This window comes from Sorex araneus, chromosome 2 (genome assembly GCF_027595985.1).
Source record: "Sorex araneus isolate mSorAra2 chromosome 2, mSorAra2.pri, whole genome shotgun sequence".
Lineage (NCBI taxonomy): Eukaryota > Metazoa > Chordata > Mammalia > Eulipotyphla > Soricidae > Sorex > Sorex araneus.
This window is the reverse complement of record NC_073303.1, coordinates 245,471,832-245,615,534: the sequence shown is the minus strand read 5'-3', so window position 1 is coordinate 245,615,534 and position 143,703 is coordinate 245,471,832. Positions and strand designations below refer to the sequence as shown.

Below are 143,703 nucleotides of genomic sequence, written 5' to 3'. Positions count from 1 at the left end.
TGTTTGGGATGGTTTCTTTTTTTTCAATTTCATGGAAAAACTTGAGAAGAACTGGCAATAGGTCCTCTTTGTATGGAAGAATTTGCTACTAAATCCATCTGGACCTGGGCTTTTGTTTTTGGGAAGACTTTTGATTACAGTTTCAATTTCCTTGATATTAATTGGACTGTTCAGGTATTCCAGGTCTTCTTGGTTCAGCCTTGGGAGATTGTAGGAATCCAGGAACTTATCCATTTCTTCTAGGCTCTCTTGTTTCATGGCATACAGCTTTTCAAAGTAGTCTCTGATGATCTTTTGAATTTTATGTTTTCTGTTGTGATGTCCCCCTTTTATTTTCTGATTCTGTTTTTAAGGGTTCTCTCTGTCTCTTTCTTTGTGATTCTTGCTAATGGTTTATCAATCTTGTTTATTTTCTCAAAGAGCCAGCTCTTGGTTTCAATGATCTTTCAGATTGTCTTTTGGTTTTCCATGTCATTGATTTCTGCTCTAAGTTTTATTATCTCTTTTCTTCTGCCTTGTTTGCGCTCCTTTTGTTGGTCTTTTTCTAAAATCTTAAGGTGTGAAGTCAAGTAATTTATGTGGGCCCTTTCTTCCTTCCTGCTGAATGCTTGCAGAGCTATAAATTTTTCCTTTAACACGGCTTTAGCTGTGTCCCACAGGTTCTGGTAGCTCGTGTCTTCATTCTCATTGGTTTCTAGGTAGCTTTTGAATTCTTCCTAGATTTTTTCTTGACCCACTCATTGTTCAACATCGAGTTGTTTAATTTCCAGGTTTAATTTGGTTTTCTGTGTCTATACGTGATTCACTTCTATCTTCAGTGCATCATGGTCTGAAAAGATAGCTGATACAATGTCTATCTTCCTGATTCTGTTGAGGTATGTTGTGTGGCCCAGCACATGGTCTATACTGTAAAATGTTCCATGTGCACGGAAAAGAATGTGTATTCCCTTTTTTGGGGATATAAAGCCTTGTATATATCTATTAGCCCTCTCTCTTCTATTTCTTCCTTCAAAGCTACTATTTCCTTGGTGGGTTTTAATCTTCTTGATCTATCCAGAGGTGATCGGGCGGTGTTGAAGTCTCCAAGTACTATTGTGTTGCTCGCGATGTCCTTCTTGAGATCTGTTAGCGGTTGTTGTAGGTATTTAGCTGGTCCCTATTTGGTGTGTACACGTTTAGGAGTGTGATTTCTCCCAGCCGTACATATCCCTTGATTAAAAAAAATGGCCTTCCCTATCTTTTCTAATCTTTTTCAATCTGAAATCTATGTTGTCCAATACTAGTAAGGCCACCCCAGTTTTTTGAGGGAGTTGTTTGCTTGCAGGATTGTTTTCCACCCTTTGACTTTGAGTCTGTGTTTGTTCTGGTTATTCAGATGCGTTTCTTACAGGCAGAAGAATGTTGGGTTCAGTCTCTGAATCCATTTTTCCACTTCTGTGTCTCTTAATTGGTGAACTTAAACCATTGACACAGAGAGAGATTATTGTTATGGGATTTTGCGCTATCTTTCTGTAGGGGTTTTTTGTTCTTGTGGTGGTCGTTCTTGTCTTACAATAGCCCCTTTAGTCCTTCTTGTAGATTTTGTTTTGAGTCTATGAAGTTCCTGAGCTGTTATTTATCCACAAAATAGTGTATCATTCCTTTGAGTTTGAATGAGAGTTTAGGATAAAGTATTCTTGGTAAAGTGTTCATTTCATTGAGTTTTTTACTATATCCCACCACTGCCTTCGAGCTTGGAGGGTTTCCTCTGATAGGTCTGCAGTGAATCTAAGGGGTACTCCTTTGTATGTGATTTCCTTCTTTGACCTTGCTGCTTGCATTATTGTGTCTCTATCCATGATGTCCATCATTCTAACTATGATATGGCTTGGGTATGTTCTGTTAGCGTCTCTGTTAACTGGCATCCTTCGGGTGCCTTGAACTGGATGCCTGCATTCTCCAGCTCTGAAAAGGGAACTTTTCAGTAATGATTTGTTTGACTGTGACTTTTTCGTTGGGGTTGCTTCCCTGTCCTTCTGGTACTCCAATGATTCTAATGTTATTCCTCTTGAGATCATCCCCTAGTACTTTGAGTTGCCCTAGAGCTATTTTGAGGTCTCTTCCCATTGTTGTTGCCTTTAGGCTTCCTACAGCTCATCTTCAGGCTCACTGATTCAGTCTTGTGGTGTAGCCATTCTATTGTGAGGGCAGCCACAGAGTTTTTTTTATTTCATCTACTGAATCCTTCATTTCTTTTTGTAGCTTTTTTATTTCTGCCTGATTTCTTCCCGTATTTCCTCAGCTGTCTATTGTATTGTTTCTGTCAGGTCTTCCTTTAATTTAATGGATACCTTTTCTATCTTTACATTGAGTTCATTGAGCATCTTCAGCATTTCAACTCTGAATTCTTTATGGGAGAGCTCAAGTTTGCATGAAACGCTTATTGAGGTTTCTGGACTCCTTTTGTCTTCCTCTGCTTGTGTTGCGGATTCGCGCTTTTTCTTCAGGTTGTTGTGGTTGTATGGAAGAGGGACCTTCAAGATCAATATCCTTGTTCCCTCTTGTTGCAGAAAAGGATTCTGGATGGGCTCGGTCATTGGAGTTTGCCTTTTCATTTTCCCCTTCTAGAACATGTCCTTCCTCTCAGATGTTCCTCTAATCTTTATGTGAATCTTGTGGTTTACTGTCCTAATGTTTATGGATAGCTAGGATGTTACTCTTGGATGTGACATAGGTAATGAAGGCTGGCCGGAAGAGAAAATGGCTGCAGTACTAGGGATCAGTGTACTGCCAGCTGGGGCGGCTGTATGGGCTCGGGGCGTGGCAGAGATGCTGTGGGTCCAAGACACAGGCTGAGACATAGGAAGGGCAGGTCAGTCCATATTTTTTACAGGTGAATTTTGCTTTGAAATGTAATAAGACTATATTGATTAGCATGGAGACGTTACTGGTGCCCTCTCAAGCAAATTGATGACAATGGGATGACAGTGCTACAGTGCTAATATAAAAATGTTTGTAATCTAACATTATCTAAACAAAGTTTGAAAAATGTAAGTAATGTTGTGTATGTGAAAAATAATCATATACTTTCCTTGTAGGCCACTCCACTTCATGGAATCTGAGAACATGACAGGAAATAGAGAATTTCTTCTTCTAGGATTTTCTGAGGAACCGGAAGTTCAGTCCCTCATCTTTGTGCTTTTCCTGTCTATGTACCTGGTCACCGTGCTGGGGAACCTGCTCCTCATTTTGGCCGTCAGCTCAGACCCCCACCTCCACACGCCCATGTACTTCTTCCTGTCCAACCTGTCCTTCATGGACATCTGCTTCATCTCCACCACTGTCCCCAAGATGCTGCTGAACATCCAGATACACAGCAAAGGCATCACCTTTGAGAGATGTATCTCCCAGATGTATTTTTTCCTTCTCTTTGTTGGATTGGACAGCTTTCTCCTGACTGTGATGGCCATTGACCGCTATGTGGCCATCTGCCATCCCCTGCATTACACGATCATCATGAACCCCAGGCTCTGTGGGCAGCTGCTTCTGATATGCTGGACCATGAGTGTCCTGAATTCCTTGTTAGAAGTCCTCATGGTGTTGCCACTGTCCTTCTGTTCACGTGTGGAAATCCCTCACTTTTTCTGTGAACTTAATCAGGTGATCCATTCGGCTTGTTCTGACACTTTTTTTTATTGTATTGGTGATGTATTTGTCAGCTGTGCTCCTAGGGGGTGGCTCTTTTGCTGGCATCCTTTACTCTTACTCTAAGATCATCTCCTCCATCCACAGAATATCCTCAGCTCAGGGGAAGTTGAAAGCCTTTTCTACCTGCACCTCTCACCTGTCCGTGGTCTCCTTGTTTTATGGCACAGCCCTAGGCGTGTACCTGAGCTCTGCTGTGTCAGAGAACTCACAGAGCACTGCAGTCGCCTCTGTGGCTTACACCGTCGTCACCCCCATGCTGAACCCCTTCATCTACAGCCTCAGGAACAAAGACATCAAGGGTGCTTTGACACGTCTCCTTGGGAAGAAACAATGAAAAGGCACTTGTCCCAGTACTTGCGAACTGCATTATTTTAGGGTTCAAATCCCGAGAATAAGAAATTGTGGTCTGTTAAATCAGAGTGTCAGCATGCTACCCAAATGACAATGATTCAACTTTAAAATGTGCCTGTTCATGGGCTGGAGAGATAGCACAGCGGGTAGGGTTTTTGCCTTGCACGCGGCCGACCCAGGTTCGATTTCCAGCATCCCATACTGTCCCCTGAGCACTGCCAGGAGTAATTCCTGAGTGCAAAGCCCGGAGTAACCCCTTTGCATCGCCAGGTGTGAACCAAAAAGCAAAAAAAAAAAAGTGCCTGTTCAGGAGATGAGGGGTTGGTAACCTTGGGCATGGGTGGATTGTTTTTGGACCTGGAGTTTTTCTTGGAGGTGGAGTATTTTATGTTATTTTATCCAATGTTGTTCTTGGAGCTGGAGTATTTTATGCCTGAAACTCTATTGTTGATGGCCTTGTAAACCAATGGCATCCAAATTTCAAAATAAATCTTTTAAATGACAAGGCAGATAAAGAGACTAAGTTTCTTTATTTTTTTATATCTGGGCATGTATTAAAAATTCTTAATTTAGGGGCTGGAGCTGTAGCACAGTGGGTAGGGCATTTGCCTTGCGGCCGACCTGGGTTCTTTTTTCAGCATCCCATATCATCCCCCCAAAACCAGGAGTAATTCCTGAGTGCATGAGCCAGGTGTAACACCTGTGCATCGCAATGTGTGACCCAAAAAAGTGAAAAATAAAATTCTTAATTTAAAAAATCAGAGTGTGGACCATAAAATCCCTACATTTATTGATTTCTGGATTTCCCTCTTGTTAAAATTTTATTTTTGTGATAGACATATGAAGAATTTACCCTCTATCTCTCCTTTCTCTGAAGTAGGGGTGTATTTTCCCTAATCTATTCTTAGCTCTCAAGTATCGTCCATACCATTATTTTATGAAATACTGGGAAATGATCATCGAACTAAGAACTCCATGGATTTTGGGGGAAGGGGGCACACCTGGCCATGCTCAGTGAATACTCCCATATCTGCATGAGGGACCACACCTGGCAGTCTCTGGGAACCATACAGGGTGCTGGGAATCTAACCCAGGTCAGCCACATGCAAGGTAACTCTGCCCATTGTACTATCTCTCTGACCACACATGAATTCCTTAAAAGCACTTTATTCTCCAAAGACCTGCATACTCAATTGTAAAATGAGTGTAGGGTGTTGTGAACAGATTAGTGTCAAGGCGGAATACAACTAAAGAAAAGGGATATATATTTCACCACCAGAAACGTTCTATGTTTTAATAAAAACAGATCATATGATTCCAAATTTTTGATTTGGAATTTTGGAAATGATTCCAAATTTTGTTTTGGAAATCATTTTGGAAAATGATTCCAAATTTTTCCTTTTGGGGGGAAATCATGCACACAACTCTAATTGGTGTGTCATTGACTCACTCTGCTTCCTGAGGTGTAGACATCAGTTTTCAACATCATGGATCTAATCTCCTCATGAGAATCCTGGGTGTCCTCTGGTCCACATCTCTCTCATCCACCAGAGTCACTCTATCTGCTTCAGACTCCCAATACTCTTGACAACTATGACTTTTTTTTCTTTGTTCACTCTGAACTATCTCTGGTTTTAATCAAAGGCCATAAAGATTTTGAGTAAACAACATCATGTTAAGTCTATCTAAATCTGTGGCTGGAGGAAAAGCACAGCGGGTAGGGCGTTTACCTTGCATGCCGCCGACCAGAGAAAGGGGTCGGTGCTTCAATTCCCAGCATCCCATAAATTCCCCTGAGCACCACCAGGATTTAACTCCTGAGTGCAGGAGCCAGCAGTAACCCCTGCACATTGCTGGGTATGACCCAAAAAGCCAAAAAAAAAAAAAACCCGAAAAAACACCTTTGGTAGCTGCTTGCTTCAAACTTCTGCCAGAGTCCAGTCCCTCATGAATAGGTCTGAAGGAGGTACTTAAAGCGAGAAAGTGAGAGAGAGAGAGAAAGACAGAGTGAGACAGAGACAGAGAGACAGACACAGAGAGACAAAGACAGGCAGAGACAGATAGACAGAGACAGAGGGGCCAGGGTCCTTAGAGTCTCAACTGACCTCCATATACAGTATTTATTGATGAGAGCCAATAATCGTCATCAGAAGAACAACAACATTCTTTGGTCAAATTCCTATCTGAATCTGCCTGAGCTAAAACTTACCCATCCAAGAGCCGAGTCTACCAGGATGAACATCGTAGTACATGATGGAGATTCTTCAGGGAAGGGGGCCGATATGAAGTAGTCACAGAGTCTCTTCCGGGGCAGCCTTGCAGCCCGGGGAACCAGCATTCTGGGTTTCAAAGCCCGGTCACCTCCGCATCCGGTCAATCTGTTTCATCTGTCTAGTCCCTAACATCTTGAGCTCTCCAGAGAGTCCAGAAAATGAAGGACACTTAATGATTGTGTAGGAAGCAGGTCTGGGCAGTCCTTAGAAAGCGATATTTGGGGGGCTGGAGCAATAGCGCAGCAGGTTGGGCGTTTGCCTTGCATGCGGCCGACCTGGATTTGATTCCTAGCATCCCATATGGTATATGTGTGGAAATAGATGTGTTAAGAACTTTATTTTATAATTATTTCCTCTCCTGTGTTGCTAAACATATATATACTCTGAGCCACATGTCCATGTTTCACAGTAACTGTCTCTTGAGTCATTTTGATTAATGTGATAGGGAACAATGTTTTTTTTTATTATTTTTTTATTTGATTAGTGAATCACCGTGAGACAAAGAAGAATGGTTTTGTGCCTGCTTTTTATGGATTTATTCAAAACAGTGACCGTTCTCATGTCATTTGTTTCCATTTAGCTAATATATACATGGACAGTAATATTAGGGTGGATGCACAAAATGACTATTCCATGAAGATCCTTATTGGGTGTATGTTTTCATTGAAAGAAATTAGCAGTCACTTTAACATTTTTCACAGAAATACCCTTGTTTTAAAGGCAAAGTGAGGGGCTGGCGCGATAGCACAGGGCATAGGGCGTTTGCCTTGCATGTGGCTGACCCGGGTTCGATTCCCAGTATTCCATAAGGTCCCTTAAGCACCCCCAGGACAATTCCTGAGTGCATGAGCCAGGAGTAACCCCTGTGCAATGCCGGGTGTGACCCAAACAGTAAAAGAATTTAAAAAAAATACAGGTGAAGTGAAGGTCCACTCTCATACTCACCACTCACTAATCATCCTTCTTAGATATTTTCTCTTTCTTTTCTTTTTACAGCTCTCCCCCTCTTACATTTCTCCGGCCTTCTGGGAGTAGCTCTATTTTTCAACGTTGCATAATATTCCCCCCTCATAGAAACAATTCTCCTTAACATTTGACTATGAAGCCACTGAGGGGTCCCCGGGTGACTTATGAGATGCGGGAGGAGGGAGGTAGCAGCCTAGAGAAGGAATCTCCACCTTTCTCTCTAGCCACCTATACTCCCCCTGGGAATGGTGGGGTAAATGCAGCACTGTGAGCCTTGCCCTTTGCAGAAAAGGAAGGCCAGTTCCGGAGTTTAGGCAGGTATTGGAGGTGTTAACCCAGCCTCTCAGAGAAGAATTTCAGGAGACAGGCAGTAAAGCATGTCAGGTTTTATCAGGAAGTTTGTAGTGGTGGGCTTGGGCATACAGAATAATGCACTGGAGAGAGAATGTGAGCTTCTCCAGAGTGGCAAGGGAGCACCAGGACACTTTCTGAATGAAACATGTGGGGTGGGGTGCAACATCTCTGCTAATTCCCAGAGATTCTTCTTCACCAAGAGCTCAAGAAAATTAAAATCATCAGGGATGCTCTCTGCTAGGAGAGGGTGAACAAACCCTACACAAAACTAAGGTTTTCTCCGATGAAGTGGAACTTTAATAAAAAATATTTTGTCTGTGTTAAGTCAAATGAATGCATTACAAAACTAAAATTCAGTCTTCTCAAAAACCCATGGGTTAGACACCAACTAATGGGAGGTGACCTCTCTATCCATCAGGAGAATCAAGGGCTATCCCTGATGATTCCATAAACCTGACTTCTAACAAGACCTCTTAGGATAGCTCCTACCTGTGGGAAATCTCCATCCTACCCAGACCAGCCTCCCACAGGAACATGGTCTCAGAGGTCAATTAAGAAATAAAACGGGAATTAATGAGCAGACTTGAGGGGGCAGTAAATATCTCCTGCTCTGCTCAGCTCTTCAGTTGGTTCAGCCTGGGCTGGTCAGGACAGGATCACCGCTGTGGAATTGTGAGTGTGTTGGGGGAAGCCAGTTTTCCATCTTTCCTGCTGGTCCATCTGGCGACCACTTCTACCCTGAACCACTGAAGGAGTAATTTGGGTTTCTGCTCGTGATTTTTCTTGCAGCTCCATGCAGGTGAGTGAACACTGCAGTGATGCCACAAATGCATGTGATGTAAATGATGTAGGGGAAGGTGGGAGAGAATGCAGGAGAAGGTGGGAGAGAATGCAGGAGAAGGTGGGAGAGAATGGCCTGGGATAGATGCCACGATGCACAGATAATGGCCTTTGTTGATGCTTTGGATGATGATGATGATTCGACTAATCTAAATTGATGCACTTGTAGAGACCCAAGGTATTAGTAATACTGCAGGCAGTAAAATTATAGTGACTGAGGGAAATGCACAAGATGGAATAGAGACTTACAATGGCCCAGGATGGAGGAGATGACTCAAAGGAGTGGAGCACGTGCTTTGCATGTGGAGACCCCGGCTCAACCACCCACACCACAAGGTCCTCTGAGCAGGACTAGGTGTGACCCCGAGCACTGAGCCAGGAGTGCCACTCTGCACCACTAAGTGTAGCCCCTAAGTAGAAAGATCAACCAAAATACCCATGGTGATTCTTTCTCTTTTCTTTTTACACTTGTAGGATTTATCTGTCACTGTTATCCCGTTGCTCATCGATTTGTTCGAGCAGACACCAGTAACGTCTCTCATTGAGAGACTTATTGTTACTGTTTTTGGCTTATCCAAAAAAAGTCACGGGTAGCTTGCCAGTCTCTGCTGTGTGGGCGCGATACTCTCGGTAGCTTGCCGGGCTCTCCGAGAGGGGCGGAGGAATCCAACACGGGTCGTCCGCGTGAAAGGCGAATGTCCTACCACTGTGCTATCGCTCCAGCCCCTTTCGCCAGAAGATTTATCTATTCCATGTAATTTTAAAATATTTTTAAAAACATTTTAAACATTTTAAAACACAGAATTACTCATACTATTTTTTTAAATAAATTTATTTATTTTTAATTAATGAATCACCATGAGGGTACAGTTACGGATTTATACACATCTGTGCTTATGCTTCCCCCATACAAAGTTCGGGAACTCATCCCTTCACCAGTGCCCATATTCCACCACCAGTAAACTCAGCATCCCTCCCACCCTCCCCAATCCCATCTCCCCCCCACCCCACCCTGTCACTGTGGCAGGGCATTCCCTTCTGTTCTCTCCCTCTAATTAGCTATTGTGGTTTGCAATAAAGGTGTTGAGTGGCCACTGTGCTCAGTCTCTAGCCCTCATTCAGCCCGCAACTCCCTTCTCCCACATGGCCTTCGACTACATTATAGTTGGTGATCCCTTCTCTGAGTTGCCCTTTCCCCAGAATGTGAGGCCAGCCTCCTAGCCATGGAGTCAACCTCCTGGTAGTTGTTTCTACAATTCTTGGGTGTTAGTCTCCCACTCTGTTATTCTATATGTCATAGATGAGTGCAATCTTTCTATGTCTGTCTCTCTCTTTCTGACTCATTTCACTCAGCATGAAACTTTTCATGCCGATCCACTTAAATAAAAAATTTGTGACCTCCTTTTTTCTAACAGCTGCATAGTATTCCATTGTATAGATGTACCAAAATTTCCTCAACCAGTCATCCGTTCTAGGGCATTCGGGTTTTTTCCAGATTCTGGCTATTGTAAACAGTGCTGCGATGAACATACATGTGCAGATGCCATTTCGATTATACTTTTTTGCCTCTCTGGGATATATTCCCAGCAGTGGTATTGCTGGGTCAAATGGGAGCTCAATTTCTAATTTTTTGAGAATCGTCCATATTGTTTTCCAGAAGGGCTGAACCAGTGGGCATTCCCACCAGCAGTGTAGAAGGGTCCCTTTCTCCCCACATCCTCTCCAACAGCGGTTGCTTTTGTTCTTTTGGATGTGTGCTAGTCTCTGTGGTGTGAGGTGGTATCTCGTGGTTGTTTTGATCTGCATCTCTCTGATGATTAGTGATGTAGAGCACTTTTTCATGTGCCTTTTGGCCATTCATATTTCTTCCTTGGTAAAGTTTCTGTTTATTTTTTCGCCCCATTTTTGATGGGGTTGGATGTTTTCTTCTTGTAGAGTTCAACCAGTGCTTTATATACCATTGATATCAACCCCTTATCTGATGGGTATTGTGTAAATATCCTTTCCCATTCTGTGGATAGTCTTTGTATTCTGGTCACTGTATCTTTTGCGGTGCAGAAGCTTTTTAGTTTAATGTAGTCCCATTTATTGATCTCTGTTTTTACTAGATTGCTTAGTTCCGTGTCACCTTTGAAGATATCTTTATCTTCAATATCGTGGAGGGTTTTGCCGACCTTGTCTTCAATGTACCTTATGGTTTGTGGTCTGATGTTGAGGTCTTTAATCCATTTTGATCTGACATTTGTGCAACTCATACTATTTTTTAAATAAATGGTTTTCAATTTATATTTTGTAAAAGAAATCCAGTTTTTGAAAAAAAATGCTAATTTATCATTGGTTTATAATGCTGTGGAATTTCAGGAAGTTAGCTCTATTCATCAATTGTGTATAAGTATCATCACATCCTGAATTCTTGAAAATCACCGCCATTTGGAGAATAAAAAAGAAACAGTAAAAGACCAACAAATGGTCCAAGTCAGTAGAACTAAAGAGTTTTGTCCTTAGAGCTGAACTCAACTAGGAAGAGGGCCTGGGAGGGACCCTGGGACACTAGTGTAGAGAAGCAACTCTCTGGGAACGGGAATGGCATTGGAATGATGGAGGCATCCCTCCGTCATTGAAAAGTAGCACTGCCTGCTACATTGTACATAGTAGCACTGCTACTGCTAAATTGTTCATCGATTTGCTGGAGCGGGCACCTGTGTAATCACAAAAAAGAAAATGATCCTCGGGTGGCTGCAGCTTCTGCTGGACACGTGTGTTCGTTCAGTAGCCCTGAGCCACCTCCCTGCCTCCCAATCCCCCTGTCCCCCCCCAACAGAGACACAGAGAGATGGGAAGAAGGGGAGACCTGGGACCACAGTCTGATGGTGAAAATGGCTTGTTTAATGCAGAGTTGCTAGCATAATTATAGAACATCTGAAAGGAGGTTGGAGTAAGCACAGGTGTGGTTGTCATTTACATAGATAAACATTTGGCAGAGGAATTCTTTGGGGGAGGTCAATCCAAGGAGAGACTCTGTCTCCCAGGGACAACTACATTGCTTTTATGTTTCCCTCTATTTGTATAAGTTATCAATACCTGCAGTTGTTTGGATAAACACAGTAAGAGACAAAGATCCCAACACTTAGTTCTCTGGGCTGAGAGCAAGCAAGGCTTTTAACACTTGGTTCTCTGGGCTCTGAGTGCAAGCAAGGCTTTTGCCAAAAATCCCAGACTAAGTCCTCAGGCCAGTTCAGCTAGTCCTTCCCCAGGGGGTCCTGTCTCTAAAGTTGTAACTGTTTGCATGAAAACCATGCATTTATGCTTTTAGAATGTCCCATTTTGCTACCGGGTAGTTTTGCCACTGCCCCGGGTCCATCCCAGTCCCACCTCGGGACCTCCCCTTTGGGGTGTTAGGAACTACAGAAACTGAAGCCTGAGTCAAGTAGTTAAGATCAAGTAATTATGCCCAGGAGCAGATATATTTTAGAGTCAATCAACTTCCAAATATTAGGAGCACAATGTTAATGATCTTTCTGTGTTTAACCAAAGAACATTGCTCTATTGTAATATATAAAAAGGTTATAGGGGAAACAGAAAAGCAAGTACAAATTAACAGCACTTTAAATACAAAGCAGTATCAATACAAGTTCAGAATTATCAGAAAGTTTTGTTTTACAAGCAATCGAGATTAACATGGGGGACTGTGACAATGCGAGGTAAAATACAAGGGAAAGATTACAAATAAACTTTAACTAAATTAGGGATGCTAGCAAGGGTAATATAAATTTCCTCTAGGAGGAGGAAAGGAGACAATACACTGATAAAGCCTAAAGCACTTAGGGTTAATATCCAACAGGCACCAGTAATGTCTTCATTGTGAGACTCGTTGTTACTGTTTTTCGCATATCAAATACGCCCCAGGGAGCTTGCCAGGCTCTGCTGTGCAGGCAGGATACTCTGGTAGCTTGCTGGGGTCTCTGAGAGGGACAGAGAAATTGAACTCGGGTTGGCAGCATGCAAGGCAAATGCCCTTCCCTCTGTGCTATTGCTCCAGCCCCTATTGAAAAGTAGGATGCAAATATTGTAAATCCTGGTATCTCAATAAAATTTAATTTATTTTCTAAAAAACACTTTATTTAAGTACTGTGATTTCCAAAGATGTTCATAACACAGCTGGTTCAGGGGCCCGGAGTGATCTCTCCGCAGAGTGAGGAGAAAGCCCTGGGCACAGCTGGGTGTGGCCCCAAAAGAAAAAGAATGAATGTCTGTCTGAACCACCAGTGTAATGGGATATATTATTGAGATAAACCCATCATTCTAAGTATAGAAGTCATACCTTTCGTAGTTTGAAGGTGTTTACAAATATTACATATTTGCCAATTTAGCCAAATAGTTTGATGACTAAAATGATATTCTCTCCAGAATGATTATGCTCAGAGAGGAGAGAGGGGGATTCCTGGGGCCATTTTAGCTGCAACATAGGGGGGGGGGGTGGAAGCCAAGGATGCTCTGATCATCCTCCACGATCCCAAGTGTTCTCAAGATAGATTCAATTGCCCTAAAAACTAAGAAAGAAACTTATTGTTAACATTGAAATATCTTCAAATTGTTAATCCAATGCCATAACTCTTCACAGTCCTGCTCTTTGCTAACTGTTAGAATTCTAACCCCAGCCTGTGTGTCATTCATAGTTATTCAGAATAGAGTTTCAGACATATGATGGTCCAACACCGTCTCACCACTGGTGTCCATTTCCCTCAACTAATATTCCCAGGTCTCTTCAAACCCCACAGCCTGCCTCTTTGACAGGTACATTTTTAAGTTTGATTGCTGTAGTTTGGATCTCTTGCTTGCAGTATTCTTGCCTCTGTGGTTTACAGAGCCTCCTCCTCCTCCTCCTCCTCCTCTTTGTCTTCCTCCTTCTCCTCTTTCTACTTCTCCTTATCCTCCCTCTCCCCCTAGTCCATCTTTTTCTCTTCCTCCTCCTCCTTCTCCTGCTCCTCCTTCTTCTCTTCCTTAACCTCCTCTTCATCTGCTTTGTCCTCGTTCTTGTCCTCCTCCTCGTCCCCCTCACCTTCCTTCTCCGTCTTCCCCTCCTCAAGGAAATGCTGAAAAAAGAATCCCTAGAAGGGCTAGAGTGATAGCACAGTGGGTAGGGTGTTTGCCTCGCACTTGGCTGACCCAGGTTCTATTCCCAGCATCCCATATGGTCCCCCAAGCACCGCCAGGAGTAATTCCTGAGTACATGAACCAGGAGTAACCCATGTGCATCGCCGGGTGTGACCCACAAAGAAAAAAAAAAGAATCCCTAGAGAAACAAGATATGTTCATAAGATAGTGAAGTTAATTTCTCGAGTTTGTATATAGATGTCCATATATTTTAAAGAGTGAATTTTTGGCGCTGCGCGGACCTGGGAAACTGTCCCCCAAGTCGGCTTTCTGCCGGCTTGGGCTTCTCTGCATCCCCTCCCACTTTGCCGCCGCCACGGCCATCAAGACCAGCGCCGCCCCATATCACGCGTCTTGAACAGTTGAGGACTGACCGGAAACGCTTCCCTGTGCTGCACGGACCTGCGAGAAACTGCGACCCCGCCAGGAAGATTCTGGAGGCGTGGCCTGTATCTCAGTGGGCGTGGTCTCAAAGTGGGCGTGGCCTTCTATCAGAGCGGCCAACGCTAACGGGGCCGCAGATATTATCTCCACAGATATTATCTCTGACCTTGGCACAATAGGTATTGTCTATTTCTTTGAAAATCACTTTAATCATCTCAACCACCTATGCAAAATACCCATTAGCTTAGTCTAACTTTATACAACCTATCACTGAATAAGGGAAGCTTAGCACAAACAGAAACCCTCCTTCCCACAACAAGAGGGAACAGGAATAAAGAACCACAAAGCTCAGACTCTACACTTCCATATCAAGATGAAGAAGCAGCGAAAATCCCCTCCACCAAGAGAGAGAAATGAAAAGATTCCAGAAACATCATCAGGGGCTACTCACATCTACGACCTCTCAGATAAACAATTCAGAGAGGAAATCTGGAGGAGAGTCGACCTATTACAAGGAACCATGGAACAGACATCCAATAAGTTATGGGACGAGATGAATGAAGCACTGCAACGGTCTACCAAGAAAATGCAGGAAAAATGAGAGCAGAAATTTCAAACCTACGAACAGAAGTCACACAAATAAAGGAATCGGTAGATGAACTAAAAATCTCATTAGATGGCCTCAACAGTAGAATGACTACAGCTGAAGACAGAATCAGCGACCTAGAAGATGAGCTACAGAAAGCTTATAGACAACAACAAATCATGGCCAAAGACCTCAAAATGGCTATAGAACGAATCAGAGCCCTGGGGGATGACTTCAAGAGGAACAACATAAGAATCATTGGAGTACCAGAACCACAGGGAAGTAACCCCAATGAATAAAACAGTCAAAGACATCATTGCTAAGAAATTCCCAGAGCTGGAGAAGGCAGGCATCCAGATACAAGGAGTCCGAAGAGTACCAGCAAAAAGAGACCAGAATAAAAAGACTCCAAGGCATATCATAGTCAGAATGACAGATGCTATTGATAGAGACACAATTCTGCAAGCAGCAAGGTCAAAGAAGGAAGTCACATATAAAGGAGCACCCCTCAGATTTATAGCAGACCTGTCAGAGGAAACCCTCCGAGCCCGAAGACAATGGTGGGACATAGTGAAAAAACTCAATGAAATGAATGCCTCACCAAGAATACTTTATCCGGCTAAACTCTCACTCAAACTCGAAGGAAACATACACTACTTCTCGGACAAACAACAGCTCAGGAACTTCATAGACTCAAAACCAAACTTGAAAGAAGGTCTAAAGGGGCTACTGTGAGACAAGTAGGAGCCCCATAAGAACAACAAATTCCACAGAAAGATGACACAAAACCCATCACAATAATCTCTCTCAATGTCAACGGCCTAAATGCACCTATCAAGAGACACAGAGTGGCAAAATGGATCTGGAAATTAAACCCAACATTCTGTTGCCTGCAAGAAACTCACCTGAACAAACAGTAAACATAGACTCAAAGTCAAAGGATGGAAAACAATCCTGCAAGCAAACAACCCCCTTAAAAAAGCTGGAGTGGCCATCCTAATATCTGACAACATAGATTTCAGGTTGAAAAAGATTAAAAGGGATAGCGAAGGTCATTTTCTGTTTATCAAGGGATATGTACAACAGGAAGAAATCACACTCTTAAACATATATGCACCTAATGAGCGACCAGCTAAATATTTAAAACAACTCCTAACAGACTTCAAAGAGGACATCACTAACAGCACAATAGTAGTCGGAGACTTCAATACGGCCTTATCGCCTCTAGATAGATCGACAAGAACAAAACTCAACAAGGAAACACTGACTCTGAAAGAAGAAATTGAAGAGAGAGGCCTAATAGACCTATACAGGGCTTTACACCCCCAAAAGAAAGAATACACATTCTTTTCCAGTGCACACGGAACATTTTCTAAAATAGACCATGTACTGGGCCCCAGAACATACCTCAATAGAATCGGAAAAATAGAAATTGTATCAACCATCTTCTCAGACCATGATGCGCTGAAGACAGAAGCTAACCACTCACCGACACGGAGAATCAAATTAAACACTTGGAAATTAAACAATTCAATGTTGAACAATGAGTGGGTCAGGAAGGAAATCAAGGAAGAAATCAAAAAAATACTTAGAAACAAATGAGAATGAAGACACAAACTGACAAAACCTATGAGACGCAGCTAAAGTCGTGTTAAGGGGAAAATTCATAGCTCTCCAAGCATTCCTCAGGAAGGAAGAAAGGGCCCACATAGACAGCTTGACTTCACGACTCAAGACCTTAGAAAAGGACCAGAAAAAGGAACCCAAACCAGATCGAAGGAAAGAAATAATAAAAATTAGAGCAGAAATTAATGACATGGAAACCAAAAAGACAATCCGAAAGATCAATGAAACAAAGAGCTGGTTCTTTGAGAAAATAAATAAGATTGATAAACCGCTAGCAAGACTCACAAAGAAAGAAAGAGAGAGAACCCTAATAAATCGAATCAGAAATGAAAAGGGGGACATCATAACAGAAACCAGTGAGATTCAAAAGATCATTAGAGACTACTTCAAAAGTCTATATGCCACAAAATAGGAGAACCTAAAAGAAATGGATGGATTCCTCGATTCTTACAATCTCCCAAGACTGAACAAAGAAGACTTGGAATACCTGAATAGACCCATCAATGTTAAGGAAATTGAAACTGTAATCAAAAACCTCCCCAAAAACAAAAGCCCAAGCCCAGATGGTTTCACTGGCGAATTCTTCCAAACATTTAAAGAAGACCTGCTGCCTGTTTTCCTCAAACTTTTCCAGGAAATTGAAAAAACAGGAACTCTCCCAAACAGTTTCTATGAAGCACACATCTCCCTAATACCAAAAGCAAACAAAGACACCACTAAGAAAGAAAATTACAGACCAATATCCCTGATGAACACCGATGTGAAGATCCTCAACAAAATACTAGCAAATAGGATCCAACAACTCATCAAAAAGACCATACATCACGACCAAGTGGGATTCATCCCGGGGATGCAAGGATGGTTTAACATTCGGAAATCAATCAACATAATCTACGATATCAACAAAAGTAAAGATAAAAACCATATGATCATATCAATAGATGCAGAGAAAGCATTTGACAAGATCCAACATCTTTTCATGATGAAAACCCTCGCCAAAATGGGGTTTGGAGGAACTTTCCTCAAGATAGTCGAAGCCATCTATCACAAGCCTACGGCAAGCATAATCCTCAATGGGGAAAAACTAAGGGCCTTTCCTCTGAGATCAGGCACAAGACAAGGATGCCCACTCTCACCACTCCTCTTCAATATAGTACTGGAAGTACTTGCGATAGCTATTAGACAAAAAAAAAAAGAGATTAAGGGCATCCAGATAGGAAAGGAAGAAATCAAACTCTCACTATTTACAGACGATATGATACTATATCTAGAGAAGCCTAAAGCCTCTACTAAGAAACTCTTAGAAACAATAGATTTATACAGTAAACTTGCAGGCTATAAAATCAATACCCAAAAATCCATGGCCTTCATATATGCAAACAATGAGGCAGAGGAAAGGGACATGAAAAAAGCAATCCCATTCACAATCGTGCCCCAGAAAATCAAGTACCTCGGAGTCAGCTTAACCAAGGAAGTAAAAGACCTCTACAAAGAAAACTACAAAACGCTACTCCATGAAATCAAAGAGGACATGAGGAAATGGAAACATATACCCTGCTTGTGGATAGGGAGAACCAATGTTGTCAAAATGGCAATACTCCCCAAAGCATTATACAGATTCAACGCGATCCCTATAAGGATACCCATGACATTCTTCAAAGAAATGGATCAAGCAATCCTAAAATTCATATGGAACAACAAACGTCCAAGGATAGCTAAAACAATTCTTGGGAAAAAGTCGATGGGAGGCATCACCCTCCCCAAACTCAAACTTCACTACAAAGCAGTAACAATTAAAACAGCATGGTATTGGAACAAAGGTAGTGCCGTAGACCAATGGAACAGGGTGGAATATCCCTACACACAACCCCAAATGTATGATCATCTAATCTTTGATAAGGGAGCAAGAGATGTGGAGTGGAGCAAGGAAAGTCTCTTTAATAAATGGTGCTGGCACAACTGGACAACCACATGCAAAAAAATGGGCTTAGACCTTGACCTGACACCATGCACAAAAGTAAGATCAAAATGGATTAAAGACCTCAACATCAGACCACAAACCATAAGGTACATTGAAGACAAGGTCGGCAAAACCCTCCACGATATTGAAGATAAAGATATCTTCAAAGGTGACACGGAACTAAGCAATCTAGTAAAAACAGAGATCAATAAATGGGACTACATTAAACTAAAAAGCTTCTGCACCGCAAAAGATACAGTGACCAGAATACAAAGACTATCCACAGAATGGGAAAGGATATTTACACAATACCCATCAGATAAGGGGTTGATATCAATGGTATATAAAGCACTGGTTGAACTCTACAAGAAGAAAACATCCAACCCCATCAAAAATGGGGCGAAAAAATAAACAGAAACTTTACCAAGGAAGAAATATGAATGGCCAAAAGGCACATGAAAAAGTGCTCTACATCACTAATCATCAGAGAGATGCAGATCAAAACAACCACGAGATACCACCTCACACCACAGAGACTAGCACACATCCAAAAGAACAAAAGCAACCGCTGTTGGAGAGGATGTGGGGAGAAAGGGACCCTTCTACACTGCTGGTGGGAATGCCCACTGGTTCAGCCCTTCTGGAAAACAATATGGACGGTTCTCAAAAAATTAGATATTGAGCTCCCATTTGACCCAGCAATACCACTGTTGGGAATATATCCCAGAGAGGCAAAAAAGTATAATCGAAACGACATCTGCACATGTATGTTCATCGCAGCAGTGTTTACAATAGCCAGAATCTGGAAAAAACCCGAATGCCCTACAATGGATGTCTGGTTGAGGAAATTTTGGTACATCTATACAATGGAATACTATGCAGCTGTTAGAAAAAAGGAGGTCATGAATTTTGTATTTAAGTGGATCGGCATGAAAAGTTTCATGCTGAGTGAAATGAGTCAGAAAGAGAGAGACAGACATAGAAAGATTGCACTCATCTATGGTATATAGAATAATAGAGTGGGAGACTAACACCCAAGAATTGTAGCAGTAAGTACCAGGAGGTTGACTCCATGGTTTGGAGGCTGGCCTCACATTCTGGGGAAAGGGCAACTCAGAGAAGGGATCACCAACTTTAATGTAGTCGAAGGCCATGTGGGGGAAGGGAGTTGCGGGCTGAATGAGGGCTAGAGACTGAGCACAGTGGCCACTCAACACCTTTATTGCAAACCACAACAGCTAATTAGAGAGAGAGAACAGAAGGGAATGCCCTGCCACAGTGGCAGGGTGGGGTGGGGGGAGATGGGATTGGGGAGGGTTGGGAGGGATGCTGGGTTTACTGGTGATGAAGAATGGGCACTGGTGAAGGGATGGGTTCCCGAACTTTGTATGAAGGAAGCATAAGCACAAAAGTGTATAAATCTGTAACTGTACCCTACGGTTATTCACTAATTAAAAAAAAAAAAGTAAAAAAGTTAGTTGTGGAGCTGGGCTCCTGATCAGTTCTTGCCACTTTGAATCCTCTGTTGTAAATATGTTAAGTAAAAAATTCTATCCCATTGCTGTAATTCACATTTTGTTCATTAAAAACCGGGATGAATAAAAAAAAAATAAAGAGTGAATTTTTGCTTCTAAATGTAATAAGACTACACTTGATTAGCATAGAGATGTTACTGGTACCCACTTGAGCAAATCTATGAACAATGAGATGACAGTGCTACAGTGCTAATGTAATAATATTTGTAATCTAACATTACCTCAACAAATTTTTAAAAATGTAAGTAATGTCGTGTATGTGAAAAATAATGATATGTGTTCCCTATAGGCCTCTCCACATCATGGAATCTGAGAATGTGACAAGAAATAGAGATTTTATTCTTCTAGGATTTTCTGAGGAACCGGAAGTTCAGTCCCTCATCTTTGTGCTTTTCCTGTCCATGTACCTGGTCACCGTGCTGGGGAACCTGCTCATTATCCTGGCAGTCAGCTCAGACCCCCACCTCCACACGCCCATGTACTTCTTCCTGTCCAACCTGTCCTTCGTGGACATCTGCTTCACCTCCACCACTGTCCCCAGGATGCTGGTGAACATCCAGACGCACAGCAAGGCCATCACCTACAAAGGCTGCATCACCCAGATATGTTTTTTCCTTCTCTTTGCAGGATTGGACAACTTTCTCTTGACTGTGATGGCCATTGACCGCTATGTGGCCATCTGCCATCCCCTGCACTACACAGTCATCATGAACCCCCGGCTCTGTGGGCAGCTGCTTCTGGTGTGCTGGGCCGTGAGTGCCCTGCATTCCTTGTTAGAAATCCTCATGGTGTTGCCACTGTCCTTCTGTGCACGTGTGGAAATCCCTCACTTTTTCTGTGAGCTCAATCAGGTGATCCGTTTGGCTTGTTCTGACACTTTTTTTAGTGACTTGGTGATGTATGTGTCAGTTGTGCTCATAGGGGGTGGCCCTTTTTCTGGCATCCTTTACTCTTACTCTAAGATCATCTCCTCCATCTGCAGAATCTCCTCAGCTCAGGGGAAGTTGAAAGCCTTTTCTACCTGCACCTCTCACCTCTCCATGGTCTCCTTGTTTTATGGCACTTCTGTAGGTGTGTACCTGAGCTCTGCTGTGTCAGAGAACTTACAGAGCACTGCAGTTGCCTCTGTGGCTTACACCGTGGTCACCCCCATGCTGAACCCCTTCATCTACAGCCTCAGGAACAAAGACATTAAGGGTGCTCTGACACGTCTCCTGGGGAAGAAACAATGAAATGCATGTGCCCCAGTACAGGTGAACTGCATCATTTTAGGGCTCATATCCTGAGAATATGAAATTATGGTCTTTTAAAACAGAGTGTCAGCATGCTACCCAAATGACAATGATTCAACTTTAAAGTGTGCCTGTTCAGGAGATAAGGAGTTATTAACCTGGGGCATTGATGGGTTGTTTTTGGATCTGGAGTTGTTCTTGGAGCTGGAGTATTTTTATGTTATTTTATCCAATGTTGTTCTTGGAGCTGGAGTATTTTATGCTTGAAACTCTATTGTTGATGGCCTTGTAACCCAATGGCACCCAAATTTCAAAATAAATCTTTTAAATGACAAGGCAGATAAAGAGACTAATTTTTCTTTCTTTCTTTTTTTTATATCTTGGCATGTATTAAAAATTATTTAGGGGATGTAACAATAGCACAGCGGGTAGGGCGTTTGCCTTGTGGCCAACCTGGGTTCTATTCCCAGCATCCCATATGGTCCCCCAAGCACCAGGAGTAATTCCTGACCAAGTGCATGAGCCAGGAGTAACCCCTGTGCATCGCCGGGTGTGACCCAAAAAAGCCAAAACTAAAATTCTTTATCAAAAATCAGAGTGTGGACCATAAAATCCCTACATTTATTGATTTCTGGATTTCTCTCTTGTTAAAATTTGAACTTTTTTGATACATACATGAAGAATTTACCCTCTATCTCTCCTTTCTCTGAAGTTGGGGTCTAGTTTTCCTAATCTATTCTTAGCTCTCAAGTATAGTCCATACCATTTTTTATGAAATATTGGGAAATTATCATTGAACTATCAACTCCATGGATTTTGGGGTGAAGGGGGCACACCTGGCCGTGCTCGGGGTATACTCCCATGTTTGCACTGAGGGACCATGCCTGGCAGTCTCTGGGGACCATATAGGGTGCTGGAAATCTAACCCAGGTCAGCCACATGCAAGGCAACCCTACCCATTGTACTATCTCTCTGACCCACAAATGAATTTCTTAAAAACACTTTATTCTCCAAAGACCTGCATACTCACTTGTGAAATGAGTGTAGGGTGTTATTAACAGACCAGTGACAAGGTGGAATACAACTAAAGAATAGGGATATATATACTTCAAAACCAGAAAAGTTCTATGCTATAATGAAAACAGATAATATGATTCCATATTTTTCCTTTTTTGGGGAAATCACGCACAAACCTCCATTGGTGTGTCATTGACTCACTCTGCTTCCTGAGGTGTAGACATCATTTCTCAAGGTCATGGATCTAATCTCCTCATGCGAATCCTGGGTCTCCTCTGGTCCACATCTCTCTCATCAACCAGAGTCACTCTGTCTGATCAGACTCCCAATACTCTTGACAACCGTGACTTTTTTTTCTTTGTTCACTCTGGACTATCTCTGGTTTTAATCAAAGGCCATAAAGATTTTGAGTAAACAACATCATGTAAAGTCTATCTAAGTCTGTGGCCGGAGCAATTGCGCAGCGGGTAGGGCATTTGCCTTGCATGCTGCCGACCGTGTAAGGGGTTGGTGTTTCAATTCCCAGAATCCCATAGGGTTCCCTGATCACTGCCAGGAGTTAATTCCTGAGTGCTCGAGCCAGCAGTAACCCATGTGCATCGCCGGGTGTGACCCAAAAATAAAAAAAAAAACAACCCCCCAAAACCTATAGTAGCTGTTTGCTTAAAACTTCTGCCAGGGTCCAGTCCCCATGAATAGGTCTGAAGGAGGTACTTACAGCGAGAAAGTAGAGAGAGAGAGAGACAGACAGAGACAGAGACAGAGAGACAAAGACAGGCAGAGACAGATAGACAGAGACAGAGGGGCCAGGGGCCTTAGAGTCTCAACTGACCTCCATATACAGTATTTATTGATGAGAGCCAATAATTGTCATCAGAAGAACAACATTCTTTGGTCAAATTCCTATCTGAATCTCCCTGAGCTAGAACTTACCCATCCAAGAGCCGAGTCTACCAGGATGAACATCATACTACATGATGGAGATTCTTCAAGGAAGGGGGCAGATATGAAGTAGTCACAGAGTCTCTTCCGGGGCAGCCTTGCAGCCCGGGGAACCAGCATTCTGGGTTTCAAAGCCCCGTCAACTCCGCATCTTGTCAGTCTGTTTCATCTGTCTAGTCCCTAACATCTTCAGCACCCCAGAGATTCCAGAAAATGAAGGACACTTAATGACTGTCCAGCAAGCTGGCCTGGGCAGTCCTTAGAAAGGGATATTTGGGTGGCTGGAGCGAATGTGCAACAGGTAGAGCGTTTGCCTTGCATGCAGCCAACCTGGGTTCAATTCCCAGCATCCCATATGGTCCCCTGAGCACTGCCAGGGGTGATTCCTGAGTGCAGAGCCAGGTGTAAACCCTGTGAATCGCCAGGTATGACCCATAAAGCCAAGAAAGAAAGAAAGAAAGAAAGAAAGAAAGAAAGAAAGAAAGAAAGAAAGAAAGAAAGAAGAGAGAGAGAGAGAGAAGAAAGAAAGAAAGAAAGAAAGAAAGAAAGAAAGAAAGAAAGAAAGAAAGAAAGAAAGAAAGAAAGAAAGAAAGAAAGAGAAAGAAAGGGATATTTTGGGCTTAATTTATTAATTGAGCCTCACCTTCCCCTAGCTCCAATCCCAGGGCCATATTAGGGCCACTGTTTGGGGGTTCACAGATACATTGGAACACAAGCTGTATTTCATAGCCCTGCCCAGAGGGTGAGGAGCAATGAGCAGCATAGTTAACTTAGAGTGACCTAGGCCATTCTAACAGGGATTATCCTGCTTGCTTGCAGCCCCCATTGCTTAAACTTGAGCTATTTGTCTTTCTCTCCTAGTTGGCCTCAGTGGCCCTCAATAAGTTTGGGAGAATGGGGGTGGAACCGCTCTGCTAACTCCCAGAGACCTCTTCTACATTAAGAGCTCATAAACAGTAAGAGAGTGGGGTCTTTCCCTCCCAGCAGAGAATCCCCACACATTGTTAGGTTTTCTCTGATGAAGTTGGATTTAATATAAACGATTTTGTCCATGTCAAGCCACGAAGAAACTGAACTTCAACCAAAGTGCATAGATAGGTGAAATTTGTAGCGCACCTGTGGGTTCAATGCCAATGAATGGGAGGTGACATCTCTGCTAGTCAGGAGACTCAAGGGAGAGTCCGGATGATGCCATACACTTGACTTCTAACAAGGCCTCCTAGAATAGCCCTTACCTGCAGAAATTTCCATCCTGCCCAGGGCAGCCTCCCACAGGGAATTGGTGTCTCAGAGGATGAGTATGAAAAGAAACGGGGATTAATGAGCAGACTCGGGGAGGCTGTAAATATCTCCTGCTCTGCTCAGCTCTTCACTTGGTTCAGCCTGGACTGGCCAGGACAGGATCGATGCATGAGTGTATTGGGGGAAGCCAGGTTTGCATCTTTCCTGCTGGTCCATCCGGCTACCACCTCCATCCTCAACCACCTAGGGTGGAATTTGGGTTCCCACTCAGGGTTTTTCCTGCAGCTCCATGCAGGTGAGTAAACACGGCAGTAATGAAGAAAACACATGTGATTGATGTAAATGATACAGGGGAAGGTGGGAGAGAATGAAATATGAAGCCACTGCCTGCTTGAAAGGATGCCAGGATGCACAGATGAATGCCTTCATGGATGCCTTGGATGTTTTTACTAATCTATATTGATGCATCACTTATGGGGACCAAAAGGTAAGCAATTAACAACTCTGCTGACAGTGAAAATAGAATGACAGAGGGAAATGCAGGAGATGGGATAGAGATTTACAATGGTCCAGGAGGGTGGAGATGACTCAAAGGAGTGGAGCACCTGCTCTGCATGTGGAGACCCCGGATCAACCTCCCACATCGCACGATCCTCTGAGCAGGGCTGGGAGTGACCCTGAGCACTGAGCCAGAATTTCCTCCCTACAGTCCTATGTGTAGCCCCCAAACTGAAAGATGAACTAAAATCCAATGTGTTTCTTTTCCTTTTTACATTCTGATAAAGATTTTTATTTATATTAACAAAAACAGCAGCAATAAAGTAGGGGTTGGAGCCTTAGTGCAACAGTGAGGGCAGTTGCCCTGAATGAAGCCTACCTGGATTGGATCTCTGGTCTCCCGCAGGGTCTCCTGAGCTTGCCAGGCATGACCCCTAGGCACAGAGCCAGGAGTGCCACCCAGGACCACTGAATGTAGCACAAAAACTAAAAAAAAAACGAAAGTACGTCATCTGGGGGAATTTCTTTTCCTTTCCATTTTTCTTAACAGTAAACCTTTGTATTTCTAATAGTAATTATTATAATTATAATAGGGGCTGGAGCCATCATTCTGCAGTTAGGGAGCTTGTCTTGAATGTGACAGATCCTGGTTTCATCTCTGGCATCCCATGGGGTCCCCAAGCCCTGCCAGAGTAGTCATTCTTGAGCTCAGGGCCAGAAGTATGCCCTAAGCGGCAACAGGTGACCCCAAAACTATAACACTTAAAAAAAAACTCAACTGAAATCAAACCGAATGACAAGATATAAAATTCTTTCTGTTAAAGTAGCCGTACTAGCAATAAATGAAACTCTCTGGACCATGTTGGCTGCAGACACGGTACAGGGAATTCATCTCTGTGTGATCATTCAGATGCAGCATATTTGGATCTGTTTACCTGTGAGATGAGCTCAGGTAAGAACTGTTTGAACAATATGAGCGTGGAACAGCAGAACTTGGGTCACATGCACCATGCTCTCTCCAGGGACTCTGGTGCAAGACAATAACACATCACTGGAAAGGCTGTGCTCACGAGTGTGACTTTATAATGAAGTCAAGGGCCAGATGAGTGGCTTAGGTGAGGCAGAGAAGAGAGAGATGGCCCAATCCAACTTTTTCCCAATCCACCTCTGCCACCTGGAGACTGGCTGGGAAGTCTGGGACTGATAAAGTCTGTGCATTAGCCCCTGCATGGCATGGGCCAGAGCCCTGCTAGCCCCACTAGGTGACCATCAAGCCACACCTGATGTCCTCTGGGTCTTCTTAGCCTGGGAGTTGATCCCCACCACCTGATTTCTCAGGAACCTGCAGACTCAGGCTGGAGTGAGGAACTGCTCTTTGCAGGAAAGTCAGTCCTAGCCTTCTAGGTTTTTTTCTTACACTCACAGAAAACTATTTCAGGAGTAGATGACAGTGAAGTAAAAATAGATTTTATTTGATGATTTTGAGGAAGGAGAAGGCAGGAAAAGAGAGTTACACACTCCAGAGAAAAATGGGCTTCTCCAAGGACAACGAGAACCCCAGGACACATCTCAAGAGGGGAGATTTGGGTGACAGAGGTGCTCAGGCACCACATGCGCTCCACCATGCAGCCACAAGCAGCACAATGGCTCAGACAGCATCTGCGCTGGTTTCCTTTGTTCAAGGTGCATTGACAGGGTTTTCCCCAAGCTGCCCCACATGTGGCCTCTACCTAGGCAAGAGTTCTGGTGCTAGGGTGGTTGCCAAGGAGGTAGAGTTAGGAGAGGTCAAAGGTACTCTTCGAGGGCCTGGAGCAATAGCACAGCAGGTAGGGCGTTTGTCTTGCATGCAGCCGACCCGAGTTCGATTCCCAGCATCCCATATCATCCCCTGAGCACCGCCAGGAGGAATTCCTGAGTGTAAAGTCAGGAGTAACCCCTGTGCATCGCCTGGTATGACCCAAAAAGAAAAAAAATAGTACTCTTCAAAGTTCTTTCTTGGCCATTGTTTCTGCTGGAGCTCCTATCAGGGGGGTGCTCAAGGTATGTTGGGGTCGGGTGAAGTCTTATCAGGCTTCAGTTCCTGTGCCTCCACGTGGGCTTTTTCAGCGTTGGGAGCTTTTGGTTTTATGACTTCCCAGAAATAGCATTTCCAATGGCTGTTGTTTCCCATCTATCTGCCTACACCACTTTCATTCTCAGTGGTGCTAAGCCACTAGTATGACGCTGCTTGGTTACTTGGATGGTGCATGATATATCGTGAAGAGGCAGATAGGATGTCCCTTTATTGTCTTTGCAAAAATTATAGAGACCAGAGAGAGAGTAGGGAGAGAGAGAACAGGGCACTTGCTTGGACATGGTTTACCTCAGCAAGCAGGGTTTGACCCCCAGTACAACACAGGATCTCCTGAGCCCCCCCCCCCCCCCCAGGAGTGATCCCTGAGTGCAGACCCAGGATTCAGGCCAGAGAACTGCCAGGTGTGGCCAAAAAGCATTTGATTAATTATAAATTCAGGAATCCAACAAAAGCTTTACCTGACAGAGTCCAAACTGTCCTTCAAGGCAATGGGAAATACTTTCTCGAAACACAGGGATGCCAGCAAAGAAATTTTTGTGGTGAGCCTCAAAGAGTTTTTGCGCAGAGACTTCTCCAAGGCTCAAAGAGACCTGGGAGAATGACTTGTCCAGATTCACAGAGCTGAGTATGAGGAAACCAGAGCTAAGAGATTTCTCTATTTTTCTCTGTTTAGCTTACTTCATCCACAGTCCTGCAAGCCAAAGTGATCACAATAAAACATGAATACAAATAACTAAGTCATGCATGTCACTTGGGAAACAATCAGTGATCTTGACTAAACACTCAAGTCTTCTCCAACACATGGAACTAGGCAACTTGACAGGAATTACAGAATTTCTTCTTTTAGGGCTCTCTGTAGAACCAGAACTGCAACCCCTCATCTTTTACCTTTTCCTGTCCATGTACCTAATCACCGTGCTGGGGAACCTGCTCATCATCCTGGCCGTCAGCTCAGACCCCCACCTTCACACGCCCATGTACTTCTTCCTGTCCAACCTGTCCTTCATGGACATCTGCTTCACCTCCACCACCGTCCCCAAGATGCTGCAGAACATCCAGACCCAGAACAAAGCCATCAGCTACGAGGGCTGCCTCACCCAGATTTATTTTTTCATACTGTTTGGAGGAATGGACACCTTTATATTGACAGCAATGGCCATTGACCGCTATGTGGCCATCTGCCACCCCCTGCATTACATGGTCATCATGAACCCCCGGCTCTGTGGGCAGCTGCTTCTGTTGTGCTGGACCTTGAGTGTCCTGGATTCCTTGTTAGAAGTCCTCATGGTGTTGCCACTGTCCTTCTGTGCACGTGTGGAAATCCCTCACTTTTTCTGTGAGCTCAATCAAGTGGTCCACCTAGCTTGCTCTGACACTTTTTTTAGTGACTTGATGATGTATTTGTCAGCTGTGCTCGTGGGGATTGTTCCCCTCACTGGGATCCTTTACTCTTACTCTAAGATCGTCTCCTCCATCCGCAGAATCTCCTCAGCTCAGGGGAAGTTCAAGGCCTTTTCTACCTGCGCGTCTCACCTCTCCGTGGTCTGCTTGTTTTATGGCACGGCCCTAGGCGTGTACCTGAGCTCTGCTGTGACCCAGAACTCACAGCACAGTACCATCACTTCCGTGACTTACACCGTGGTCACCCCCATGCTGAACCCCTTCATCTACAGTCTCAGGAATAAGGACATCAAGGGTGCTCTGGCAAATTTGACTGGCAAGAAAAAATAAAGGAAAACGTGTCCTAACATGGGAAGACACTCGTTCCTTTCAGAACCCAATCATGGGAAGCCAGCTCTGAGATATCTCTCAACCAGAGTGGAAAATCGGACTTCATCCATGTATTGATTCCTGAAGTTTTCATTTATTCTATTGCAACTTTCTTGACAATCTGTATGACCAAATTCATTCATTTCTTCTCTCTTTGATATGGAAGACTATTTTTCTCCTCCCTGGGCTGTGCTGACTCTCTCAAATGGATTCCCAACCAAGGATCTGAATGATTCAGCAATCCTCATTTACATCCTAAACTTCATGGGATTCCTCTGAACAACTGATTCTCAAAGGTCAAAAGGTTTACCATGATAATTGGGAGAGGCAGATTTACTGAAAGATTTGCCCCAAAGTGGGATCCTATGGAAGCAAAGAGAACTGTTTGCAAACTAGCCACTGTGTGACCTCCTAAAAGTTGAAAATGGAGCAGTTTCTCATTTTGTGCCACATATGTGTGTATGATCCTAACTTCATTGCTCTTCCTGACATGCAGACACCATGTTTCAAGTTCTGGGACTTAATTTGCTCACCCGGAACCTATGTCTTATCAGGTTCTTGTCTGTCATGCTTGCTGGAGTCTTGGGAAAATTGTTATTAAAGGCAGATTTTTGCATGGTATTGATGCATAACACAAATATGAATAATTTAATAATTTTTTTAGTCAGAGAAGTATTGAACATGGTGAAGCGTAATTTTAACCTGCATTTCATATAGCTTTAACTTTTTTTGCTTTTGGTTTTTGTGTATTTGTGAGGTTTGTGTGTATGTGTGTTTATGTGTGTGTGTGTGTGTGTGTGTGTGTGTGTGTGAGTCCCATGGCAGTGGAACTCAGGAGACTGGGGTATGGGCAGCCTTCCTAGGGACTCTTGGGAATTTGAGAATTCCATTAATGCCCATCCCTTTCCTCTCATAACTTTGTGCAGATAACTGGGTGCCACTTATATCATATCACAGATGATATATACTATCAGGTCATCTATTAGTAGTAAAACCAAAGCTTTAACTTCTTTTCTAATTTAGATGCTTTTAATTTCTTTTTCTTTTTCCTTTTTTTCCCTTTACCAGTGTACCTTTCCCATGACAAATGGTCCCTCCAACCTGCTCATCCCCACTCCTCCTCTCTGGCAGGCACTTGTCTTCTCTGTCTGTCTGTCTGTCTGCCTGTCTGTCTGTCTGTCTCTCTCCTCTCTCTCTCTCTTTCTCTATCTCTTTCCTTTTGGGCCTTATGGTTTGCAATATAGATAATGAAAGGTTATCAGATATATCCATTTACCTTTCAACACTCAGTTCCTTTCCTACATGATCATCTCCAATTATTATTGTCACATTGGGCCCTTCTCTATCTATCCTAATTGCCCTTGTTATCCTCATACTCTTGTGGCAACCTTCCAATCATTGACTTGTCCTACTGCCCCTTGTTTACTCTGGCCTTTGATATCACCCCCTCCCTCTCTCTGTCTCTGTCTCTGTCTCTGTCTCTGTCTCTCTCTCTCTCTCTCTCTCTCTCTCTCCCCCCTCTCACTCTTCTTAATGATTTCTTTTTCTTCACTAATATTTAGACCAGCTTAGGAACTTTAGGTAATAGGCTTTTCCTGAAACTTTGATATGATTCATTACTGAAACTGTCCAGCTCTGGATTCTGTTGTGTGGATATTTTATTTTTGTGTGTGGATATTTTCACACAGTAATAATTCCCTTACTTCCGATTGGGCTGCTCAGGTTTCAGGCCATCTCCTGATTCAGCCTGCAGGTCCCCCAGATTTGAGAAATAAATGTAGTCATAATAAGACTTATAATCTCTTCTCCTTCTGAAATATGTGTTAAACTTTCTCCTCTGTCATCTCTGATACACTTTATCTGAGTTTTATCTTTTCTTCATGAGTCCAGCTAAGTGTTTGTCAACCTTGCTAATTCTTTCCCTTTTTTATTTCTTTTTACACACATTTTTATTTGATTAAACAATTAAAAAGTCAAAACATGAATTGAAAGACTAGAAAAATAAAAAAGAAAAATCCAAATATCTTTGATTTCAGATAAAATTCACCCTTCTTGTGATTTTAAGGTCTACAGTTCAGTATAGTTTAGTTTATTCAAAACCCTGTGCCCCCATCATTGCTAATTTTAGAACTTTGTATCATTCTCCCAAGTGACCTGTACATCTCCCAATCTGTCTTGCTACCATACCCCAACACCACAGTTACTTTCTGTCTATACACATTTGATCTTTCTGGAAATTTCATATGAATGGACTGTTACAAAATGTGACATTTTGTAATCTAGTTTCTTTGAGCATAATATTATGTAGATTTATCCATGTTGTTTGCTAATTTATTTCTAAAAGAAAAAATTTCATCTTAGTCACCCTTTAAGTGACTGCTCTGCACTTCTAACATACATGTGAAACTCCTCTTTAATTTGACTAAAGCGTGGCCTGACCAAAGAATATGATTTACAAGGGTTTTCACTAAAGTAGCACAATTCTCTTTGTTATCCTGGGCATTGGCATTCTCTGGAGACTTCCTCGGCTGAGCCCCATCACTATCAAGGCTTCGGAAACGCAGGGAACGTAGCCAAGACTGATTAGCCACTGTTGGCTCTTGGAAACGATAAGTTGGGTTTGGTTTAAGTGATGAGCAGTGAGTGTATGTCAGGAGGTGCAAGAGTGGAGTTACCAAGTGTTTAGAGCGGGTGTTTATTCACAAGGTCTCCTGCAAAGCTGGAAACTTCCATTCTGTCCAGACTAACGTCCCACGGGGCAAACATTGCTCTCGGAGGTTGGAGTGAGGAAGTAAACAGGGCTTAATGAGCAAACACAGGGAGCTGTAAATATCTCCTCCGTGGGGTCCCTTGGCTTGTTCACTCTGGGGTATGTGGACATGGTTGTTGATCTCCGAGTCCTGTGTTTGTCTGGGGCCTCGAGCTTCCCTCCTCCCTGTTGTCTTGTCTGGGTTTCAGTCTCCAGAAGAAACTTCCCCAGAAGGAATTTGGAAACACGCAGGGGTCTCCCTCCCAAACTCCCCACCCGGGTAAGTTCACATGTCCTATGCCCTCAGCAAAAGAAGGTCAGAGAGAAGAAATATTCAGGGCGTCTACCTGAGAATAACCTAAGAATAACCAGCCCAGCCGACAACAGTCCCAGTGTTTTAGGGCTGTTCTTCAATTCATACCTAAGTTATGTATTATTTATAGTGACCAAAAGGTAAGAAATAATTGAAAAAGCTATTCAGGTGCCAATTCTGGCAATGAGTTGTCAATTCTGGTATTAATATTGGGTGAAGTAGAAGAAGAACTGGAGGGTTGTGATTTTCTAGGAAAAGTTGAAATAAAGTTGAAATATTTTTAGAATTAATGGATTTGTGTAAATGTTGTCTTTGAAGTCTGGGGTTTTCCTGTGCACACATTTCTGCTATTATTGTAATAAAGTATACTTGACTATGTTTGCTTATGCAAGGGAAAGACACAAACAACGAAATGTGAGTACAGATCTGCAAAAACAGATCATTAATACCATGATATCCATTCATGAAGATATTCATGCCAAATAATAGTATATGTGGGGCTCGAGCGATAACACAGCAGGTAGGGTGCTTGCCTTGCACTCGGCCGACACAGGTTTGATTCCCAGCATCCCATATGGTCCCCTGAGCACCGACAGGAGTGCTTCCTGAATGCATGAGCCAGGAGTAATCCCTGTGCATGGCCGGGTGTGACCCAAAAAGAAAAAAAAGTATATATGTGGAAATAGATGTGTTAAGAACTTTATTTTATAATTATTTCCTCTCCCGTGTTGCTAAACATATATGCACTCTGAGTCACATGTCCATTTCTCACAGAAATTGTCTCGGGTCATTTTGATTAGTGTGATGGGGAACAATGGTTTTTTTTTATTATATTTTTATTTGATTGGTGAATCACCGTGAGACAAAGAACAATGGCTTTGTGCCTGTTTTTCATGGATTTATTCAAAACAGTGACTGTTCTCATGTCATTTGTTTCCATTTAGCTAATATATACATGGACAGTAATATTAGGGTGGATGCACAAAATGACTATTCCATGAAGATCCTTATTGGGTGTATGTTTTCATTGAAAGAAATTAGCAGACACTTTAACATTTTTCACAGCAATACCCTTGTCTCAAAGGCAAATTTAGTGGCTGGTGCAATAGCACAGGGGGTAGGGCGTTTGCCTTGCATGTTGCTGACCTGGGTTCAATTCCCAGTATTCCATATGGTCCCTTAAGCACCCCTAGGACTAATTCCTGAGTGCATGAGCCAGGAGTAACCCCTGTGCAATGCTGGGTGTGACCCAAAAAGTAAAAGAATTAAATAAAAATAAAGGCGAACTGAAGGTCCACTCTCATACTCACCACTCACTAATCATCCTTCATAGATATTTTCTTTTTTTTTTTTTTTAAATTTTTATTAAATCACCATGTGGAAAGTTACAAAGTTCTCAGGTTTATATGTCAGTTATACAATATTCAAACACCCATCCCTTCACCAGTGCCCATATTCCACCACCAGAAACCCCAGTATACCCCCCGCCCCCACCCCCTACCCCCTACTGTATAACTAATGAATTTCACTTCATTTTTTCTTTACCTTGATTACATTCCATAATTCAACACAAAACTCACTATAGTTGACATAACTCTCTCTCTCTCTCTTTTTTTTTCTCTTTTTCCTTTTCCCTTTTGTTTTTTTCTTTTTCCCCCTCATCCCCCTTCCTGCGCCTCGTAGCCTCGTAGTATGGTGTACGCCACGCCACGTCGGCCAGCGTGGGGCTTTTGCTTAGTTCACAGTCCAGAGGTGGCTGCTACATTAAAAACCTTCAATATTTTCAACAAAAACTTACTGTTATTATTTGGAGTTTCCCCCCCAAGTCAGACCTGTTCAAATGGAACCAATTCACATTGCTGAACAATTATAAATGTTAAGTCGCACGGACGCGGCAGCGTCCGCGCGGTTTTGGATTTCTGTATAAAGTCCAGGGAGAATTCTGCCAGAAATTACATAGCCCAGCTCACAGTCCCAGTGCATTGCTGTAAGAAGTCTCTGAATTCAAAGTCTTTAGGCGCAGAGGGTCCGATTCGCGCTCAGCGGCTCCGGGTTTATCTGGGCCGAGGGCGTGCCGGTTACGCCCCCTTCCCATGAGTTCCTGGGAGCCCCCAAAGTAAAATCCGAATACCTGTGGGTCTGGAATCAGAAGATGGCGCCTGCCACAAGGTGCCGCCAGCCCGCCGCTTTCCATGCAGGAAGACAGGGTGGGGAGGAAAAAAAAAATCCACCCCCAGCAGCACCGAGTTGTAGCCCAGTTTGGTGTCCCAATGCATTGCTCTCGGGTGCTGCGCTGGATGCCCGAATGTGTTACATCTTTGGAGTCAAAGTCTTTAAGCGCCGCAGAGGGTCCGATTTGCGCTCAGCGGCTCCGGGTTTATCTGGGCCGAGGGCGTGCCGGTTACGTCATAGATATTTTCTTTCTTTTCTTTTTACAACTCTCTCCCTCTTACATTTCTCCGGCCTTCTGGGAGTAGCTCTATTTTTCAATGTTGCATAATATTCTCCCATTATAGAAACCATTCCCTTAACATTTGACTATGAAGCCACTGGGGGTCCCCGGGTGACTTATGAGATGTGGGAGGAGAGAGGTAGCAGCCTCGAGAAGGAGTCTTTCTTCTCTACCCACCTATACCCACCCTGGGAATGGTGGGGTAAATGCAGCACTGATAAGAGTCAGCTGTGAGCCTTGCCCTTTGCAGGATAGGAAGGCCAGTCCCAGAGTTTACCCAGGTTTTGGAGGCGTCACCCCAGCATCTCAGAGAAGAATTTCAAGAGACAAGCATTAAAACATGTCAGGTTTTATCAGGAATTTTATGGTGGTGGGGTTGGGCATGCAGAATAATGCATTGGAGAGAGAGAATGTGAGCTTCTCCAGAGTGGCAAGGAAGCCCCAGGACATGTTCCGAATGAATTTCCATGTCAGCCATGGGGAATGTAGGTGACAGGTGTGCACCACCTGGGCTTAGCAGGAAGTGCTTGGTGCCATATGTGCGTGCTTCCTTTACTTAAGGTGACTTTTCTTTGGTGGGGGGGGTCACACCTGGCAATGCTCAGGACTGACTCCTGACTCTGCACTCAGGAATCTCCCCTGGCGCTGCTTGGGGGACCATATGGGATGCTGGGAATCGACCCTGGATAGGCCACATGCAAGGCAAACGCCCTACCTGTGGTACTGTTGCTCCAGCCCTTAAGGTGGCTTTTACAGTGTTTCTTCCAGGCTGGCCCACCTGGGGCTTTCTATCAGGTAAGCCCATTGCCAGGGCAGTGGCAAGAGGTAGAGTTGGGAGTAGAGAAGTTCTTATCTGATATTCCTTTGCTGGCCTTTGTTCTTGCTGGAGCTTCTCTTGGAGGTGTTGGGTATTAACCCTAAGTGCTTTAGGCTTCATCAGTGAATCATCCCCTTTCCTCCTCCCAGAGAAACTTATCGTGCTCTTGCTAACATCCCTAATTTAGTTCAAGTTTATCTTGAACATTTCCTTTGTATTTTACCTCTCATTGTCACAGTTACCCAAGGCAGTCTTGATTACTTATAAGCCAAAACTTCTGGTGATTCTGAACCTTGTATTTGTAGTGCTTTGTATTTCAAGTGATGTGTATTTGTACCTGTTTTTCTATCCCCCCCTATAACCTTTTTATATTTTACTATAGAGCAATGTTCTTTGGATAAACACAGAAAGACCATTAATGCTCTGCTCCTAATATTTGGGAGTTGATTGACTCTGAAATAGATCTACTCCTGGACATTGGTCATAATTACTTGACTCAGGCTTCAGTTGCTGTAGTTGCTAACACCCCAAAAGGGAGGTCCTTCTCTGGGACTGGAATGAACCCAAGGCAGGTGGTAAAGCTACCTTAGCATCGAAAAGGGACTATCAAGAAAGCATTAATGCATTGTCTTGATGCAACCTCTTATCCCCCATGGGGAAGGACAAGCTGAACTGGCTGAGAATATTTAATCTGGTATTTACAGTAAAAGCCTTGCTTGCTCTCAGGCCCCAGAGAACTAAGTGTTGGGATCTTTGTCTCTTTCTGTATTTATCCATAAGTGCCGCAATGAACATACATGTGCAGGTGTCATTTCTAATGTGCTTTTTTGCACCCTTGGATATATCCCAGAAGTATATTGCAGGGTCACATGGAAGCCTAATTTCTGGTTTTTGAAGGAATTGTACACATAGGTTTAAAGTGAATTAATATTTCTAATTTTAATCATGAGTTTCTTTTCCTGTGTTATAACCGAACCTGTTATTGCAGTACTATTGGGATTGGTAAAGAGAACTGCAGTCACACACTGGTGGGCCAAGTCAGGGTTCAAAATTTGTCCCAGTTCTCCTGGCACCAATTGAGTTTTGTGTCTATTCACTGACATGAATTTGATGAAATGAAAATACCATCTGTGTTCACTCCCCCTCCCTGGGGGCCCCTGGACTTCACCAGCAAACACCTGGACCAGTTCCCCAACAATGATAAAAAGGAAAGTGGGTCTGACCCATCCTGAACAGTGCAAGCATGTCATGTTCCCTTTGGCAGCTGGACAGGATGCAGCAATGCTTGTTTCACTGTGGGTTGCAGTTCATCTTGTATGATCTTAAATGACACACCGGAAGGAAGTTTTAGGGTATCAATGTCATTGTTGTCTTTGATTCATGAGTCAAGGGTTTGAGACTACATCCCACCATGTGGTGCACAGGGAGTGGGGCGGGTACAGATATTTGTCCATCTCTCTATTTGTCCTCAGTGACCATCATTGTGTTTGGAGAAACAAAGTATGTTAATAAGATAATGAAGTTCATTTCTCGAGTTTGAATATAGAGGTCCATATATTTCATTTTATTTTATTTTTTTAATTCTTTTTTGCATTTTTTGGGGTCATACGTGGTGATGCACAAGGGTTACTCCTGGCTCTGCACTCAGGAATTACTCCTGGTGGTGCTCGGGGACCATATGGATGCCGAGATTTGAACCCAGGTCGGCCCCATGCAAGGCAAACGCCCTATCCACTGTGCTATTTCTCTAGCCCTTTTGACACTTTATTTTATTTTATTTTATTTTATGGGCTGGAGTGATAGCACAGCCGTTGGGAGTTCGCCTTTCACTCGGCCGACCCGAGTTCGATTCCTCCGTCCCTCTCGGAGAGCCCGGCAAGCTACGGAGAGTATTAAGCCCACTCAGCAGAGCCTGGAAGCTACCCGTGCATATTGGATATGCCAAAAACAGTAACAATTAGTCTCTCAATGAGAGACGGTACTGGTGTCCGCTCAAACAAATCGATGAGCAACGGGATGACAGACAGTTATTTTATTTTGTTTTTGCTTTTTTTTGGGTCACGCCTAGCGATGCACAGGGAAGTCCATATATTTTATTTTTATTTTATTTTTAATTTTTATTAGTGAATCACCGTGAGGTACAGTTATAAACTAATGAACTTTCATGTTTGAATTTGGTTTAAATTCATCCACCAGTGCCCATTCTCCTCCACCAATGTTTCCAGTATCCCTCCCACCACCCCCACCCCAACCCCCACCACCCGCCCTACCTCTGCGGCAAGGCATTCCCTTTTGTTCTCTCTCCTGTTGGGTGTTATAGTTTGCAACAGAGGTATTCAGTAGCGATCATGTTCAGTCTATAGTCTACTTTTGGTATGCAGCTTTCAACCTGAGTGGGTCCTCGCAAAATTCTTTACTAGGTATTCCCTTCTCTATCTCTGCTGCCTTTCCCCCCAGCATGTGAGGCCAGTTTCCAAGCTGTGGGGAAGACCTCCTGTTCTTATCTCTACTACTCCTGGGTGTTAGTGTCTCATTCTGATACTTTATATTCCACATATGAGTGCCATCTTTCTATGTCTGTCTCTTTCTTTTAACTCATTTCATTCAACATGATACTTTCCATGTTGATCCACTTATATGCAAACTCATGACATCGTCTTTTCTAACAGCTGCATAGTATTCCGTTGTATATATATACCAAAGTTTCTTTAACCAGTCATCTGTTTGGGGCATTCCGGTTTTTTCCATTTTTTCTTCCAGATTTTGGCTATTGTCAACAGTGCTGCAATGAACATACAAATACAGAAGTCATTTCTATTATACCTTTTTGCCTCTCCAGGTTATATTCCCAGGAGTGGTATTGCTGGGTCAAATGGGAGCTCAGTTTCTAATTTTTTGAGAAGCGTCCATACTGTTTTCCAAAAGGGCTGAACCAGTCAGTTTCCCCACCAGCAGTGAAAAAGAGTCCTTTTCTCCCCACATCTGCACCAACACCGGTTGCTTTTGTATTTTTGGATGTGGGCCTGTCTCTGTGCTGTGAAATGGTATCTCATTGTTGTTTTGATCTCCATCACCCTGATAATTAGTGATGTCGGGCATTTTCTCATGTGCCTCTCAGGATTTCTTCTTTGGGCAAGTTTTTGTTTATTTCATCACCCCATTTTTTGATCGGTAGGCAGTTTTCTTCTTGTGGAGTTCAACCAATGCATTGTATATTCTTGATATCAACCCCTTATCGGATGGGTATTGGGTAAATATCCTTTCCTATTCTGTAGACTGTCTTTGTACTTTGGTCACTGTATCTTTGAGGTGCAGAAGCTTCTTAGTTTAAGGTAGTCCCATTTATTTATCTCTGTTTTCACTTGCTTGGCCAGTGGCATGTCATCTTTGAAGATACCGTTGGTTACAATGTCGTGGAGGGTTTTGCCAACCTTGTCTTCAATGTACCTTAGGGATTCTGGTCTGATGTTGAGGTCTTTAATCCATTTTGATCTGACTTTTGTACATGGTTGTAGGTGGAGATCTGAGTCCATTTATTTGATATAGCTGTCCAGTTTTGCCAGCACAATTTTGTTAAACATGCTTTCTTGCCCCACTTCACATTTCTTGCTCCCTTATCAAAGAGTAGGTGATCATATATTTGGGTGTGTGTGTCAGAATATTCAACCCTGTTCCATTGGTCTGCGGCTTTGCCTTTGTTCCAGTACCATGCTGTTTTAATTTCTACTACTTTGTAGTAGAGTTGAAGTTGGGGAGGTTGATTCCTCCCATTTTCTTTTTCCCAAGAACTGACTTAGCTATTTGTGGGGGGTTATTGTATGAATTTCAGGAGTGATTGCTCCATTTCTTTGAAGAATGTCAAGGGTATCCTTATAGAGATTGCATTGAATTTGTAAAATGCTTTGGGAGTATTGCCATTTTGACAATATTAATTCTTCTAATCCATGAGCAGGGGATATCTTTCCATTTCCTCTTTTCCTCTTTTATTTCCTGAAGTAGTGTTTTACAGTTTTATTTATACAAGTCCTTTGCCTCCTTAGTTAAGCTGATTCTGAGGTATTTGATCTTTTGAGGCACAATTGTGGACAGGATTGCTTTTATAATGTCGCTTTCGTCTCTCTCATTATTTGCATGTTGGAAAGCCACGGACTTTTGGGTATTGATTTTATAGCCTGCAGCTTTACTATACAAGCCAATAGTTTCTAAGAGTTTCTTGGTAAAGGTTTTAGGGTTCTCTAAGTATAGTGTCATATCCTCTGCAAATAGTGAGAGCTTGATTTCTTCCTTTCCTACATGAATGCCCTTAATGCCTTTTTCTTGCCTAAGTGCTATTGCAAGTAGTTCTAGTACTATATTGAACAGAAGTGGAGAGAGTGGGCATCCTTGTCTAGTCTCTGGTCTCAGAGGGAAGTCTCTTAGATTTTCCCATTGAGGATAATGCTTGCCTTAGGCTTGTATTAGATGGCTTCGACTATATTGAGGAAAGTCCCTTCTATATACATTTTGGCAAGAGTTTTCATCATAAATGGGTGCTGGATCTTGTCAAATGCTTTCTCTGCATCTATTGATATAATCATATGGTTCTTATCTTTTATTTTGTTGATATGATGGATTATGTTGATTTATTTCCTTGCATCCCCGGGATGAATCCCAATTCGTCGTGGTGTATGATCTTTTTGACGAGTTGTTGAATTCTGTTCGCAAATATTTTGTTGAGAATCCTTGCATCTATGTTCATCAGGGATATTGGCCTGTAGTTTTCTTTTTTGTGGTGTCTTTGTTTGCTTTTGGTATTATGGAGATATGAGTCTCATAGAAACTGTTTGGGAGGGTTTCTGTTTTTTCAATTTCCTGGAAAAGCTTGAGAAGAACTGGCAACTCGTCCTCTTTAAATGTTTGGAAGAATTCACTAGTGAGTCCATCTACCTGGGCTTTTGTTTTTGGGAAGACTTTTGATTACAGTTTCAATTTCCTTGATATTAATAGGACTGTTCAGGTGTTCCAGGTCTTTTTGGTTCAGCCTTGGGAGATTGTAGCAATCCGAGAACTTATCCATTTCTTCTAGGTTCTCCTGTTTCGTGGCATGCAGATTTTCAAAGTAGTCTCTGATGATCTTTTGAATTTCTTTGGTTTCTGTTGTGAGGTGCCCCTTTTCATTTTTGATTCTGTTTATAAGGGTTCTCTCTATCTCTTTCTTTGTGAGTCTTGCTAATGGTTTATCAATCTTGTTTACTTTCTCGAAGAACCAGCTCTTGTTTTCATTGATCTTTCAGATTGTCTTTTGGTTTTCCATGTTGTTGATTTCTGCTCTAAGTTTTATTATCTCTTTTATTCTGCCTTGTTTGGGCTCCTTTTGTTGGTCCTTTCCTAAAATCTTAAGCTGTGAAGACAAGTTATTTATGTGGGCCCTTTCTTCCTTCCTGAGGAATGCTTGCAGAGCTATAAATTTTCCCCTTAACACGGCTTTAGCTGTGTCCCACAGGTTCTGGTAGCTCGTTTCTTTTTTTCTCATTTGTTTCCAGGTACCTTTTGATTTCTTCCTTGATTTCCTTCCTGACCCACTCATTGTTCAACATCGAGTTGTTTAATTTCAAGGTGTTTGATTTGGTTTTCTGTGTCTGTACGTGATTCACTTCTATCTTCAGTGCATCATGGTCTGAAAAGATAGCTGATACAATGTCTATCTTCCTGATTCCGTTGAGGTATGTTATGTGGCCCAGCACATGGTCTATTCTGGAAAATGATCCATGTGCACTGGAAAAGAATGTGTATTCCCTTTTTTGAAGATATAAAGCCCTGTATATATCTATTAGCCCTCTCTTCTATTTCTTCCAACAAAGCCAGTATTTCCTTGGTGGGTTTTAATCTTCTTGATCTATCCAGAGGTGATAGGGCGGTGTTGAAGTCTCCAAGTACTATTGTGTTGCTTGCGATGTCCTTCTAAAGGTCTTCTAGCAGTTGTTGTAGTTTTTTATCTGATCCCTCATTGGGTGCGTACATGTTTAGGAGTGTGGTTTCTGGTTTTTATAATTTTAAATTTTTTAATTTTTATCAAATTACCGTGAGATAGTTACAAGCTTTCATGTTTCTTCCTGCTGTACATATCCCTTGATTAAAAAATTGGTCTTCCCTATCTTTTCTAATCTTTCTCAATCTGAAATCTATGTTGTCCAATACTAGTAAGGCCACCCCAGCTTTTCTGAGGGATTTGTTTGCTTGCAGGATTGTTTTCCACCCTTTGACTTTAGTCTGTATTTGTTCTGGTTATTCAGATGCGTTTCTTACAGGCAGCAGAGTGTTGGGTTCAGTCTCTGAATCCATTTTTCCACTTCTGTGTCTCTTAATTGGTGAATTTAGACCATTGACATTAAGAGAGATTATTGTTATGGGATTTTGTGCCATCTTTCTGTAAAAGTTTGTTGTGCTTGTAGGGGTTCTTCTTGTCTTACAATAGCCCCTTTAGTCCTTCTTTTAGGTTTGGTTTTGAATCTATGAAGTTCCTGAGCTGTTGTTTATCCACAAAATAGTGCATCGTTCCTTCGAGTTTGAATGAGAGTTTAGGATAAAGTATTCTTGGTGAAGCGTTCATTTCATTGAGTTTTTTCATTATATCCCATCACGGCTTGGAGGGTTTCCTCTGATAGGTCTGCTGTGAATCTAAGGGGTGCTCCTTTGAATGCGATTTCCTTCTTTGACCTTGCTGCTTGCAGTACTGTGTCTCTATCCATGATGTCCATCATTCTAACTATGATATGTCTTGGGGTATTTCTCTTTGGTCTCCTTTAGCTGGCATCCTATGGGATCCTTGAATTTGGATACCTGCATTCTCCAGCTCTGGGAACTTTTCAGCAATGATTTGTTTGACTCTGGCTTTTTCGTTTGGGTTGCTTCCCTGTCCTTCTGGTACTCCAATGATTCTAATGTTGTTCCTCTTGAGATCATCCTATAGGACTTTGAGTTGCCCTAGAGCTATTTTGAGGTCTCTTCCCATTGTTGTTGCCTGTAGGCTTCCTGCAGCTCATCTTCAAGCTCACTGATTCTGTCTTCCGCTATAGACATTTTATTGTTGAGGGCAGCCACAGAGTTTGTTATTTCATCTACCGAATCCTTCATTTCTTTTTGTAGCTTTTTGATTTCTGCTCTCATTTCTTCCCATATTTTATTGGCTGTCTGTTGTATTGTTTCTGTTGGGTCCTTCTTTAATTTAATGGATACCTTTTCGATCTTTACATTGAGTTCATTGAACATCTTCAGCATTTCAACTCTGAATTCTTTATCGGAGAGCTCAAGTTTGCAGTAAACGCCTATTGAGGTTTCTGGACTCCTTTCATCATCCTCTGCTTGTGGTGGGGATTTGCGCTATTTCTTCATGTTGTTATGGTGGTATGGAAGAGGGACCTTCAAGATCAAGTTGATCTTGAACAAGAGGTTGACCTGTTCCCTCTTGTTGTGAAAATGGATTCTGAATTGTCTCGTTCAATGGAGATTGCCTTTTTATTTTCCCCTTCTAGAACATGTCGTCCCTCTCAGATGTTCCTCTAATCCTTATGTGAAACCTTGTGGTTTATTGTCCTACTGTTTATGGATAGCTAGGATGTTACTATTGAACGTGACATAGGGAATGAAGGCTGGGCCGAAAGAGAAAATGGCTGCAGTCTAGGGATCAGCGTGCCGCCACCTGGGTCATCTGTCCAGGACTGGGTGGGTTGGGGGAGGCGGTGGCAGGAAGTTGTGGTCTGAGACGAAGGCTGGGCCGCGGGAATGGCGGGTCCAGTCCATATATTTTAAAGGTGAATTTTTGCTTTGAAATGTAATACTATGCTTGATTAGTATGGAGACGTTACTGGTGCCCACTCAAGCAAATTGATGACAATGGGATGACAGTACTACAGTGCTAATGTAATAATGTTTGTAATCTAACATTACCTCAACAAAGTTTTAAAAAATGTAAGAAATGCTGTGTATGTGAAAAATAATCATATACTTTTCCCCTAGGCCTCTCCAATTCATGGAATCTGAGAACGTGACAGGAAATAGAGAATTTCTTCTTCTAGGATTTTCTGAGGAACCGGAAGTTCAGTCCCTCATCTTTGTGCTTTTCCTGTCCATGTACCTGATCACCGTGCTGGGGAACCTGCTCATCATCCTGGCTGTCAGCTCAGACCCCCACCTCCACACGCCCATGTACTTCTTCCTGTCCAACCTGTCCTTCGTAGACATCTGCTACACCTCCACCACCGTCCCCCAGATGCTGGTGAACATCCAGACACACAAGAAAGGCATCTCCTTTGAGAGATGTATCTCCCAGATGTATTTTTTCATTCTCTTTGTAGGATTGGACAACTTTCTCCTGACTGTGATGGCCATTGACCGCTATGTGGCCATCTGCCACCCCCTGCATTACACCACCATCATGAATCCCCAGGTCTGTGGGCTGCTGCTTCTGGTGTGTTGGGCCATGAGTGCCCTGGATTCCTTGTTAGAAATCCTCATGGTGTTGCCACTGTCCTTCTGTGCACATGTGGAAATCCCTCACTTTTTCTGTGAACTCAATCAGGTGGTCCATTTGGCTTGTTCTGACACTTTTTTTAGTGACTTGGTGATGTATCTGTCAGTTGGGTTCCTAGGGGGTGGCCCTTTTGCTGGCATCCTTTTCTCTTACTCTAAGATCGTCTCCTCCATCTGCAGAATCTCCTCAGCTCAGGGGAAGTTGAAAGCCTTTTCTACCTGCACCTCTCACCTCTCCGTGGTCTCCTTGTTTTATGGCACAGCCCTAGGTGTGTACCTGAGCTCTGCTGTGTCAGAGAACTCACAAAGCACTGCAGTTGCCTCTGTGGCTTACACCGTGGTCACCCCCATGCTGAACCCCTTCATCTACAGCCTCAGGAACAAAGACATTAAGCGCGCTCTGACAAGTCTCCTTGGGAAGAAACAATGAAACGGCACTTGCACCAGTACAGGTGACCTGCATCATTTTAGGGCTCAAATCCCAGAATGAGAAATTGTGGTTTGTTATATCAGAGTGTCAGCATGCTACCCAAATGACAATGATTCAACTTTAAAATGTTTAATATCAGGAGATGAGGGGTCGGTAACCTGGGGCATGGGTGGTTGTTCTTGGAGCTGGAGTATTTTAGGTTATTTAATCCAATGTTGTTCTTGGAGCTGAAGTATATTATGCCTGAAACTCTATTGTTGATGGCATTGTAAGTCAATTGCACCCAAATTTCAAAATAAATCTTTTAAATTACAAGGAGCAAAAGAGACTAACTTTTCTTTCTTTCTTTTTTATATCTTGGCATGTATTAAAAATTCTTTATTTAGAGGCTGGAGCAATAGCACAGCAGGTAGAGTGTTTGCCTTGCACGTGGCTGACCTGGGTTGTATTTCCAGCATTCCATATGGTCCTCCAAGCACCAGGAGTAATTCATGAGTGCATGAGCCACGAGTAACCTCTGTGCATCGCCGGGTGTGACCCAAAAAGCCAAAAAAATTTCTTTGTTTCAAAAATCAGAGTGTGGACCATAAAATCCCTATACATATTGATTTCTGTATATTCCTTTTGTTAAAATTTTATCTTCTTTAGACAGATATATGAAGACTTTACCCTCTATCTCTCCTTTCTTTGAAATAGGGATCTATTTTTCCAAATCTATTCTTAGGTCTCAAATATAGTCCATGCCATTTTTTATGAAATATTGGGAAATTATCATTGAACTTTGAACTCCATGGATTTGGGAGTGAAGACGGCACACCTGGCCGTGCTCAGGATTTACTCCCATATCTGCACTGAACGACCATGCCTGGCAATCTCTGGGGACCATATAGGGTGCTGAGAATCTAATCCAGGTCAGTCACATGCAAGGCAACACTACCCATTGTACTATGTCTCTGACCCACACATGAATTTCTTAAAAACATTTTATTCTTCAAAGACCTGCATACTCACTTGTGAAATGAGTGTAGGGTGTTGCTAACAAACTAGTGACAAGGTATAATACAACTAAAGAAAAGAGATGTATATTTCACAACCAGAAACTTTCTCTACTTTGCTAAAAATAGAAAATTTGATTCCATATTTTTCCTTTTTGGGGGAAATCACCCATACACCTCCATTGGTGTGTCATTGACTCACTCTGCTTCCTGAGGTGTAGACATCAGTTCTCAAGGTCATGGATCTAATCTCCTCATGAGGATCCTGGGTCTCCTCTGGTCCACATCTCTCTCATCCACCAGAGTCACTCAATCTGCTTCAGACTACCAATCTCTTGAAAACCATGACTTTTTTTTCTTTGTTTCACTCTGGATTATCTCTGGTTTTAATCAAAGGCCATAAAGATTTTTGAGTAAACAACATCATGTAAAGTCTATCTAAAACTGGGGCTGGAGCAAGCACAGTGGGTAGGGTGTTTGCCTTGCACACGGCCAGCCCGTGCAAAGCGTCAGTGCTTCGATTACCAGCATCCCATAGGTTCCCCTGAGTACCACCAGGAGTTAATTCCCAAGTCATGAGCCAGCAGTAAACCCTGTGCATCGCCGGGTGTAACCCAAAAAACAAAATAAAAAAAGAAATTAAAATAACCCCAAAAATCTATGGTTGCTTCAAACTTCTGCCAGGGTCCAGTCCCCCATGAATAGGTCTTAAGGAGGGACTTAAAGCGAGAAAGTGAGTGAGAGAGAGACAGAGAGATACAGAGACATAGACAGAGAGAAAGAGACAGAGAGACAAAGACAGGCAGACAGAGACAGATAGACAGACAGAGACAGACAGACAGACAGAGACAGAGACAGAGGGGCCAGGGGCCATAGAGTCTCATAGACTGAAAGCCCCAACTGAACTCCATATACAGTATTTATTGATGAGAGCCAATAATCATCATCAGAAGAACAACATTCTTTGGTCAAATTCCTATCTGAATCTCACTGGGCTAGAACCCATCCAAGAGCTGAGTCTACTAGGTTAACATCATTGTACATGATGGAGATAATTCAGGGAAGGGAGCAGATATAAACTAGTCACAGGGTCCTTTCTGGGGCAGCCTTCCAGCCAGGGGAACCAGCATTCTGGGTTTCAAAGCCCTGTCAACTTGTATCCTGTCCGTCTGTTTCATCTGTCTACTCCCTAACATCTTCAGCTCTCCAGAAGGTCCAGAAAATGAAGGACATCTAATGACTGTCCAGCAAGAAAGGGATATGTTTGGCTTATTTATGAGTTGAGCCTCACCATTCCCTGGCCCATCTCAGGGTCATTGTAGGGCCATTCTTTGGGGGTTTACAGATACATTGGAACAAAGGCTGGGGTATTTCATAGCCCTGCCCAGAGGGTGAGGAGCAATGAGCAGAATCGTTAACTGAGAGTGTTCTAGTCCATTCTAACAGGGATTATCCTGCTTGCTTGCAGCCCCCATTGCCTAAACTTGAGCTATTTGTCTATCTCTCCTTCTTGGCCTCAGTGGCCCTCAATGAGTTTGGAAGAATGGGGGTGCAACAGCTCTGCTAACTCCCAGAGACCTCTTCTTCATTAAGGGCTCAGAAACACAAAGAGAGTGGGCTCTTCTCCCTCCCAGCAGAGAATACCCACACATTGTTAGGTTTTCTCTGATGAATTTGGGTTTAATATAAACGATTTTGTCCATGTCAAGCCATGAAGAAACTGAAATTCAGTTTTTTCATAACCAAAGTGCATAGATAGGTGAAATATGTTGCGCTCCTGTGGATTGATGCCAATGAGTGGGAGGTGCCATCTCTGCTAGTCAGGAGACTCAAGGGAGAGCCCTGGTGATGCCATACACCTGACTCCTAACAAGGCCTCCTAGAATAGCCCTTACCTGCAGGAAATTTCCATCCTGCCCAGGCCAGCCTCCCACAGTGAATTAATTGGTGTCTCAGAGGCTGAGTATGAAGAGAAACGGGGATTAATGAGCAGACTCGGGGAGGCTGTAAATATCTCCTGCTCTGCTCAGCTCTTCACTTGGTTCGGCCTGGACTGGCCAGGACAGGATCGCTGCGTGAGTGTATTGGGGGAAGCCAGGTTTGCATCTTTCCTGCTGGTCCATCCGGCTACCACCTCCATCCTCAACCACCTAGGGTGGAATTTGGGTTCCCACTCAGGGTTTTTCCTGCAGCTCCATGCAGGTGAGTAAACACTGCAGTAATGAAGAAAACACATGTGATGTAAATGATGCAGAGGAAGGCGGGAGAGAATGAAAGGTGAAGCCACTGCCTGCTTGAAAGGATGCCAGGATGCACAGATAATGGCCTTCAGGGATGACTTGAATGTCTTGACTAATCTACGTTGATGCATCACTTATGGGGACCCAAAGGTAAGCAATTAATAACTCTGCTGGCAGTGAAAATAGAGTGACAGAAGGAAACACAGAAGATGAGGTAGATATTTACAATGATACAGGACGGAGGAGATGACTCAAAGGAGTGTGCCTATTACACTTCTCAAAAAATTAGAAATTGATCTCCCATTTTACCCAGCAATACCAGTTCTGGGAATATATCCTGGAGAGGCAAAAAAGTATAGTAGAAATGACATCTGCACTTGTATGTTCATTGCAGCACTGTTTACAATAGCCAGAATCTGGAAAAAAAACCGAGTGCTCGAGAACAGATGACTGGTTAAAGAAACTTCAGTACATCTACACAATGCAATACTATGCAGCTGTTAGAAAAGATGAAGTCATGAACTTTGCATATAAGTGGATCAACATGGAAAGTATCATGTTAAGTGAAATGAGCCAGAAAGAGAGAGACAGCCAGAAAGATTGCACTCGTCTGTGGAATATAAAATAAAAGAATGGGAGACTAACACTCAAAACTAGTAGAAATAAGTACCAGGAGCTTTGCTTCACGGCTTGGAAGCCAGCCTCACATGCCAAGGGAAAAGGCGGCTCAGATAGAGAAGGGAACACCAGGTAAAGTGTGGTTGGAGGACCTGCTCAGGATGGGAGATGCGTGCTGAAAGTAGACTGTAGACTGAACATGATGGCCACTCAATACCTCTATTGCAAACCACAACACCCAAAAGGAGAGAGATGACAAAAGGGAATGCCCTGCCACTGCCACAGAGGCGGAGTGGAGGTGGGTGGGGGGGAGGGCTGCTGGGATCATCGGTGGTGGAGAATGGGCAGTGGTGGAGGGATGGGTACTCGAGCATTGTATGACTGAAACACAAGCACAAAAACATGTAAATCTGTAACTGTATCCTCACGGTGATTCACTAATAAAAAAATAAATTAAAAAAAGAATAGATTTTGAGAAGAAAAATTTAAAAATAAATTAAAAAATTAAAAAATATGCCTATTAAGAAGATAAGGGGTCGGGGAGGGAATTTGGGGCTTTGGTGGGGGGACCTGACACAGGTTGGTCTTGGAGGTGGAAATTCTATTGTTGATGGCTTTGTGTTTAAATAACAACTTGTGCCTAAATAACAACCAAAAACAGTTTTAAATTAGAAGACTCAGAAAGCTCCTAATTTTACTTCCTCCCCCACCATTTGGGCACCTAATAAAAATTATTTACTTAAGAAACCAGTGTGGATACATGACTTGCTATGTATTTTTTTATTTCTAGTGTTGCCTTATGTTAAAAAAATTATCTTCTCTTTGTAGCTTTGCATATAAGTGGATCAGCGTTCAGACTTGTACATGAATACTTTATCCTTTTTCTGCTTTCTTTGGAATAGAGATTTATTTTTCATAATTTATTCTTAGATCTCTTGCACGTGGCCAACCCAGCTTTGATTCCTCCATCCCCCTCGGAAAGCCCGGCAAGCTACTGAGAGTATCCTGCCCACATGGCAGAGCCTTGGCAAGCTACCCATGGCGTATTCAATATGCCAAAAACAGTAACAACAAATCTCACAATGGAGACGTTACTGGTGCCCGCTCAAGCAAATCAATGAGCAACGGGATGACAGTGATTCTTAGCTCTAAAATCATCATCATCAACCCGTTGATCATCGAATTTCTCGAGCGGTCTTAGTAACGTCTTCATTTCTCCTAGCCCTGCGATTTTAGAGGCCTCTCTTTACATGTCCTTTTCAATGGTGCCACATTGGAGGCTCTTTCAGGGTCAGGGGAATGAGATTCATCATTGTTACTGGTTTTGGCAAATGAATATGCCATGGGGTGTTTGTGAGGCTCTCCCATGTGGGCAGGAAACTCTCGGTAGCTTGCCAGGTTCTCCCAAAGAGAAAACTAGGCTAAAAGATGTCTTCCAGGAGCTTGGTGTTATAATCTCTGGATGTTGGCAATGGTGGGATTACATGGTGCTGGAGCAGTCCCTGGGTGTGACCGCCTAGCTACTGGAAAATGGGGAGTCTGGGTGGAAGAGGCCCAGTCCTGATCCAAACAGGCTTGGAGGTCTCAGCCCCGGGTCCTACACACCTGGGTTCCTCTGCCGGTACCTTCATGCGTGAGGCTCATCTGAACGTGTGGAGTGGGGCCTTGAGCATAGCTGTGGCTGGGCTCTGGAGGTCTTCGGCCACGGGAGCTCTGCTCAGGGCAGGGAGGGCAACTGAGGTCCACCCCCTCTGAGGGGCCCAGGGGAAGACAGCTAGGTGCGGGGGCAAGAGACTCTCTGCCAGCTCTAAAATATTTTTCATATATTTCTTATGAGATATTCGAAAATTACTATGTTATTAGAACCACATGGAACTTTTGTTTGGGGCCATAAATTGCTGTGCTTAGAGCTTACTCCTGACACTGCACTCAGGGATCACTCTTAGAAAGCTCAGGGGACCATATTGGGTGCCAGGAATTGAACCCGAGTCAGCTGCATACAAGAGAAATTACTATAGACTGACCTATCTCACTGGCCAAAACATGGATTTCTTAAGAACACTTTTTTTTAGAAGACCTACATACTAACTTGTTAAATAGGTGTAGGATATTTCCAGTAAAAGTAGAAATCAAGCACAAAGATCTTTGAATGAATGAAAGTACGGAAATATTGCAATTGATTTCTTGGGTTATCCTGTGAAAACATATTGTGATTTTTATAATACAGTGCACTTGATCATATTTGCCTAAAAATACCTAGTCTGAAATGTATGAACATATCTGCAACAACAGACAGTTTGTACCATGGTATCCACTCCTGATGGTATTCATGAGAAAGAAAACTGTGTAAGTGAAGGGGCCGGAGTGATAGCATGGCAGAGAGGGCGTTTGTCTTTCACTGAGCCTAACCCAGTTTGATGCTCCATAAACTGTGTGGTCCCGTGAGTCCCAGGAATGATCCCTGAGCACAGAGTCAGAAGTAAGTGCTGAGCAACATCAGGTTAGCCACCCCCCGCAACACACACACACACACACACAAAAACCCAACTACTAAGTGTAAAGAGACGTGTTAAAGATTTTTACTTTACAATTATTTTATATCCTATGTGACAAAACATATCAGCCTATTGAGATACATGTCAATTTTACATGTAAATTGTCTCTTGAGTTGTTTGCTTAGTGTGATGGGGTTAATAATAGTCATAATTATTTTAATAATTTTAAAATTATTAAAAATATTGTTAAATGGTGTTTTTGCTCCCGCTGTGCATGGATTCATTCAACACAAAGACAGTGCTCATGTTATCTCTTTCCATGTAGCTAATTTAAGCATGTACAGTTATATTAGGTATCACTGTATCACTGTTATGTGTATAAAATGTTACTATTGTTTAGGGTCAGTTAAGACCCTCTTACTCCATATGTAAGTATGGTGGGGTATGTTAATTGAAAGAATTGATCAGTCAATTTAATATTTTTTAAGCTAAGAAACTTCTGCACTTCAAAAGAAATGGTGACTAAGATACAGAGACAGCCCATGGAATGGGAAAAATTATTTACCCAGTATCCATCAGTTAAGGGGTTAATATCCAAGATATATATAAGGCACTGAAAGAACTTTATAAGAAGAAAAACTCTAACCTCATCAAAAAATGGGGAGAAGTAATGAACAGAAACTTTCTCAAAGAAGAAATACAAATGGCCAAAAGGCACATAAAAATGCTTTACATCACTAATCATTAAGGAGATGCAACTCAAAACAACAATGAGATATCACCTTACACCACAGAGACTGGCACACATCAAAAAGAATAAGAACAATCAGTGCTGGTGCTAATTCGAGGAGAAAGGGACTCTTCATCATTGTTGGTGGGAATGTCGACTGCTCTAGCCTTTTTGGAAAGCAACATGGGCATTCTTCAAAAATTTAGAAATTGTGCTTCCATATGACACACTTCTGGGAATATACCCTTGGGGTACAAAAACACACAACAGAAATAACATCTGTACTTGTTTGTTCATTGCAGCACTGATCACAATAGCCAGATCTGGAAACAACCTGAATGCCCGAGAACAGGCTGGTTAAAGGAACTATGGTACATCTATACAATGGAATACTATACAGCTGTTAGGGAAAAAAAAAGAAGTCATAAAATTTGCTTATAAATGAATGAACATAGAGAGTATCATCACTGTATCACTGTCATCCCATTGCTCATCAATTTGCTTGAGCGGGCACCAGTAATGTCTCCATTATTAGACTTGCTGTTACTGTTTTTGGTGTATCGAAGGAGCTTGCCAGGCTCTGCCGTGCGGGCAAGATACTCTCGGTAGCTTGCCGGGCTGTCTGAGAGGGTCGAAGGAATCAAATCCGGGTCAGCCACTGCATGCAAGGCAAATGCCCTACCTGCTGTGCTATTGTTCCAGCCCAAAGAGAGTCTCATAACAAGTGAAATATAAGTCAGAAGGAGAAGGACAGACGTAGAATGACTGCACTCATATGAGGGATATAGAAAAGTAAAACATAGTATGAGACTAAAACCCAAGGACAATAGAAACAAGGGTCAGGACAAATGGTCCGTGGTTGGAAGCTGGGGGAAATGGCAGTTGGGACAGAGAGGGGACCGTTATGACAATGATGGTTGGAAGGGATCACTCTGGGTGGAGGTAGTGCTGAAAGTGGGTAAAGGACAACACATCATGATGTTCTCTCAGTATCTGCAACGCAAATTATAATGCCCAAAAGGAGGTGGGGGGAGGAGGGAGAGAGGGAGAGAGAGAGAGAGAGAGAGAGAGAGAGAGAGAGAGAGAGAGAGAGAGAGAGAGAGAGAGAGAGAGAGAGAGAGAGAAGGCAGGCTGGGGGTGGGAGGAGTGTTGGTAGGAGGTGATTGATACGGGGGATATTGGCGGTGGGAAGTGTACACTGGTTGAAGAATGGGTGTTGAAGAATGGGTGAACATTGTATGACTGAAACTCAATTAAGCTTTGTAACTGTATTTCACGGTAATTCAATAAAAAATAAAAAATAATTTTCACAGAGATATACTTCCTTTTAAAACAAAATGTTTAAAGGTTTACTCACATACTTCTTTTTTTTAATTTTTGCGTTTGGGGCCACATCTGACTATGCTCAGGGGTTACTTCTGGCTCTGCACTCAGAAACGACTCCTGGTGGTGCTCAGGATATCCTCTGGGATGCCAGGGATCGAACGTGGCTCAGCTGTGTGCAAGGCAAACACCATTCCTGCTGTCCTATCACTCCAGCCCCTCACCCACATACTTCTGATAAATCACCCTTCATACGTATTTTCTTTTTCTTTGCACATCTCTCTCATTCTTACATTTCTTTTTTGCCCTTCTGAGATTAGATCTCTTTTTCACTGCTGCTTGATATCCTACCATCATAGAAACCATTCTCCTTGACATCTGACATCTGATAACCTTTCTATTATCCTTGCATATTTGAGCCTGTGCATCTTCATAGGATATGAAACTAGAGCTAGAAGCTCAATTCTTCTTTTCCAGTTTCCTTGTATCTCTGACTCTGAACTTGACTCTGAGCCACCAGTATAATGCTGGTTGGTTACTTAGGTGATCATAAAGTATCATGGAGTGACAGGTCAAGATCTTATCAGGCCTTAGTTCCTGTGTTCACAGCTGGGTCAGGTCAGCCATAAGGCTAGGTGATTTACCTACTCCTAGGAATTCCACTGCCTTTTCCTATCTACCTACTTGCCTACATCACATCACCTGCTGAACTATCTCCCAGGCCTATACATGGATTTCTTTTACATGGATTTCTTTTACATGGATTTCTTTTCTTTCTTTCTTTCTTTCTTTCTTTCTTTCTTTCTTTCTTTCTTTCTTTCTTTCTTTCTTTCTTTCTTTCTTTCTTTCTTTCTTTCTTTCTTTCTTTCTTTCTTTCTTTCTTTCTTTCTTTCTTTCTTTCTTTCTTTCTTCCTTCCTTCCTTCCTTCCTTCCTTCCTTCCTTCCTTCCTTCCTTCCTTCCTTCCTTCCTTCCTTCCTTCCTTCCTTCCTTCCTTCCTTCCTTCCTTCCTTCCTTTTCTTTTTTTTTTGCTTTTCGGGTCACTCCCAGCAATACTCAGGGATTACTCCTGACTCTTCACTCAGGAATTACTCCTGGCAGTGCTTGGGGGACATTATGGGATGCCAGGGATTGAACACAGGTCGTCCATGTGCAAGGCAAATGTCCTACCTGCCATATATCTCTCCAGCCCTGGATTTCTTAAGAACACTTTATTCTGGGGCTGGAGCGATAGCACAGCATGTAAGACATTTGCCTTCCATGTGGCCAACAGGGGTTCGATTCCCAGCATCTCATATGGTCCCCCGAGCACGGCCAGGAGTAATTCCTGAGCACAGAGCTAGGTGTGTGTGATGCGGGGGAAAAAAAAACAACCAAAAATCCCACTGTATTCTTAAAAGACCTACATATTTGTTAAATGTAAACTTTTATTAAAATGATGTCAGTAGGCCCCACAGGTAGCTTTTGTGAGGCAGGGAAGAGAGACGGTCACTTTCTCCTGATCCGCCCCTGCCACCCACAGACTCAGTGGGGAGGGAAGACTAGGACTGGTAAAGTCTTCCATGAGCCCGGGCTCCGAGTGGGCCAGAACCCCGCCAGCCCCACCAGGTGGCAGACAAGCCTCACCTGATGCCCGCTCTGTCCTCTAGGCTCGGGATTTGATCCCCAACACCTGATTTCTCAGGGAGCCACGGACTCCGGGTTGGAGCAAGGAATTGCTCTTCTCAGGAAAGGAAAACCAGTCCCACGCCTCACCCAGGGTGACCAGATTCTCGTCGTGCCTCGCAGAAAAGAATTGCAGGAGCAGATGAGCAGAAAAGTAAAGCAATTTTATTTGAAGGTTTTTTAAGGTGAGGAGGGAGGGAAAGTGTGTGTGTGTGTGTGTGTGTGTGTGTGTGTGTGTGTGTGTGTGAGAAAGAGAGAGAGAGAGAGAGAGAGAGAGAGAGAGAGAGAGAGAGAGAGAGAGAGAGTAACCCACTAAGGGAGAACATGGGCTTCCCCAGGAGCGGAGAGAACACACACACACACACACACACACACACACACACACACACACACACACACACACAGAGCATTGGACAGGAAAGTCCACACTCAAGAGGGGAGATGTGGGCGACATACATGCTCGACCACATGGGCACAAGCAGCATATGTGCACCATCCCTTTGTTCAAGGTGGCTTTTATAGGGGTTTTTCCAAGCCCCCACTATGTGGGGCTTTCTAGCTAAATAATGTTAGGGCGGGGATTGAGATCTCCCTATAACGACAAAGAGACTCCAGAGACAGCAAACAGCAAGCAGGGTTTATTGTAAGACTGGCTAGCCAGGGTCCAGCCGCCTACACGGACACGCAGGTCCAGCAGGTTGGGCCAAAGACCCCGAGCTTCTCCAAAGGAGATCTTATATAGGCCTTCCCTGGACGTTACAGCAGAGCCCATGCATTTCATAGCCAATTGATTTGTAATATTACAAACTTTCTTAACCAATCCATTTAAAAGGACATCACCCCTTAGCCTATGGTTTTAGAGATCAGTATTCGCGCCAATATTCAGGAATGTCCTGGTTCTGGGGGCAGTCCTGGGTCTTGTGATATGGGTCGTGTGATATGGGTCTGGTTATCTGGTCTGACCACCACCCTTCTTGTGACCCAGGGTACCTGTATCCGAATTTCTTGCTCAGAGACAGATAGACAAGTTATTCTAGTATGCAGGCTCCTGTAAAAAGAGTCTTAAGAAAGCTAAATAGATTCCTGTGGTCTGTCCTGGGCCAGTTCCTCACAGTAAGAGTCCGTTGCTAGGGTTGTTGCTAAGTGGGTAAAGTTGGGCAAGGTCACCTCTGAAACTCCTTTCCTTGACCAGCTGGATCTTTATTTCGGAGGGTGGGTCCAGCCTTCTCTGATTTTGGCTAGCTGAGAGTTAAACAGATTAAAGAAAGGAATTGAGGGCCTGGAGCGATAGCACAGAGGGTAGGGTATTTGCCTTGCACGCGGCAGACCAGGGTTCTATTACCAGCATCCCATATGGTCCCCTGAGCACCGCCAGGAGTAATTCCTGAGTGCAAAGCCAGGAGTAACCCCTGTGCATTGCCGGGTAAGACCCAAAAAGAAAAAAAAGAAAAGAAAGGAATTGAGGATTCTCAAGTAATTCCCTTCAGGCTCTTTCTGTAGGGAGAGGTCCAGTCTCCTCAGGGTCAGTTGCTGGGGAAGGTCTTATCAGGTCTTGCTTTCTGTATCCACAAGGTGGGTCAGACTTAGAACTGGTGGTGGCTTTATTACTTTCCAGAAATTTCATTGCTATTGCATGCATGTGTGTGTGGGGGGGGGAGGGGCGTGTGCTTCTCAGCCTACTTGTCTACCTCAAAAAGACTAGTCATAAGGTGTAATACAACTGGGAGGGAAAATGAGATATCTAAAAACCAAGCAGTATTTACAATTCGTAAAAAAAAAAAAGGATTTCTTAAGAGCACTTCATTCTTTTTTTTATTAGTGAGTTACAAACTTATGAACTTTCATATTTGCATTTCCTTTACATCCCTCCACCAGTGCCCATTCTCCTCCACCAATGTTCCCAGAATCCCTCCCACCACCCCCAGCCCCACCCCCACCACCCCACCCTGCAGTCCCAAGTCACAGCGCTGAGCTACTATGGCTAAGCTCTCCACTGGTCAGGCAAAGCACCTGAATGGTCTCTGAGAAAAGGCACCCCTGAGAATAGGCATAGGAAAGCCAGTCTTCAAGGCTACTCAAGGCTTCTCCGCTTTGGGGGAAGCCCGCGCTCTCTCTTGAGTGCATTACTCTCCTCTCTCTTCCTCTCTCTCCCTCCTCCCTCTTCCTAAAAACCTCCAAATAAAACCTGTTTTCCTTTCCTGCTCGTCTACTACTGCAATTCTCTTCTGGGAGGCGAGACAAGAACCTCGAACCCCTGGGTAAGGCCTGGCCTGACTTCTTTCCTGCAAAGAGCAAATCCTTGCTCCAACCTGAGCCGGGGACTCCCCGAGAAAGCAGTTGGGGCTCAACTCGCGTGCCTAAGAGACCAAACGGACGTCAGGTACGGCTTGGCGGCCACTTGGTGGAGCTGGCGGGGCTCTGGCCCGGCCGAGCAGGGGCGCGTCATAGACTTTATCAGTCCTCGTCTTCCCAGCTGAGCCAGGAAGTGGCGGAGGCAGATGGGGAGAAAGTGACCGTCTTTCTCCTCCCCGCCTCCCAGGAGCCACCCGTGGGGTCCACCGACATCAGTTTGGTGACCACCAAAGCACATGTGCAGGGAAGAATCCTATGAGGAAGGAGGTGATCCGTGAACAATCTGCCGTGGAGGTATGCTGCCTTGGAAATCTCCGGGGGTGAGGGAGGAATGTGATACCCTCTGTGTGGATGTGTGCGAGCATGAGCACCCCGATAGGCCCACCTGTCGGGCGTGATTTTGTGGCTTCACCACCTGGCACTCTTAAAGTCCCTCTAAGTCACGGAGCTCGTGTGGGCTGTCTGCGATTCCACGGAGGACGCACAGTCAAGGGTGGCACTGGCTTAGATGCAGCCGCAAGTCACAGCGCTGAGCTACTATGGCTAAGCTCTCCACTGGCCAGGCAAAGCCCCTGAATGGTCTCTGCGAAAAGGCACCCCTCCTTTGTCTCTCGTTGATGTCAGTGGGCCCCACGGGTGGCTTATGTGAAGCAGGGAGGAGAAAGACAGGTCACTTTCTCCCGAACCGCCTCTGCCACCCGGGACCCAGGGTTACTGGGTTCTTGTCTCTCCTCGCGACGAGCAGTGAAGCAAAACAGATTTTATTTGGAGGTTTTGGAGGGAGGGAGGGAGAGAAAGTGGGAGAGTGGAGAGTAACGCGCTCAAGAGAGAACCCGGGCTTCTCCAAGGGCGGAGAGAGCCCCTACACGCATCCCAGTATTAGACAGGAAAGCACTAGAGGCCACGTCTCAAGAGGGGAGATGCGGGGTGACACCTATGCTCCGGCAGGTGGCGCGCCCTTCCTTTGTTCAAGGTGGCTTTTATAGGGTTTCTCCAACTTGCCCCCTGGTGGGGCTTCTACCTAGGTCAAAGTCCGTTGCTAAGGAGGTTGCCTAGGGGGGTTGGGAGTGGTGATGGTCTTCTTTGAAATTCCTTTCCTGGCCTTTTGTTTCTGCAGGAGCTTCTCTGGGTCCGTTGCTGGCCGTAGGTGTCTTAACAGACCTTAGTTCCTGTTTTCTGCGAGGTTGGCCTTTGCAACTTCAGAACTATTTCCCAGGAAATTTACTGCCATCCCCTGGAGAGGGGGCCTTTCCTATCTGCCTGCCTGCCTACATCAACATTGCATTCAATCTGGGAGGGATGGGAGGAAAAACTTAACCATGAAAAGATTCTGGGATATTAAAAACGGGAGATCAACAACCAAACAGAAAATCTTTCCCCACTCGAATCTCAGACTAGCTAGAAATCAGCTAGAGGCCAATTGAAATGCTAATGACTGCAGCCAGTTGGTTTCACTTTAGGCCATTTAAGGCAGAAAAAAAAAATAATAAAAGTAGGGGGCTGAAGCAATAGCACAGCGGGTAGGGCGTTTGCCTTGCACGCGGACGACCCGGGTTCCATTCCCAGCATCCCATAGGGTCCCCTGAGTACCGCCAGGGGTGATTCCTGAGTGTAGAGCCAGGAGTAACCCCTGTGCATCGCCAGGTGTGACCCCAAAATCAAAAAAATAAAAAAAAAAGTAAAAGGTAGTGGAAGACTTGGCAAAGCTAAGAAAGCCAGAACTTTTTCTCTTTTCCCTTTCTCAATAGCAAGTTTTCCTGAAACCCATGGCAATCTAGGTCCAGCTTCACATACTGCCGTGGTCGGACTGGACAATCAGGAGAGCCCCAGGGATGCCTGGGGTAGCTCAGAGATCACTGATGGAAACGTCTCCGCTTGTGATTCTCAGACTCAGGCTAGTTGTGGTTATGTCTCGCCTTGGACCCCCTGTTAAAGTCACAACACTCTAGCCAGAAGGGAACAAAGCCCCTTGGGACAAATTAAAGAGATTAAGGGAAAAGTTTTGCCAAGGAATCATCCTCTCTTAGGTTTTTTGTTTTTCTTTTTCATAGGTTATTGCTGGCACTCAGGAAATATGGGCAATTCTACTTCGATCCCTAAAGATTCCCCTTTGGGTTGCTTATTAAAACATTGGAAGAGCTTCCGATTAGATAGTTTAAATAAGGAGCATCTTATTGACCTTTGTAACACTACGTGGCCCGAATATAAACTAGAGCACGGACAGAGGTGGCCAGTGTATGGCAGCTTGCATTTCCAGGACATTTTGCAGTTAGGTCGTTTTTGCAAGAAGCATAAGAAGTGGGATGAAATCTCCTATGTCCAGGCCTTCATGGCCCTCTATCAGGATTTGGAGAAAAGAAAGAGCTGTCGCATCTGCTACGCGCACATCTCAGCAGCGAAGGAACCAGAACCAGACCCTAGAGCTGATATTCTGGTGTTAAACTCCCCACAAATTGCACGCTGTGGAGCGGGGGCGGTTCCAGCCCTGCAGGAGGGCGTGACTGAGACTCCGCCTCCTCCCGTAACCCCGCCTCCACCCCTGACTCCGCCTCCCCGGACTCCGACTCCGCCCCCAACCCTGGCTCCGCCCCCTGCGGAGCATGCTACAATTTCACAGACTGGGACTGGCCCTGATGAGCCCCAGCGCCTTCCAAAATCACTCCCGGCAATTCAGAAGCCGCTTAGTTCAAGGCTTCCTACCTTGGCAGCGGGACAGTGTTCTCTCTCCCCCTTAGAGGACAAGAGTTTAGAAAAGGGTACGAGCCGGAAAGCCCACTGTGATCTTAAAGCAGCTCAGGAGGACGGCCTCCGGTGGGAAGAGGGCGATGCTAGCAGGAGAGCTCCCCGTGCTCATGCGGGGAAAGCAGCTCAGGGGCGTAGCTCCCCCTCGGAAGATGAGGCTAGTGCAGAAGAGTGTATCTGCAAAGGAGCCCGCTGCCACTCCAAAGCAGCTCGGGCGTGCGCCTCTTCATCATCGAATGCCAGGCCGGCAGAGTGCACGCAGAGCGGTGCCTCCTACCACGCAAAAAATGATAAACCAGCCCAAACGTTTTCCCTAAGGGAGGCGCCGATCGGAGAGGCAGGCCCGGTGAAGGGTCCTGTGCCCTTTTCAATGAGTGACCTTCACCGATGCAAACGACAGCTTGGGCGTTTTGGGGAGGATCCTTCAAAGTTTACAGAGGAATTTAGGGCCCTCACCTACACTTTTGAGCTCACCTGGGATGATGTACACGTACTCCTGTCCAGCTGTTGCACCCCGGAAGAAAAGGGACAGATTGTAACCGCCGCACAGGCCTATGCAGACGAGCTCCGGACTGCAGCCCCGGATTTCCCCGTGGGCTTAACAGCAGTTCCCTTAGAAGACCCGAAATGGGATTATCAAACCCGAGGAGGCAGGAAAAGGCGAGATCTTATGATTAACTGTTTAATATCAGGGATGAAGAGGTGCGTGACTCAGGCTGTTAATTATGACAAGCTGCAGGAAGTGAGGCAGGAGAAAGATGAAAACCCTTACCAATTTCGGGAAAGGTTGATAGAGACCATGAGGAAGTGTACAAACATCGATCCCCAGTCTGAGGAGGGGAAAATCCTGGTAGCCGCTTACTTTATAAGTCAGTGTGCCTTTGACATAAGGCAGAAGCTTCAGCAGTCAGCGATGGGACCCCACACCCCTCTGAGCCAGCTTGTCGCAGTGGCTTGCAGCGTGTATGACAATCGAGAGCAGGTGGAGAGAGCCAGGAAAGCCCACAGAGGTCGGCTTAAACGACAACACCAGGCTCAGTTGGTTGCAGCTGCTGTCCAGAGGGCCCTGAGATCTCAAAGTGACCCTAGAGGCAGACCCTCAGCTGGAAGATTCCAGAAGCGTCAGTCCAGAGAGGAGAGCTTCGACTGTGGAGGAGGCCCGAGGTTAGCGCTAGCTCCTGACGCCAACGTGGTGATCATAAAAGCTGGGCCTTGTGTTACCTTTGACGTAGCAGGGAGGGGTATTGATTTTTTGATCGATACGGGAGCCACCTACTCTGTCCTTGGCCGATCTCCCAGAACACTTGATGTAGGCAGGCAGGCAGAGCGGAAGGCCCCCTTCCAAGGCCATGGCAGAAAATTTTCTGGGAAGTAATAGCCCTGGAGTTGCAAAAGCCGACCTTGCGACCTTGCAGAAAACAGGAAGCAAGGCCTGATAAGACCCCACCTGGCGCCAGCAACAGACCCTGAGGAGGGTCCATCTCTGCTGGACCCCTGCAGAGATGATGAACTTCAGCGGAGAGACATAATTAAGGACTTGAAAGAGATTCATCAGAAACTTTAAAGCTGTTCCTTTGATGCAATACTTGATCAACCCTTACCTTTGTCAGAAGACTCCAGACTAAGGCATTCCTAAGAATATGCATATAAAAGCCAATCATAAAGGCTATTCAGGGAATCTCCTTATTTGGGGAAGCCCTCACTCTCCCTTGGGTTCCTCTCCCCTCTCCCTTCCCCCTCCCCCTCCCTTTCCCTAACCCCCCTCCCTCCCCTTCAAAACCTCCAAATAAAACCTGTTTTACTTCACTACTTGTCTAATCCTAGAATTCTTTTCCCGGAGGTGAGACAAGAACCCAGTAACCCTGGGCCCTGGGTGACAGAGGCGGATGGGGAGAAAGTGACTGTCTTTCTCCTCCCTGCCTCACGTAAGCCACCCGTGGGGCCCACCGACATCACACTCTCGGCAGACTCGTGTGCAGTGTGGTCCCGGGTTGGCCAGGGTCCCTGCAAGCAGTAGCAGTAACCGCTCTGATGGTAGAGGAATTTATAACGCTTGCTCTAGCAGGTAGGGCGTTTGTCTTGCACATGGCTGACCTGGGTTCGATTCCTTCGTCCCTCTCAGAGAGCCCAGCAATCTACCAAGAGTATCCCGCCTGCATGGCAGAGCCTGGCAAGCTCCCCGTGGCGTATTCAATATGCCAAAAACAGTAACAACAAGTCTCACAATGGAGACGTTACTGGTACCCGCTTGAGCAAATCGATGAACAATGGGATGACAGTGCTACAGTGCTCTAGGACAACCGCTAGAAGTTCTGACTCCTCAGCAGGTCCAGGATGTGCCGTAAATAAAAGGCCATAGATGGATGACAGGTGGGAGGCTGGCTTACTACCAAGCTCTACTTTTAGATTCTCCGGAAGTGACCTCTAGGACATGTCCAGCAAGCTTTATTCCTCTCTCTGAGGAAACCCATGAGGCTTTAGGTCACAAGTGTGTGGAGGTGATGGAACAGTGTATTCTACCAGGCTGATTTATTTATTATTTATTTTTTCTTTTGGGTTCACATCCAGTGATGCTCAGGAATTACTCCTGGTGGTGCTTGGGGGACCATATGGTATGCCGTGGCTCAAACCCTGGTTGGTCCTATGCAAGGCAAACACCCTGCCCGCTGTACTATCGCTCCAGCCCCTCTACCAGGCTGATTTAAAGGAGGTCCCAGGTGCAACTTGGTTTACTGATGCTAGCAGCCCAGTCCATGAAGGAGCTCGGAAACGTGCATATGCTATCATGAGTTTGATCAGGGTAATGGAAGCTAAAACCTTGCCTGGGGGGTACTCTGCCCAAAAGGCAGAGTTAATTGTTCTTACCTGAGGCTGCCAATTGGCTGAAGGGCTGAGAGTAAACGTCTACACTGACTCTAAATATGCCTTCTTAAGCCTGCCTCATGAGCTGGGGGAGAAGGCAGCTGGGATAGAGAAGGGATCACTAAGTCAATGATGGAGGGATCGTTCTGGATGGGAGGTGTGTGCTGAAAGGACTAAACCAAACCTCTCAGTATCTATATCTATCTTCAAATCATGATGCCCCAAAGTAGAGAGAGAGTACGAAGGATATTGTCTGCCATAAAGGAAGGGGGTGGGTATACTGGGGACATTTGTGGTAGAAAATGTGCACTGGTGGAGGCATGGGTGTTCAATCATTGTATGACTGAAACTCACATGAAAGTTTTGTGACTGTAAAAAAATAAATATGCCTTCTTAGTCTTACACGCCCATGTGGCCATTTTGAAGGAGGGAGAATTTTAATTTTTTATTTTATTTTATTTTTTATTGAATCACTGAGATACAGTTACAAAACTTTCATGTTTGAGTTTCAGTCATACAGTGATTGAACACCCATCCCTCCACTAGAGCACATTCTCCACCACCAATGTCCTCAGTATCCCCCTCCACCCCCACCCCACCTTCCAACCCTCCCCCTGCCTCTACGGCAGACAATTTGGAGAGAGGATTTTTTTTTTCTTTTTGGGTCACACCCGACAATGTACAGGGGTTACTCCTGGCTCTTCACTCCAGCCCCCACATGTGATTCTTGCTTTGTTCACAATGGGTTTTCTCAGCAACTAAGGGGATTCTGTAAATCGGCAACTAAGGGGATTCTGTAAATCGGCATCTAACGCCTGTGGCAGCTGCTTGCTGTAAACTTCTGCCCAGAACTGGCCCCTGGTGAATAGGTTTGAAGCAAGTACTAAAATAAAACAGAAAGAGGCAAAAGCATGGGCTCAGGGAGCTAAACGCCTCATAGAGGCTTGACTATCCTCTACATAAAATATTTACTGCTTCAAACCAGTAATAGGAGAAAGCGAAGAACCACATTGTTCGTCATTGAATAACTGTCTTAATCTATCCTGGTTAGACTTTAACACATCCAAGGTCCTTAGTAAATCAGGACAAAAGTCTTTGTAATGGGCTTTCTCAGAGGGAGATTCTCCTGGGAGGGAGAGCAGAGGTAGAGCAGTTACAGGACCCCCTCAGGGGGCAGTCTTCCACCCCAGGGCACCTGCATTCTGGGTTTAGAAGAACCATAAATTCCCCATCCTCTGTCTGCTTTATCTATCTAGTCCCCAACATATTCAACTCTCCAGAGGGTCCAGAGAATGAAAGAGACTTGGGGACTATCCAGTAAGCTGGCCTGGGCAGCCCCTAGCGAGGGGTACTTTTGGCTTATTTGTTTATTAGTTGAGCATCACTTCTCCTGGGCACCCGTCACAGGGCTATCAAGGGGCCATTCTTTAGGCCTAAACAGACAAGTGAGTACAAAGCTGGGTGTTTACATAGCTGTGCCCTTAGAGTGACGCACAATCAGTGCATACCTATGATGTCTAGCATTGAAGTCAGAGTGATCTGGTTTGTTCTAGTGGGACTTACCCTGCTTGCTTGCTGCCCCATTGCATAACCATGAGCTAAACTTGTTTGCGAGGAGGGAGTATCCTGACCTTGGAGCTTTCACTGGAGAAAATAATTGCTCCAAATACCAATGAACAAATACGAAGGAAATCAGATCCCTTCATTAACCAAACTTCACTCACTGGACAGATGGAATCACTGAAATTTCGTTCCGGGATTCAGCTTCACCCCGTTTGCCACTGCATGCCTACACATCAGTCTTAACTGCAGCATCTGGTTGGAAATTAGAATTCTGCGAAATGGAGGCAAGAGAGATGGTAGAGGGATTAATGCCTTCCAGGCAGCTGCCCCAGTTCAACTCCCAGCATTGCCTATGGTGGTCTCCAAGCACCACCCAGAGTGATCTCTACACCCAGAAGCAGGAATAGTCCCAAGCACGGCCAGCTGTGGCCCAGACTCCCACCTCAAAGAATGATGTGGCACAAATTAAAATGACAGAGACAAATATATGCCTTTATCAAACACCAGAAAGATCTCAAAAAGGAAAATAATTGTTGCAATTGTACTCCTATCAGTTCTGTGCACTCGGCTTTTATGGATAGCAAGTCATTCTAAAAGTAAATGCATTGCTATCAAGTCTACTAAATGGAATTGTGCAGGGACAGGAGGCAGGAACCACGCCCTGCTTGGATCTTAAGTCTGCATTCAGCTATGAGTCTATATTCACTCATGAATACGGGAATCTCATCTGCTCTTTCATAGTGAATCAGCTTACCATCAGCAGACTCTCTTTCCATCGTTGTATTAGTCTCGTATTTTATAAAAATGAATTATGATCACTTAACTCCACAATTCCTATCTTTAAACCTGCCCTTGGTTTTTTGCCAATTAGAAGATTAGCTCCTAATCTCTTCAGTGTTCAGTGTTCATGCTCTGGACCTTATCCCAAGGCAGAACTTCTGAATCATGAGTTATTTATTGGTTTGGAATTCCTGACCTCAACTGTGCATATTTGATATGGGGAATTGTGAGCTTTGAGTTATGCTCAAGCTTTGAGTTAGCGCAAGCTGTGTGTTTTGGATGTTTACTGCACCATTAAAAAGTGCCTAGTAGGGGCTGGAGTGATAGCACAGCGATAGTAGGGCATTTGCCTTGCACGTGGCCAACCCGGGTTCAATCCCCAGCATCCCATATGGTCCCCTGAGCACTGCCAGGAGTGATTCCTGAGTGCAAAGCCAGGAGTTACCCCTGTGCATCGCCGGTGTAACCCAAAAAGAAAAAAAATTGCCAAGTACTCTCTGGTGGAGGGATGGGTACTCGTGGGTATCACTGTGTCACTGTCATCCCATTGCATTGCTTAAGCGGGCACCAGTAATGTCTCCATTGTGAGACTTGTTGTTATTGTTTTTGGCATATCGAATATGCCACGGCTAGCTTGCCAGGCTCTGCTGTGCGGGCGAGATACTCTGGGTAGCTTGCCGGGCTCTTCGAAAGGGACAGAGGAATCGAACCCAGGTGGGCCTCGTGCAAGGTGAATGCCCTACCCGCTGTGATTGCTGTGCTATCGTACTGGAACGTAATCATGAAAGTTTGTAAGTTTGTAACTACCTTACGGTGATTCATTAAAAATAATAATAATAAAAAATAAACCAGTAAGTCTAAAACATAATATAAATAAATAAATATGTTAACTGGAAAAAAAATCCACCAAATACTCCCAGGGGAGCCGCCAGCTCTGTTGGAGACCCAGAGTGAGGAGAGACACTGATTTTCCAGGCTCGGCCTAGTCCACAGTTTACACATCTAAGTCTAATGTAATCTCCCTGTGCTCCACTTCTGAAATATGTCACTTACACCCCCACAGAATGGGGTTCTATACATAGTGTGGATGTTAGACCCTGACCTGCAGCCCCGTCATCAGACAGGAAATCGTGGGATTCTGGTTTCAGGAACCATCAGCTGAGTCAGTATCAGCTTGATGCCTGCCTTGATGCCTGCAGTATAGAAAAGGGACTTGGAGAAGGGCCAATCTGAATGTTTCCCGATGTTCCCCGTTTGACCTTTTGCATGAATAATTCTAGGTATTTGATGATCTGTGGACTTTCTCTACAGGCAGGGAAATAGGATCTATCCCCTGAAACAGTAAAGGTCAAAATAACTCTGAAGGCACTCACTAATGGTGCTTATAATTGCCCTCTGCTGCAGTAAGAAAGGTCTGTTGAAGTCTGAGAAATACCAGAGCCAGTTGTACTCAGCTGACCCGGGGTTGATCCATGGAACCCAATATGGTCACTTGAGTCCACTATGAGTGATCGCTGAGTGCAGATTCATGAGTAAGAGCTGATCATCACCAATAAACAAAATCCAGTAAGCAAACAAAAAACAGGAACAGTTATGTTTATTCCTACTTGCTAATGATTTCATACATTTTTAATACTGAGTATCTCACTATTTATTAAATGTTCTATATATGATTAGGTTTTTACATGAATGTCTCTCTAGGTCATTAGTTGGGATCAAGTAACATCCTATGTAAGCGTGAAATTCCTCCTTAGGTTGGCAAAAGTGACACGGAGTGAAGGACTGTGGGGTCCATCTCTGCTGATCTCAGGGGTTGTCAGTTCTGTGTGGATGCTCTGAAGATGCAGGGACCTTCGCTGAGACCCACATCCCACATAATTGTGATCTGGGACCACCCAGGCCTGGGACAGTCCTGGGAGATGACCCCTCAGTGAGTCAGGGGCTCAGGGAGGAGAAAACAGTTGGTTACACCTGACTCCTAACACGCTCTCCTGGCACCTGAGCCCCTGCAGGAAATTTCCATCCTGTATGGACCAGTGACCCTTGGGGATCCAGTGCTCTCAGAGGCTGGAGTGAGAAAGGAAACAGGCTAATGAGCCAACACAGCAGCTGTAAATACGCCTCTGCCCGGTCCCTCTGCGTGTTCACTCTAGGGATGCACGGGGCGAGGACGATGCTTTTGCGGCCCTGAATGTGTCCGTGGAGCGAAGCTTCCTCTCCTTCCTGCTGCCTTGTCTGGGCTCCAGTCTTGCCATCAACCTTGCAGGGAGGAATTTGTGTTTGCACTCGGAGGCTGCCTCTGGGATTGCACCCAGGTGAGTCCAGCTGTCAGGCGGCCTCTGCAGGGAATGAAAGACAGCTGTCACAGAGAATGAACAGCAAGGCTGCCTCCCTGAGGTCTTGTGAGAGAGACAGATATCGCATATTCTAGGAGGGAAAGTAGAGTTTCAATGTGGCAGGTTCTTTTCTAGATTTTTCTCTCTTTCCTTCTCACTCAGAATGAGGCTCCCTCTAAAGTACCAGCCCCACTCTTCACCGGGCCGGTTGTTTAGCCCAGGCATCAATTCATAACTTTTCATTTATGTCTAAGATGCTTCATGATAGTTCATAGTGTGGCAGCAATATATACCTTTGATGGGCTTTCATAAGCCTTATAGACTTGGAAAATATGCCAAGTCAAAAAATAGGTTTTTTTCAGGGCTGGAGTGATAGCACAGTGGGTAGGGCATTTGCCTTGCACACGGCCAACCTGGGTTCGATTCCCAGCTTCCTATTGGGTCCCCCGAGCACCGCCAGGAGTAATTCCTGAGTGTATGAGCCAGGAGTAACCCCTGTGCATCGCCAGGTGTGGCCCCAAAAGGAAAATAAAATTCACCATTATAAAAGGATCTAATTTCTACTACCCTGGATGAATATGTTTCTTAGAAAATTCTGGGAAATTTCCACCAATATTTTAACAGTAATACTGGAGCAGATGGGTGGGGTCTGAGGATGCTCTGAATCTTCCTCGGGTCACAGGACAGAAGCCACCAAAGTTCAACTTGGACAGAAAATCAATAGCCCCAGGATAAAAGAGCATTTACGCTTTCAGTGCCATCTTCAAACGGTTTCTCCAACACTCAACACTCCACAAATCGGTCCCAACAGTTAGGGTGGTCCCTGATAATGGTGTGAAACTCCAGTCACAAGGCATCATTCAAAGGATTTTGCAGAGTTGACTGTGGTGATTTAGATTTCTTCACATCTCACAAACAATTGCTGACAGAGGCCTCATGAATAAACATTAATAAACACTGGGTCCCTGTTTGGATTTGCCTGTTATTTTCATGGGTCCTGCAGTCTATGCATGCTTTCCTAAGTCCAGCCCACCTGTCCCTTCAATTATTGGGATCACCTGAGGACATCACATCACAGGGAACCCGGGATCCTCTCAGGGATACTTAGCCAACTCAGCTGGAAGTTCCATAATAGGATCCAGGAATTTGGCGTTGATCAGAAATCTACCCAGGTGAGTTGAAATGTCATGTAGATTCTACAGATGCTTGTTTGACAGAAGGAAAGGCAAGAACATTTACCTCAGGTCACCTCGGAATGACCAGCCTAGCTCAGATAGCAGAATTTGTGTTATAGAATTGAGTTTTTTTTTTTTCTTTTTGGGTCACACCTGGCGATGCACAGGGGTTATTCCTGGCTCTACACTCAGGAATTACCCCTGGCGGTGCTCAGGGGACCATATGGGATGCTGGGAATTGAACCCGGGTTGGCCGCGTGCAAGGCAAACGCCCTACCCGCTGTGCTATCTCTCCGGCCCCTGAGTTTTTAATATATATTAAAAATAATATATAATTTAAAATGATATGTATATAAACTATATTATTATATATCATGCTATATTATGATATAGTATACAGTATATACTATAGTCTATTATATACATATTATTTTAAAATATATGTATATAAAATAATATATACATATATTTAACGACCAAAAGGTAAGAAATAATACAGGGATCATTTGTGGTAATTACACGGTAATAATACAGGGTAAAGTAGAAGAGGAAAACGAGTGTCACTTTTCAGGAAAAGTAGAAGTGAGTCCAAAGATTTTTGAATTTAACAGAAATGTGTGAATATTGCAGTTGATATCTGGGGCTATCCTGTGAACACTGATTTTCAATAATTAGTGTGAACATTGTACTTAACTGTTTGCCTATACATGAGAAAGACCCAGACAAAGAAATGTGTGAACAAATCTGCAACAACAGACAGTACATACCATGGTATCCACTCATGAAGATATTCATGAGAGAGAAAAGTATGGACATGGAAAAGGATGTGCTAACAAGCTTTATTTTTCTAATTAATTCATTTCCTGCATGTCAGAACATATCTGTAGACATCTGTATACTGACACACATGTCCATTTTTCATGTAAATTTTTTCTTGAGCCATTTGCTTGGTATGATGGGAAGCAATGTTTTGCTGCTGTTTTTCATGGATTTATCTGAAACAATGACAGTTTTCATGTTGCTTCCATTAAACTCACTTATGCATGTACAGTTATATGAGGGGGGATATGTGAAGTTTTACTAGTTTTTCAGAGTCAATTGGGACCCTCTTTTTGTGTGTATCTTAGGGAGTTTGTTTTAGTTGAAAGAATTAGTCATACACTTTAATATTCTGAGAGATATCTTTGCTTTAAAAGCAAAGTGACATTTGTGTAATATAAAATAAGATAATATGAGACAGACACCCAAGGACAGTACACACAAGGCCAGGAATATTGCCCCATATTTGGAAGCCTGCCTCATGAACTGGGGGAGAAGTTAGCTGGAACAAAGAAGGGCTCAATAAGTCAATGATAGTTAGAGAAATCCATCAGAATGGGAGATATGTGCTGAAAGTAGATAAAAGACCAAACATGATAACCTCTCAGTATCTGTATTGCAAACTATAATGCCCAAAAATAAAGAGAGAGTATGGGGGAGGCAGGGGGAGGGCTGGAAAGGGGGGTATACTGGGGACATTGGTGGTGGAGGGATGGGCGTTTGAACATTGTATGATTGAAATTCAAACATGAAGTTTGTAACTGTATCTCACAGTGATTCAATAATAAAAAATTAAATAAATAAAACTAACTAAATAAAAGCAAAGTGAAGGTTCACCATATAAATACTTCCGAGTAATCACCCTTCATACACATTTTCTGTTTCTTTTCACATCTCTTTTATCAACTTTCTTTTGGTCTGCTGGCAGTAGATCTGTTTCTTAAAGCTGCCTGATAGTCTACTCTCATAGAAACCATTCTCCTCGGCATTTGACTACAAATCACCTTTCTATTTTCCTTGCATATTGAGTTCAAGCATCTTCATAGAACATGAAAATCGAGCTTCTATATGAAATTTTCTTTTCCAGTTTTTTTTTTTTTTGTATCTCAATGTGAACTTGGCTCTGAGCCACCAGTACCAGGCTGGTTGGTTACTTAAATTATCATAATATATCATGGATTACAGGCTTTGAGAGTCTCTTATTATATATGTAAAAATCATAAGGGCTGGAGAGATGGTACAGCATGTAGGGTGCGGACTTTGCATGTGCCCAAAGTGGGTCTGATCCCCAGGACCCCACCTAGTCCCCCAAGCACACTAGGAGTAACCCCTGAGCATAAATCTGTTTATTTATGTATTTATGTATTTATTTATTATTTTGCCTCTTTTTTATACTTCCTGCTTTTATTACATTTACTTTTATATATTTTTTTATTTTTATAAAGTTATTCACAATAGTGAATTCACCCAAGAAAACGTTAATACAAGAACCTAAGTCATACTGGTCCCTTCCCTATCCTAACTGCCCTTTGACCCCAACACTAGTGGCAAGCTTTCAACCAGTCCTCCTGCCTTTGTTTGACCAGTATGACAAGAATAGTTGGAAATGATCACTGTGGACAAGAACTGAGTGTTGAAAGTAGTGTAGTGTTGAATGTACACTGGTGAAGGGATGGGTGTTGGAACAGTATAAATGAAGTGGAATCACAAATAACCTATAGCTCACCGTGATTCAATTAAAAAAATAAATAATTAAAAATTGAAAAAAAATGCAAAATCTTAAGTCACACATGCCTGTTGCATCGGATAGTAATTGTGTATCTTGACCCAAAACTTGCAGGTTTCTGCAGCACATGGAACCAGCAAACCTTACAGGAATTACAGAATTTCTTCTTCTAGGATTCTCAGAGGAGCCGGAACTGCAGCCCCTCATCTTTTACCTTTTCCTGTCCATGTACCTGATCACCATGCTGGGAAACCTGCTCATCATCCTGGCCGTCAGCTCAGACCCCCACCTCCACACGCCCATGTACTTCTTCCTGTCCAACCTGTCCTTCGTGGACATCTGCTTCACTTCCACCACTGTCCCTAAGATGCTGGTGAACATCCAAGTCCACAGCAAAGTCATCTCTTATGAGGGTTGCATCACCCAGATGTATCTCTTCATACTCTTTGCAGCAGTGGACATTCTTCTATTGACAGCAATGGCCTATGACCGCTATGTGGCCATCTGCCACCCCCTGCACTACACAGTCATCATGAACCCCCGGCTCTGTGGGCTTCTGCTTCTACTTTCCTGGGTCATGAGTGCCCTGGATTCCTTGTTAGAAATCCTCATGGTTCTGACACTGTCCTTCTGTGCACGTGTGGAAATCCCTCACTTTTTCTGTGAACTCAATCAGGTGGTCCACCTAGCTTGTTCTGACACTTTTCTTAGTTATGTGGCAATGTATATTTCAGCTGTACTCTTTGGGGTGGGCCCCTTCGCTGGGATCCTTTACTCGTACTCTAAGATTGTCTCCTCTATACGTGGGCTCGCCTCAGCGCAGGGGAAGTATAAAGCATTTTCCACGTGTGTGTCTCACCTCTCCGTGGTCTCTTTGTTTTATGGCACTTCCCTAGGGGTGTACCTGAGCTCTGCTGTGACCCAGAACTCACAGCGCAATACCGTTGCCTCCGTGATGTACACGGTGGTCACCCCCATGCTGAACCCCTTCATCTACAGCCTCAGGAACAAAGACATCAAGGGCGCTCTGACAAGTCTCCTTGGGAAGAAACAATGAGACGGCACTTGTCTTAGAGTTGGTGAACCGCATCATTTCGGAGCTCTCCTCCTGAGAATAAGAAGTTGTGATCTGTCAAATCAAAATGTAAGCTTGGGACCCAAATGACAATGATTAAACTTTGTTATGTGGGATAAAAAGATATATATCGGCTAATGCATTTTCTTTGAGTGTGGTTGGCATGGGTTCAAATCCCCGGCATCCCATATGGTTTCTCAAGCATAACCAGGAGGGATTCCTGAGTGCAGAGTCAGGAGTAAACTTTGAGCATTGCCATTGTGTCCCCCAAATCAAAGTAAATTTGTGTTCCCCAAATCAAAATAAAGCAAACAAATAAACTGTAAAATGTTTCTATCACAGAGGCGAGTAGTGGGGTAAAGAATTTGAGGACATTTGTGGGGGACCCTTGTGTAAACACAAAAAAGGGCAGTGAGGCTCTATCTCTCCCGTTGCCTGAGTTCTGTAGTCTCACGTTGCTTCCCCCACCCCGGGGAGGTCGATGGCAGTGGGCAGGTGAAGGAAGGAACGAGGGCCAGGCTGGTTGGTCTCAGTTGCAGTTTATTCCATTCCCATCTTCATTCTCCTCTGATTCTCCTCCTGCTTCTTCCTCCCCCATGCTACTTCATTCTCCTCGCTCTGGATCTGGATCTGGATCCCCTGGATCTGGCACCCCCAGCCCACTCTTACAGCCTAGTTAAATCCCCAAGCATGAGGGGTTGGGGCTTACACATAGGTGTGGTCACAATTAATAGGGTTTAAGTTCTTTCCCTCAGGGGATGCTGCTTCTAGGACAGATTCTTTTTCAGCAGGATGACCCAGCCAAGAATGGAATCCCATGGGTGTGTTTCTCCTCTTCTTGTCCAACTAACATATAAGCATTCACAATATTAATCATTTTGTATGGATACAATAAGAGATACATTAAGCTTATAGAATTGCTCTCCTGGGGCCATCTCGATCTCAGACTACAGTGCTCAGGCCAGATTAGTCTTTCCTATTCCTAGCAGGGTCCTAGTCTCGTTGTTGCTTTTGGATCATGGTAGCATTTGTCCGATCAAGTTCTTAACTTATAATTAAAAATCATGGCGCTTTAGCCTGGCCCATTTTGATGCCAGAGTAGTTCACAGCTTGCCCTGGATCCATTCAGTCCCTCGTCGGGACCCTGCTTTTGGGGTGCTAGGAACTAAGGGCAACTGAAGCTTTAGTCGAGAAAGCAGATGCCTGGGAGGGAATAATATTCGAAACCAATTAAATCCCAAGTTATAAAAGCATATTATTAGCATAATTTTAATATTATAAAATATTATAAAAGTGGATTAACTAGTTGGGAAGAGAGCATAGAGAAGTGGTTACAACTAAACAAAGGAATGGGAGTGACTCGGAAGCACTTTGACTGATGTGACCCGATAAACCTAAGCTCCTTGTGGAGAGGGAGAAAGGACAGAGCACTGTATCCTGCAGACCCTGACACTCACATTGATAATGGAGGGTAATGGAGGTGGAACATGATATGTCTGAAATTCCATTATTGATAAATGTGTAAACCACTGGTGACTAAACTTCAACAACCAAAAAAAAAAGTTTTCAATTAAAAGACAGAGAAAGTTACTCAGTTTAAGTTTATTTACTTTTTACTTGGGGACATAATAAAAAACTCTTTACTTAAAAAACAGAGTGTGTGGGGGCTGGAGAGATAGCACAGCGGGTAGGGTGTTTGCCTTGCACGAGGCCGACCCGGGTTCAAATCCCAGCATCCCATATGGTCCCCTGAGCACGGCCAGGGGTAATTCCTGAGTGCAGAGCCAGGAGTAACCCCTGTGCATCGCCAGGTGTGACCCAAAAAAAAAGCAAAAAAAAAAAAAAACAACAGAGTGTGAACATTGGATTTATTACATTTTTTTCCTGGGGTTTTCTTTTGTTAAAAAAATTATTGGAGCTGGAACGATAGCACAGTGGGTAGGACATTTGCCTTGTATGCAGCAGACCCAGGTTCGATTTCCAGCACCCCATATGGTCCCGAGCACTGCCAGGAGTAATTCCTGAGTGTATGAGTCAGGAATAACCTCTGAGCACCGCCAGGTGTGACCCAAAGAGAAAAAAAAAATCTTCTCTTTTCAGCTCTATGAAAACGTTATCATTTTGAACCAGAGCTGGCTATGCTCAGGGATTTCTCCTGCTGGTTTCTTACTCTTTCAACATTTCCCCTGTGTTGGAGAGAAATATTTGTAATATTAATTGTTAGAAAGGTAACAACAGCGTTAACACTTAGAATTTTGGTGCACTTAGTTGCTACACCTCCACCTCCAACGAAGTGCCAAAGTCCATCTCCAAGATGGTCCTGAACTCACAACTGCTGCATCACTTCCCACCCCTTCCCTCATTCCCTATCCCCCTGTTCTTGATAACCTCAACTCCCAATGTCAAATGGGGGGAGGGGAGTCCTGCAATCCTAGACACCTAGTCCTTGTTTTATTTCTTTCTATGCCACATATGAGAGAGAGTATCAGCTTTTCTCCTTCTATTTATAACGTATTTCACATATCACGATCCGCTCAAGTTTCATTCAAGTTGGAGCAAAGAGCAAGATTTCATCCTTTCTTATATAGCTGAGAAGTACTCCATTGTGTATTTAGGCCACAATTTCTTTTATCACTCATCTGTCGTTAGACATTTGGGTTGGTATCAGATCTTGGATTGGAAATAGCACAGTCATGAATACAGGCATGCAAAGACATTCAAATTGATGTTTTGATTTTCTTGCGATGCGAGCCAAGGAGTGGAATGGAATTATAGGATCCTATAGGTGTGCTTGTTTTAATTTGTGAATAAGTCTCCATGCTGTTTTCCATTTAGACTGAAATCCTCATCAATGGTGGATGAGGATTTCTTTCTCACCACATTCCACCAACAATGCTCTCTAAATTGACCATGTTTTAAAAATATTTGTTATTTTGGCGGGGGAAGGGGGAGGGCATATCCAGCGATGTTCAGGGGCTATTCTTGGCTCAGCATTCAGGAATTACTCCTGGCAGTGCTGGGGGCCATTTGGGATGCTGGTGATTGAACCAAGGTCAGCCATATGAAAGGCAAATGCCTTACCTGCTGTACTAACTCTCTAGCCCTGCCATCTTTTTTTTTTTTCATATAGGATTCTTATTGGACTGGAGGGATAGCATAGTGGATAGGGCATTTGCCTTGCTCTTGGCCAACCTGGGTTCGATTCCTCCATCCCTCTAGGAGAGCCCCGTGGCAAGCTACCGAGAGTATCCCGCCCACACAGCAGAGCCTGGCAAGCTACCCGTGGCGTATTCGATATGCCCAAAACAGTAACAAGTCTCACAATGGAGACGTTACTGGTGCCCGCTAGAGCAAATTGATGAACAACGGGACGACAGTGCTATAGGATTCTTATTGGTGTGAAGTGGTATCTCATTGCTGTTGTAATTTGCATTTACCTGATAATAGGTGATAGTGAGGATTGCCCACTGGGCAATCCTCTGGGTTGCCCAGTGGGCCATCTTGACAGAAACATTTTTGCAATAAATCACGATTGATTTGGGCAGCATCAAGTCTAAGAGTTATTCTTCATAGTGATCTCTTATGGAAGGTCTTAATGGCCCCTGTTGAAATAGACCAATTTTCACACTCTTTCCTCTAAGGATACCTTTTTTTTGTAGCATTTTCAGTGATTTTTCATAGCAAACAATATAAAATATATTATTTTGGTTCTTCTTTGGGACAGGGATTGGGGTTCAGGATAGAAACGTCTGAAATATGGTAGTGGGAAGGTGTAACGGTTGTGGAATTGGTGTTTGAATATTAAATGTAATCAAATATTGTGAAGTACCTTATAAAATAAAAAATTTAAAAAATGAAAAAAGTTATTATTCAACAGCTACATCTATCATCTCAAAGTTTTGCTTTTGATTTAATGGAAGAACTATCAAAGAGTTGTATAGGTTTTCTACTTTTCTGAACAAAATATACCTGGCATCGAAGTCAGCTGTGTTAATTCTTACACACAGTGCTCTTAAACCAGTTTCATTTCATTTCAGTTGCTCATTCTTTCAGTCCATCACTCTATAAATTTCATCACATTAACATCTTTATTAATAATATAGCTAAAGCGATAGAACAGCAGTTGGGCATTCGCCTTTCACTTGGCCAACCCGAGTTCGATTCCTCCGCCCCTCTCAGAGAGCCCGGCAAGCTACTGAGAGTATCAAGCCCGCGTGGCAGAGTCTGGCAAGCTACCCGTGAATATTGGATATGCCAAAAACAATAACAATAAGTCTCTCAATGAGAGATGTTACTGGTACCCGCTCGAACAAATCAATGAGCAACGGAATGACAGTGACAGATTAATAATACAGACTTAACATACTACTGTTTACACGACATGTTATTTTTATTAACGGTCTCCTATATTTATTTCTTACTCAGCATAGTGTCCTCTGACCTTCCTTAATTCCTGCCTATCAAAAATTGTTTATCCTATATGTATTTTTGCATATAAAGTACAAAATTAATGGACAGATTTGCTCTAGTGTGGTCTTAGAGAATTGATATAAATGATGATAAAATAGATGAATCAATCACCTTATTCCTATGCAACAATGTCTTCATGCTCTCATCTACACTTGGTGTCTAGAAATTGACTTCCACAGGTGATGGTCTTTATTTCTTAAGGTGAAAAACTCGATCTATGCTTTATTACTGACTCAAGATATTGAGCAATGCCTGCAAATGTATTATTTCTCGAAATCAATCATTTCCTATTTCCTTAATTTCATGATCGTACAAGAGGGAAGTTGGAATAACATCAACACTCTCTAGACATCTATTTCATCCCCAGGAATTTCTTAATTTTCATGATTCAAAGATGTCTTACAGGAATGGCTGAATTCCCTCTCAATATGTTATTGAGGTTGCCCTTTTCTGTACAAACAAGGCCCCAAATATCTCCCAGTGCCCTGAAATAGAACCACAGTAAATCACTTGTTAATACAGTTATCATCCTTAAACCTGAATAATACAGGGTCACGGATTGTGACCCCAATAAGAATGGAATCCAAAACTAAAGACATGGATTTATTATAAAATTGCCTTTATTTTTATTTCCTTTGTTTTATCACTTCGCTAATGCTGCATAATCTGTCCTAGTCCTAAATCAATAGTTTATGTCATGTTTTCATCTGTGATGAGAATACATGGTGATCAAATATACTCTGATCCTGATGCTTTGGGTCAGCGGTGAATCGCTACATCCTGTTTCTATAGCGCCTCCATGATTTCTGTGAGGCTCTGGGCAAGGATCCAGCGCAAGTCGATTTTGCTCTAAAGATGGAAACCATCTCTGCTCTGACTTTCTGAAATAGTCTTCAGACATTAGGAAGTTTGTCTCTCACAGTTTTGATAAGGTGCAGGATTTTAGTGCTAGACGAGTTAGGAGGAGAGTTTGAAAGAAAACTCAGGAGTCAGAATTTGAAAGAGAGATTGGCTTTGGGAGCTGGAGTGATAGCACAGCAGGTAGGGCGTTTGCCTTGCACGTGGCCGACCCAGATTCGATTCCCAGCATCCCATATGGTCCCCTGAACACCGCCAGGGGTAATTCCTGAGTGCAGAGCCAAGAGTAACCCCTGTGCATCACCGGGTGTGATCCAAAAAGAAAAAAAAAAAGAGAGAGATTAGCTTTGAGGTTGGAATGAAAGGAGAAAATCATCCCCCCGGAGCAGATGGGAGGAGATAAACACACTTCTGTGCCAGGTACTTCAGCTTGTGCAACAAGGGCTGGGTGGGACTTGGTTTTCCTTGGTACTCCTCAGCCTGGGGAAGACACAATTTCTACTCTTTCCCACCATCTTCTAGGACAAAGAGCTTCAGATTCCATCATGAATAATTGATCAGGAATTCATCACCCTGAGGAATTTGGTTTCTGAGGTCTCCATTCATTATTTGTCAAAAGTGTCACAAAGTCAAGATTGTGTTCCCCGGGATTTTTCATCAAAGTATTGGCTATTGTGGGTATAGAGGGGTGTATCCATTATAGAGGTGTCTAGAATTGAGTTGTGGCCATCTGCCACCCTTCCAACTACAGTCATCATGAACCCCTGGTTCTGTGAGATCCTCGCTCTAGGATCCATATCCCAATATTCCCAAATTCCTTTCTAGAAATCATGATGGTTTTGTGGCTATTCTTCTGTCCAGGTGTAAAAATTCCTCTTTATTTCTGGGACCACAATCAGGCTCCTGATGATTCAGTGATTTGGTTTTCAACTGCGTTCCTCAGGGGCACCCCTCTGGCTGGGATCCTTTATACTTACTCTGTGACTATCTCCTCCATAAGGAGAATCTTAACTGCTCCAGGAAAGTATAAAGAAAAGAAAAGAATAGGATATTGTCTTGGCTTTACTCTACATTTGAAGGGTGCCTGCTGATTGGCTACAGAAACTACTCCAGACTCTGCACTTCCTGTCCCCATTGGATTCTGATGTCTAACTCACCGCCTTGAATGACTCCATCAACTCAAGCAGACTCTCCGACAGGAAGCCAGGGGATGGAGGGACAAGGGGCTGAATAAGTGGCCAGTCTCTGATCTCATTGAGGGCTGAACGGGCACCATAAGCTTGGACAGTCCTTCTGTGTTTGTCTGCCTCATTCTCTTCAATGGACCCCACTGGATGGAGGTTGAAGATGTCAGTTCATTAGCTTCACTGTGCTAAATTGCCACAGAATTCACCTGACGCTTAGCAAGACCTTCTGGAAAACCTAGTAACAACCAGCAGGAAATTTCCATCCTGTCCAGACCAGTGTCCCAGAGGAATGTCATGCTCCAGGGGTTGGAGCAAGCAAGGAAAGGAGGCTTAATGAGCAAACACAGGGAACATTAAATATCTCCTCTGCCTGGCACCCCAGCATGTTCAGCCTGGAGCAGGCAAGACTGGTGGCTCTGCAGTCCTGAGTCTCCTTCCACTGTCCTATCTCGTCTTTTCACTGCCAGCTGCCAGGCAGGAATCTGTGTTTGCACCCAGGTGAAGCCTCATGTCTATAGATGCTTCAGGAGAAAGTCAGAGAGAATCAGAGGGCACCGGAGAGCCATCCCACCTTGTCCAGATATTTGCAACAAATGTTTGTATGGTTTTTGGTTGGTGAATTTATCTCATTGATTAACGTGCTGTTTAAGGTGAGCAGAAGGTAAGTAATTAATGAATAAGAAACAGAGGGTTCAGCGTTGGCAATGCAATGAGATGAATAGAGGAAAAATGGCAAAGAAGAATTTGATTTAAAATTCTTCTGGTAAAATAGAACAAAAGTCCAAAGATCTTTGTAATTAATTGAAGTGGATGAATATGGTGTTGTCCATTGGGGGGCAGGTAGTGACCTGTGTATTCAAAAAATAAAAAACGAAAGGTTGCGGTGGCTTTCTTGCCGCCTGCTTTCATTGGCCTCATGCCGCTTCCCCCACCCCGGGGTGGCTGATGGCAATGTGCCGTTGAAGGAGAGAACGAGGACCAGGCTGGTTGGTATCAATTGCAGTTTATTCCAATCTCATCTCCACTCTCCTCTGATTCTCCTTTGGATCTTTGTCTTGCCTGGTCCCCCTCATTCCCTTCTTGGATCCCTCTCCTTCATACTTCTCCTTCCTGCTTCTGCCTCCTCCTAGCCCACTCTTACAGCCTTAGTTAAATCCCCAAGCATGGGCTGTGGGGGTCATAATGACAGGTAGGTGTGATCACAGAATCAACAGAGGCAAATTCCTTCCCTCAGGAGAAGCTTCTTCTAGGACAGATTCTCATTCAGTAGGATGACCCACCCAAGAGTGAAATTCCACCTATGGGTGTGTTTCTCCTCTCCTTAGGCCAACAAACATACAAAAATTCCTAATATTAATCATTTTGTATGGACACAGAGAGATACATTAAACTTATAGGATGGCTCCCCTGGGGCCATATCGCTATAGATCTCAGACCACAGTGCTCAGACCAGATTAGTCTTTCCTTAACACCAGCAGGGTCCTAATCTCCTCGTTACTTTTTGGATCATGACAGAATTTGTCCATGACCATGCTCTTAACTTATAGTTAAGTATCGTGGTGCTTTGGCCAGGCACATTTCAATGCCAGGGTAGCTCACACCTTGCCCTGGGTTCATCCAGTCCCTTGTCAGGACCCTGCTTTTGAGATGCTAGGAACTAGGGCAACTGAGGCTTAAGTTGAGAAAGCAGATGCACAGGAGTGAATATTATTTGGAGTCAATTAACTCCCAAGTTGGGGCTGGATCGATAGCACAATGGTTGGGCATTTGCCTTGCATGCATTCGACCCGAATTCGATTCCTCCGCCCCTCTCGGAGAGCCCGGCAAGCTACTGAGAGTATCAAGCCCGCACAGCAGAGCCTGGCAAGCTCCCCGTGCATATCGGATATGCCCAAAACAGTAACAATAAGTCTCTCAAAGAGAGACGTTACTGGTGCCCACTCGAACTCCCAAGTTACAAAAGCATAAAATTAACTGTCTTCCTTTGTCTCTACAAAAGGGCATTGCTTTAAAGGAAACTATGCAAAAGAAATAAGTAGAGGAGAAAGGCAATATATCACTCATGAATACAAGTCAAGTGTCCTTAGAAGGATCTGACCTTACAAGTTAACAGTCTGATTAGGGGAAAAGGTGATAGACAGGTTGGGGAAGAGAGGACAGAGAAGAGGTTACAGATAAACACAGAGGAATGGGAGTGACTCGGGAGCACTGTGATGGGTGTAACCTGATAAACCTAAGCTCCCTGTGGAAAGGGAAAAAGGACAAATCAATGTTATCCTGTAGTGACCCTATAGCTATATTATCACGGTGATGTTCTTCTGCAAGTAAAGGAGACTCAGACCTATGAATGTGTGAAAACATTACCTTGAACAGGAACAGTCATGCACTAGACACCTGTACCTGTTGTCATCTCTCTGAGGTTTTTATCTGTCTGTGTGAAAGGGACTATGCAATGAGCTTGCAATCTAATTCTTTCCTTCCTGAGTGACCAGACATATCTGCATACTTTTCAGACTAATCTACTGTTTTGCGTTTTTGCTTGTTTGGCGGTCACCCCCATCTGTGCTCAGAGCTTCCTTTTGGGTCTCTGCACAGCAGGGCTTGAAGGTCATATGAGGAGTTGGGCATGCAACCCTGGTTGGCCCCCTGCACGGAAAGTACCCTGTGTATCTTGTCTATCAATAGCCCATTGGGTGATTTGCTCCAGCATGAAGAAGACATCAAGGAATGATGTATGTTTTACGGGCCATTCCCTCAAAACAATGATAGCTTTTGGATTGTTTGCTTTTGTTTGGTTTTCATTCTATTTGTATACTGGTAATATTGTTAAGAAGGATGTATACAGGGGCTGAGCGGTAGTACAGGGTGTTGGCTGTTTGCCTTGCCTTGCTGACCTGGGTTCGATTCCCAGCATCACATATGGTCCTCAGAGCACCGCCAGGCATAAATCCTGAGTGCAGAGACAGGAGTAACACATGTACATTGCTGGGCATGACCCAAAAGCCAAAAAAAAAGAAGAAAAAGAAAGATGTGTACTACTTTATTAATTTTCAAAGTCAATTGTGACTACTTTTCTATGTATGTGTATTATGTAAACAAAGGAATTGATCTGTCACTTTCATAGCCTTCATATAGAAATTATTTCCTCACCCAATTTATTTATTTGTTTACTTATTTATTTACAAAGCTGTTCCTGATTGGATTTCAATCATACAGTGTTCCAACACCCATCCCTCCACCAGTGTACATTTCCCAGCACCGGTGTCCCCAGGTTCCCTCCCAAAACCACCTGCCTCCCACCCGCTGCCTCCCTCTATGGCAGGTGCTTTTCTTCCCACCCCCCCACCCCATCTCTCTCTCTCTCTCTCCTTCTCTCCTTTTGGGCACTGTGGTTTGCAATGTTGATACTGAAAGGTTATCCAGAATATCCCTTCCCTCCTTTTAACTCTCAACTCTTGTTCAGCGCGATCACTCCCAGCTGTTAGTGTCAAAGCGGTCTCTTCTCTATCTTACCTACGCTCAGTCCTCCACACACTGTCGTTAGTTCTGACCATTGACCAGTCTTTCTAGCCCCTGTTTTCCCTAGACATGAATATTATTTTTCCACTATAAATATATTTTTTCATAGAGAAATTCTTGATGTCTAGAAATGTTCACACATATCCTTGTTCCGGAGCAATCATCCTTCACGAATGTTTTCTAAATATTTCCACATCTCTGATCATTCTTAACTTTCTTTGGGCCTTTTGGGATTAAGGATATTCCTAAAAGTTGCATGGCCTTGGCAATCAGCTGGAAACCATTCCTCTTTGATCAAAGCTCACCTGCACTTGGCCATGTGGACACCATTCAGACTTATATCTTGTCGCAGGTAGTTTTCAATGGTCACTACATCTTTTCACTGCAGTTTATTTTAAGACTCATGACTTGAGTGTAATTTCAGAATGAGCTGACACATATTTTGTGTGCGTGGAAAATATGTGGGTGAGCACACACAGAGACACAAATACATGACTAGGAACCTTCCCCATGGCAGGGAAGTGAGATCCTGTCTCTGGCAAGATGACTCTTGCATTGCAGAGACAGAAAAGCAATCAACAGGCAACACTGAGCAATCATGAGATGCTTCTTCACAACATAATTAATATTGCTGAAGAGGAGCCAGAGGTGGGAAAGTGTCTACCTCCTCTTGAAAATGCTGCAGAGATACAGTAACCATCTCCTTTCTGGATCATTCCCTTATGCCTCCCTATTGTGCTTTCTCCTTCTCTGCTCTTCTCCAAATTCCCTAAAACATGTTTTTCCCACCCACCATTGACGCCAGAAGTTCTTCCTCCAAGAACACTTTATTTATTTATTTATACATTTTTGCAAATAGCAGCCTGCTCATACCACACTTTCTGATTTCTGCTCCAGTATCATCAACGGCTGGTCTCACCTAAATACCAGTTGAGTCACCCTCGCTGTCTAGTTTCTCTTTAAGGCATTCCCTTTTTCACTGTGTCATGTCTGAACTTATCAGCACTCAATGAGAGAGCCAGGACACAGAAGAGGAGTCAGAAATCAGCTTAGTTCATCATCACGAGCCAGGGATTGTCATGGGCCATGGGATTCTAACCCATTCGACAAAGGATACAAAGACCAGACCAAGTCTGCATTTATGCTCTAAAACTACACTCCAAATTATGCAAAATTAACAACAGTTTTTAACTTATATTTAAATGAAGATATGGTTTGCAGACATACATCCAAAAATGGATGTGCAGTGATATCCACATCACAGTGAGTAGGGTGTTTGTCTTGTGTGTGGCCAACCCAGCTTTGGCCCCAATATCCCATAGTGTCCCCTAAACCTACCAGGAGTAAGTCCTGCATGCAGAGTCAGGAGTAACCCCTGAGCATTACCAGGTGTGGCACAGAAAACAAAGAAGACAAAATGCAGTCACAGCCAGCTCTCCCTTACAAGAGAGACGGTTGTCTCTTTACAAGCTCAGGGTCAGGGAAACGTTTTCCCCAAACCTCCTTAGCACAATTTTTTGCCATAAATCTTAGGGTGTAAAGAGTTAGCACAGGGCTGCTCTGATTATTCAGTACCCAAGAGTGCATGGATGATGTTTTCTTGAACTATTAACCACAGGTATGTTGCTATCCTTAATTATGTAATATTATAGGAAATGATAACAAATAACTTTATCATGATAATTAAAGCAAATTTGGAACATAATAATTGATTGCAACCTCTCTCACCAGAGGATTTCCCAGCATCCCATAGGTATGTCCTGGGTAGTACCTGAAATATTGTCTTAACTTGCTTTGTATTGCTCAACTGCCTGAGAAATTGCTGTAAACATGCTATAATCAATATTGTCTTGGAAAAAGGCTAAAATGTGGACAAAATCATATACAGAAGTACCCAAGGGAATAGATACTTGTACCTATGCAATAGGGATAGATATATGGTACTGACCTAATGCACTAAAATCAAACTCTTGGCTGCACATGTCAGTAATTCAAACCCTCTACAAATTATATATTGGGGCTGGACGGATAGTACAATGGGTAGGGCATTTGCCTTGCACACGACGCATGCCGGGTCGATCCCAGGATCCTATATGGTCTCTGAGCATGACCAGGAGTAATTCCTGCGTGCAGAACCAGGAGTAAACCCTGAGCATTGCTAGGTATGACACAAAAAGTGAAAATATATATTTAAATAAAATAAAATAAATTAATCTCTAGTAGTCATGCTTTGGCCAAAAATATTTAAAAAGGGTTTGAAATCATACATCTGAAATAAATGTGGTTTGAAATTCTGTACCGCCTCAGACCAAATAAAAATATAGAAGTAATTTGAGAAATCATCATGGGGTTCTGCTCAATCCTTCTAGGGCCTTCGACCACATGGACGCCGAGAACCTTACAGGAATCACAGAATTTCTCCTTCTAGGATTTTCTGAGGAACCAGAGCTGCAGCCCCTCATCTTTGTGCTTTTTCTGTCTATGTACCTGGTCACCGTGCTGGGGAACCTGCTCATCATCCTGGCCGTCAGCTCAAACCCCCACCTCCACACGCCCATGTACTTCTTCCTGGCCAACCTGTCCTTCGTGGACATCTGCTTCACCTCCACCACTGTCCCTAAAATGCTGTTGAACATCCAGACACACAGCAAGGCCATCAGCTATGCAGACTGCATCACTCAGATGTACTTTTTCCTCCTGTTTGTTGTGATGGACAATTGTCTTCTAGCTGTGATGGCCTATGACCGCTTTGTGGCCATCTGCCACCCCCTGCACTACACGGTCATCATGAACCCCCGGGTCTGTGGGCTGCTGCTTCTGCTGTGCTGGTGTGTTAGCGTTCTGGATTCTGTGGTGGAGAGTTTGGCCGTGCTGTGGCTGTCCTTCTGCACAAACGTGGAGATCCCCCACTTTTTCTGTGAATTAAACCAAGTGATCCACCTTGCCTGCTCAGACACCTTCATCAGTGATGTGGTCATGTATGTGGCAGCGTTGCTGCTGGCTGGAGGTGCCTTCACTGGGATCTTTTATTCCTACACTAAGATCGTTTCCTCCATCCGACGAATCTCCTCGGTTCAGGGGAAGTATAAAGCCTTTTCCACCTGTGCTTCCCACCTCTCTGTGGTCTTCTTATTCTATGGTACGGCCCTAAGTGTGTACATGAGCTCTGCCGTTACCCGGAACTCCCAGTCGAGTGCCATCGCCTCAGTGATGTACACAGTGGTCACCCCCATGCTGAACCCCTTCATCTACAGTCTCCGGAACAAAGACATCAAGAGGGCTCTGAAGAATCTTATTGGGAAGAAAACAACGATAGGACATGGTTCCTAGGAAAGAAGTTGGTTCTGTTATTTCAACACTCACTTCTTGACAGCCAGAGAAGTGTGATATTTTTGATCCCTTTGTAATGAGACCTGCTTTATATATTTCTTGCTGGTGTGTAGTCCATAATTTTATTTGATCTTCTTTTCTCTGCTTTCTTTAGTATGAAAGTCTTTTAACATGTACCCGACCCTCTAATGTATTCCCAAATGAACCTAAAATATTTGGAATTTACCATGTTTTTGTGACCTATATAGAAGACTTTGTAACAGTTTTTTTTAATGTTATAATGTGAGTTTTTTATTTTTTGCATTAAATTACATTTTAATTAACTTTACTCTTTGACCTAAGATGCCCATATTTAAAAAATTTATATTGGTATGTGGATTATTTTGGACACATATGTATATATACATATACATGTATGTGTACATGTATATATTTATATTACTGAATTACTATGAAATACACAGTTAGAGAGTTGTTTTTGATAACCCATCCCTTCACCAGTGTACATTTTCCATCCTATGTCCCCAGTTTCCTCTTGCCTCCCTCCCCTTAGCCTACCTCTCTGGCCGGTGATTTTCTTCTTTCTCTCTCTCTGCTCTCTCTCCTTTCTTTCTGGCATTGTAGCTTGCAATAAAGGCACTGTAAGGTTATTATGTTTGTTCCTTAACCTACTTTCAGCGCTCACTTCTTATCCAGGTGATCATATCCAACTACCTTTGCCATAGTGGTCCCCTCTCTCTCCTAGCTGCTCTCCCCCTTACCCACCACTTGTATCAAGCTGACTTTGGAATACTTTATCCTCAGGGAAGGATCTTAGGCATTGTAGGTGGTGGAGGGTTATCGCCATGTTCCTGGTGAAGGATCATGATCTTACCACCTGATGTGGTAAGATTGGTCAAGACATGCAGCATTCACACATTTGTAAACTCATTTTAACTCAATAAATTAATAAGTCAAAAAACAAATCTCCATTTCCAAGAAAAACCAAGTCATTCTTAATTGTTTATTCTAGAACAATTTATTCTATTACGTTAATTTGAAGGCGTGAGACTTGACAAAAACAAACTGTGTAAGCCTGTGTAAACTAACTTCATTTTCCCTTTGATGGGCAACATTTTCCCTGACTTGTTGCGCTTCCTGGTGTGTAGACATCAAATGTCAAGGTCAGAGAGTCACATTCTCCTGTGTCAGTCTGGCCTGTCTTCAGAATGCCTAGGAGTGTCACTAGAAAGTGACTAGCAAGGCAAGTTTGCAGTGTTCCATGTGTATAGAAACTTGATGATACACATTTTTTTAAATTAAAAGCTATTTATTAAAAAATATTTTATCCCAATTCTGATTCCATATCATGGAGTGGTATTCAGAACAATAACTGACCAGCTCAATAACTGACTTCATGATCTATCTCATTAGCACATGCTGTCAGGTAAGAAAACAGATTCGACTCCTTTCAGTTCTTCACAAAACGCAAACATAATTGGCATATTTCATACGAAAGTATTTTATAAATTTGTAAAAGTTTCTCTTCCTAGATAAGTTAAGATTCAGTGTTACTATTAGATGATACTGGCTTAAAAAACCATCAAAGCAATGCTTTGAATTTTCATTGGCAGAATTCAAGGGAAACATGATTTTTGTGTGTTTGCTTTGAACCGATCTGGGGGAAGGCGTCGTGTTGGGTCACACCTGGCAGTGCCTGAGTACCAGGGATGATGGAACTGGGGTCAGGGGCACACGAGGCAAGCACCCCACACCCCAGATCTCACCAGCCCAGGAAAACAAGACTGCTTCTGAGTTTCTTCAGTGTTCACAAAGAACCACCTAAGAAGCCCCAAGTTTCTGTTCCTGGTGCTTCTGGCTTAATAAAACACGCCAGGCACAGGATTTAGAAAGGACCGGAAGCGCAACTGATTTCAGAGATTAGAGGGGAAGTTCTCACAGACATGAGAACTTCAATTTAAAGTAGGAACACAGATATTCTAAACTGACACTTAGACACGTGCAGCCAGCCTTGAGGAATCCCTTTCGAGCTCTTTGGCACTGGGCACGGCGGGTAGGACACGGGCGGGTCTCTCCTCCAAAGGCTTAACGCTTGAGTCATTTTCAACAGTTTCTTGATAAGCAACGAACCTTCTCAAGTTCATCTCCACGTTGTCAAGAACACACGATTGCTCTGGGCTGTATTTTTCTCTCCCTTCTTTTCGTATCTTCGCTTTGAAGACAGGCTGGAATTCTTTCAGTGCAGATAACAACTTAATTTGAACCGAGGCCCTTTCGGCTTCTTTCCCATCTGCAAAAACATCAAAGAGAGCGTTCAAAGCTTCTCTTGCAACCACCAAGAAAGGGTCTTTCGTGGCAACCTCAAGCAGGAAGCATCCGATGGTCTTAAGCGTTTCAAGTGTGCCATCTTCTTTGGCAAGGACACTGCCAGTGATCCCTAAAATGCTGACAACATTCACCCGAACCCCAACGTTACTACTGTAAATGCCAGCTTTGCATAACGTCACCAGCTGATCAGGAGTCATGCACTGAGAAATGTTTTTGGAGGCCATTGTTTGCAAAAGGGCCCTCAAGGCACTGCTTATGGCTTCCAGGAAGTCAATGTTCTTAGCAAAATCTGGCTGGGAGAAAAGCAGTTGGGACAGGTGCTGGGCGAGGGTCTGGAGGGCCTGAGCCCCTCCCAGGTGGTTCACGTCAAGGAGGGAGACCAGGCTCTGGAGACACGGATACACATTTTATTAATAGTGTCAGATGAATCTTACATATAATAAAGCAGAACTTTGAATTACATGCTGTGTAAACTAGGAAACTCTCTATTAATCTACTCATTAAAGTATGAAGGGTCGAAGAGACAGTAGAATTAAGGCTACTTGTCTTGCATCCCACTATTCCTGGTTTCTATCCCCAACACTGTATATATTCTCCTGAACACCACCGGGAGTCACTCCTGAGCACGGAGCCAGACAGTGCCATGAGACAGGCAAGCATGGCCCCAAAGTCCCAATATAACATAAATAACTACATAAATAAAATTAATAAATGAATACAGAAGATGGGTGACCACATAAAAGAGTGTTTGTTCACTGGGGTGAAGTATAGGCTTCCCTATTTATGATATTTTATTTATTTATTTTATTATATTTATTTATTTTATTATACTTCACCCCTATTTTATTGGGGGTGAAGTATAATGTTCCGTATTTAGAATATTTTATTGAATTTCCCTCCCCACCCCGATACCTTTCAACTCTTGCCTACAAGTGTGAGGCATGCATTGATCACAACTAAGTATTTTCCCCCTTTTAGCATTTTCTTTTTCAGAAAAGGAGTTGTGAACTGGCCATAGTGTACGCAAAATATTTTCTTTGTAGAGATTGGTAATGGAAAACCACCTGATTCAAGGTTAAATTACTAGGGAGTCTGACAAATCTTGGGTTTTAGCATCAGAATGTGTCCACAGGAACACTGAACAAGGGATAAACATTTCCTCCCAGTCATTTCTAGGAACACCTGGTTGTCACAGGGGGTCCCTTTTTATAATCATGACATGTGCTCAACCTGGTTCAATCACTTGCATCATATATGCTACCCAGAGCACAGAGCAGGTGAAAACATAAGCACACATAGCAAAGTCCTAACCTATGAGGGCTGCCTCACCCAGATTTTCTTATTTTTAAATTCTTTGGAGTTTTTGACAATTTGCCCCTGACCCTGGTGGCCTATTTCCCTTGCCACAATATTTGCAGTCCCCACAATGTGGTGACCAAAGACTTATCAGCTTGCATTGCAAACTGAAGTCCTTTTATTTTCTCTTCTAACTTTATTTATTTATTTTATTTTATTGAATCACCGACAGATGCAGTTACAAGCTCTCATGGTTGTCACATTCATGCAACGATCAAACACACATTCCTCCACCAGTGCACATTCCCCACCACAAATCTTCACAGTATCTACCAACGTTCCTACCCTCTCCCTGCCTCGGTGGCAGACAATATTCCCCATACTCTCTCTCTACTTTTAGGCATTAGGGTTTCCAATAGAGATACAGAGAGGTTATCATGTTTGCTCTTTTATCTACTTTCAGCACATATCTCCCATCCGGAATGATGCCTCCAAGTATTATTATCTTAGTGATCCCTTCTCTATTCAGGCGCCTTCTCCCCCACTCATGAGGCAGGCTTCCAACTATGGAGAAATCCTCCAGACCCTTGCATCTCCTGTCCTTGGGTGTCAGTCTCATGTTTAGTTATTTTACACTGCACAAATGAGTACACTCCTTCTATATCTGTCCCTCTCTTTCTGACTCATTTCACATAGCATGATGCTCTCCATGTCTCTTCATTTATAAGCAAATATCATGACTTCATCTCTCCTAACAGCTGTATAGTATTCCATTGTGTAGATGTACCAAAGTTTCTTTAACCAGACATCTGTTATTGGGCTATAGGGTTGTTTCCAGATTTTGGCTATTGTGCACATTGTTGCAATGAACATATAGGTGCAGATGTCATTTCTACGGTGCTTTTTTGAACTCTCAGGTTAGATTCCCAGAAATCGTATTGCAGGGTCATATGGAAGCTCAATTTCTAGTTTTTGAAAGACTGTCCATATTGTTTTCCATAAAGACTAGACCAGTGGGCATTCCCACCAACAGTGAAGAAGTGTCCCTTTTCCCCGACATCCATTCCAGAATTCCTTTCTAGAAATCTCCATGGTTTTGTGGTTATTCTCTGTCCACATGTAAAAATTCGTCATTATTACTGGGACCTCAATCAGGGTCCTGATGATATAATGATTTGGTTTTCAACTGTGTTCCAAGGGGGCACCCCTCTGGCTGGGATCCTTTATACTTACTCTATGACTGTCTCCTCCATAAGGAGAATCTTTACTCAGGGAAGTATAAAGAAAAGGAAAGAGTAGAATATTGTCTTGGCTTTACTCTACATTCGAAGGGTGTCTGCTGATTGGCTACAGAAACTACTCCAGATCTGCACTTCCTGTTCCCATTGGATTGTGATGTCTCACTCACCTCCCTGTATCACTCACTCCATCAACTCAAGCAAAGACTCTCTGGCGGGGAGAAGGGGAGAGTGGGATATGGGGCTGAATAAGTGGCCAGTCTCTGAGCTCACTGAGGAACTGCTCACGGCACCTTAAGCTTGGACGGTCCTTGTGTGTTTGTCTGCCTCATTCTCTTCAATGGACCCCTCTGGATGGAGGTTGAAGATGTCAGTTCATTAGCTTCATTGTGCTATATTGCCACAGATTTCACCTGATGCTTAGCAAGACATTCTGGAAAACCTAGTACCAGCAGGAAATTTCCATCCTGTCCAGACCAGCGTCCCAGAGGAATATCATGGTCACAGGGGTTGGAGCAAGCAAGGAAAGGAGGCTTAATGAGCAGACACAGGGAACATTAAATATCTCCTCTGCCTGGCACCCCAGTATGTTCAGTCCGGAGTAGGCAAGACGGGTGGCTTTGCAGTCCTGAGTCTCCTTCCACTGTCCTATCTCGTATTTTCACTGCCAGCTGCCAGACAGGAATCTGTGTTTGCACCCAGGTGAAGCCTCATGTCCTATGGATGCTGCAGGAGAAAGTCAGAGAGAATGAGAGGGCACCGGAGAGCCATCCCACCTAGTCCAGATATTTGCAACCAATGTTTGTATGGGTTTTGGATGGTGAATTTATTTCATTGATTAACGTGCTGTTTAAGGTGAGCAGAAGGTAAGTGATTAATGAATAAGAAACAGAGGGTTCAGCGTTGGCAATGCAATGAGATGAATAGAGGAAAAATGGCAAAGAAGGAATTTGATTTAAAATTCTTCTGGTAAAATAGAACAAAAGTCCAAAGATCTTTGTAATTAATTGAAGTGGATGAATATGGTGTTGTCAATTGGGGGGCAGATAGTGACCTGTGTATTCAAAAAATAAAATATGAAAGGTGCGGTGGCTCTCTCACAGCCTGCATGCATTGGCCTCGTGCCACTTCCCCCACCCCGGGGTGGCTGATGGCAATGGGTGGTCGAAGGAGAGAACGAGGACCAGGTTGGTTGGTATCAACTGCAGTTTATTCCAATCTCATCTCCACTCTCCTCTGATTCTCCTTTGGATCTTTGTCTTCCCTGGTCCCCCTCATTCCCTTCTTGGATCCCTCTCCTTCATACTTCTGTTCCTGCTACTGCCTCCCCCCAGCCCACTCTTACAGCCTTAGTTAAATCCCCAAGCATGGGCTGTGGGGGTCATAATGACAGGTAGGTGTGATCACAGAATCAACAGAGGCAAATTCCTTCCCTAAGGGGAAGCTTCTAGGACAGATTCTCATTCAGCAGGATGACCCACCCAAGTGAAATTCCACCTATGGGTGTGTTTCTCCTCTCCTTAGTGCAACAAACATACAAACATTCCTAATATTAATCATTTTGTAAAGACACAGTGAGAGATACATTAAACTTATAGGATGGCTCCCCTGGGGCCATCTCGCTATAGATCTCAGACCACAGTGCTCAGACCAGATTAGTCTTTCCTAACCCCAGCAGGGTCCTAATCTCCTCGTTACTTTTTGGATCATGACAGAATTTGTCCATGACCATGCTCTTAACTTATAGTTAAGTATTGTGGCGCTTTGGCCAGGCCCATTTCAATGCCAGCGTAGCTCACGCCTGGCCCTGGGTCCATCCAGTCCCTCGTCGGGACTCTGCTTTTCGGATGCTAGGAACTAAGGGCAACTGAGGCTTAAGTTGAGAAAGCCGATGCCCCCGGGTGAATATTCTTTGGGATTAACTAACATCCAAGTTACAAAAGCATACAATTAACTGTCTTCCTTTGTCTCTTCAAAAAGGGCATTGGTGGGGCTGGAGCAATAGCACAGCGGGTAGGGTTTTTCCCTTGCACGCGGTCGACCTGGGTTCGATTCCCAGCATCCCATATGGTCCCCTGAGCACCGCCAGGAGTAATTCCTGAGTGTAGAGCCAGAAATAACCCCTGTGCATTGCTGGGTGTGACCCAAAAAGAAAAAAAAGGGGGGCATTACTTTAAAGGAAACTATGCAAAAGACACAAGGAGAGGAGAAAGGCAATATTTCACTCATGAATACAAGTCAAGTGTCCTTAGAAGGATCTGACCTTACAAGTTAACAGTCTGATTAGGGGAAAAGGTGCTAGACAGGTTGGGGAAGAGAGGACAGAGAAGAGGTTACAGATAAACACAGAGGAATGGGAGTGACTCGGGAGCACTGTGATGGGTGTAACCTGATAAACCTAAGCTCCCTGTGGAAAGGGAAAAAGGACAAACCAATGTTATCCTGTAGTGACCCTATAGCTATATTATCTCGGTGATGTTCTCCTGCAAGTAAAGGAGACTCAGACCTATGAATGTGTGAAAACATTACCTTGAACAGGAACAGTCATGCACTAGACACCTGTACCTGTTGTCATCTCTCTGAGGTTTTTATCTGTCTGTGTGAAAGGGACTATGCAATGAGCTTACAATCTAGTTCTTTCCTTTCCTGAGTGACCAGACATATCTGCATACTTTTCAGACTAATCTACTGTTTTGCGTTTTTGCTTGTTTGGCGGTCACCCCCATCTGTGCTCAGAGCTTCCTTTTGGGTCTCTGCACAGCAGGGCTTGAAGGTCATATGAGGAGTTGGGCATGCAACCCTGGTTGGCCCCCTGCACGGAAAGTACCCTGTGTATCTTGCCTATCAATAGCTTATTGGGTGCTTTGCCTCAGCATGATGAAGACATCAAGGAATGATGTATGTTTTACGGGCCATTCCCTCAAAACAATGATAGCTTTTGGATTGTTTGCTTTTGTTTGGTTTTCATTCTATTTGTATACTGGTAGGACTGTTAAGAAGGATGTATACAGGGGCTGAGCGGTAGTACAGGGTGTTGGCTGTTTGCCTTGCCTTGGCTGACCTGGGTTCGATTCCCAGCATCACATATGATCCTCAAAGCACCGCCAGGCATAAATCCTGAGTGCAGAGACAGGAGTAACACATGTACATTGCTGGGTGTGACCCAAAGCCAAAAAAAAAGAAGAAGGAAGATGTATACTACTTTATTAACTTTCAAAGTCATTATGACTCCTTTTTATGTATGTGTATTATGTAAAAAAAGGAATTGATCTGTCACTTTCATAGCCTTCATATAGAAATTCTTTCCTACTGTCACTTTCATAGCCTTCATATAGAAATTCTTTCCTACCAATTTTATTCATTTATTTACAAAGCTGTTCCTGATTGGATTTCAATTATACAGTGTTCCAACACCCATCCCTCCACCGGTGCACATTTCCCAGCACTGGTGTCCCCAGGTTCCTTCCCATCACCCCCTGCCTCCCACCCCCTGCCTGCCTCTATGCCAGGTGCTTTTCTTCCTGCCCCCTGTCTCTCTCTCTCTCTCTCTTTCTCCTCTCTCTCCCTCTCTCTCTCTCCTTTTGGGCACTGTGGTTTGCAATATTGATACTGAAAGGTTATCCAGAATATCCCTTCCCTCCTTTTAACTCTCAACTCTTGTCCAGCACAATCATTCCCAGCTGTTACTGTCACAGTGGTCTCTTCTCTATCTTACCTACCCTCAGTCCTCCACACACTGTGGCTAGTTCTGACCATTGACCAGTCTTTCTAGCCCCTGTTTTCCCTAGCCATGGATATTATTTTTCCACTATATATTTTTTTTTCATAGAGAAATTCTTGATGTCTAGAAACGTTCACACACATCCTTGTTCCGGAGCAATCATCCTTCACGAATGTTCTCTAAATATTTCCGCATCTCTGATCATTCTTAACTTTCTTTGGGCCTTTTGGGATTAAGGATATTCCTAAAAGTTGCATGGCCTTGACAATCAGCTGGAAACCGTTTCTCTTTGATCAAAGCTCACCTGCACTTGGCCATGTGGACACCATTCAGACTTATATCTTGTTGCAGATAGTTTTCAATGGTCACTACATCTTGTTCACTGCAGTTACCTTGAAGACTCATGACTTGAGTGTAATTTCAGAATGAGCTGACACATATTTTGTGTGCGTGGCAAATATGTGGGTGAGCACACACAGAGACACAAATACATGACTGGGAACCTTCCCCATGGCAGGGAAGTGGGATCCTGTCTCTGGCAAGATGACTCTTGCATTGCAGAGACAGAAAAGGAATCAACAGGCAACACTCAGCAATCATGAGATGCTTCTTCACAACAAAATTAATATTGTTGAAGAGGAGCCAGAGGTGGGAAAGTGTCTACCTCTCCTTGAAAATGCTGCAGAGATATAGAGACCATCTCCTTTCGGGAACATTCCCTTATGCCTCCCCTCATCGTGCTCCTTCCTTCTCTGCTCTTCTCCAAATTCCCGAAAACAAGCTTATCCCACTCACCACTGACCCCTGAAGTTCTGCCCCCAAGAAAACTTTATTTATTTAATTTTTTTTTGCAAATTGCAGCCTGCTCATACCACACTTTCTGATTTCTGATCCAGTGTCACCAATGGCTGGTCTCATCTAAATACCAGTTGAGTCACCCGCGCTGTCTAGTTTCTCTTTAAAGCATTCCCTTTTTCACTGTGTCATGTCTGAGTTTATCAGCACTCAATGAGAGAGCCAGGACACAGAAGAGGAGTCAGAAATCAACTTAGTTCATCATCAGGGGCCCAGGGATTGTCATGGGCCATGGGACTTTAACCCATCCACAAAGGATACAAAGACGAGACCAAGGCTGCATTTATGCTCTAAAACTACACTCTAAATTATGCAAAATTAACCACAGTTTTTAACTTATTTATAAAAGAAGATATGGTTTGCAGACATAAATCAAAAAATGGGTTGCAGTGATACCCACCCTCAATGGATAGGGTGCTTGCCTTGTGTGGCCAACCCAGGCTTGAGCCCCAATATACCATAGAGTCTCCCAAACCAACCAGGAGTAAGTCCTTAATGCAGAGTCAGGAGTAACCCCTGGTCATCACCAGGTGTGGCACAGAAAACAAAGAAGGCAAAATGCAGTTATAGCCAGCTCTCTCTGTAAGGGAAACAGTTGTCTCTTTACAAGCTCAGGGTCAGGGAAACGTTTTCCCCAAACCTCCCTAGAACAAATTTTTGTCATAAATCTTAGGGTGTAAACAGTCAGCACAGGGCAGCTCTTATTATTCTGGAGCCAAGAGTGCATGGATGATGTTTCCTTGAACTATTAACCACGAGGGTGTTGCTGTCCTTAATTATGTGATATTATAGAAAATGATAACAAATGATATTATTATAATAATTTAAAGCGAATTTGGAACATAAGAATTGATTGCAACCTCTCTCTCCAGAGGATTTCCCAGCTCCCACAGGTATGTCCTGGGTAGTACTGCAATATTGTCTTAACTTGCTTTGTATTGTTCAAATGCCTGAGAAATTGCTGTAAACATGCTATAATCAATATTGTCTTGGGAAAAGGCTGAAATGTGGACAAAATCATATACAGAGGTACCCAAGGAAATAGATACCTATGCAATAGGGATAGATACACGATGCTGACATCATGCACTAAAATTAACCTCTTTGGCTGCACATGTCAGTAATTCAAACCCTCTATAAATTATATCTCGGGGCAGGACCGATAGTACAGTGGGTTGGGCATTTGCCTTGCAAACGACGCACCCCAGTTTGATCCCGGTATCCCATATGGTTTCCCGAGCACCACCAGAAATTATTCCTGTGTGCAGAGCCAGGAGTAACCCCTGAGCATTGCCAGGTATGACCCAAAAAGTGAATATATATATATATAAATAAAATAAATTAATCTCTAGTAGTCATGCTATGGCCATAAACATTTAAAAAGGGTTTGAAATCATACATCTGAAATAAATGTGGTTTGTAATTCTGTAATTACGGAATTACAGACCAAATAAAAATATAGAAGTAATTTGAGAAATCATCAATCCTTCTAGGGCCTTCCACCACATGGATGCCAAGAACCTTACAGGAATCACAGAATTTATCCTTCTAGGATTTTCTAAGATTCCAGAACTGCAGACCCTCATCTTTGTGCTTTTCCTGTCTATGTACCTGGTCACCGTGCTGGGGAACCTGCTCATCATCCTGGCCGTCAGCTCAGACCCCCACCTCCACACACCCATGTACTTCTTCCTGTCCAACCTGTCCTTCGTGGACATCTGCTACACCTCCACCACCGTCCCCAAGATGCTGCTGAACATCCAGACACACAGCAAGGTCATCAGCTATGCAGACTGCATCACTCAGATGTATTTTTTCCTCCTGTTTATTGTGATGGAGAATTGTCTTCTAGCTGTGATGGCCTATGACCGCTTTGTGGCCATCTGCCACCCCCTGCACTACACGGTCATCATGAACCCCCGGGTCTGTAGGCTGCTGCTTCTGCTGTGCTGGTGTGTTAGCGTTCTGGATTCTCTGGTGGAAAGTTTGACCGTGCTGTGGCTGTCCTTCTGCACAAATGTGGAGATCCCCCACTTTTTCTGTGAATTAAACCAAGTGATCCACCTTGCCTGCTCAGACACCTTCGTCAGTGATGTGGTCATGTATGGGGCAGCATTGCTGCTGGCCGGAGGTGCCTTCATTGGGATCATTTTTTCCTACACTAAGATCTTTTCCTCCATTCCTCGAATCTCCTCGGCTCAGGGGAAGAATAAAGCCATTTCCACCTGTGCATCCCACCTCTCCGTGGTCTTCTTATTCTACTGTACGGCCCTAAGTGTGTACCTGAGCTCTGCCGTGACCCGGAACTCCCAGTCAAGTGCCATCGCCTCAGTGATGTACACGGTGGTCACCCCCATGCTGAACCCTTTTATCTACAGTCTCCGGAACAAAGACATCAAGAGGGCTCTGAAGAATCTTATTGGGAAGAAAACAACGATAGGACATGGTTCCTAGGAAAGAAGTTGGTTCTGTTATTTCAACACTCATGTCTTGACAGCCAGACAAGTCTGATATTTTTGCTCCCTATTCAGTGAGACTTGCTTCATGTATTTCTTGCTGTCGTTGCCCATAATTTTATTTGATCTTCTGTTCTCTGCTTTCTTTAGTATGAAAGACTTTTAACATGTACCTGTCCCTCTAATGTATTCCCAAATGAACCTAAAATATTTGGAATTTACCATGTTCTTGTGACCTATGTAGAAGACTTTGGTACAGTTTTTTTTAAATGTTATAATGTGAGTTTTTTATTTTTTGCATTAAATTACATTTTAATTAACTTTAGTCTTTGACCTAAGATGCCCATATTTACAAATATTATATTGGTATGTGTATTATTTTATACATACACATACATATGCTCGTATGTGTACATGTATACTGTGGAGAGCCTCCATGGAACCGTGCTTCGTGAACACCTGTTTCTTGTTGGTTGCACCGTGCTTCGTGAACAACACCTGATGGGGAATCAGGATGTCTTGTCACGCTCACAAGTCATGGCTAGTTTATCAGCTGCAGACACTTGAGGGCAAACAGGCAGGGAGAAGTATTTAAGGGGGGAAGTCACCTAGCTAGTCGGTTCTCCCTCATGCGTCCCCCTTTCCTCCTTCCTCCTCGCCCCCGTTCCCGTTTTCTTCTCTAATGCATGAGAAAGTTCCTGAATAAATCGCAGCCAAAAGGATCTCCGAGTTGCGTGTTTCTTCGATGGACGAAACGGCGCGCAACAGCTGGTGGCCCGTACGGGGAACCCGACCTCCAATACCCCCCTGGTGGATTCAGAACTTGCTGCGATTTATTCAGGACTAAGGTTCACAAGAAATCGTGACGATGAGGTTCCTGTGGTAAGTCAGGACTAAGGTTCATGAGAAGTCGTGACGATGAAGTTCCTGTGGTGAGTCAGGACTATGGTATCCATGGATATGTATGTTTTTGTGGGTTGGATTTTTATCTGTCTTTCCTTTTGTTTTTTTGCTTTTGCTTTCTATGCTTACTCTAAGGATCAGAAGTGTGATAAGGCCGTACAACCAGGACAAGTAGCGTTAGGAGAGACAAAGAAGGAACTGTTGAACAGAGGCAGCCGTCATGGCATTGTAGCCTCTGAGCCAGAGGAGGGTTCGGACGTGGAAAGCGAGGCCTCTAGGGGAACCCCGCTGATGGAGGGACGCGCCCCAAAAAAGGAAGGAAGGCCCGGAGAACCATCCATGACCCGTCCGTCTCTTTGTCCCTCGCTACGTCAATTTCAGCAGGGACGGGCTAATGGGGATTCTGACCCCCCTATTGAAGAGGAAGCTGCGACACATGATAGTGACCGATACTTACCACTAAAGGGCTCTGAGGATGATCCGCCCCCTTATCTTAACAAAGCGGGAGGCGGACTTTCTTTTGCAAAACCCGGGCTCTGGGCAGAAGTTAGGCGAGAGCTACAGTTAACTTATCCAGTTTTTGAAGATAATAATCAACAGCGATATCACGAGCCCCTAGATTTTAAAATAATTAAGTCCTTGGCAGAATCAGTAAAGATGTATGGAGCCAACGCAGCATTTACCTTAACTCAAGTAGAAGGCTTATTCAGATATTGTATGACCCCAAATATTGGCAACAGGTGGCTAGAGCGGTGTTGACGCCCAGACAATACTTAGACTGGCGTACCTTCTTAATGGAATTTGCAAAATTGAGCAAACTCTTACTGCTGCCAGTAATACACGCGTGCAGCCTGAGTTTCCCATTTTACTTTGTGTGCTTTCAACATATGGGCAACCTATGGCAGGAGGGACCCCTTCTGTGGATTCATCCTAGGGTCTCTCCGGCAAAAGCCGTGGAATTATACCCTGCAGCTGTAGCCCGTTTGGCTATGATTGGTATTCAGGACTGCTTGCAATACTTTGGAAAACTTCCAGATACTTATTACCCCCTATAATTCCACTCAAATAGTTTCTTTGTGTAACTTACATGATGATTGGGTGATTCTCCGATTTTCTTTTCCCAATATTATTGATAATCATTATCCCAAACATCCACTAATGACCTTCTTTAAAACCCATCCGGTAATTTTCCTGAAAGTCACCTCTTATGTACCCCTTCCTGGAGAGCGTTCCACAAATGTTATCTCTCATTGCCTTGAAGCATGGGCAGTCTGGGGCATCCCAGCCCAACTGAAAACAGATAACGGTCCGGCATACACCTCTGCTAAGTTCACCGCATTTTGTGCCCAGATGGGAGTCTCTTTATCTCATGGCCTCCCGTATAACCCACAAGGACAGGGCATCGTTGAGCGTGCCCATTCCACCCTTAAAGCATGCCTAATAAAACAAAAAGGGGGAGTTGGCCTGGGACGGCCCCCTTGAGAAAGAATCTCTATTGCACTTTTTACTCTAAATTTTTTGATCATTGATAAGGGCACCTCCTCTGCAGACAGGCATTCTTCAAAGATCCCTGTGTGCCAAGGATATGTTAAATGGAAGGATATCCTTTCTGGTGAATGGCGCGGCCCGGACCCCGTGTTAACCTGGGCCAGGGGTTCTGTTTGTGTTTTTCCATAGGACAGGGCAGAACCAGTGTGGATTCCTGAACGTCTGACACGGAAGACCGTGCCTCCAGTAGACCAAGAGGTGGAAACTGGTGCTCCTGCTCAGCCTGGTTCCTGTGATGATACGAGCTGAAGAAGCAGCTTTTTGGGCCATTGCTACAACTTGGCCTGCTTTAATCCCTTCCTTACCCACCTTAATAATAAGACCAGAGTAGAAGTCCCCTCTATTTTATAAAAGGGTGGGTGGAGTGGGAGTAGTACTATCCTTATTGCTTCTCACTGCTTTGTTTTTTGCCTGGTGTCTATATAAAATGCAGCAAGTACAACTATTTACAAAGGCGTGATATTTGCAGGTATCCTGGCCCTGGAGGCACAGCAATCCCCGCAGCTTTGGCCTGCAACTTTGAAACAATAATCTCGCTTAGAACAATCAGGTCTAGCTGGATGTAGCAAAGGTATTATGCAGCTGAGAGCCCTTAACTGCAGGGGACCTCCTGTAGTTGAGGAGTTTGAAAGGGTGCACTATACCCCACCTGACCCTTGAACCAACCTAAGACAGGGACCTACAAGCGAGAGGGCTCCCAATGACGGGTAAGGCCAAGGGGGCCGAGGTCGCTACACAGACTTGTTCTAAAACAAAAAGGGGGAACTGTGGAGAGCCTCCATGGAATCGTGCTTCGTGAACACCTGTTTCTTGTTGGTTGCACCGTGCTTTGTGAACAACACCTGATGGGGAATCAGGATGTCTTGTCATGCTCACAAGTTATGGCTAGTTTATCAGCTGCAGACACTTGAGGGCAAACAGGCAGGGAGAAGTATATAAGGGGGGGAAGTCACCTAGCTAGTCGGTTCTCCCTCATGCGTCCCCCTTTCCTCCTTCCTCCTCGTCCCCGTTCCTGATTTCTTCTCTAACGCATGCGAAAGTTCCTGAATAAATCGTAGCCAAAAGGATCTCCGAGTTGCGTGTTTCTTCGCTGGACGAAGCGGCGCACGACAGTATACATTTATATTACTGAATTACCATGAGATACACAGAGTTGTTTATGACTGGGTTTCAGTCAGACAATGTTTGATCACTCATCCCTTCACCAGTGTACATTTTCTACCCAATGTCCCCAGTTTCCTCCTGCCTCCCTCCCCGTAGCCTACCTCTCTGGCAGGCACTTTTCTTTCTCTCTCTCTGCTCTTTTTTTTTTTTGGCATTGTAATTTGCAATAAAGGCATTGTAAGGTTATTATGTTTGTACCTTAACCTACTTTCAGCGCTCACTTATCCAGGTGATCATATCCAACTACCTTTGCCATAGTGGTCCCCTCTCTCTCCTAGCTACCCTCCCCCTTAACCACCACTTGTATCAAGCTGACTTTGGAATACTTTATCCTCAGGGAAGGATCTTAGGCATTTGTAGGATAACAATAGCCTTAGGTAGTTTAGGTTTATTGGGTTACTCCTGTCACAGTACTCCCATTCCTCTGTGTTTATTCGTAGCTTCTTTCTTAGTGTTCTGTTGACCTGTAAATATTGTTTTTCTCTTCTTGAGTCCTTTGCATAGTTTATTTAGAGCAATGTCCTTTTTGTATGGACACAGGCAGACTTAGCAAATGCTATGCTTTTGTAACCTGGATGTTATTTGACTCTACATGATATTTTCCTCTTGGGCATCTGTTCTCTCCACCGAAGCCTCAGCTGCCCTTACTTCCTAGCACCCCCAAAGGCAGGGTCCCGACGAGGGACGGGACGGACCCAGGGCAAGCGGTGAGTTGTGTGCTACCCTGGCATCGAGATGGGCCTGGCCAAAGCGCCTAATGCTTAACTATAGGTTAAGAGCTTGGTCATGGAAAATGCTGTCATGATCCGAACAGTGATAACTAGATTCGGACCCTGCTGGGGTTAGGAATGATTAATCTGGCCTGAATGCTAAAGTCTGAGTCTGTGGCAAGATGTTGCCAGGAGAGCTGCCTTGCAAGCCTCAATGTATCTCTTGCTGTGTCCATCCAAAAATAACTAGTATTAAGATGTTAATAAGTGTTTGGACTAAGGAAAGAAGAAAAACACCTTAAGAGTCAGGAAGGGCTTTGGAATGCCCTTAGGTAGTATTGCCTTTGAACCTGGTGGGTCCTCAGGAAGGGCTTTCTTAAGTTGATTTTGCTACCTGGCTGTGTGTAGCCTAGAGGGCAAGGTGGGAGAGACAAGAAGCAGGAGAGACTGGAGAAGGCAGAGATGCTGCAGTAGATCCAGAGAGAGGACCGAGCTGGGAGTGTGGGAGTTGGGAAAGATGGAAGATTGAATAAACGGTAACTAATCAGCAACCAGCTTGGTCCTCGTTCTTCCTTCGCCTGTCCTTGGCCAACGGCCGTCCCGATCCAGCCCATACACAGCGGTTCCAGAGCACTGAACGCGGGTGGTGAGATAGAGCCGCCCGGAGAGCCCATGAGTGCTCACGCCCCTTGGCGAGCTTTAGTTTTTTAGAGGCATTGTAGGTGGTGGAGGATTATCACCACGTTCCTGGTGATCCTTATGTGGTAACATTGGTCAAGACATACAGCATTCACACATTTGTAAACTCATTTTAACTCAATAAATTAAAAAGTAAAAAAACAAATCTTCATTTCCAAAAAAAAACCCCAATTTATTCTTAATGTACATTGATTCTACTATGTTAATTTGAAGGCATGAGTCTTGACGAAAAAATCTGTAAGCCTGTGTAAACTAACTTCAATTTCCCTTCGATGGGCAACATTTACCCTGACTGATTGCATTTCCTGGTTTGTAGACATCATATGTCAAGGTCAGAGAGTCACATTCTCCTGTGTCAGCCTGGTGTGTCTTCAGAATGCCAAGGAGTGTCACTAGAAAATGATGAGCAAGGCAAGTTTGCAGTGTTCCCTGTGTATAGTAACTTGATATGCATTTTATTAATAGCGTCAGATGAATCTTACGTGTAATAAAGCAGAACTTGGAATCACATGCTGTGTAACTAGGAAACTCTTCTATTAATCTACTCATTAAAGTATGAAGGGTCGAAGAGACAGTAGAATTAAGGCTACTTGTCTTGCATCCCACTATTCCTGGTTTCTATCCCCAACACTGTATATATTCTCCTGAACACCACCGGGAGTCACTCCTGAGCACAGAGCCAGAAAGTGCCATGAGAACAGGCAAGCATGGCCCCTAAGTCCCAATATAACATAAATAACTACATAAATAAAATTAATAAATGAATACAGAAGATGGGTGACCACATAAAAGAGTGTTTGTTCACTGGGGTGAAGTATAAGGTTCCCTATTTATAATATTTTATTGAATTCTGCCCCTCACGTCGAAAACTTCCAACTCTTGCCTACAAGTGTGAGGCATGCATTGATCACAACTAAGAATCTTCCCCATTTTAGCATTTTCTTTTTCAGGAAAGGAGTTGTGAACTGGCCATAGTGTACGCAAAATTGATGCTCTTTTGTAGAGATTGGTAATGGAAAACCACCTGATTCAAGGTTAAATTACTAGGGAATCTGACAAATCTTGGGTTTTAGCATCACAATGTGTCCACAGACACACTGGACAAGGGATAAATATTTCCTCCCAGTCATTTCTAGGAACACCTGGTTGTCACTCATGGGGTCCCTTTTTATAATCATGACATGTGCTCAACCTGGTTTAATCACATGCATCATATATGGTAACCCGAGCACAGAGCAGGCGTAAACATAAGCACACACAGCAAAGTCCTCACCTATGAGGACTCCTCACCCAGATTTTCTTTTTTTTTAAATTCTTTGGAGTTTTGGACAATTTGCCCCTGACCCTGGTGGCCTATTTCCCTTGCCACAATATTTGAAGTCCCCACAATGTGGTGACAAAAGCTTTCACCTTGCATTGCTAATGAAATCTTTTTATTTTCTCTTCTAATTTTATTTACTTATTTTATTTTATTGAATCACCAACAGATGCAGTTACAAGGTTTTGTGTTTCTTACATTCATGCAACTATCAAACACACGTCCCTCCACCAGTGCACATTCCCCACCACCAATCTGCACAGTATCCCCCAACTTTCCTACCCTCTCCCTGCCTTGATGGCAGACAATATTCCCCATACTCTCTCTCTACTTTTAGGAATTAGGGTTTCCAATAGAGATACAGAGAGGTTATCATGTTTGCTCTTTTATCTATTTTCAGCACACATCTCCCATCCGGAATGATCCCTCCAACTATCATTATCTTAGTGATCCCTTCTCTATTCCAGGTGCCTTCTCCCCCACTCATGAGGCAGGCTTCCAACTATGGAGCAATCCTCCAGACCCTTGCATCTACTGTCCTTGGGTGTCAGTCTCATGTTTAGTTATTTTACACTGCACAAATGAGTGCACTCCTTCTATATCTGTCCCTCTCTTTCTGACTCATTTCACATAGCATGATGCTCTCCATGTCTCTGCATTTATAAGCAAATATCATGACTTCATCTCTTCTAACAGCTGTATAGTATTCCATTGTGTAGATGTACCAAAGTTTCTTTAACCAGAAATCTGTTATTGGGCTATAGGGTTGTTTCCAGATTTTGGCTATTGTGCACAGTGCTGCAATGAACATATAGGTGCATATGTCATTTCTACTGTGCTTTTTTGAATTCTCAGGTTATATTCCCAGAAATGGTATTGCAGGGTCATATGGAAGCTCAATTTCTAGTTTTTGAAAGACTGTCCATATTGCTTTCCATAAAGACTAGACTAGTGGGCATTCCCACCAACAGTGAAGGACTGTTCCTTTTCCCTCACATCATGCCAGAATTCCATTCTAGAAATCATGATGGTTTTGTGGTAATTCTTCTGTCCAGATGTAAAAATTCGTCATTATTTATGGGACCTCAATCAGGCTCCTGATGATTTAACAATTTGGTTTTCATCTATGTTCCTTAGGGGCAACCCTCTGGCTGGAATCCTTTATACTTACTCTATGATTGTCTCCTCCATAAGGAGAATCTTAACTGCTCAGGGAAGTATAAAGAAAAGGAAAGAGTAGAATATTGTCTTGGCTTTACTCTACATTTGAAGGGTGTCTGCTGATTGGCTACAGAAACTACTCCAGATCTGCACTTCCTGTTCCCATTGGATTCTGATGTCTCACTCAGTGCCCTGGATGACTCCAACAACTCAAGAAAAGACTCTCTGACCGGGATCCATGTGTGGAAGGGACATGGGGCTGAATAAGTGGCCAGTTTCTGAGCTCACTGAGGAACTGCTCAGGGCACCTGAAGATTGGACAGTCCTTGTGTGTTTGTCTGCCTCATTCTCTTCAATGGACCCCACTGGATGGAGGTTGAAGATGTCAGGTCATTAGCTTCACTGGGCTACATTGCCACAGAATTCACCTGACACTTCTGAAATCCCTAGTACCAGCAGGAAATTTCCATCCCGTCCAGACCAGTGTCCCAGAGGAATATCATGGTCTCAGGGGTTGGAGCAAGCAAGGAAAGGAGGCTTAATGAGCAGACACAGGGAACATTAAATATCTCCTCTACCTGACACACCAGCATGTTCAGCCTGAAGCAGGCAAGACTAGTTGCTCTGCAGTCCTGAGTCTCCTTCCACTGTCCCATTTCTACTCTTCTTCTACAGATGCCAGGCAGGAATCTGTGTTTGTACCCAGGTGAAGCCTCATTTCCTATAGACACTGCAGGAGAAAGTCAGAGAGAATCAACGGGTACCGGAGAGCCTCCCACTTAGTCCAGATATTTGCGACCAATGTTTGAATGTTTTTTGGATGTGAATTTATCCATTGATTAAGGTGTTGCCTAGGTGAGCAGAAGGTAAGTTTTTTTTTTTTTGTTTGTTTGTTTTTTTTTTGCTTTTTTGGGTCACACCCAGCGATGCTCAGGGGTTACTCCTGGCTTTGCACTCAGGAACTACTCCTGGCGGTGCTTGGGGGAGCATATGGGATGCTGGGGATCGAACCCGGGTCGGCCGCGTGCAAGGCAAACGCCCTACCCGCTGTGCTATCGCTCCGGCCCCAGCAGAAGGTAAGTGATTAATGAATAAGAAACAGAGGGTTCAGCCTTGGCAATGCAATGAGACGAATAGAGGAAAAATGGCAAAGAATGCATTTGATTTAAAATTCTTCTGGTAAAATAGAACAAATGGCCAAAGATCTTTGTAATTAATTGAAGTGGATGAATATGGTGTTGTCCATGGGCGGCAGGTAGTGACCTGTGTATTCAAAAAATAAAATATGAAATGGTGCTGTGGCTCTCTCGCAGCCTGCAATCAGGGGCCTCGTGCCACTTTCCCCACCCCGGGGTGGCTGATGGCAATGGGCCGTCGAAGGAGAGAACGAGGACCAAGCTGGTTGTTATCAACTGCATTTTATTCCAATCTCATCTCCATTCTCTTCTGATTCTCCTTTGGATCTTCATCTTCCCTGGTCCTCTCATCTCCCTCTTGGATCCTGCTCCTTCCTACTTCTGTTTGCCTTGCCTTGGATGATCTGGGTTAGATTCCCAGCATCCCATATGGTCCTCAGAGCACTGCCAGGCATAAATCCTGAGTTCAGAGCCAGGAGTAACTCCTTTACATTGCTCGGTGTGACAGAAAAAGACAAAAAAGAGAAGAAAGATGTGTACTATATTAATTTTCAAAGTCAATTATGACTCCTTTTCTATGTATGTGTATTATGTAACCAAAGGAATTGATCTGTCACTTTCAAAGCCTTCATATAGAAATTCTTTCCCCTCCAATTTTATTTATTTACAAAGCTGTTCCTGATTGGATTTTGGTCATAGAGTGTTCCCACACCTGTCCCTCCACCAATGTACATTTCCCAGCACCAGTGTCCCCAGGTTCTCTGCCATCACCCCCTACCCTCACCCACTGCCTACTCTATGGCAAGTGCTTTTCTCCCTCCCTCTCCACCTCTCACTCTCTCCTCTTTTTGGCACTGTGATTTGCAATATTGATGCTGAACGGTTATCCAGAATATCCCTTCCCTACTTTAAACCCTCAACTCTTGCCCCACTTGATTATTCCCAGCTGTTACTGTCATAGTGGTCTCTTCTCTATCTTACCTACCCTCAGCCCCACACTCACTTGTGGTTAGTTCTGTCCATTGACCAGTCTTTCTAGCCACTCTTTTCCCTAACCATGGTTATTATTTTTCTACTATATATATATATGTGTATATATATATTTGCTATTTGGGTCACAACCGGTGATACAAAGGGGTTACTCCTGGCTCTTCACTCAGGAATTACACCTGGTGGTGCTCAGGGGACGATATGGGATGCTGGGAATATAACCTGGGTCGGCCGCGTGCAAGGCAAACACCCTCCCCACTATGCTATCACTCCAGTCCAAACTACTATATATATTTTTTATATAGAAATTCTTGAAGACAAATGTTCACACACATACGTGTTCCAGAGCAATCATCCTTCACTTATGTTTTCTATATGTTTCCACACCTCTGATCATTCTTTTTTTTTTTAATTTATTTATTTTTAATTAGAGAATCACCGTGAGGGTACAGTTACAGATTTATACACTTTTGTGCTTATACTTCCCTCATACAAAGTTTGGGAACCCATCCCTTCACCAGTGCCCATTCTCCACCACCCGTAAACCCAGTGTCCCTCCCACCCTCCCCAATCCCATCTCCCCCCCCACCCCACCCTGCCACTGTGGCAAGGCATTCCCTTCTGTTTTCTCTCTCTAATTAGCTGTTGTGGTTTGCAATAAAGGTGTTGAGTGGCGGCTGTGCTCAGTCTCTAGCCCTCATTCAGCCCGCAACTCCCTTCCCCCACATGGCCTTCGACTACAATACCTCTGATCATTCTTAACTTTCTTTGGGCCTTTTGGGATTAAGGATATTCCTAAAAGTTGCATGGCCTTGGCAATCAGCTGGAAACCATTCCTCTTTGATCAAAGCTCACCTGCACTTGGTCATGTGGACACCATTCAGACTTATATCTGGTCGTGGGTAGTTTTCAATGGTCACTACATCTTGTTCACTGCAGTTTATTTTAAGACATGATTTGAGTGTAATTTCAGAATGAGTTGACACGTATTTTGTGTGTGTATCAAATATGTGGGTGAGCATAAAGAGACACAAATACATGACTAGGAACCTTCCCCATAGCAGGGAACTGGGTTCCTGTCTCTGGCAAGACGACTCTTGCATTGCAGAGACAGGAAAGCAATCAACAGGCAACAGTCAGGAATCATGAGATACTTTTTCACAACAAAATTAATATTGCTGAAGAGGAGCCAGATGTGGGAAAGTGTCTTCCTCTCCTTGAAAATGCTGCAGAGACTATGTGCTTTCTGGAACATTCCCTTATGCCTTCCCTATTGTGCTCCCTCCTTCTCTGCTCTTTATTTTTAATTTATTTATTTTTAATTAGTGAATCACCGTGAGGGTACAGTTATAGATTTATACACTTTTGTGCTTATGCTTCCCTCATACAAAGTTTGGGACCCCATCCCTTCACCAGTGCCCATTCTCCACCACCAGTAAACCCAGCATCCCTCCCACCCTCCCCAATCCCATCTCCCCCCACCCCACCCTGCCACTGTGGCAGGGCATCCCCTTCTGTTCTCTCTCTCTAATTAGCTGTTGAGGTTTGCAATAAAGGTGTTGAGTGGCCACTGTGCTCATTCTCTAGCCCTCATTCAGCCCACAACTACCTTCCCCTGCATGGCCTTCAACTACATTATAGTTGGTGATCCCTTCTCTGAGTTGCCCTTTCCCCAGAATGTGAGGTCAGTCTCCAAGCCATGGAGTCAACCTCCTGGTACTTATTTCTACGATTCTTGGGTGTTAGTCTCCCACTCTGTTATTCTATATGCCATAGATGAGTGCAATCTTTCTATGTCTGTCTCTCTCTTTCTGACTCATTTCACTCAGCATGAAACTTTTCATGCCGATCCACTTAAATACAAAATTCATGACCTCCTTTTTTCTAACAGCTGCATAGTATTCCATTGTATAGATGTACCAAAGTTTCCTCAACCAGTCATCCGTTCTAGGGCATTCGGGTTTTTTCCAGATTCTGGCTATTGTAAACAGTGCTGCAATGAACATACATGTGCAGATGTTGTTTCGATTATACTTTTTTGCATCTCTGGGATATATTCCCAGCAGTGGTATTGCTGGGTCAAATGGGAGCTCAACCTCTAGTTTTTTGAGAATCGTCCATATTGTTTTCCAGAAGGGCTGAACCAGTGGGCATTCCCACCAGCAGTGTAGAAGGGTCCCTTTCTCCCCACATCCTCTCCAACAGCGGTTGCTTTTGTTCTTTTGGATGTGTGCTAGTCTCTGTGGTGTGAGGTGGTATCTCGTGGTTGTTTTGATCTGCATCTCTCTGATGATTAGTGATGTAGAGCACTTTTTCATGTGCCTTTTGACCATTCGCATTTCTTCCTTGGTAAAGTTTCTGTTCATTTCTTCGCCCCATTTTTTAATGGGGTTGGATGTTTTCTTCTTGTAGAGTTCAACCAGTGCTTTATATACCATTGATATCAACCCCTTATCTGATGGGTATTGTGTAAATATCCTTTCCCATTCTGTGGATAGTCTTTGTATTCTGGTCACTGTATCTTTTGCGGTGCAGAAGCTTTGTAGTTTAATGTAGTCCCATTTGTTGATCTCTGTTTTTATTAGATTGCTTAGTTCCGTGTCACCTTTGAAGATACCTTTATCTTCAATATCGTGGAGGGTTTCGCCGACCTTGTCTTCAATGTACCTTATGGTTTGTGGTCGAATGTTGAGGTCTTTAATCCATTTTGATCTGACTTTTGTGCATGGTGTCAGGTCAAGGTCTAAGCCCATTTTTTTGCATGTGGTTGTCCAGTTGTGCCAGCACCATTTGTTGAAGAGACTTTCCTTGCTCCACTTCACATCTCTTGCTCCCTTATCAAAGATTAGATGATCATACATTCGGGGTTGTGTGTAGGGATATTCCACCCTGTTCCATTGGTCTACGGCTCTGCCTTTGTTCCAGTACCATGCTGTTTTAATTGTTACTGCTTTGTAGTAAAGTTTGAGGTTGGGGAGGGTGATGCCTCCCATCGTCTTTTTCCCAAGAATTGTTTTAGCTATCCGTGGGCGTTTGTTGTTCCATATGAATTTTAGGATTGCTTGATCCATTTCTTTGAAGAATGTCATGGGTATCCTTATAGGGATTGCGTTGAATCTGTATAATGCTTTGGGGAGTATTGCCATTTTGACAACATTGATTCTCCCTATCCACGAGCAGGGTATATGTTTCCATTTCCTCATGTCCTCTTTTATTTCATCGAGTAGCGTTTTATAGTTTTCTTTGAAAAGGTCTTTTACTTCCTTGGTTAAGCTGATTCTGAGGTACTTGATTTTCTGGGGTACGATTGTGAATGGGATTGCTTTTATCATGTCCCTTTCCTCTGCCTTATTGTTTGTGTATAGGAAGGCCGAGGATTTTTGGGTATTGATTTTGTAACCTGCAACGTTACTGTATAAGTCTATTGTTTCTAAGAGTTTCTTAGTAGAGGCTTTAGGCTTCTCTAGATATAGTATCATATCGTCTGTAAATAGTGAGAGTTTGATTTCTTCCTTTCCTATCTGGATGCCCTTAATCTCTTTTTCTTGTCTAATAGCTATCGCAAGTACTTCCAGTACTATATTGAAGAGAAGTGGTGAGAGCGGGCATCCTTGTCTTGTACCTGATCTTAGAGGAAAGGCCCTTAGTTTTTCCCCATTGAGGATAATGCTTGCTGTAGGCTTGTGGTAAATGGCTTCGACTATCTTGAGGAAAGTTCCTCCAAACCCTATTTTGGTGAGGGTTTTCATCATGAAAGTATGTTGGACCTTGTCAAATGCTTTCTCTGCATCTACTGATATGATCATATGGTTTTTATCTTTACTTTTGTTGATATGATGGATTATGTTGATTGATTTCCGAATGTTAAACCATCCTTGCATCCCCGGAATGAATCCCACTTGGTCATGATGTATGATCTTTTTGATGAGTTGTTGGATCCTATTTGCTAATATTTTGTTGAGAATCTTCTCATCGGTGTTCATCAGGGATATTGGTCTGTAATTTTCTTTCTTAGTGTAATCTTTCTTTCTTAGTGTCTTTGTTTGCTTTTGGTATTAGGGAGATGTATGCTTCATAGAAACTGTTTGAGAGAGTTCCTTTTTTTTCAATTTCCTGGAAAAGTTTGAGGAGAACTGGCAATAGGTCTTCCTGAAATGTTTGGAAGAATTCACAGGTGAAACCATCTGGGCCTGGGCTTTTGTTTTTGGGGAGATGTTTGATTACAGTTTCAATTTCCTTAACATTGATGGGTCTATTCAGGTATTCCAAGTCTTCTTTGTTTAGTCTTGGGAGTTTGTAGGAGTCCAGGAATTCATCCATTTATTTTAGGTTATCCTGTTTTGTGGCGTATAGGCCTTCAAAGTAGTCTCTAATGATCTTTTGTATCTCACTGGTTTCTGTCATGATGTCCCCCTTTTCATTTCTGATTCGATTTATTAGGGCTCTCTCTCTTTCTTTCTTTGTGAGTCTTGTTAGCGGTTTATCAATTTTATTTATTTTCTCGAAGAACCAGCTCTTTGTTTCATTGATCTTTCGGATTGTTTTTTTGGTTTCAATGTCGTTAATTTCTGCTCTAATTTTTAATATTTCTTTCCTTCGGTTTGGTTTGGGTTCCTTTTTCTGGTCCTTTTCTAAGGTCTTGAGTCGTGAAGTCAAGCTATCTATGTGGGCCCTTTCTTCCTTCCTGAGGAATGCTTGGGGAGCTATAAATTTTCCCCTTAACACGGCTTTAGCTGCGTCCCATAGGATTTGGTAGCTCGTGTCTTCATTCTCATTTGTTTCTAAGTATCTTTTGATTTATTCCTTGATTTCCTTCCTGACCCACTCATTGTTCAACATTGAATTGTTTAATTTCCAGGTGTTTGATTTGGTTCTCCGTGTTGGTGTTGATGAGTGGTTAGCTTCTGTCTTTAGCGCATTGTGGTTGAAAAGATGGTTGATACAATTTCTATTTTTCCGATTCTATTGAGGTATGTTCTGGGGCCCAGTACATGGTCTATTTTAGAAAATGTTCCATGTGCACTGGAAAAGAATGTGTATTCTTTCTTTTTGGGGTTAAGGCCCTGTATAGGTCTGTTAGGCCTCTCTCTTCAATTTCTTCTTTCAGAGTCAGTGTTTCCTTGAGTTTTGTTCTTGTCGATCTATCTAGAGGCGATAAGGCCGTATTGAAGTCTCCGACTACTATTGTGCTGTTAGTGATGTCCTCTTTGAAGTCTGTTAGGAGTTGTTTTAAATATTTAGCTGGTCGCTCATTAGGTGCATATATGTTTAAGAGTGTGATTTCTTCCTTTTGTACATATCCCTTGATAAACAGAAAATGACCTTCGCTATCCCTTTTAATCTTTTTCAACCTGAAATCTATGTTGTCAGATATTAGGATGGCCACTCCAGCTTTTTTAAGGGAGCTGTTTGCTTGCAGGATTGTTTTCCATCCTTTGACTTTGAGTCTATGTTTACTCTGTTTGTTCAGGTGTGTTTCTTGCGGGCAGCAGAATATTGGGTTTAATTTCCGGATCCATTTTGCCACTCTGTGTCTCTTGATGGGTGCATTTAGGCCGTTGACATTGAGAGAGATTATTGTGATAGGATTTTGTGTCATATTTCTGTGGTATCTGTTGTTTTTTATGGGGCTCCACCTTGTCTTACAGTAGCCCCTTTAGACCTTCTTTCAAGTTTGGTTTTGAGTCTATGAAGTTCCTGAGCTGTTGTTTATCTGAGAAATAGTGTTTGGTTCCTTCGAGTTTGAGTGAGAGTTTAGCCGGATAAAGTATTCTTGGTGAGGCATTCATTTCGTTGAGTTTTTTCACTATGTCCCACCATTGTCTTCGGGCTCGGAGGGTTTCCTCTGAGAGGTCTGCTGTAAATCTGAGGGGTGCTCCTTTGTATGTGATTTTCTTCTTTGACCTTGCTACTTGCAGAATTGTGTCTCTATCCATAGCATCCGTCATTCTGACTATGATATGCCTTGGAGTCTTTTTATTCGGGTCTCTTTTTGCTGGTACTCTTCGGACTCCTTGTATCTGGATGCCTGCCTTCTCCAGCTCTGGGAATTTCTTAGCAATGATGTCTTTGACTGTTTTATTCATTGGGGTTACTTCCCTGTGGTTCTGGTACTCCAATGATTCTTATGTTGTTTCTCTTGAAGTCATCCCCCAGGGCTCTGATTCGCTCTATAGCCATTTTGAGGTCTTTGGCCATGATTTGTTGTTGTCTATATGCTTTCTGCAGCTCATCTTCCAGGTCACTGATTCTGTCTTCAGCTGTAGTCATTCTAAGGTTGAGGGCATCTAGTGAGATTTTTAATTTGTCTACCAATTCCTTTATTTGTGTGACTTCCGTTCGTAGGTTTGAGATTTCTGTTCTCATTTCTTCCTGTATTTTCTTGGTAGACCATTCCAGTGCTTCATTCATCTCGTCCCGTAACTTATTGGATGTCTGTTCCATGTTGCTTGTAATAGGTCGACTCTCCTCCAGATTTCCTCTCTGAATTGTTTATCTGAGAGGTCGTAGATGTGAGTAGCCCCTGATGATGTTTCTGGAATTTTTTCTTCTCCCTCTCTTCGTGGAGGGGATTTTCGCTGCTTCTTCATGTTGTTACGGAAGTATAGAGTTGGAACTTTGTAATTATCTATTCTTGTTCCTTCTTGCTGAGGAAAGGAGCATTTCTGCTTATGCTAAAATTCCTTATTCACTGACAGCTTTTATAGTGTGAAACTAAGCTAATGGATATTTTGCATGAGTGTTTGAGATGGCTAAAGTGATTTTCAAAGAAATACACAGTAACTATTATGCTGAGGTAATAAAGGATAACCGCCAACAGGAGGCCACGCCCACTTTGAGACCACGCCCCCTAAGATACAGGCCACACCCCCAGTGTCTTCCTGTTAGAGAGCCAGGCAGGATGCGCAGGACACGGGGCGGGGCAGCTGCAGTCTGTCCCGGACCCCGTTCGGCAGGAAGCGGGGGACGGGAGGGCGTGGCCGAGAGTCCGTGACGGTACCTGGGTAGGCAGGCCGCAGTTAGAGAGAGCGGGATCTGGAAACGGGACGTGCAGGGCACGGGGCGGGGCAGCTGCAGGCTGTCCAGAACCCCGTTCGGCGGGAAGCGGGGGACGGGAGGGCGTAGCCCAGAGTCAGTGACGGTACCTGGGTAGGCAGGTCGCAGGTAGAGAGCGGGATCGGGAGACGGGACGCACAGGGCACGGGGCAGGGCAGCTGCAGCCCTCCTTCTCTGCTCTTCTTCAAATTTCCTAAAACATGTTTTTCCCTCCAAGCATTGACCCCAGAAGTTCTGCCTCCAAAACACTTTATTTATTTATCTTTTTTTGCAAATAGCAGCCTGCTCATACCACACTTTCTGATTTCTGCTCCAGTGTCACCAATGGCTGGTCTCACCTAAATACCAGTTGAGTCAACCTCGGTGTCTAGTTTCTCTTTAAAGCATTCCCTTTTTCACTGTGTCATGTCTGAGTTTATCAGCACTCAATGAGAGAGCCAGGACACAGAAGAAGAGTCAGAAATCAGCTTAGTTCATCATCACGGGCCCAGATATTGCCATGGGCCATGGGACTCTAACCCATTCCACAAAGGATTCAAAGACCAAGGCTGCATATATGCTCTAAAACTAGAGTCCAAATCATGCAAAATTAACTACATTTTTTAACTTATATTTAAAAGTAGATATGGTTTGCAGACATACATCCAGAAATGGGTGTGCAGTGACAGCCACACCACAGTGGGTAGGGTGTTTGCCTTGTGTGTGGCCAACCCAGGTTTGAGCCCCAATATCCCATAGTGTCCCCCAAACCCACCAGGAGTAAGTCCTGCATTCAGAGTCAGGAGTAACCCCTGAGCATCACAGGTGTGGCACAGAAAACAAAGAAGACAAAATACAGTTACAGCCAGCTCTCCCTTACAAGGGAAACAGTTGTCTCTTCACAGAGCTTACGGTCAGGGAAACATTTTCCCCAAACCTCTCAACACAAATATTTGCCATAAATCCCAGGTGTAGACAGTCAGCACAGGGCCGCTCTGATTATTCTGGACCCAAGAGTGCATGGATGATGTTTTCCTCAACTATTAACCATGGGTATGTTGCTGTCCTTAATTATGTGATATTATAGAAGATGATAACAAATAACATTATTATAATAATTTAAAGCAAATTTGGAACATAACAACCGCAACTCCTCTCTCCAGAGAATTTACCGGCATTCCACAAGTATGTCCTGGGTAGTACCTGAAATATGGTCTGAATTTGCTTTGTGTTATCCAAATGCCTAAGAAATTGCTGTAAACATGCTATGATCAACATTGTCTTGGGAACAGGCTGAAACATGGACAAAATCATGTACAGAGGTGCCCAAGGGAATAGGTACCTGTACCTATACAATGGGGATAGATACACGGTGCTGTCATAATGTCCTAAAATTAACCTCTTGGCTGCACATGTCAGTAATTCAAATCCTATATAAATTATATCTCGGGGTTGGACCAAAGTACAGTGGGTAGGGCATTTGCCTTGCACACGACCCTCCCCGGTTTGGTCCCGGGATCCCATACTGTACCCTGATCACGACCAGGAGTAATTCCTCAGTGCAGAGCCAGAAGTAACCACTGAGAATTGCCAGGCATGACCCAAAAAGTGAAAAAAATATATATGAATAAAATAAATTATGTCTCTAGTAGTCATGCTGTGGCCATAAACATGTGGTTTGTAACTCTGTACTGCCTCAGACCAAATAAAAATATAGAAATAACTTGAGAAATCATCATGAGGTTCTGCTCAATCCTTCTAGGGCCTTCCACCACATGGACGCTGAGAACCTTACAGGAATCACAGAATTTCTCCTCCTGGGATTTTCTGAGGATCCAGGGCTGCAGCCCCTCATCTTTGTGCTTTTCCTGTCCATGTACCTGATCACCGTGCTGGGGAACCTGCTCATCATCCTGGCCGTCAGCTCAGACCCCCACCTCCACACGCCCATGTACTTCTTCCTGTCCAACCTGTCCTTCGTGGACATCTGCTTCACCTCCACCACCGTCCCCAAGATGCTGGTGAATATCCAGATGCACAGCAAGGCCATCAGCTATGAAGGCTGCATCACTCAGATGTACTTTTTCCTCCTGTTAGGTGTGATGGACAATTGTCTCCTAGCTGTGATGGCCTATGACCGCTTTGTGGCCATCTGCCACCCCCTGCACTACACGGTCATCATGAACCCCTGGGTCTGTGGGCTGCTGCTTCTGCTGTGCTGGTGTGTTAGCGTTCTGGATTCTCTGGTGGAAAGTTTGACCGTGCTGTGGCTGTCCTTCTGCACAGATGTGGAGATCCCCCATTTTTTCTGTGAATTAAACCAAGTGATCCACCTTGCCTGCTCAGACACCTTCGTCAATGATGTGGTCATGTATGCGGCAGCATTGCTGCTGGGCGGAGGTGCCTTCACTGGGATCATTTATTCTTACTGTAAGATTGTTTCTTCCATCCGTCGAATCTCCTCAGCTCAGGGGAAGTATAAAGCCTTTAACACATGTGCATCTCACCTTTCTGTGGTCTGCTTATTCTACTTTACTTCACTAAGTGTGTACCTGAGCTCTGCTGTGACCCGGAACTCCCAGTCGAGTGCCATCGCCTCGGTGATGTATACAGTGGTCACCCCCATGCTGAACCCCTTCATCTACAGTCTCCGGAACAAAGACATCAAAAGGGCTCTGGAGAATCTTATTGGGAAGAAAACAACGATAGGACATGATTCCTAGGAAAGAAATTGGTTCCCTTATTTCAACACTCACTTCTTGACAGCCAGACAAGTGTGATATTTTTGCTCCCTATTCAATGAGACTTGCTTCATGTATTTCTTGCTGTCACTGCCCATAATTTTATTTGATCTTCTGTTCTCTGCTTTCTTTAGTATGAAAGACTTTTAACATGTACCTGTCCTTCTAATGTATTCCCAAATGAACCTAAAATATTTGGAATTTACCATCTTCTTGTGACCTATATAGAAGATTTTGGAACAGTATTTTTTATGTTATAATGTGAGTTTCTTATTTTTTGCATTAAATTGCATTTTAATTAACTTTAGTCCTTGACTTAGATGCATATATTTCAAAAAATAATTATGTTGGTATATGTATTATTTTATACCCCTACATACATGTACATATACATGTATATGTACATGTATATATTTATATTACTGAATTACTATGAGATATACAGTTAGAGAGTTGCTTATGACTGCGTTTCAGTCATACAATGTTTGATCACCCATCCCTTCGCCAGTGTACATTTTCCACCCAATGTCCCCAGTTTCCTCCTGCCTCCCTCCCCTTAGCCTACCTCTCTGGCAGGCGCTTTTCTTCTTTCTTTGTCTCTGCTCTCTCTCTTTTTTTATTGGCATTGTAATTTGCAATAAAGGCACTGTAAGATTATTATGTTTGTTCCTTAGCCTGCTTTCTGCACTCACTTCTTATCCAGGTGATCATATCCAACTACCTTTGCCATAGTGGTCCCCTCTCTCTCCTAGCTGCCCTCCCCCTTAACATCCACTTGTATCAAGATGACTTTGGAATTCTTTATCCTTAGGGAAGGCTCTTAGCCATTGTAGGTGGTGGAGGATTATTGCCACATTCCTGGTGATCCTGATTTTGTAACATTTGTCAAGACATACAGCATTCACACATTTGTAAACTCATTTTAACTCAATAAATTAATAAGCCAAAAAACAAATCTTAATTTCCAAGGAAAAACAATTTATTCCTAATGTACATTGATTCTACTATGTTAATTTGGAGGTGTGAGACTTGACAAAAAAGAAACCGGTGTAAGCCTGTGTAAAGTAACTTCATTTTCCCTTTTTTTTTTTTTCGTTTTTGGGTCATACCCGGCAATGCACAGGGGTCACTCCTGGCTCATGCACTCAGGAATTACCCCTGGCGGTGCTCAGGGGACCATATGGGATGCTGGGATTCGAACCTGGGTCCGCCACGTGCAAGGCAAATGCTCTACCCGGTGTGCTATCACTCCAGCCCCACTTCATTTTCCCTTTGATGGGCAACATTCCCAGACATTGCACTTCCTGGTGTGTAGACATCATATGTCAAGGTCAGAGATTCACATTCTCCTGTGTCAGTCTGATCTGTCTTCAGAATGCCAAGGAGTGTCACTGGAAAGTGATGAGCAAGGCAAGTTTGCAGTCTTTCATGAGTAAAGAAACTTGATGACAAACATTTTAATAATAGCGTCAGATGAATCTTACATGTAATAAAGCAGAACTTTGAATCACATGCTGTGTAACAAGGAAAATCTTCTATTAATATACTCATTAAAATATGAAGGGTCGAAGAGACAGTAGAATTAAGGCTACTTGTCTTGCATCCCACTATTCCTGGTTTCCATCCCCAACTCTGTATATATTCTCCTGAACACCACGGGGAGTCACTCCTGATCACAGAGCCAGAAAGTGCCATGAGAACAGGCAAGCATGGCCCCTAAGTCCCAATATAACATAAATAACTACATAAATAAAATTAATAAATGAATACAGAAGATGGGTGACCACATAAAAGAGTGTTTGTTCACTGGGGTGAAGTATAGGCTTCCCTATTTATGATATTTTATTTATTTATTTTATTATATTTATTTATTTTATTATACTTCACCCCTATTTTATTGGGGGTGAAGTATAAGGTTCCCAATTTATAATATTTTATTGAATTTTCTCCCTCCCCCCAGAAAATTTTTAACTCTTGCCTACAAGTGTGAGGCATGCATTGATCACAACTAAGTATTTTCCCCCTTTTAGCATTTTCTTTTCCAGAAAAGGAGTTGTGAACTGGCCATAGTGTACGCAAAACTTTTTTTGTAGAGATTGGTAATGGAAAACCACCTTATTCAAGGTTAAATTACTAGGAAGTCTGACAAATCTTGGGTTTTAGCATCACAATGTGTCCACAGGCACACTGAACAAGGGAAAAACATTTCCTCCCAGTCATTTCTAGGAACACCTGGTTGTCACTCATGGGGTCCCGTTTTATAATCATGACATGTGCTCAACCTGGTTCAATCACTTGCATCATATATGGTACCCAGAGCACAGAGCAGGTGGAAACATAAGCACACATAGCAAAGTCCTCACCTATGAGGGCTGCCTCACCCAGATTTTCTTTTTTTAAAATTCTTTGGAGTTTTTGACAATTTGCCCCTGACCCTGGTGGCCGATTTCCCTTGCCACAATATTTGCAGTCCCCACAATGTGGTGACAAAAGACTTTCAGCTTGCATTGCAAACTGAAGTCCTTTTATATTCTCTTCTAATTTTATTTATTTTATTTTATTGAATCACCGACAGATGCAGTTACAAGCTTTCGTGTTTGTTGCATTCATGCAATGATCAAACACACATTCCTCCACCAGTGCACATTCCCCACCACCAATCTGCACAGTATCCCCCAACTTTCCTACCCTCTCCCTGCCTCGATGGCAGACAATATTCTCCATACTCTCTCTCTACTTTGGGGCATTAGGGTTTCCAATAGAGATACAGAGAGGTTATCATGTTTTCTCTTTTATCTACTTTAAGCACACATCTCCCATCCGGAATGATCCCTCCAACTATCATTATCTTAGTGATCCCTTCTCTATTCCAGGTGCCTTCTCCCCCACTCATGAGGCAGGCTTCCAACTATGGAGCAATCCTCCAGACCCTTGTATCTACTATTCTTGGGTGTCAGTCTCATGTTTAGTTATTTTACACTGCACAAATGAGTGCACTCCTTCTATATCTGTCCCTCTCTTTCTGACTCATTTCACATAGCATGATGCTCTCCATGTCTCTGCATTTATAAGCAAATATCATGACTTCATCTCTTCTAACAGCTGTATAGTATTCCATTGTGTAGATGTACCAAAGTTTCTTTAACCAGAAGTCTGTTATTGGGCTATAGGGTTGTTTCCAGATTTGGCTATTGTGAACAGTGCTGCAAAGAACAGAAAGATACAGTTGTCATTTCTACTGTGCTTTTTTTCAATCTCAGGTTATATTCCCAGAAATGGTATGAAGGGTCATATGGAAGCTCAATTTCTAGTTTTTGAAAGAATGTCCATATTGTTTTCCAGAAAGACTAGACCAGTGGGCATTCCTACCAACAGTGAAAGAGTGTCCCTTTCCAACCCCACATTCATGCCAGAATTCCTTTCTAGAAATCTTCATGGTTTTGTGGTTATTCTTCTGTCCAGATGTAAAAATTCCTCATTATTTCTGGGACCTCAATCAGGCTCCTGATGATTTAATGATTTGGTTTTCAACTGTGTTCCTAGGGGGCACCTCACTAGCTGGTATCCTTTACACTTTCTCTATGACTGTCTCCTCCATAAGGAGAATCTTAACTGCTCTGAGGAATTACAAAGAAAAGGAAAGAGTAGAATATTGTCTTGGCTTTACTCTACATTTGAAGTGTGCCTGCTGATTGGCTACAGAAACTACTCCAGATCTGCATTTCCTGTTCCCATTGGATTCTGATGTCTCACTCAGTGCCCTGAATGACTCCATCAACTCAAGCAAAGACTCTCTGATCGGGATCCAGGGGAGGGAGGGACATGGGGCTGAATAAGTGGCCAGTCTCTGAGCTCACTGAGGAACTGCTCAGGGCACCTGAAACTTGGACAGTCTTTGTGTGTTTGTCTGCCTCATTCTCTTCAATGGACCCCACTGGATGGAGGTTGAAGATGTCAGTTCATTAGCTTCACTGTGCCACAGAATTCACCTGACGCTTCTGGAACACCTAGTTTCAGCAGGAAATTTCCATCCTGTCCAGACCATTGTCCCAGAGGAATATCATGGTCTCAGGGGTTGGAGCAAGCAGGGAAAGGAGGCTTAGTGAGCAGACACAGGGAACATTAAATATCTCAACTGCCTGGCACCCCAGCATGTCAACCTGGATCAGGCAAGACGGGTCGCTTTGCAGTCCCGAGTCTCCTTCCACTGTCCCATCTCAACTCTTCTCCTACAGCTGCCAGGCAGGAATCTGTGTTTGTACCCAGGTGAAGCCTCATGTCCTATAGATGCAGGAGAAAGTCAGAGAATCAGAGGGTACCGGAGCGACATCCCACTTAGCCCAGATATTTGCGATCAATGTTTGAATGTTTTCCGGATGGTAAATTTATCCATTGATTAAGGTGCTGTTTAGGTTGAGGAGAAGGTAAGTGATTAATGAATAAGAAACTGAGGGTTCAGTGTTGGCATTGCAATGAGACGAATAGAGGAAAAATGGTAAAGAAGGAATTTTTTTTTTTTTTTTTTTTATTGAATCACCAAGTGGAGGGTTACAAAGTTCTCAGGATTATGTCAGTTATACAATATTCAAATACCCCTTCCTTCACCAGTGCCCATCTTACATTCCCAACCCCCCCAGTCTATCTGCCGCCCCCTCCCACCTCCCTAGTCCCCACCCTTATACGTGATAGGTTTCACTTCATTTGCGCTTATCTCGATTACATTCCATGTTTCAACACACAACTCACTACCGTTGCTGGGGTTTCCCCCCAAAAAGAAAAAGACAGTCCTATTGCCAATGAGGCATTTGATAATTCTCCATTACTAAGCATATAGAGATATTAAGTCCTGCTGTTTGTTACATAACTTTTCTTTTTCCCCCTTGCCCCGCGCCACCGAGTTCACGCCTGTTTAGTAATCGCCACGCTGTCTGACAAAGGGAAAAAAAACCGAAGAGGATGGTTATTTCCCGTCATCAGCCGGCGTGGGGCTCTGGCTTAGTTGATAGTCTAGTAGAGTGTCTGGAAGCAGTTTCTGGAACCAAAGCTCTTGCGCTGATATCGGCTCCGGCTCGAGATACCACCAGCGTCCCGCTGGTCCATGTACCTAATTTTTCCCCTTATTTCCCATTCCCACGCCACCAGGTCTGTTTGCTTAATGGACATCACACTATGTTTGACACCACGCCACGTTTCTTCCCGAGAAAGAAGGATATTTCTTCTCAGCCAGCGTGGGGATATAGCTTAGTTCAGTCTAGAGAGATGGCTACCATTTTGATTGCCTTCAATATTTCAACAAAATACTTACTATTCTTGTTAGGAACACCCACAAAAGTCCGACCCATTAAGAAGGAACCATTACATACTGCTGATACTAAGATGACATTAAGTCGCGCGGCCGCTGTGCGGCCGCGCGGTTTTGGGTTTCTGTCTAAAGTCCAGGGAGAAAGCTGAAGGAGAGAGAGAGAGAGAGATTTCCGCACGGGGGACCTGGCGGAAACTCTCAAGTCACATACTGCAGGTTGCTGGTGGGCTGCCGGTGTCCCAAGCAGCTCCGTCCTCTTCGTCAGTCATTCTGGGGGTGCGGGCGCGGAGAAATGGGAAAGCCCACGTGGCTGCACTCTCTTTAAGTGTCCGATGTGGGCGGAGACCGGTACTTCCCCGCCCTCGATCCCCCGCCAGCCGCGCCGCGCACTTGGGTGCGTCTCTCCATTTTGTGCTCAGAAGTGGGATAGATGCTGTGCTGTGCCCAGAGGTTGAGGGGAAGAGAGATAGATTAAAGAAAAAAAAAAAAAGAGAAACGCCAGGCCCCCGCTCGGGGGACCTGGCGGAAACTCTCAAGTCACATACTGCAGGTTGCTGGTGGGCTGCCGGTGTCCCAAGCAGCTCCGTCCTCTTCGTCAGTCATTCTGGGGGTGCGGGCGCGGAGAAATGGGAAAGCCCACGTGGCTGCACTCTCTTTAAGTGTCCGATGTGGGCGGAGACCGGTACTTCCCCGCCCTCGATCCCCCGCCAGCCGCGCCGCGCACTTGGGTGCGTCTCTCCATTTTGTGCTCAGAAGTGGGATAGATGCTGTGCTGTGCCCAGAGGTTGAGGGGAAAAGAGATAGATTAAAGAAAAAAAAAAGAGAAACGCCAGGCCCCCGCTCGGGGGACCTGGCGGAAACTCTCAAGTCACATACTGCAGGTTGCTGGTGGGCTGCCGGTGTCCCAAGCAGCTCCGTCCTCTTCGTCAGTCATTCTGGGGGTGCGGGCGCGGAGAAATGGGAAAGCCCACGTGGCTGCACTCTCTTTAAGTGTCCGATGTGGGCGGAGACCGGTACTTCCCCGCCCTCGATCCCCCGCCAGCCGCGCCGCGCACTTGGGTGCGTCTCTCCATTTTGTGCTCAGAAGTGGGAAAGATGCTGTGCTGTGCCCAGAGGTTGAGGGGAAGAGAGATAGATTAAAGAAAAAAAAAAAAAGAGAAACGCCAGGCCCCCGCTCGGGGGACCTGGCGGAAACTCTCAAGTCACATACTGCAGGTTGCTGGTGGGCTGCCGGTGTCCCAAGCAGCTCCGTCCTCTTCGTCAGTCATTCTGGGGGTGCGGGCGCGGAGAAATGGGAAAGCCCACGTGGCTGCACTCTCTTTAAGTGTCCGATGTGGGCGGAGACCGGTACTTCCCCGCCCTCGATCCCCCGCCAGCCGCGCCGCGCACTTGGGTGCGTCTCTCCATTTTGTGCTCAGAAGTGGGAAAGATGCTGTGCTGTGCCCAGAGGTTGAGGGGAAGAGAGATAGATTAAAGAAAAAAAAAAAAAGAGAAACGCCAGGCCCCCGCTCGGGGGACCTGGCGGAAACTCTCAAGTCACATACTGCAGGTTGCTGGTGGGCTGCCGGTGTCCCAAGCAGCTCCGTCCTCTTCGTCAGTCATTCTGGGGGTGCGGGCGTGGAGAAATCTAAAGAAGGAATTTTATTTAAAATTCTTCTGGTAAAATAGAACAAAATTCCAAAGATCTTTGTAATTAATTGAAGTGGATGAATATGGTGTTGTCCATGGGCGGCAGGTAGTGACCTGTGTACTCAAAAAATAAAACATGAAAGGGTGCTGTGGCTCTCTCGCTGCCTGCATTCAGTAGCCTCGTGGCACTTCCCTCACCCAGGGGTGGCTGGTGGCAATGGGCGGTCTAAGGAGAGAACGAGGACCAGGCTGGTTGGTATCAACTGCAGTTTATTCCAATCTCATCTCCATTCTCCGCTGATTCTCCTTGGATCTTTGTCTTCCCTGGTCCCACTCATCCCCCTCTTGGTTCCTTCTCCTTCCTACTTCTTATTGCCTTGCCTTGGATGACCTGGGTTTGATTCCCAGCATCCCATATGGTACCTAGAGCACAGCCAGGCATATCTCCTGAGTGCAGAGCTATGAGTAACTCCTTTACATTGCTGGGTGTGACCCAAAAAGCAAAAAAACAAAGAAAAGAAAGATGTGTACTATATTAATTTTAAAAGTCAATTATGACTCCTTTTCTAAGTACGTGTATTATGTAACCAAATGAATTGATCTGTCACTTTCATAGCCTTCATATAGAAATTCTTCCCCCCACAATTATATTTAAATATTTATTTACAAAGCTGTTCCTGATTGGATTTCAGTCATAGAGTGTTCCAACACCTGTCCCTTCACCAATGTACATTTCCCAGCACCAGTGCCCCCAGGTTCTCTGCCATCACCCCCTACCCCTCACCCGCTGCCTATTCTATAGCAGGTGCTTTTCTCCCTCCCTCTCCACCTCTCTCTCTCTCTCTCTCTCTCTCTCTCTCTCTCTCTCCTCTTTTTGGCACTGTGATTTGCAACATTGATGCTGAACGATTATCCAGAATATCCCTTCCCTACTTTAAACCCTCAACTCTTGCCCCACTTGATTATTCCCAGCTGTTACTGTTATAGCGGTCTCTTCTCTATCTTACCTACCCTCAGCCTCACACTCACTTGTGGTTAGTTCTGACCATTGACCAGTCTTTCTAGCCCCTCTTTTCCCTAACCATGGTTATTATTTTTCTACTACATATATGTGTATATATATATGTATATATATATATTTGCTATTTTGGTCACAACCAGTGATACACAGGGGTTACTCCTGGCACTTCACTCAGGAATCACCCCTGGCAGTGCTCAGGAGACCATATGGGATGCTGGGAATATAACCTGGGTCGGCCGCATGCAAGGCGAACACCCTCCCCGCTGTGCTATCACTCCAGCCCAAACTACTATATATATTTTTTTATATAGAAATTCTTGAAGACTATATATGTTCACACACATCCTTGTTCCGGAGCAATCATCCTTCACGTATGTTCTCTATATGTTTCCACATCTCTGATCATTCTTAACTTTCTTTGGGCCTTTTGGGATTAAGGATATTCCTAAAAGTTGCATGGCCTTGGCAATCAGCTGGAAACCTTCCTCTTTGATCAAAGCTCACCTGCACTTGGCCATGTGGACACCATTCAGACTTATATCTTGTCGCAGGTAGTTTTCAATGGTCACTACATCTTGTTTACTGCCATTACTTTGAAGACTCATGATTTGATCTGGAGTGTAATTTTAGAATGAGTTGACACGTATTTTGTGTGTGTGGAAAATATGTGCGTTAGCACACACAGAGACACAAATACGTGACTGGGAACCTTCTTCATGGCAGGGAAATGGGTTCCTGTCTCTGGCAAGATGACTCTTGCATTGCAGAGACAGGAAAGCAATCAACAGGCAACATTCAGCAATCATGAGATGCTTTTTCACAACAAAATTAATATTGTTGAATAGGAGCTAGAGGTGGGACATTCTCTTATGCCTTTTCTCATCGTGCTTCCTCCTTATCTGCTCTTCTCCAAATTCCCTAAAACAAGTTTTTCCCTCCCAGCATTGACCCCAGGAGTTCTTCCCCCCAAAACACTTTGTTTATTTATTTATTTTTCTAATAGTAGCCTGCTCATATCAAACTTTCTGATTTCTGCTCCAGTGTCACCAATGGCTGGTATCACCTAAATATTGGTTGAGTCACCCACACTGTCTAGTTTCTCTTTAAAGCATTCCATTTTTCACTGTGTCATGTCTGAGTTTATCAGCACTCAATGAGAGAGCCAGGACACAGAAGAGGAGTCAGAAATCAACTTAATTCATCATCATGAGCCAGTGATTGTCATGGGCCATAGGAATGTGACCCATTCCACAAAGGATTCAAAGACCAAGGCTGCATTTATGCTCTAAAACAAGAGTCCAAATTATGAAAATTAACAACAGTTTTTAGCTTATATTTAAAAGAACATATGGTTTGCAGACATACATCCAAAAATGGGTGTGCAGTGATACCCACCCCAGAGTGGGTAGGGTGTTTGTTTGTGTGTGGCCAACCGGGTTTGAGCCCCAATATCCGATAGGGTCCCCTAAACCCACCAGGAGTAAGTCCTCTGAGCATTGCCAGGCATGACCCAAAAAGCGAAAAAATATATATGAATAAAATTAATTATGTCTCTAGTAGTCATGCTGTGGCCATAAACATGTGGTTTGTAACTCTGTACTGCCTCAGACCAAATAAAAATATAGAAATAACTTGAGAAATCATCATGAGGTTCTGCTCAATCCTTCTAGGGCCTTCTACCACATGGACACTGAGAACCTTACAGGAATCACAGAATTTCTCCTCCTGGGATTTTCTGAGGATCCAGGGCTGCAGCCCCTCATCTTTGTGCTTTTCCTGTCCATGTACCTGATCACCGTGCTGGGGAACCTGCTCATCATCCTGGCCGTCAGCTCAGACCCCCACCTCCACACGCCCATGTACTTCTTCCTGTCCAACCTGTCCTTCGTGGACATCTGCTTCACCTCCACCACCATCCCCAAGATGTTGGTGAACATCCAGATGCACAGCAAGGCCATCAGCTATGAAGGCTGCATCACTCAGATGTACTTTTTCCTCCTGTTTGTTGTGATGGACAATTGTCTTCTAGCTGTGATGGCCTATGACCGCTTTGTGGCCATCTGCCACCCCCTGCACTACACGGTCATCATGAACCCTTGGGTCTGTGGGCTGCTGCTTCTGCTGTGCTGGTGTGTTAGCGTTATGGATTCTCTGGTGGAAAGTTTGACCGTGCTGTGGCTGTCCTTCTGCACAGATGTGGAGATCCCCCATTTTTTCTGTGAATTAAACCAAGTGATCCACCTTGCCTGCTCAGACACCTTCGTCAATGATGTGGTTATGTATGCAGCAGCATTGCTGCTGGGCGGAGGTGCCTTCACTGGGATCATTTATTCCTACACTAAGATCGTTTCTTCCATCCGGCGAATCTCCTCAGCTCAGGGGAAGTATAAAGCCTTTAACACATGTGCATCTCACCTTTCCGTGGTCTGCTTATTCTACTTTACTTCACTAAGTGTGTACCTGAGCTCTGCTGTGACCCGGAACTCCCAGTCGAGTGCCATTGCCTCGGTGATGTATACAGTGGTCACCCCCATGCTGAACCCCTTCATCTACAGTCTCCGGAACAAAGACATCAAAAGGGCTCTGGAGAATCTTATTGGGAAGAAAACAACAATAGGACATGATTCCTAGGAAAAAAGTTGGTTCCGTTATTTCAACACTCACTTCTTGACAGCCAGACAAATGTGATATTTTTTGCTCCCTATTCAATGAGAATTGCTTCATGTATTTCTTGCTGTCGTTGCCCATAATTTTATTTGATATTCTATTCTTTGCCTTCTTTAGTATGAAAGACTTTTAACATGTCCTGTCCCTCTAATGTATTCCCAAATGAACCTGAATTATTTGGAATTTGCTATGTTCTTGTGACCTATATAGAAGACTTTGGAACAGTTATTTTTAATTTATGAGTTTTTTTATTTTTTCATTAAATTATAATTTTAATTAACTTTAGTCTTTCATCTAAGATGCCCAGATTTTATAAAAATCATATTGTTATGTGCATTATTTTATACACATACGTACATATACATGTACATATATGTGTACATGTCTATATCCAATTACCCTTGGCATAGTGGTCCCTTCTCTCCTTAGATGATTTCCCCCTCAACCATCACTTGTATCAAGGTGACTTTGGAAAAATTTATCCTCAGGGAAGGATCTTAGGCATTGTAGGTGGTGAAGGATTATCGCCATGTTCCTGGTGATCCTGATGTAGTAACATTGGTCAAGACATACAGCATTCACACGTTTGTAAACTCATTATAACTCAATAAATTAATGTCAAAAAAATCTTAGTTTCCAAGAAAAAACAATTCATTCTTAATGTACATTGATTCTACTATGTTAATTTGAAGGCGTGAGACTTGACAAAAAAACCTGTATAAGCATGTATAAACTAGCTTCATTTTTTCTTTGGTGGGCAACATTTTCCCTGACTTATTGCACTTCCTGATGTGTAGACATCATATGTCAAGGTCAGAGAGTCACATTCTCCTGTGTGTGAGACCACCGCTGCTCATCACCCCTCAGCGTGATCCCTGCTCTTAGGTGCTGGGCAGAGGGCAGGGGCGGGCAGGGTGAGGCCGGGGAGGGAGGAGTGGTGAGGCGTCCAGAGGAGGAGGAGGGGCGGAGAGAGCAGCAGTGTTGTGGTGAGGCTGTTACAAACCACAGTAGGAATCTTGACAAGTACCAACGATTATTTTGGAAAGCCGATTGGAGGGTAGGAGTAGAACTAGGGAGACCAGTATTACTTTGAAGGAATCATGGTTTCATGTCCTCTGGATTGGTGACTTTATGTTTTTAAGCAATACCCTGTGACCTCAACTTTGATCTCAGAGCCTCACAGGCTTCCAGCTCAGGAGTGCAGGGGAGTGAGTCTTGCCATCTCCCCTGTACCTTGGAACAGGGAGGGTTGATGCCCCACCTACCTACCCATGCTGTGAGGTCTGAAAAATCATCTCCACATGTGAAAGTGACCCTTGGGGGTGTTCTGGGGGCAGCAAGTCTCCCAATCAAGTTTACTGGAGTAGATGGGGTGCAGCTAGGCCTCACTGCCCTTGGACTTAACACTTATTGACCAATCTACCAATCCCGGTAGGGGAGCTCTTAAGAGCTCACCACCCCCCGGCACCTGCCATGATCCTCCATGATCTTTTTAAAGACTGTCCATATTGTTTTGCAGAAAGACTAGACCAGTGGGCATTCCCACCAACAGTGAAAGAGTTTCCCTTTCCCCCCACATCCATGCCAAAATTCCTTTCTAGAAATCTCCATTTTTTGTGGCTATACTTCTGTCCAGATGTAAAAATTCCTCATTATTTCTGGGACTTCAATCAGGCTCCTGATGATTTAATGATTTGTTTTTCAACTGTGTTCTGAGGGAACAACCCTCTGGCTGGGATCCTATATACTCTATGACTGTCTCCTCCATAAGGAGAATCTTAACTGCTCTAGGGAAGTATAAAGAAAAGAAAAGAAAAGAAAGGAAAAGAAAAGAAAAGAAAAGAAAAGAAAAGAAAAGAAAAGAAAAGAAAAGAAAAGAAAAGAAAAGAAAAGAAAAGAAAAGAAAAGAAAAGAGTAGAATATTGTCTTGGCTTTACTCACATTTGAAGGGTGCCTGCTGATTGGCTACAGAAACTACTCCAGATCTGCACTTCCTTTTCCCATTGGACTCTGATATCTCACTCACTGCCCTGAATGACTCCATCAACTCAAGCAAAGACTCTCTGACCAGGATCCAGTGGAGGGAGGGACATGGGCTGAATAAGTGGCCAGTCTCTGAGCTCACTGAGGAACTGCTCAGGGTCCCTTAAGCTTGGACAGTCCTTGTGTGTTTGTCTGCCTCATTCTCCTCAGTGGACCCCACTGGATGGAGGTTGAAGATGTCAGTTAATTAGCTTCACTGTGCTATATTGCCACAGAATTCACCTGACACTTCTGGAAAACCTAGTACCAGCAGGAAATTTCCATCCCGTCCTGACTAGAGTCCCAGAGGAATATTATGCTCTCAGGGTTTGGAGCAAGCAAGGAAAGGAGGCTTAATGAGCAGACACAGGGAACATTAAATATCTCCTCTGCCTGGCACCCCAGCATGTCAGCCCAGAGCAGGCAAGACTGGGGGCTCTGCAGTCCTGAGTCTCATTTCCACTGTCCTATCTCGACTCTTCTACAGCTGCCAGGCAGGAATCTGTATTTGCACCAGGTGAAGCCTCATGTCCTATAGATGCTGCAGGAGGAATTCAGAGAGAATCAGCGGGCACCGGAGAGCCATCCCACCTTGTCCAGATATTTGTGACCAATGTTTGAATGTTTTTTGGATGGGGATTTTATCCATTGATTAACGTGTTGTTGAGGGTGAGCCGAAGGTAAGTGATTAGTGAATAAGAAACAGAGAGTTCAATGTTGGCAATCAATGAGATGCATAGAGAAATAATGGCAAAGAAGGCATTTGATTTAAAAATCTTCTGGTAAAATAGAACAAAATTCCAAAGATCTTTGTAATTAATTGAAGTGGATGAATATGGTGTTGTCCATGGGCGGCAGGTAGTGACCTGTGTACTCAAAAAATAAAATATGAAAGGGTGCTGTGGCTCTCTCGCTGCCTGCATTCAGTGGCCTCGTGCCACTTCCCCCACTCAGGGGTGGCTGATGGCATTGGGCGGTCGAAGGAGAGAACGAGGACCAGGCTGGTTGGTATCAACTGCAGTTTATTCCAATCTCATCTCCACTCTCCTCCGATTCTCCTTTGGATCTTTGTCTTCCCTGGTCCCACTCATCCCCCTCTTGGATCCTGCTCCTTTCTACTTCTGTTTGCCTTGCCTTGGATGACCTGGGTTCGATTCCCAGCATCCCATATGGTACCTAGAGCACAGCCAGGAATATATCCTGAGTGCAGAGCCAGGAGTAACTCCTTTACATTACTGGGTGTGACCCAAAAAGCAAAAGAAAAAGAAAAGAAAGATGTGTACTATATTAATTTTCAAAGTCAATTATGACTCCTTTTCTATGTACGTGTATTATGTAACCAAAGGAATTGATCTGTCACTTTCATAGCCTTCATATAGAAATTCTTCCCCCCCAATTATATTTATATATTTATTTACAAAGCTGTTCCTGATTGGATTTCAGTCATAGAGTGTTCCAACACCTGTCCCTTCACCAATGTACATTTCCCAGCACCAGTGCCCCCCGGTTCTTTGCCATCATCCCCTAACCTTCACCCACTGCCTACTCTATGGCAGGTGCTTTTCTCCCTCCCTATCTGCCTCTCTCTCTCTCTCTCTCTCTCTCTCTCTCTCTCTCCTCTTTTTGGCACTGTGATTTGCAACATTGATGCTGAACGATTATCCAGAATATCCCTTCCCTACTTTAAACCCTCAACTCTTGCCCCACTTGATTATTCCCAGCTGTTACTGTCATAGTGGTCTCTTCTCTATCTTATGAACCCTCAGCCTACACTCACTTGTGGTTAGTTCTGACCATTGACCAGTCTTTCTAGCCCCTCTTTTCCCTAACCATGAATATTATTTTTCTACTATATATGCATATATATATTTGCTATTTGGGTCACAACCAGTGATACACAGGGGTTACTCCTGGCTCTTCACTCAGGAATTACCCCTGGTAGTGCTCAGGGGACCATATGGGATGCTGGGAATATAACCTGGGTAGGCCGAGTGCGAGGCAAACGCCCTCCCCACTGTGCTATCATTCCAGCCCAAACTACTATATATTTTTTTCATATAGAAATTCTTGAAGACTATAAATATTCGCACACATCCTTGTCCCGAAACAATCATCCTTCACGTATGTTCTCTATATGTTTTCACATCTCTGATCATTCTTAACTTTCTTTGAGCCTTTTGGGATTCAGGATATTCCTAAAAGTTGCATGGCCTTGGCAATCAGCTGGAAACCATTCCTCTTTGATCAAAGCTCACCTGCACTTGGCCATGTGGACACCATTTAGACTTATATCTTGTCGAAGGTAGTTTTCAATGGTCACTACATCTTGTTCACTGCAGTTTATTTTAAGACTCATGACTTGAGTGTAATTTCAGAATGAGTTGACACGTATTTTGTGTGTGTATCAAATATGTGGGTGAGCACACACAGAGACACAAATACATGACTAGGAACCTTCCTCATGGCAGGGAACTGGGTTCCTGTCTCTGGCAAGATGACTCTTGCATTGCAGCGACAGGAAAGCAATCAACAGGGAACACTCAGCAATCATGAGATGCTTTTTCACAACAAAATTAATATTGCTGAAGAGGAGCCAGATGTGGGAAAGTGTCTTCCTCTCCTTGAAAATGCTGCAGAGACTATGTGCTTTCTGGAACATTCCGTTATGCCTTCCCTATTGTGCTCCCTCCTTGTCTGCTCTTCTTCAAATTCCCTAAAACATGTTTTTCCCTCCGAGCATTGAGCCCAGAAGTTCTACCTCCAAGAACACTTTATTTATTTATTTATTTATTTATTTATTTATTTATTTATTTATTTATTTATTTATTTATTGCAAATAGCAGCGAGCTCATACCACACTTTCTGATTTCTGCTTCAGTGTCACCAATGGCTGGTCTCACCTAAATACCAGTTGAGTCAACCTCGGTGTCTAGTTTCTCTTTAAAGCATTCCCTTTTTCACTGTGTCATGTCTGAGTTTATCAGCACTCAATGAGAGAGCCAGGACACAGAAGAGGAGTCAGAAATCAGCTTAGTTCATCATCACGAGCCCAGGGATTGCCATGGGCCATGGGTCTCTAACCCATTCCACAAAGGATTCAAAGACCAAGGCTGCATTTATGCTCTAAAACTAGAGTCCAAATCATGCAAAATTAACTACATTTTTTAACTTATATTTAAAAGAAGATATGGTTTGCAAACATACATCCAAAAATGGGTGTGCAGTGATACCCACCCCACAGTGGGTAGGGTGTTTGTCTTGTGTGTAGCCAACCCGGGTTTCAGCCCCAATATCCCATAGGGTCCCCTAAACCCACCAGGAGTAAGTCCTGTATGCAGAGTCAGGAGTAACCCCTGAGCATCACAGGTGTGGCACAGAAAACAAAGAAGATAAAATACAGTTACAGCCAGCTCTCCCTTACAAGGGAAACAGTTGTCTCTTTACAGAGCTTACGGTCAGAGAAACATTTTCCCCAAACCTCCCAACACAAATATTTGCCATAAATCCCAGGTGTAGACAGTTAGCACAGGGCCGCTCTGATTATTCAGGACCCAAGAGTGTATGGATGATGTTTTCCTCAACTATTAACCATGGGTATGTTGCTGTCCTTAATTATGTGATATTATAGAAGATGATAATAAATAACATTTTTATAATAATTTAAAGCAAATTTTGAACAGAACAATCACAACCCCTCTCTCCAGAGGATTTCCCGGCATTCCACAGGTATGTCCTGGGTAGTACCTGAAATATTGTCTTAACTTGCTTTGTGTTATTCAAATGCCTAAGAAATTGCTGTAAACATGCTATGATCAACATTGTCTTGGGAACAGGCTGAAACGTGGACAAAATCATGTACAGAGGTGCCCAAGGGAATTGGTACCTGTACCCATGCAATGGGGATAGATACATGTTGCTGTCATAATGTCCTAAAAATTAACCTCTTGGCTGCACATGTCAGTAATTCAAATCCTATATAAATTATATCTTGGGGCTGGACCTAAATACAGTGCGTAGGGCATTAGCCTTGTACATGACCCACCCCGGTTTGATCCCGGGATCCCATACGGTCCCCTAATCACAACCAGGAGTAATTCCTGAGTGCAGAGCAAGAAGTAACCTCTGAGCATTGCCAGGCATGACCCAAAAAGCAAAAAAATATATATAAATAAAATAAATTATATCTCTAGTAGTCATGCAGTGGCCATAAACATTTGGTTTGTAATTCTGTACTGCCTTAGACCAAATAAAAATAGAGAAATAACTGGAGAAATCATCATGAGGTTCTCCTCACTCTTTCTAGGGCCTTCCACCACATGGACGCCAAGAACCTTACAGGAATCACAGAATTTCTCCTCCTGGGATTTTCTGAGGATCCAGGGCTGCAGCCCCTCATCTTTGTGCTTTTCCTGTCCATGTACCTGATCACCGTGCTGGGGAACCTGCTCATCATCCTGGCCGTCAGCTCAGACCCCCACCTCCACACGCCCATGTACTTCTTCCTGTCCAACCTGTCCTTCGTGGACATCTGTTTCACCTCCACCACCGTCCCCAAGATGCTGCTGAACATCCAGACACACAGCAAGGCCATCAGCTATGAAGGCTGCATCACTCAGATGTACTTTTTCCTCCTGTTTGTTGTGATGGACAATTGTCTTCTAGCTGTGATGGCCTATGACCGGTTCGTGGCCATCTGCCACCCCCTGCACTACACGGTCATCATGAACCCTCGGGTCTGTGGGCTGCTGCTTCTGCTGTGCTGGTGTGTTAGCGTTATGGATTCTCTGGCGGAAAGTTTGACCGTGCTGTGGCTGTCCTTCTGCACAGATGTGGAGATCCCCCACTTTTTCTGTGAATTAAACCAAGTGATCCACCTTGCCTGCTCAGACACCTTCGTCAGTGATGTGGTCATGTATGTGGCAGCGTTGCTGCTGGCCGGAGGTGCCTTCACTGGGATCATTTATTCCTACACTAAGATCGTTTCTTCCATCCGGCGAATCTCCTCGGCTCAGGGGAAGTATAAAGCCTTTTCCACATGTGCTTCCCACCTCTCCGTGGTCTGCTTATTCTACTTTACTTCACTAAGCGTGTACCTGAGCTCTGCCATGACCCGGAACTCCCAGTCGAGTGCCATCGCCTCGGTGATGTATACAGTGGTCACCCCCATGCTGAACCCCTTCATCTACAGTCTCCGGAACAAAGACATCAAGAGGGCTCTGGAGAATCTTATTGGGAAGAAAACAACAATAGGACATGATTCCTAGGAAAGAAATTAGTTCCGTTATTTCAACACTCACTTCTTGACAGCCAGACAAATGTGATATTTTTGCTCCCTATTCAATGAGAATTGCTTCATGTATTTCTTGCTGTCGTTGCCCATAATTTTATTTGATCTTCTATTCTTAGCCTTCTTTAGTATGAAAGACTTTTAACATGTCCTGTCCATCTAATGTATTCCCAAATGAACCTGAATTATTTTGTGACCCATATAGAAGACTTTGGAACAAATTTTTTTATGTTATAATGTGGGTTTTTTATTTTTTCTTTAAATTACAATTTTAATTAACTTTAGTCTTTCATCTAAGATGCCCAAATTTTATAAATATCATATTGTTATGTGCATTATTTTATACACATACATATATATACATATACATATATGTATACATATCCATATCCAACTACCTTTGGCATAGTGGACCATTCTCTCCTTAAATGATTTACCCCTCAACCATCACTTGTATCAAGCTGACTTTGGAATAATTTATCCTCAGGGAAGGATCTTAGGCATTGTAGGTGGTGAAGGATTATTGCCATGTTCTTGGTGATCCTGATGTGGTAATATTGGTTTAGACATACAGCATTCACACATTAGTAAACTCATTTTAACTCAATAAATTAATAAGTCGAAAAACAAATCTTCACTTCCAAGAAAAAACAATTTGTTCTTAATGTACATAGATTCTACTATGTTAATTTGAAGGCTTGAGACTTGACAAAAAAACCTGTATAAGCTTGTATAAACTAGCTTCATTTTTTCTTTGATGGGCAACATTTTCCCTGACTTATTGCACTTCCTGGTGTGTAGATATCATATGTTAAGGTCAGAGAGTCACATTCTCCTGTGTGCGAGACCACTGCTGCTCATCACCCCTCAGCGTGATCCCTGCTCTTAGGTGCTGGGCAGAGGGCAGGGGCGGGCAGGGTGAGGCCGGGGAGGGAGGAGTGGTGAGGCGTCCAGAGGAGGAGGAGGGGCGGAGAGAGCAGCAGTGTTGTGGTGAGGCTGTTACAAACCACAGTAGGAATCTTGACAAGTACCAACGATTATTTTGGAAAGCCGATTGGAGGGTAGGAGTAGAACTAGGGAGACCAGTATTACTTTGAAGGAATCATGGTTTCATGTCCTCTGGATTGGTGACTTTATGTTTTTAAGCAATACCTTGTGACCTCAACTTTGATATCAGAGCCTCACGGGCTTCCAGCTCAGGAGTGCAGGGGAGTGAGTCTTGCCATCTCCCCTGTACCTTGGAACAGGGAGGGTTGATGCCCCACCTACCTACCCATGCTGTGAGGTCTGAAAAATCATCTCCACATGTGAAAGTGATCCTTGGGGGTGTTCTGGGGGCAGCAAGTCTCCCAATCAAGTTTACTAGAGTAGATGGGGTGCAGATAGACCTCACTACCCTTGGACTTAAAACTTATTGACCAATCTACCTGTCCCGGTAGGGGAGCTCTTAAGAGCTCCCCACCCCCGGCACCTGCCATGATCCTCCACTCTTTCCTCTGTCCATGGTGTACGAAAAGACTCTTCAATAACTCAGCAGGTGTGCTTAGCAGCAGCATCCAAAGATTGTCTTTTCTACCCTCGAATTCTGTGACTGGGATCGCTCCACAGCTCTGTGATGTATTTTCAATGAGGTGCCTTTCCTGATGGACCAAATGCTGCTTTGTTTTGGCCCCTACATCAATAAAGTCTATTAAAAGTTAAAAAAAAAAGGCTGTGTCAGTCTGGTCTGTCTTCAGAATGCCGAGGAGTGTCACTGGAAAGTGATGAGCAAGGCAAGTTTTCAGTGTTCCATGTGTATAGAAACTTGATTATAAGTATTTTATTTATAGCATCAGATGAATCTTACATATAACAAAGCAGAAATTTGAATTACATGCGTGTAACTAGGAAACTCCTTTATTAATCTAGTTATTAAAGTATGAAGGGTAGAAGAGATAGTAGAGTTAAGGCTACTTGTCTTGCATCCCACTATTCCTGGTTTCTGTACCCAACACTGTATATCCCAACCCTGAACACCACCGGGAGTCACTCCTGAGGACAGAGCCAGGAATTGCCATGAGAACAGGCAAGTGTGGCCCCAAAGTCCCAATATAACATAAATAACTACATAAATTAGATTAATAAATGAATATGGAAGATGGGTGACCACATAAAAGAGAGTTGTAAAGCATAGGCTTTCCTATTTATAGTATTTTATTGGGGATGAAGTATAAGGTTCCCTATTTGTAATGTTTCATTGAATTTTCTCCCACCTTGAAAACTTCCAACTCTTGCCTACAAGTGTGAGGCATGCATTGATCACAAATAAGTATCTCCCCCTTTTCTGAATTTTCTTTTTCAGAGAAGGAGGGTGAACTGGTCGCACTATACACAAAATTGATGCCCTTTTGTAAAGGTAGAAATGGAAAACCCTCTGATTCAAGGTTAAATTACTAGTGAGTCTGACAAATCTTGGGTTTTAGCATCACAATGTGTCCACAGGAACACTGAACCAGTGATAAACATTTCATCCCAGTCATTTCCAGGAACACCTGGTTGTCACAATGGGTCCCTTTTTATAATCATGACATGTGCTCAACCCGGTTCAATCCCTTGCATCACATATGGTACCCAGAGCATGGAGCAGGTATAAACATAAACACACACAGCAAAGCCATCACCTATGAGGGCTGCCTCACCCAGATTTTAATTTTTTTAAATTCTTTGATGTTTTGAACATTTTGCCCCTGACCCTGGTGCCTACTTCCCTTGCCACAATCATTTGCAGTCCCCACAATGTGGTGACAAAAGACTTTCAGCTTGCATTGCTAACTGAATTCTTTTTTCTCTCTTCTATTTATTTATTTATTTATTTCATTTTATTGAATCACTGTGATATACAGTTACAAGCTTTCATGTTTGTCACATTCATACAATGATCAAGCAAACATCCCTCCTCAAGAAATGTGAAGTGGAGCAAGGAAAGTATGTTTAACAAATTGTGCTGGCAAAACTGGACAGTTACATGCAAAAAAATGGGCTTAGACCTCCACCTATCACCATGTACAAAAGTCAGATCAAAATAGATTAAAGACCTCAACATCAGACCAGAATCCCTAAAGTACATTGAAGACAAGGTCGGCAAAACCCTCCACGACATTGAAGCCAACAGTATCTTCAAAGCTGACACACCACTGGCCAAGCAAGTGAAAACAGAGATAAATAAATGGGACTATCTCAAACTAAGAAGCTCCTGCACCTTAAAAGAAACAGTGACCAAAATACAGAGACAATCTACAGAATGGGAAAGGATATTTACGCAATACCCATCCGATAAAGGGTTGATATCAAGGATATACAATTCACTGGTTGAACTCCGCAAGAAGAAAACTGGCAACCCGATTAAAAAATGGGGTGATTAAATGAACAGAAACTTTCCCAAAGAAGAAATTCGAATGGCTGAGAGGCACATGAGAAAATGTTCAACATCACTAATCATCAGGGAGATGCAGATCAAAACAACAATGAGATACCATCTCACACCACAGAGACTGGCACACATCCCAAAAAACAAAAGCAACCGGTGTTGGCGTGGATGTGGAAAGAAAGGGACTGTCCTTCACTGCTGGTGGGAATGCCAACTGGTTCAACCCTTTTGGAAAACAATATGGGCGATTCTCAAAAAATTAGAAACTGAGCTTCCATTTGACCCAGCAATATCACTCCTGGGAATATATCCCGGAGAGGCAAAAAGGTAGAGATGACATCTGCATTTCTATGTTCATTGCAGCACTGTTTACAATAGCCACAATCTGGAAAAAACCTGAGTGCCCAAAAACAGATGACTGGTTAAAGAAACTCTAGTACATCTACACAATGGAATACTATGTAGCTGTCAGAAAACATGAAGTCATGAAATTTGCATATAAGTGGGTCAACAGGGAAAGTATCATGCTGAGTGAAATGAGTCAGAAAGAGACAGACAGAAAGATTGCACTCATATGTGGAATATAAAGTAGCTGAGAGGTACATGCTTGCAATGATGCAATTTCTGGCAGATATTACTCTGGACTTAGATACTAAAATACTAAAATATAGAAATCCAAAACCTTGCGGCCGCTAATGCGGCCACTCGACCTCATATCTCTTCATTCTCGGCAATGGAAAACAAATTATCAAATGCTTCCTTTTCAGCAGGTCCAACTTCAGGGGGGAGAAACTCCAAACAATAATAGTGAGTTTTTTGTTGAAATATTGAATGTAATCAAAGTAAAGTGAAAGTAAAGTGAAATTTATCAGTTACACAGGCGGGGTGGGGGGCTGGGGAGGTGGGGGGAGGGGAGGAGGTATACTGTGATTCTTGGTGGTGAAATATGTGCACTAGTGAAGGGATGGATGTTTGAGCATTCTATAACTGAGACTTAAACCTGAAAGCGTTGTAACTTTTCACATGGTGATTCAATAAAAGAATAAATTAATTTAAATAAATAAATAAATAACATCTAAAATAAGCTCAGAAATAAATGAAATGAGAGCTTTTAACTTCAAAAAACCCAAACGTCCCTCCACTAATGCACATTCCCTATCACCAATCTCCTATCCCCTTTCTTTCGTACCTTCTCCCTGCCTCCATGGCAGACGATATCCCACATACTCTCTCTCTACTTTTAGGTACTAGGGTTTCCAATACAAATACTGAGAGGTTTTCATGTTTGGTCCTTTATCTAATTTCAGCACACATCTTCCATCAGGAATGATATCTTCAACCATCATTAACTTAGTGATCCCTTCTCTATTCCAGGTGCCTTCTCCACTGCTCATGAAGCAGGCTTGCAATTATGGAGCAATCCTCCAGATCCTTGTATCTACTGTCCTTTGGTGTCAGTCTCATGTTTTGTTATTTTACACTGCACAAATGAGTGCACTCCTTCTATATCTGTCCCTCTCTTTCTGACTCATTTCACATAGCATGAAACTCTCCATGTCTATCCACTTAGAAGCAAATTACATAAATTCATCTCTCCTAACAGCTGCATAGTATTCCTTTGTTCTAGATGTACCAAAGATTCTTTAACCAGACATCTGTTATCGGGCAGTAGGGTTGCTTTCAGCCTTTGGGTATTGTGAACAGTGCTGCAGTGAACAGACAGGTACAGACCTCATTTCTACTGTGTTTTTTTGCACTCTCAGGTTATATTCCCAGAAGTGGTATTGCGGGGTCGATATGGAAGTTCAATTTCTAGTTTTTGAAGGAATGTCCATATTATTTTCCAGAAAGATTAGACCAGTGGGTATTCCCACCAACAGTGAAAGAGTGTCCCTTTTCTCCACATCCACACCAGAATTCCTTTCTAGAAATCTCCATGGTTTTGTGGCTATTCTTCTGTCCAGATGTAAAAATTCCTCATTATTTCTGGGACCTCAATCAGGCTCCTGATGATTCAATGATTTGGTTTTCAACTGTGTTCCTAGGGGGCACCCCTCTGTCTGGGATCCTTAACTCTCACTCTATGCATGTCTCCTCCATAAGGAGAATCTTAACTGCTCCGGGGAAGTATAAAGAAAAGAAAAGAGTAGGGTATTGTCTTGGCTTTACTCTACATTTGAAGGGTGCCTGCTGATTGGCTACAGGAACTACTCCAGACTCTGAACTTCCTGTTCCCATTGGAGTATGATGTGCCCACTCACCGCCCTGAATGACTCCATCAACTCAAGCAAAGACTCTCTGGCTGGGAGCCAGGAGAGGGAGGGACATGGGGCTGAACAAGTGGCCAGTCTCTGAGCTCACTGAGGAACTGCTCAGGGCACCTTAAGCTTGGACAGTCCTTTTGTGTTTGTCTGCCTCATTCTCTTCAATAGACCCCACTCAATGGAGGTTGAAGATGTCAGTTCATTAGCTTCGTTGTGCTAAATTGCCACAGAATTCGCCTGACGCTTAGCAAGACCTTCTGGAAAACCTAGTTTCAGCAGGAAATTTCCATCCTGTCCAGACCAGAGTCCCAGAGGAATATCATGCTCTCAGGGGTTGGAGCAAGCAAGGAAAGGAGGCTTAATGAGCAGACACAGGGAGCATTAAATATCTCCTCTGCCTGGCACCCCAGCATGTCAGCCTGGAGTAGGCAAGACGGGTCGCTTTGCAGTCCTGAGTCTCCTTCCACTGTCCAATCTTGAGTCTTCTTTGCCAGCTGCCAGGCAGGAATCTGTGTTTGCACCCAGGTGAAGCCTCATGTCCTATAGATGCTGCAGGAGAAAGTCAGAGAGAATCAGAGGGCACCAGAGAGCCATCCCACCTAGTCCAGATATTTGCGATCAATGTTTGAATGTTTTTCGGATGGTGATTTTATCCATTGATTAAGGTGCTGCTTAGGTGAACAGAAGGTAAGTGATATGGAATAAGAAACAGAGCGTTCAGTGTTGGCAATAAAATGAGATAAATAGAAAAATAAGGTAAAGGAAGGAATTTAGTTTAAAATTCTTCTGGTAAAATAGAACAAATGGCCAAAGATCTTTGTAACTAATTGAAGTGGATTGAATAAGGTGTTTCCTTTTGGGCAGGAGGAATTGCACAGGTAGTGACCCTATAACCATATTTTCATGAAGTTTACTTGAACTATTAACCATGAGGGTGTTGCTGTCTTTAATTATTTGATATTATAGAAGATGATAGCAAATAACTTTTTTTGATAGCAAATAACTTTAACATAATAATTTAAAGCAAATGTGTAACATAACAATTGCAACCCCTCTCACCAGGTAATTCCCAGCATTCCACAGGTATGTCCTGGGCAGTATCTGAAATATTGTCTTCACTTACTGTTGCGCAAATGCCTGAGAAATTGCTGCAAACATGCTATGATCAATATTGTCTTGGGAACAGGCTGAAATAAGCACCAAATCATATTCAGAGGTGCCCAATGGAATAGGTACCTGTACCTATAATGGGGATAGATGCACGGTGCTGTCATCATGTGCTAAATTTTTTTGTTGTTGTTTTTTAGCTCTTTGGGTCACACTCGGCAATTCCCAGGGTTACTCCTGGCTCTGCACTCAGGAATTCCGCCTTGTGGTGCTTGGGGGACAATATGGGATGTTGGGAATTGAATCCGGGTCAACCGAGTGAAGGCAAATGCCCTACCCACTGTGCTATCACTACAGACCATACTTTTTTTATTTAAAATATATTTTTTAATGAATTGCTGTGAGGTACAGTTACAAACTTATGAACTTTCATGTTTGCATTTCAGTCATACAATGATAGTCTACATCCCTCCAACAGTGCCCATTCTCCTGCACCATTTTCCTAGTATCCCTCCACCACCCCCAAGATCACTGTCACTGTCATCCCGTTGCTCATCGATTTGTTCGAGCGGGCACCTGTACGTCTCTCATTGAGAGACTTATTGTTACTGTTTTTGGCATATCTAATACACATGGGTAGCTTGCCAGGCTCTGCTGTGCTGGCTAGATACTCTCAGTAGCTTGCCGGGTTCTCCGAGAGGGGCGAAGCAATCGAACTCGGGCCGACCGCGTGAAAGGCGAATGCCCAACCGCATTAATGTACTAAAATTAACCTCTTCGCTGCACATGTCAGTAGTTCATATCTTATATAAATTATATCTCCATGCCAGACCGATAGTACAGTGGATAGGGCATTTGCCTTGCACATGATCGACCTGGGTTCGATCCCTGGCATCCCATATGATCTCCTGAGCACCACCAGCAGTAATTCATGAGTGTAGAACCAGGAGTAACCTCTGAACATTAGAGTGTGACTCAAAAATGAAAAAATATATATAAAGAAAATAAACTAAATTACATCTCTAGTAGTTATGCTGTGGCTATAAACATTTAAAAAGGGCTTGAAATCATACATCTGAAACAAATGTATTTGGTAATTTCACATTGCCTCAGACCAAATAAAAATATAGAAGTAATTTGAGAAATCATCATGGGGTTCTGCTCAATCCTTCTAGGGCCTTCCACCACATGGACGCCAGGAACCTTACAGGAATCACAGAATTTCTCCTCCTGGGATTTTCTGAGGATCCAGAGCTGCAGCCCCTCATCTTTGTGCTTTTCCTGTCCATGTACCTGATCACCGTGCTGGGGAACCTGCTCATCATCCTGGCCGTCAGCTCAGACCCCCACCTCCACACGCCCATGTACTTCTTCCTGTCCAACCTGTCCTTCGTTGACATCTGTTTCACCTCCACCACCGTCCCCAAGATGCTGCTGAACATCCAGACACACAGCAAGGCCATCAGCTATGCAGACTGCATCACTCAGATGTACTTTTTTCTCCTGTTTGTTGTGATGGAGAGTTGTCTTCTAGCTGTGATGGCCTATGACCGGTTCGTGGCCATCTGCCACCCCCTGCACTACACGGTCATCATGAACCCCCGGGTCTGTGGGCTGCTGCTTCTGCTGTGCTGGTGTGTTAGCGTTCTGGATTCTGTGGTGGAAAGTTTGACCGTGCTGTGGCTGTCCTTCTGCACAGATGTGGAGATCCCCCACTTTTTCTGTGAATTAAACCAGATGATCCACCTAGCCTGCTCAGACACCTTTGTCAGTGATGTGGTCATGTATGTGGCAGCGTTGCTGGTGGCCGGAGGTGGCTTCACTGGGATCATTTATTCTTACACTAAGATTGTTTCTTCCATTCGTCGAATCTCTTCGGCTCAGGGGAAGTATAAAGCCTTTTCCACCTGTGCATCCCACCTTTCTGTGGTCTGTTTAATCTATGGTACATCCCTAAGTGTGTATCTGAGCTCTGCCGTGACCCAGAACTCCCAGTCGACCGCCATTGCCTTCATCTACAGTCTCCGGAACAAAGACATCAAGAGGGCTCTGAAGAATCTTATTGGGAGGAAAACAATGATAGGACATGGTTCCTAGGAAAGAAGTTGGTTTTGTTATTTCAGCACTCACATCTTGACAGCCAGACAAATGTGATATTTTGTATCCCTGTGCAATGAGACTTGCTTCATGTATTTCTTGCTGATGTTGCCCATAATTTCATTTGATCTTCTGTTCTCTTCTTTCTTTAGTATGAAAGTCTTTTTAACAGGTCTATACCTACCCTCTTTAATGTATTCCTATATGACCTAAAATATTTGAAATTTCCTGGGTTCTTGTGACTTATGTAGAAGTCTTTGAAACAGGTTTTTTTTAGTTGAATAACCTGATTTTTAAAATTTTTTTAAGTTATAATTTTAATTAACTTTATTCTTTGACTTAAGGTTCACATATTTAAAAGAATCAATTATACAGTATGTATATTATTTTGCATACATGTATCTATATATAAATACGTATATTTTTAAAATTGAATCACCATGAGACACAGAGTTCTTTTTGATTAGGTTTCAGTCATAGAATGTTTGATCACTCATTCCTTCACCAGTTTTCATTTTCCATCACCAATGTCTCCAGTTTTCTCCTGCCTCTCTCCATGGCAGGCACTTTTCTTCTTCCTCTCTGGCTCTCTCTATTTTCTTTTAGGCATTATAGTTTGCAATAAGGACACTGTAAGTTTATCATATTTGTTCCTTAACCTACTTTCAGCGCTCACTTCTTATCCAGGTGATCATATCCAATTACCTTTGCCATAGTGGTCCCTTCTCTCTCCTAGCTGCCCTCCCCCTAAACCACCACTTGTATCAAGCTGATTTTGGAATACTTTATCCTCAGCAAAGGATCTTAGGCATTGTAAGTGTGGATGATTATCGCCATTTTCCTGTTGATATTGATGTGGTAACATTGGTCAAGACATACAGCATTCACACATTTATAAATTCATTTTGCCTCAATAAATTAATAAGTTAAAAAACAAATCTTCATTTCCAAGAAAAAACAATTTATTCTAAATGTACATTGATT

General features: G+C 43.6%; 11 protein-coding genes and 1 pseudogene across 11 annotated transcripts; 11 read left to right on the top strand and 1 right to left on the bottom strand.

The window, feature by feature from the left end:
- The first annotated feature begins 3,090 nt into the window (after positions 1-3,090).
- Positions 3,091-4,021, top strand: LOC101556819 (olfactory receptor 7A10-like; annotated as a pseudogene).
- Positions 4,022-20,018: 15,997 nt separating this feature from the next.
- Positions 20,019-20,948, top strand: LOC101556556 (olfactory receptor 7A10-like). Its single transcript, XM_004614990.2, has one exon. It carries the CDS (start codon positions 20,019-20,021, stop codon positions 20,946-20,948), a length of 930 nt encoding a protein of 309 aa, XP_004615047.2.
- Positions 20,949-27,495: 6,547 nt separating this feature from the next.
- On the top strand, positions 27,496-28,452 carry LOC101556280 (olfactory receptor 7A10-like). The gene has a single exon (XM_004614989.2). The coding sequence runs from the start codon at positions 27,523-27,525 to the stop codon at positions 28,450-28,452; it is 930 nt and encodes a 309-aa protein (XP_004615046.1). The 5' UTR covers positions 27,496-27,522.
- Positions 28,453-42,830: 14,378 nt separating this feature from the next.
- On the top strand, positions 42,831-43,760 carry LOC101556006 (olfactory receptor 7A10-like). Its single transcript, XM_004614988.1, has one exon. It carries the CDS (start codon positions 42,831-42,833, stop codon positions 43,758-43,760), a length of 930 nt encoding a protein of 309 aa, XP_004615045.1.
- A 26,645-nt stretch (positions 43,761-70,405) lies between these two features.
- Positions 70,406-71,236, top strand: LOC101555743 (olfactory receptor 7D4-like). Its single transcript, XM_055124715.1, has 2 exons — positions 70,406-70,757; positions 71,043-71,236. Exons 1-2 carry the CDS (start codon positions 70,406-70,408, stop codon positions 71,234-71,236), a joined length of 546 nt encoding a protein of 181 aa, XP_054980690.1.
- A 12,434-nt stretch (positions 71,237-83,670) lies between these two features.
- Positions 83,671-84,618, top strand: LOC101555480 (olfactory receptor 7A17-like). Its single transcript, XM_004614986.1, has one exon. The coding sequence runs from the start codon at positions 83,671-83,673 to the stop codon at positions 84,616-84,618; it is 948 nt and encodes a 315-aa protein (XP_004615043.1).
- A 1,991-nt stretch (positions 84,619-86,609) lies between these two features.
- LOC129401830 (HEAT repeat-containing protein 3-like) lies at positions 86,610-87,338 on the bottom strand (the record flags this gene model as incomplete). Its single annotated transcript, XM_055124713.1, has 1 exon — positions 86,610-87,338. A coding segment is annotated over one exon (729 nt), but the record flags the coding sequence as incomplete, so codon positions are not given.
- Positions 87,339-95,562: 8,224 nt separating this feature from the next.
- LOC101555215 (olfactory receptor 7A17-like) lies at positions 95,563-96,510 on the top strand. The gene has a single exon (XM_004614985.2). It carries the CDS (start codon positions 95,563-95,565, stop codon positions 96,508-96,510), a length of 948 nt encoding a protein of 315 aa, XP_004615042.2.
- Positions 96,511-114,951: 18,441 nt separating this feature from the next.
- Positions 114,952-115,899, top strand: LOC101554947 (olfactory receptor 7A17-like). The gene has a single exon (XM_004614984.2). It carries the CDS (start codon positions 114,952-114,954, stop codon positions 115,897-115,899), a length of 948 nt encoding a protein of 315 aa, XP_004615041.2.
- A 9,653-nt stretch (positions 115,900-125,552) lies between these two features.
- Positions 125,553-126,500, top strand: LOC129401829 (olfactory receptor 7A17-like). The gene has a single exon (XM_055124712.1). The coding sequence runs from the start codon at positions 125,553-125,555 to the stop codon at positions 126,498-126,500; it is 948 nt and encodes a 315-aa protein (XP_054980687.1).
- A 6,374-nt stretch (positions 126,501-132,874) lies between these two features.
- Positions 132,875-135,325, top strand: LOC101554679 (olfactory receptor 7A17-like). Its single transcript, XM_004614983.3, has 2 exons — positions 132,875-133,802; positions 135,252-135,325. Exons 1-2 carry the CDS (start codon positions 132,875-132,877, stop codon positions 135,323-135,325), a joined length of 1,002 nt encoding a protein of 333 aa, XP_004615040.3.
- Positions 135,326-141,990: 6,665 nt separating this feature from the next.
- LOC101554414 (olfactory receptor 7A10-like) lies at positions 141,991-142,719 on the top strand (the record flags this gene model as incomplete). The annotated part of the gene is made up of 1 exon (XM_004614982.2): positions 141,991-142,719. A coding segment is annotated over one exon (729 nt), but the record flags the coding sequence as incomplete, so codon positions are not given.
- Positions 142,720-143,703: the final 984 nt, after the last annotated feature.

Excerpts from the sequence above, each read along its gene's own strand:
- LOC101556556 (XM_004614990.2), top strand. The coding sequence starts at position 20,019 with ATGGAATCTGAGAATGTGACAAGAAATAGAGATTTTATTCTTCTAGGA.
- LOC101556280 (XM_004614989.2), top strand. The coding sequence starts at position 27,523 with ATGGAACTAGGCAACTTGACAGGAATTACAGAATTTCTTCTTTTAGGG.
- LOC101556006 (XM_004614988.1), top strand. The coding sequence starts at position 42,831 with ATGGAATCTGAGAACGTGACAGGAAATAGAGAATTTCTTCTTCTAGGA.
- LOC101555743 (XM_055124715.1), top strand. The coding sequence starts at position 70,406 with ATGTACCTGATCACCATGCTGGGAAACCTGCTCATCATCCTGGCCGTC. Across the intron at positions 70,758-71,042 it reads GCTTCTACTTTCCTGGGTCA|CCGTGGTCTCTTTGTTTTAT; the intron begins TGAGTGCCCTGG and ends TGTCTCACCTCT.
- LOC101555480 (XM_004614986.1), top strand. The coding sequence starts at position 83,671 with ATGGACGCCGAGAACCTTACAGGAATCACAGAATTTCTCCTTCTAGGA.
- LOC101555215 (XM_004614985.2), top strand. The coding sequence starts at position 95,563 with ATGGATGCCAAGAACCTTACAGGAATCACAGAATTTATCCTTCTAGGA.
- LOC101554947 (XM_004614984.2), top strand. The coding sequence starts at position 114,952 with ATGGACGCTGAGAACCTTACAGGAATCACAGAATTTCTCCTCCTGGGA.
- LOC129401829 (XM_055124712.1), top strand. The coding sequence starts at position 125,553 with ATGGACACTGAGAACCTTACAGGAATCACAGAATTTCTCCTCCTGGGA.
- LOC101554679 (XM_004614983.3), top strand. The coding sequence starts at position 132,875 with ATGGACGCCAAGAACCTTACAGGAATCACAGAATTTCTCCTCCTGGGA. Across the intron at positions 133,803-135,251 it reads TCTTATTGGGAAGAAAACAA|AAAACTTATTGACCAATCTA; the intron begins CAATAGGACATG and ends ACCCTTGGACTT.